The following is a 144179-nucleotide window of genomic DNA, read 5'->3' as shown; positions in this document are numbered from 1 at the left end:
CTGTAGTTCTGTTTTAGTTTTAAAAGATCAATAAAATTGGATATGGTGCCAAAAGCCAGGACAATGTAAGTTTTCTTTAAGAAGTGTATGCATGGTGGTGATGATGGCTCTAGGAAACTGCCTGTTGTTCTAGCCTTAGTAGTGTTCAGAAATTTAGAGAAGTTAAAAGAAGATACTAAGAATAATCAAACAAAAAAAATGGATTGATTGAAGATTGATTTAAAATGGGATAACACAGACTCTCTCTTTGATAAATTACATTTTCATGTAAAGGACTTTTTGTTTAATCCTGACTTCAATAAACCATTCTGCATGGGTCATTTGGGAAAAACCATGAAGGATAGGATAGAGGGGAAATAAGAGAAAAAAAATCATAAAGTGGCTGAAGAATTCTATGAAAAATCTGTTCTAAAAGTCAAAAATCTAATTGGAAGTAGATTGAATGGAGTTTTTTTATAAAGGCCACCTTTGAATCACTGTTACATAAGAACACCAGAATAAAAAGCAAGTACAGCATAATTGAATTATTGCAAAGCCCTAAATTATGAAGTCATTGCTATTAAGAAATAAACTTCATAAAGGAAGAATTTGGTGACTGAGGATAATGGAAATGGGAAGGCATTTAATAGTACAAAAGATGATGCTGTGCTTTTAAAAACTAGTCATAAGGATTTCTTTTGTAAGATCTGAGCTAATCAATTGGAAATCACAACAAAAAGAAGAACTTGAATATATTAGCAGATTACAGGATGAGGATGAGCTGCCACTGTGATATGGGTTGCTGAAAAAGGCAATAGTTTGACACCCCTGGAGAAGTATTCCCAAAAGGGACAGCAAACTGCTAAGGTAATCTGTGTGACAGTGCTACATGTCATTTAAATTATTGCATGCTGTTCTTGCCCCTGGTTTGGTAATGTAGTTCCAATTGAAAGAGGTGTAGGAAAAGGTCACAAGGATTATCCATGGGATGGAGAACTGCTCTGCTGAGAGGACAGGTAGGTTTGTTTAGCCTAGCAAAGCGATCTGTAACAGCGCTTGCTTGGTCTTTGCAAGTATGTTAAAGAAGTGAACACCAAACAAAGCCCCTGCTTAAGAGGAGAGAAAGTACTGGCACAAGAACAATTTTGTATCTCCTGGTCCTAGAAGCATACATTTGGGCTGGAAATGAGGACATCTCTAAGGACTGGAGAAGGGAGATGCCAGAAATGCTATCTGATGGTGGAAAAGGGAGAGAGATGCCAAGGTACTGTTAAATCAAAGTATGATTAATTTATAAACCAGATCATATGATGATGTGGCTTGTGATAGCAGGCAATACATTTCAATTTAAGAGGTTTCTTCCTGCCCTGTGTTTGGATTTCATTAAATGGTCTTCCCACCTGCCTCAGTGTGCATGTTGAATGTGATGGCACAGCACGGAGGGAACACCAACCACGTCATTTGCAACTGTGTCATAAAGTCAGGGGATATACCAGTTGAAACTGTTGAAGATCCTATGTCTGTTTGCTTGAGTTCTTTCTTACTGCTTATGACCTTGCTAGTTTGCCAGTCATATACCTGCCTTCTGTCTCTGGCAGTTTTGCTGTGCCACTATGGATCAGAATCCATGGCAAATTCCAACCTTCCTTATAGAGCACTGAAAGGCAAAGAAGCAACCAGACTTCCTCAGCTGAGGAGTAGTTCTGAATTTCCTGAGTCTCTGGGGTTGCATCGTACAACCCTCCTAACACCTCTGGCACTGCAGCAGTGGATGTGGGAGTCAGAGGGCAATGACTAAAGTGGTCCTGAGCTTCACCAGTGAATGCAAGGTGGGGCATCCCTTTTGGGACCCACAGCCAGGCAGTTCTGTGGCTCCTTCTGAGACGTGCTCAGCCTCAAGTCTGGCACAAAAACTGGTCCCAGAATCAAAAAGCTGTTGTATTGCTGATTCCTTTTTGCAGTTTTCTCCTGGGAAGCCTTCAGTTTTTCTGCAATCACTGGGTGACCTGGCTAAGCATCAATTCACTTTGCTGTTGTGCATTAGTAAGCAGTGGTTGCATCCCTGTTCTGAGATGTATATGCTTTAATGAATGAAATTGCGTTTATACATAAATTGAAAAAAGTATGAGTGAATATATCTTACACAAATGACAACTGGTGTTTTTTGCATTGCATTTAGGAAATTAAAAATGTGTATGCTGATGGTGTGGTATTAACACAGATGCTTCAGTCTCAAGAAAGAAAAAACAACTCCATGCAGAAATGAGTTATGAAGAATAACCTGGGAAGGGCTTTTGAGTTTTTTTAAGGAGGTCAAGTATTAATCAAAAGAATTGGATCTACACTGGAATTTGTGAGGTAAGGTAAGAGCTAGATATTGCCTGCAAAAGCCCATGCAACTCAATTGTTCACCAATGAATCTTTGTAAGAAATCTTTAAAATAAGGAACCTATCTACCAGAAAGTCTTTTCATGTTTCTTTCTACGAAATTGTCATGAAGCTTTGACTCTAGATAAGGGAATTATAATGAAATAAAGGAAACATTGTTTAGTTGTCAAAACGAATTCGAAGTGTGACATTTGTGGGAAGAAAGAAACCACAGAAAATTGGATATTGGGTTCTTGAAATTTACGTATGTAATGTGATGACCCTGGATTGTCTAAAAGAATCTAGCCCTTCATGACTGGTAGAATCAGCTGTTTTATTGAGCTTTCTGGTTTTATGTTTTAAAGAGTTTTAATATTAATGACACATAAACAATTACTGCAAACAATTCTAGAAGTGTTTGCTTGTAATCATCTTGATATTCACTATTTCTGCTTTTTTCATCTTTTATTACCATGCTTGCTCTAATTTCTTAGCAAGAGAAATAGTAGATTAGAACTGAATGTTTTAGAGCATCCATGACACAAAACACTTTTTGTATCATAAACAAAATATTTAGCTTACTTAGATGATTAAGATTCACTTTTATACAAAGAAGTAGTCACATGCCTTGCCCGTGAATCAAAAATCAAATATTTTGGTGTGAGAATGACTTCTGTTGTTCCTCCTAATTACTGCTTAGTAACCTTCACAAGGCTAAAGTGTGATGTTCAAGTACAAAGGAACATACAGAAATATGTTCTTTCTCACACAGGCTTGTGTATGTGTATTATGAATGAGTGTGTTTTAAAATCCAGATACAAATTTAAGGCATTGTGCTTATCTTCTAATAGCCAACCATTTGCATAATCAGCTTCACAAGAAATGTAAAGAATCCCGAAGTCAGCTTTGACAGCTATAGCACAGAGAGCTACCTCAGTCTTTTGTTTTTGATGTGCCTTTATAGAGACACTAGACTAGAGTGTGCGATAATGATAGTGCAAATCAGCTTCTGTAAGACAACTTATTCTCTCAGTAATATTATCCAATTCTGTATAAACCATGCAATTTGTTTCTTGCAAATTCTCTAAGGCCTTTATAAAACAGTCCAGAAATATACACATATGTTTATGCTTAGAAGGCTAGGAATCTGAAATGAGGTGAATGAGAATCTGTGTTATCACAGCACAGGGACAGAGGTGGCACTGTAAGGCTGAAGACAATCATATTTCATGCTTGCTTTTTTTGCCATTTTTTGCTCAAAAATTACTCTTGAAAACCAGCAATAGTAATACTTTCCCTCACAGACACTAGTCAGTAGTAAAAATTTCCTTTTCCAAAAAGCTTCACAGGAAAAATTTACTAATATCAACTGATCAGTATTCGGGAGGGCGAGAGGGGAGAAAGGCCTGCCTAGTTGGTGATAGACAATGTGTCACTGGTTAGAAAGTGCTGGAAGCTGGTAGCGACTGATGTAGTCGTTCTCTGACAGCTCTTTGATACTTGTATAAACCAAGTTCATGCTTCGTTCAACTCTTAGTTGACAAAAGACTTCGATTTCAGAAACCACTGTGGTGGTTGTCACCAACTGCGATGCCTTTTTCAATGATTTTGCGCTGAAATTCAAGAATGAATGAACTACAGAGACTTGAATGTTCCTTTGCTACTAAGTTGATAGTGGCCTTTCTCTCTACAATGGAAATTGTCCATATGAATTTACAAATCTCATGGAATTTGAGCCTTAGCTCTATTAGGCTTATGGCAGAGTCTCTCCCTTTATGCTTCTCTGTGCAATTTTCTCTCTTGTGTTTTCTGAATGTGGGCTTCCTGGCCAAAAGGAGACACTTTATGAGACTCTATGTGGTTGAGGGCGCAGGACCCCAGTGAGTGGTGGGTCAGCCTGACAGAAGGCTCTGCCTCCAGCCATGGTCTGAGGGAGAAGGGTCTTTCCCTCTGCTGTGCTTGCTCATGAGGGGAAATAATCTGCTGCCTCCTTAGTAATTATAGAACCCACCACACACACACATCCTTTCCTCCTATACTCTAAGGTGACTGAAATGCTGAAGAAAAGCTTAAATTAATTTCTTTCAACCAGCCTGATGCCTTATCTGCATGAGGAAATGTGAACCTGCAGCTATAATCCCCTCTCTCCAGGTGTGCATTCATATGAAATGAAATGATGCTGTGCAAGTGCATGGCCCCCGTGGGGCTGTGGCAGAGATGCAGGGAACCAACCACACAAAAACCCCAGAAATAACAGAGAACTTGCACTGGTGCTGCCTGAAATGGTTCAGCAGCAGCAGTATTTATATTTAAACGGCAGTTTACAAAGTCAGTTCAGTAACTCAAAGCTCAGGGAAAGGAAAGGTTTAGTAAAAAATGATTTTTTAGTGAATAAATGATATTTTGAGACAAAACTAATTTGAAACAGAATGTGTTACCAATGAATGAAACCTGTTCAGGAAGACCTACAGTTGAAGTTAGTGTGTGAATGTGTTTTCTCTCATGGCCTTTCACATAGCCCAGCTTCTTTTCCCCTTCTGCTCCCTATGCCTGGATGCAAGAAGTGATTGCAGCCTGGGCTGAAGCTGACAGAGGCCCCACTTCTGTTCTCTGCAAAACCTAAAGTAGTTCCACCTGTTTTAATGATGTCAGTCCTGATTTACTGGGGCACAACTGAGCTTGTAATCTGGCTCTAAAATAATAAATTGATGCACACTTGAGGGGAAAAAAGGTCTCATGTAAAATCAGGAAAATGCTTTTCTTAAAGAAGGACTGTGAGGTGGATTTTATAAATGTTTTGTTGGGGTTTTTAAAATCTCTGTTAAAAACATCAGATTTTTTTCTCATATCGGTTTGTCACATCAGAATAAAATAAAAAGACTATGTAGTAAATAATATTTTGGGCTTTGTGGAACTAAATGTAAAGAGTGTTGTTTGTATCAGTGAAATGCATGCCTTTTTCAACTTGTCAGGGCACTTCTGATACACTTGTGTTGACATCATTATACTGTGGTAGCAGGAAGCCATTTATTTATTCCCTTTTGGCATCCATAGGATTTTGAGACGAGACATTGCCCTTCTGGATACATAATCCAATTCTGATGCTTTTGTTTTTTTCCAGTAAAACATCCATAATTTGATATGTTTCTGTTGTCCAAAGCGGTTTTGTCTTGATGAAAGACATTTTAAGTGGGCAGTGTTTCAGAACAAAATTTCTCTCATGCAGCTTGTCGTTATGCGTATCATACGTAAGTAAATCTTATCTATTAAATTAATGAGAATGTAGGGAGAAGGAAATATTTTTGATCAGCAGTAACCAAACTCTGAGAACGGGGAGGGGAAAAAAAAAAAAGATGTGCAAAAAGCTTCAAAATACAGCGGTGCATTGTTTGCAAAGAGCCTGCTGTTTCCTTTATGTCTAACTGATCCGTGCCAGAAGCCCTCTTGAATTTCTACAAGAATAGAGCTTCAGATCATCTGCATTCAGTGCCAGAGTCATGGCCCTGGAACCGATAATTGCCTCTGACAGGATTTAATTACCTTCTCCAGGACCTTTTCTCTGTTTGATTGGAGACCACCCCCTGCCTCCGATCAAATCAGACAGTAATAACACGCTGCGGCGCCGGAGCCAATCCCGAGCCCGGCCGGCGTGGTGACCTTGCCGAGCCGGAGCGGATTGGCGGCGTTGGCCTTGTCGGCGGTGGCAGGCAGCCGTCACCGGCCGGCCAGCGGGAGATAAGAGAGCAGCATTCCTGCTAATGGAGTCTGTCAGCATGCTGGGCCCTGGGCTGGAGCAGGAGGGCTGTGGAACAAACTGTCTGGGAAGGCTGGTGGCCGTTCCGCAGCAGCTGCGTGCCCCGTTTTTTGGGAGAGAGTCTTGCTGGGCTCCCCTTCCGAAACAAGTGGGGTGAATTTCCCAGGGTGAAACCCACTGGTGTTTTGTTATGTAGATGGAGAATGTCACTACTTGGTATGCATCACACAGCCCCTATTTTTAATATTAACTTGACGTGTGCAGTCACTATATTATTTATGGTCATTTTAGCGTAGAGTCTAAATGTACCCTTGGCTTTAAGAGAGAAAAACTGCATTCCTTCAGCAGTCAGCTTTCAGGGACTTAAAGCTTTCGAGGTGAAATAGCAGGAGAATTTAGAGTGTGGCAGTTTTTAGCAAATATCATTCTCAGAAATTAAGCAGTCTTTTGCCCGTACCTCATTTAGCAGCTGGATGCCTTGACAGCATTAACTGCTTTGAGAGTTTAATTGGCTGGACTTCAACTGTAAGGTGTGTGTGGTAGCCAAGAGTCAATAGATATTCTTTGTTTTTGTTCAAAGTTACATTGATTTTGGTCTGGGTAAAGGGCTTCTCCCTGCTCCAGCAGAGCCAGTGGCCAAGCTCCACGTGGAGCAGGGGTAAGTTCAGGCTTATTTCATGCTGTATTTGTTGCTTCATCTGTTTTCTCCTCAAAGGGAGATGTAAATGCCATGTAGTGAAATGGAGGGGAGGGGGTGATGTGGTGTCATGGTAACTTCTCCAACTATCTGTACAGCTGTACATAAAATCCAGTGCTGCTGGAGGCAATGCATCTCATAGCACCTCAGCAGCAGGGGGATGCTGATGTGATTCTTTCCCTTGCAGCTTCACTGAGAGGAGCAGCAGTTACCCTGGTGAATGCCCTCATCCTGGTGTTGCCCCTTCTGATTTGAAAGGCCTACCAGTGCCAGCAGGAGAAAGGATCACAAACAGGGATGCAGAAGCAGCGTAACTCACAGAAGCAAAAGCACAGAAGGATGGGGGAAGCATGTTCAGTTCTGCATTGGGTAATCTAGCCCTTTGTACAAATGGCTGTCTTCGTTTTGCCATTTATTCTGGTTTTCCCTTTTCCTAATTTTCTGTGTTACTGAGGATCCAAGATGTTTTCATATGCTCTAAACGGGAACTACAGGGACATAGGACTCTCTTATCTCAAGGCTAATAAACTTCCCCAGGGAAGTACTGTTTGGTGAAAACAAGTTGTGTTTCTGCTAGGCAGCCCATAACCATCTATGTGTGACTCTGGTTTGACTAAAGGCCAATTTACTTGCGAGTTATTTCATCCTTCTGTGGATGGTCTGGCAACACAACCGTCTTCTGAGATGTTAGAGAGAAATGTTAGATGTTAGAGGAGATGTTAGAAAGAAAAAGGTGGGGGGGGGATTTTTTTTTTTTTCTTTCAAACCTCTGTTAGCATGTAGCAAAGTATGCAGACTGCTTGTAGAGACTGAGACACCCCACAGATGCTCTTGCTGCAGTGCACAATCTCTTCCCTTTTCTCAAAGCAAAGTACTGAAAGATCAAATAGGGAATGAACCATTCCAAGTGCAGGACCCTTTGGAAACATAGAGAGAAAATCCACTAACCCTGACTCTGTAAAAGTTTTATTTTCTAGAATGGACAATACCACCAATTTTTTTTTCTTATTTCAAATAGTAACAGACTAAAACAAAAAGTGTGTGTGTGTTGGGGGAGGGCGGGTGGAATCTGAGGCAAGTAACGTTTTATTTTTGTTTTCATTTGCCCAGACAGATTCCACTGTGAACATGTAATGGCTTTCACTGAGGCACTGTGTTATTTTAAGGTAAATCTGCAGGCTTCAGAATGCATAATCAGTTTCATGATCGTAATAAATTATATCACAGCCATCTCTGGTGGGAAAATGGAAGGAAACTCATAAAGCAAGAGCACTAGGATAACTTGCTAGTTAGGATGCTAGCCTAGAACCCTTTTTTTTTTTTTGCTTTTTTAAGCAAATAATTTCAAAAGCATCTAGGTCAATTAAATGCTCAGTTTGAAAGCACTGTAGGTACTCAGAATTTAAGTGTCTCTGAAAGATATTTTTTTAAATGTTGCAGTTCAATTCCATAGCTGTAAATTGGGAATTACAGCACTTCTTGCAAAGGTGATGTGTGAATAAATGTATCTGAAAGAAACTGGAACAAAATAGAAGCTCTCTAGGGACCTAGGATAGACAGACAGGCTACACAGGCTGTGATATGAGAGCATTTATACACTAGCAGTCATAGCTCGGGCATCTGTCTCCCCTCCTGGCAGGTTGTTCCAAGCTCTTGGGTTTGTTTCCACAACTGTTTGTACAGCGGCACGGTGAATTTTTCAAGGAATAGATCCAGCTGGTAAAAGATAAAATATATGCTGACTACATGGCAACACAAACGCCTGTGCCAGCCAAAACAGTGGTTGGCATGTGGGGTGGAACGAAGGCTGAGGGGAAGCAGGATGGGAGCTACTTAAGCAACCTGTTGCTGAGTGCAAAATCACGGGCTCTTCTTATTTTCCAAGTACCTTACATGTTCATCTAGAACGGTGAAGGTCTTGGCCTAATGTGCAAAAAAGTTTGACCATGGTCTGGTGATGAAAATCAGAGATTTTGGTCACTGTTTTTTAGATAAGTAAAACTGGCTCTCTCATTTATATATTAAAAAATAAAAGATAAACCAAATTTTGTTAAACTTTCCTAGCAGTAGCCCCTGAAATAGATGATTTAGGAGTCACACTTTCAAGTGGTATATTTTGATTTTTCTGAGAAATTTAATAGAAAAAATACAAATGGAACGTTGCCTTTAAAAAAGACAGCTATAATTCCTTATAACTTTCCTTAGAAGCTTGTGTTGTATGTGTGCTACAGTGTTAGGTTTTTGATAAGCACTGCCTAATTATCAGAGAAGTCATTGTTGCTTTACCCTTTTATATTTAAGATACATATATTCATACTTCAGGTTAGTCTTCCCAGGCTTCAGTGGCCATACACTAAAGATGAATTTCATCTATTCCATGTGACACAGGTTGTTTAACAGGAAAATGTTTTTATTAGAAGAGCTGGTTTAAGGGTCCATCTGGAACCAATTGAATTCTCTAGTGGCCTAACCTATTCCTAGAGGAAGAGGGGAGAAAAAGCAGGGAGGAAATTCAGGTTAACAGTGTAGTTCTGCAATGTGAATTTAAGAACTTTCCCCTCTGCTCCCTCCAGCTTCTTGTTCCTCGTCTCCTGCTGCAATTTGCCATGTCTTCAGCTTTGAACATGCATCTAGTTCCATGTCTTGCTGTAAATTACACTGTTCAAATAACTGCAGTTAAAAGTCATCATCAAAAGAGGATGGGGGGAGCACTTAAGTAGGACAAATGAAGGAAGAGTAAATTGTACTTTGGGAAAGGAAATGAACATTGCTCCAGGAGCTCCTCAAGCCATTATCACTAGAGCCAGTCATCACTAAACCCCCTATGCCATTTAACTACAGACTCGGTCATAGACTTCTGATGATCAGCAGCCCTCTTTTGATTACCAAAGTGTCACTGTTTGCCTCCCAGGACTGTATGAAGTACTGTAAAAATGGAAGGGTACCTATTGTAGCCTGATTCAAAGTCCAGTGACTATCCCAGATGTCTTTCCGTTATTCCAGGTGGCTTTGTAGGGAACCTGTGTGTCGCATTTCCACATCAGATGAGAGGAATTCTGTCCACCATGTGCTACAAATCAGGCTGAGCTAAAAATCAAACAAAAAAACCCCAAAAACAAAACAAAGAAAAAAAAAAAGGGAGGGGGGGGGGGGATATTTGCAGTAACATAATTTTAAAGGACTTTTTTCGTATCAAAGTCATTGTCCTGAAACTGTTTTGTTTATAAACCCAGAACATCCTGAGCTCCCCATCTTGTAAACCTCTGCTCATATTCTGGCACAATGTTAAGCAACTTCTTTGTCAAATGCAGACAGCCTGTGGGACAACAAATGATTGCTGTCCTCTGGGACAAAAAGGACTATTCTACCTACAGTAATATATGTTATGGGATTCTGAACCTTTTAGACTGTATTGCTTGTTTAGGGGCAAAGTGAAATGTAAGAGTCATTATTGATATATCACTGGACTTGTCTCTGCTGTTTCAGCAGCATAAAAGAAGGTCTCTGCCCCAACCACCTTAACACTTTGTTAGGAAGCATTAACCACCTTAACATTTTGTTAGGAAGCATTACCAAAAAAATATTATCCAAAAAGAAACTACTTTCCCTTTTTGAAGTTGTCCATTGGAAACATTTTCTTTCTAAGTCCTGTTGTATTATTAACTCATATCAGGGTGGACAGATAGCAAAATGTGGGAAAAAATATGATGTTGTTAATAGAAACAAACAGCTGTGATGTCTGAAGCTGTGGATGTTGTGTTGCTTGTGTTCCTTAGCACCACATCCCTGGCAGAAACATTATAGGGTAGAGTGTAGCTAGAGGAAATCAACATTAAAAATGTTGATTATAAAACATTGGTGAATGTCTTTATGTATGTGTTTGGGGAGGAGATAACTGCACAGTTCACTCCTAACCCCATCTGCTTAAGTGCACTGCACAGTTATTTGAAAAACCTTATAAAAAAAAAGATAAAATCCTGAATGCAAAGAGCCTAAAAATGCATCTATATTGAGAAACTGTAGCCAATTGATTATTCAGCTGGCAAAATGGAAATTTCAAGTTGCATAGACAGCTAATTGTGGCCTGCCCAAGGAATGACAGGTCTATAATTTTTAGTTTTGTGCACATTCAAAGCCAGTCACCTTGACACTTAACAGTCCATTATCTGCCGGCCACCGACCATATGATGATATTCAAAGAGTGACAGATCTTTTCCATTACTGAATGATAAAATGCACTGTGCTTTATTTGGATAAAGCTGTCTTCACAGACAGAACAAACCAGGTGCTTATCTGATCCTTGCATGCAACAATGACATTGGGACACCTTTTACTCCACAGGGCTAGCCTTTTGTTGTTGTTGTTCTTTTGGGATAAAGATGAGTGAAATGAGTGCAATTGGTAACCCCAGTAATATTTTCTAGAGTAACAGGTAAACTGGCATTCCTAGCTATGATTTCTTTCAGTATTAAAGAAGATAGATTGCAGGAAGCATTGGGAGCCAGGTCATGCAACAATATGATTCATAATCTAGGGAGAAATGTTTGTTTTTTGTAAAAAAGATCATTGTGTTTTCAGGATGGGTATGGAGCAAGGTCAGGAAACACATCCCAGGATGTGTTTTGCTATCAAATAATTAAAAAAAAACCAAAAAGTCATAAATCAGTATGAGACCTAGCATTTAATTCAAACTTAAACATGGGGCTGGATCCAGCCATGGATTCTTCTGCGTATTCCCTGGATGTAGTAAATGTGTCCATGGCTCTGTCCCTGGCCTGCAGCAAAGAACATGAGACTGGTGACCATCTCTCTTTATAGGAAAAGCATATCTTGAAGAGCATATGGTGCTTGGAACTAGTTCTTTAGGTTAGGGTGTTCCCTGCATGGGCATCTCTTCAAGAGGGTTTTATAATGCAGGGAGGGCAGGAAAGAACTGCTTCTGGAACAAAACCTTAAGCCACAGTGGACAGAGGAAGTCTCTTGTAGCTTTCCGTGCAGGGAAGGCTGTACTTTCAAGTGCTACAAACAGTTTGAGTGCAGGAGCTTGCAGTTTTCAGGAACCTAATGGGAGATGGGCCCATGTGAAAGTCAATCATACTGCTTTGGCCTCAGCACTAGTTTATGTGCCAAATTGCAGTCACTTCATTTTATTTATTTATTTCTAAATGTCAGGGTTTAGTTGGGAATTCTGAATGTGCCTTTAGAATAAGTATTTTGAAACTATTTCTGGAGTTTGAATAAAAGTCAGTCTTGTTTTTCTTTGCCAGGGTCTTTTTTCAGCCTCCAGTGACATTAGTGCAAAGACACTCACCAATTCAGTGTGTGCTGGAGCAAATGCTGTATGAGTAACTGTGCAGAACTTTGCAGAACTAAGTTTTATCAACAGTTAATTTTGAAATGATCTTAAAATGACAAAAATCCTGTGAATTACAAATTTACAAAGCAATTTTCTTGAGCGTTTAGAGTTAGCAGTAGTAACCTTTGCCACTGGAAACTATGAGTTCTGGATTTTCCAAATGTTACACAGCTGCCATTTCAGTGTTAAATAATATTCTTTTATCTCCTTGCTTATTCAGTAATGAGTGATAATTAATCCACAATACTTTTGTGATCGTTCAGTCTCCTATGTTCCCATATGTACAGTATAGTACATGTGTTTATAGTTCTGGAGAAAAGGCTAATGAAGAGAGCATACTCTGAAGAGAACAGTCATGAGACTTCATTTCTTCCCTACATGCTGCAATAACACTAACACACCTTTTACTCTACAGAATGGCTTGTACTTGGGGAATTGTGCTTCATCCAATTTTCTTGCAAATAATGAACAAGTTCCTCCAGGTTTATTGGCACTATCTTGTGCACACTTTTTTGGTGTAAATTATTTATCCTACTAATTTAATAGCAAACAGTCCTGGATAGTGAGCTTAGTGAGGCAATTTCATATATATTGGTTGTAGGTTAATTATTTAGGGACTGAGATATCTCTGGTAATGCCAAATAAGTACAGACCTAATCAGAGAAAGCAATTGAATGCATCTAGGTTTTCCAAATCTCAGATCATGCAACCATTATTTGATGGTCATTAAGTTTGGTGTTTTATTGCAAAAGAACACAAATGTGTTTTGAGGTAGCCCACAAGTTAACCCTTACAGTTCCTGCAATTTCCCAGGCAATTGAGTCTTTGGTCACTGAGCCAGCTAACCAGAATGTTCAGATCCACATATTCTGTTATTCTGGAAACAGAGACAGTTAATGATGGTTTTGGGTATGCATCTCATGGGATAGCTTAATGGCTTAGAGGTTGTTGAAATATGAATGCTGCAGAATCAACACATAAATCATATTTAGGACTAAAACAAACATCCTCTTATGATTTTTTTTAAAGGTGGTGTGCAGCCACACAGAGGACATAGCTTAACTGTTACAATTGTCACTATTTTTATAGAGGGATTTGAAAAGCTTGAAACATCTCAAATCTTAAGTAGCATCACTATCCAGTGTCAGTTTAGTGGGAACAAGTGCTGTGTATTTTTTTATTTCAATGAGGAAAAAGTTATTCTTAACCCGTATGAGGTTTTTTTGGCTGACATAAAATAAATTGGGTAATTCATTGGTGAGAAGTGTAAGCTCTGAGTAAAGCTTGGGAAGAGAATGGATGACAAGCAGCTTGAAGAGAAATCTGTGAGCAATGCATGGTGTGGATAAAATTAAGTTAAAGCATTGTTGTTTCCATTCTGTCATCCTTTTTTCTACATCAAAATTACTGCTCTGGACTGTACTATGCTTGACTCCTTAAATGACACTCCAACCAGGCTTTGTAAGGGCTAGAAATGGCTTTATCTTCTGTCCATATTTTAGCACGTTTTCAGTAGCAGTTGGGAGACTTGTTTTATTTTTTTAAATCTCCAGTGGAATAATCTGCTCTGCAGGCTCTCTGTTTTGGTGAGGGTTTCTTTTTATTTTCTCTTTCTCTTAGTTTTTTTGGGGGGTGTTTTTTGTTTGTTTGTTTAAATATGCATGCTGTTTCCTTTTGATGTTAAATTTAAAGCAAGTTCCTAAAACGTACCTTGAAGTTTTGGCAGATAGAGGGGAAGACTTGAGATGATCTGTTTTCTAAGGCAGTTCATTCCACAGTTTTAGGTCAGCCTTCATGGAAGTGCTTGTGCCCTTCCAGATGAACCCCACCTTCTTGCTTAAGAATCTGCTTTGCTGGAGGAGTGAGTAGTTCCTTCAAAGCTTTAGGATTCACAGGCTTTCCAGTGTAAAGAGTAGAGGATATGATGCTGAAGGCATGATAGTTTGGAATGTCAAAGGGATGTACTGAAGTATTCTGCACTAACTGGATTTTCTTTAGCACGAAAGCCTTTGTGCCAGATGTGTTGCACTGCTAAGAGAAATGAGCAACTAAAGCCAAATCATGAACAAGCAAGATAGGATGGACTCACTTTGCAGCAGATGGAAGGAGGCCCCATTTATTGCCACTTAAGGGCATTCTGCTAGCAAGGACATCAAGAGTACAACTGAACACATTTCCTGTTTCACATTCAGTTGATCTGAGATGCATCCTAAAGATACATTATTGTTCTCTATTTCACTATGTTAAAGTAAATACAATCCTTCAAGGAAGCTGAAGAGCTCAGGTGCATCAGCTGCTTTCTGGTAGGAAGACATGCTAATCTGCTTAAATTTTCCAGTTGCTTGGGTTTTTTTGCATTTCTAAAGAGAGAGCTAATAAAACTCATGATTAGTGGAAGAAGGTAAGAGAACATTGGGTAGTACTTTAATGATGTAGTGCTTCAGGGAAGCAAGGAGACCTGGGGCTACAGTCTAATGGACAACTTCTGAAAAGAAGCCCAGAAAGATGGGTGTTAAAGTCTGTTCAAGGTCCTATATAGCTGTGGGAAGGAATAAAGAGATACTTTCAGCCATGAGCTTAGAGATCATTCAACAACTTGTATTTTATGGAACCATGGAAACTAAAAATTAAAAACATGAAATGAAGACTGTAATAGTTGGAAGAGTATATGAGGAATCTTGGCAGAAATATGAAATAAAGCACATACAGCTGTGTGAAGAAAAATATTTAACTCCATTTTAAATGCCATGAGTCATTAGCATGTGTTAAAAGGAAAAAGCAGCATAGTATGGTTTTCCAGCAAAATTTAAGAAGAAAAGTTGTATCTCACTTGATTGTAAAATGTTTTAAATACAAGAGAGTGCTGCACTTCTGCTTAGGTGTAGTCCCTGTACTTTTTAGTCCATCAGCTTAGAATTGAGCAATTACATGTGGAAATGGAAACACAGATAATCAAAGGCTTCACAGCTACACAGGGTGTAAAAGGAAGGGCTGAATGGGTTAGGTGGTGGATTTGGAGCTCTTGGACTTGTGCTAGTTCTTGTTTCGTTAAGACTAGGTGCCAACGACAAGTAAGAAAAATGACATAATTTAAGAATTCTGTGAGCCTGGTAAGCTGGAAGAAAACAAAGAATCTCTTGATATTTGGCTTTTGGGGACTATTCATGCAGTACAGCTGTTTTTTCTGCAAAGCTGAGAATGAGTAGGAAATGGAGCTGTGTGGTGTAATTAAGACTGAGGAACAGTAAATCTAATTTTGTGATACTAGTCTGGCCACTGAGTGAGAGCGACAAATGAAACACATAACTTTGTGAGATGAATGATCTTCTGACTGTGATAAACCACTTGTTCATTCAGTATGAGGAAGAAAAAAGGATATGGACTTAGAGAGCAGTGATGGATTGGTCCTTAAAAATATCCTAGTTTTTTTTTGAAATATATATATATATATTTGTTTTACTAAGCTAGATGGGACAGTTTAGCTAGTCCAGTATTTAAAGTTACGCCTGCATCTTGTGGGTTTGTAAATAGCTAGCTGAAAATGAGGTAAATGAGCAAGCCAGTACTGGAAACAATCTGGTTTCTAATAGTAAGGAACTCAACAAGCCCTAATTTGTCCCCTTTAAGAAAACACTGGGTTTTAATTCCTTGGTTTCTCTCTCCTGCTTATACATTTTATATCATCAGTGCAGGCTGCAGCGAAATTAATGGATTATGAAGGTGCAATTTTGTTGGTTGTGATGCTGCTTCTGGGTGAGTTTTCTGTAAGAAATCCCTGGATCCCAGTCTGCCGGGTTCCTTGCTTCTGCTCTGCTGATCTGAGCTAAGACACACTTGCTGTCATATGACCTGAGATCCAGCACTTTGTGTCTAGTGACAGAGTTCAACTTCTCCCTTCCTTTCGTGGCATTGACTTGAGTTTTTGCAGAGAGGATGTTGTAGATGGGCCCAGCAGTAAGGAGTGTTTTAAACCTCTTCATAACAAAACTCAGTGAAAATCTACAGAAACTCAACAGATTTTGTCCACTGAGCTTTGTGCAGTAGCTGTTTTTTTATTTCTGCTGAGAAGCAATTTTAAGCAGAGTGCAAACCAGTAGGAATGACTGTACAAAAGGTGGGGTGTTTTCCATTCTATTACTGAGCTGTTTCCTAGTTTACTTCTTGGCATCTCTACTGGCACAGAGACAAAGTTCACAGCCTATCTACATGAAAAGGAGGGCATAGGGCTTATTTGGAGACAGCCAAACTGATCAAGGAAACCTTAAATAAGAACACCTGACAGACTCAGGGTTTCTGGGTGGAATATAGCCTTTACAAGTCTCAAGAGAATAGCACATTGTCTTTCAGTGACATGTCTTTCAATGAGTCCTCTTATTTTCACATCGTTCTTTACTGTAAAATGTTAAACTGAGATTCCACCTGGCTGTTCCACAAGTAGGTCAGAATTTGATGACTGCATTAAAATTGGCCTCCTAAATCCTCTCTCTCACTGTAATCCTTCCTGTCCCTCTCAATTTTCCTATGTTTTAACGCTCCATTGTGGAGAAAATATTGACTCTTTTTCGGATTATTTCCAAACTTTCACTCACAATAGAGCTGTTTTCTTTTTGGGTTGGATCTTGTTTCTTCCCCATAAGCTTCCGAAGATAGACATCACAGATATGATGCCAAATGGGAAGGGGTTTTTTTAATGCTTGTGTAAAAAACCATGTCATTTTCTATTGTTAAAAAAAAATATAAAATAAAATAAACAAAAAAAAACCCAAACCCAAAAAACCCCACAACAGACCAAACCATTCTAGGCTTGTGAAAATGGCTTAAAGGGTATATTCAGAATATTTAAATATATTTGGTTATTTAATTCTCAAGCCTAACATCCAGTTCATTTTCAATGTGGCCTATCACTTCTTGTGTGACATTACTGAAAACCTTCTGATTAAAGCCAGCTCTCTTATGCATACTTTACCTCTGTGACCTATGAGTAGCTTGAAACCATTTGAACTCCGTCTAAATTGGATCCCCCTGGTTGTAAGTGTTACTGCATGGCAGTTCTGTGTCAGTTGGATGGAAATCTTGCTGCAGAGGATGAAAGTTCACAGCTCAGTATTAATCTACTGGGCAAACTACATCTAATGCCTTCAGTTTTCTTGAAATACAGCTGCTGATGACCTCTGACAGGTAACGTACAGTATAGGATTTTCTAATATTCTTTTTTAGTGTAGATATTTAAAATGTATCATGGATCATCCTTCTGTACCAAATGAATGCTATAAGAGACAAAATTAAGAATAACACCAAGTGGATTATTGGACATGGAGACATCTGTTAATAAAAATATGTCTAGGTCCACTACTTCACAGCTGTCTTGTTCTCCAAAGAGAAAATGCAAATCCTGGCTTCAGTAAAGGAGGCTGTGTACGGATAAACTGCTGGCTGGGATTCCCTTGGTATCTGTTGGATGAGACTTTCAAATGGTGTGTGAGGAGGAGTTTAAAAAGAAACCAAACCTCCTGAAGCTGCATGGCTTCTGGAGCGAGCAGCATCAATCCTGGAGTGTTGCTGGAGTCTGTCTCTAACTCACAAAGAAGAACTTTGAATTTCGCACCAGCTACAGTTTAAAAGAAAATCTGTATCGATTCCTGCAGCCTAGATGACACCATTATCTACATCCTTTGTTTAAAAGGGACAGCTTTGCTCCGTCAGAGCAGAGTTAAGTTGCAAGTACATTACATTTGGGTTTGCTTTTGAAGTGACCATCTTACACATAAAATTCCAAGGTAACAACAACAAAAAAAGTCTAATAGGTGCAGGTTTGTAAGTTTGCAATTCAGTCTCATTTTTATTTAAACTAATGGTAAAACATACCTCTTTCAGTAAGAGCAAGAGTGACTTTTCTCTGCAAGGGAACAGATCCTGCATTCCTTGTAAATCTCAAATTGTTTCTGAAAATAGTGGGATTTGGTAGGAGCAAAGAAATCTAAGATTAAATTCTGATTTGAGATGGAATAGTGCTGATGCTGGAAGGGATGATTTTTAGGCATGAGATATGAATCAAATTCATCCTTCTCAAAACCTTGCTCCAGTCCAGTAGGGAGGGAGAACTGGAAAAGTGTGCTTGTGCTAGGCCTGAATGGAGCCTTTGGCACTTCCAGAAGCCTGTGCTTCAGCCAGCCCTGTGCTTCACAGAGATATTTGAGGCTACAAGGTGTTACCCAGTTTACAGTAACTTTTGAACACTTCCAGCTCCTCTTATTCTGTAACTACAGTTTGTCATTACAAAATGTTGCCATTTGAAAAGTCAGCCAGAATATCTCATCTGATGACTCTCATCCTGTCACTTAGGGAAGTATGAAACAATAGTAATAAATCAGGATCAGTATCAGTAGAGCCAGGGGTATTTTGAGAAAGTGGCTATTGGATCATTTCTTGGACAGTTTAGGAGCCTATTTTTCTGTTGTTTCCCTCTGTAAACCCTGACTTCCAAAATCCTGAGAGCTTGACTCTTTTTCCTGTGAGTCACACAAAGGAAAACATTGTTTATTACAACACGTGCAGAACCCAGACTCCAAAACCTTGGAGTTCTGTTCTGTTAAGAGTCCTAGCACCTGCTATCAAAAGATATCAATCAAGCTGGTGGAGCTCCCTGTGGGTGTGTTTGGGTCACAGTAAGCTCTGGGAGATCAGAGCTCATTCAGCAGAAATGCCACAAAGTTTTCTGTGAGTACAGGTGCTGTAGGTACCCCCATTCTGATATAAATGCAGAATAACAGCAGAGGGACTCTTCCAACAAGGTAACAAGAATGAAATATATTTGGGGGGGGGGAAAAAAAAGGAAGAAATTAAGCAGTTAGCAGACTATGGCAATCTTGTGGCTTGTGGGCTTTAATCATTGATTTTTGCTTTGCTAATTTGGCAGTATTGAATGTAGGTAACTGCAACATTCTGACCCAAGAAATATGTGGAAAAGAGCACACTGGTGAAAATCCATCAGAGGAGAAGTGCATGTTTCAAAGTCACGTGAGTGTGCGTAGTTAGAACCTGAACTGAAAAGTACTGAAGCGTGGACTGACAGTGGTGATCTCTTCCTTTCCTGCTCACGGGCTCAACACTATAAATTTTAATTGAAACTCCCAGATATGAAGAAGTAATTTACCCACTGTAGAACTCCATATGTGCTAATTTAGCTTTTTAAGCTTACAGAGTGCTTTATGATAGAATAGAAAGAAACAAACAATAGTGGATGAAATGGCATGGTTTAATAGTTTTTGCATATGCAATAGCTGGTTAAAAATCATGTATACCTAAAAAAAAAAACCAAACCAAACAACAAAAAAACCCTGTTATATCAATAGCTGATTTCTCATCTCAAATGTAAGGATTTGATCTCAAGGCAAGGCAGAACATCTGTTCCTTTCAATTTTATCAATTTAGATAGAAGTGAAGCCAAGGATTTCTGTGGAATGAAGGTGATTCTGTAGCTTCTGCTCTCTGACCCAACAATATAAAGCATATAGCCTTTAGTCTGAAGCTTGTCAGAAGCTTAAATATACATTTATCCAGGTTTGTTCTAGATTTTGACCTTCTTAACTACTTGCTCTAAATGGGAAGGAGTCATTGTCAGACTAGTAGCATTTGGGTAGAGTCATCAGCTAATCTGAGGAAGCTTTTTGTCTGGATTTGTTTCAGAAGCCATAGAGTTTTGTAGGATTAGCCCCATATGCATTTGCTGCTGGGCTCATAGAAAGCTGGGATCTGAAACCGTACTTTTTCCTTTGTCTTTTGCATTGCCATTTTTGTATTTTTAATTTGTTCTCTTTACACTTTTCCTCTCCAGAGGTGAGACAACTCAATAGATGGGTCACTGTGACAATGAGGGTGCTACAAACAAACAGGGTGACCCTGCTGCTCTCAGCTGCTGTCAGAGGCTCAGCTGTGTGCGAATCTGAATGCACGACAGAAATCCACAGTAACCCTGGGTGGACAGAAAGATACCCTGGTTCAATTCTGAGATTTAGAAATTATTTTATAAACTGCTTTTCTTGTAAAAGGCATTTTTACCAATAAGATCACAGTTTTGAATTTGCAGTTATAACATCACAAAAGAAGGAATTGTGGTCAATAGGTCGGGGGAGGGAGGCTGGGGAGCACTGACAGAAGGCTCCTCAAGTGCATAGTTTGAGTTAACAGTAACTGACAGAGAAAATGACTTTTTAACACATAGGTTTTGAGATCACCTCATGGGAAAATATGATATCAAAACCCATGGAAATCGTGCCTAGATTAGTTTAGAAACTTGAATGTATTACCAGAAAATCCTCTCAAGATTCCCCTTACCCTTTTTCTACTAAGCCTCCTATCTATATATTCCCTAATAGAAAGAAATCTTCCAGATATTTGTTAGCACAACTTTCTAATTAGGTTTATTGATAATTAATCTGGATAAATCCATGTGCAGAAACTTCTCATTATCGTCCTTTAAAAGCATGATATAGGACCTTCAAGAGATATTTGCTTATAGATATTTTCCCTTTCATGGTTTCTGCTGTGTGCATGCCAGGATGAGATTGTGGATATAGTTAGTTTAATTTACAAATCAGACTGTGCTTTAGAATAATTAGTGCTTAGTATCCACTGCTTGGTCTTGATGATTGCCTTTTGTACATGAAAACGTTGATGTGACTGTAATATGTCATATCATGTAAAATGTCCTGACATAAATATTTTCATTTACAATTGCACACTTTCTGTAATTTCTGGTTCATTTTGCTGTTTGGGGATTTTATTTTATTTTGTTACTTTCCTGTTCTTTTTCAGCTCTACAAGCACGCTGCTGAGTGGCAGGAGGAATAACATATAGCTTGCAGTCCATCATCTGCATTCCCTTTGCATTAGGTGTAACACTGGCATGAAAATCGGAGCCCCTGCTCCAATTTTTCCAGCTGTCTCTGTCTCCCTGTGATCTTTTTGTACAAATTTTCTGGCAAGTCTTTGAGCCTGCAAGCTTATATCCCTTTCTTGAGGATACATACACATGTTGCTATCTCAAAACATGGGTACAACTGAATAGAATAATACATGTTTTTTCAGTAATTTGAGTGTTTACTGATGTAGGCAAACCCTCAAAACATACAATATCTTACTCCTTTGTCCTCTTGCACTCAGATTTCTCTGTAAGTTTGGTTGGTTTTCATTCAAGATGTATGAACAAAACCGTATCAGGATCTTTTCACTGCCATCTTCAGGTCTTATTTATAGAGTACTTTTACAGCTTCAGAAATTGTTAACTTTTAGGCAATAAATGTCATCTTACTTCTGAGGTTACATTTGTTTTATTTTCCTTAGCAATATTATTGCTTCAAAACTGTAATACGTTTTCTATTTTGGTCTTTTTCTATTGTCCCAAGGGGCTTGAGCTATAACTAAGATTTGCATTGGCCACGGTGCTGTTCTTGTTCTGCACATGATTATGGGTAGACAGGAGAGAGTGCCAGGGCCAAACATGGTATTCTATTGGAAGAGCTTGTGCCAAGATTTGGGCTTGAACAATTTGGAGGAGACATGATGTCACTGTCTCTGTAAAGTGAATTTGGACAGGAATGTTGTGTTGTATCTTGGGCATGTGTTTAAAAAAATAACAATTAAAATAATATCTTGTATATTTCCTTGTTTTTTTTCTATTTACTCTCTGGTTTCACAGTCCTTGCTCTGCATTTCTCATGTCCTGGTGTTATTTCTGTTTCATTATTTTTCAAGCAGAGTTTGATGACACTGATTTAGCAGTTTCTCACAGTTCACTGCTTCAGTTTTCATCAAATTATACTTCTAGTTATACTAGACACTTTCATAATCAATTTCCATATGCTTCAAAGACATGCAAGGACCAGTTTGCCAACACTGAACTCAAATGCTAGACAATAACTGGAATACAGGATACTTTTTTTCCTAGGGTGTCTGAGACAAAGAGTAAAGTATCACTCAGTTCTTAGCAAGCGTTTTCAGCCTGGATGCATTAAAAGTCTAGACAGTAACTGCTATGCAATATTGATTTTAAAACATCAAATCAAGGGATAAAAATGCACATTAACTGGAGATTATACTGCAAGACTTTATCCATTTCTTTCCAGAAGCCTGTCTAACATTAGAGAGCACTGCATGCCCATTCAAGCTTTGCTGCTTCACCACAGAATGGGAGAGTTTATGAGCATTCTGAACTGTATTTTCTGTACAGCAGCATTTGATCGTTGTGATCATTAACACAAAATAAATATTTTGGCTTCAGGCTCTAGGTTTACTTGTACCTTCAGCTGCCTCACTGGGGACATTCAAAGTGACAAGACTCCTCAGAATGACTGTGAAAATCTTTTCCTTCCCTTAGGGAGTTTTGTCCTTAACTTCCTGCTCAAATTGGAGGATCTCCATGTTGGAACATCTGACCCTTTAAAGTCTTTCCATTATGTTCATCCTACAGTTCCCTCCAATTTTCTATAAAGGGACCACACTCCTGACCCAAAGGTAATTTCAAGTCCATAAACTGGAGCTAGATGTAGATGTGCTGGAGACCATGGTTCTTAATGACTGTCAAAAGCATAAAGTTAATTACGCAAGGCATGAAGTGAAGCTCTATTTGTTTAGATATAAAGAGGTGAACTCTGAGTAACTGTTGACAACAGTTGTCATCAGATGAATTTGCTATTAAATCCGTAGTCTTAAAAAAAAATCTCCAAGATAATATAGAAGTAATATTCTCTCTTCTGCACCACCATGTAAATTGCTTTACTTGCGAAAATCTATTTCAGTTTTGGAATTTGCTTTCCATGTGGGATTTTGACTGATGCTGAGAATTTCATACATAACTTTCCGTGCAAAAGGGACGTTTTCTCAGGAATAGAAAGAAGAGATTTTCTCTGCAGGAATTTCAGTTTGTGGAGTCTGTCATTTGCAGAATGCACTCAATGTGATATATATATGTGATATATATGTGATATAAGCCCACTTCACTGAATCTTCTCTCTGAAGTCAGGAAGAAACGAGGGAAGGTGTAGACAGGAAGCTGTCTGATATCACTGCGACTTCTCAGAACTCATGGGGATGTAGTTCATCTTACATCCAGAAACAGAAACACAGTGTGGACAGAGGATGCCACAGGATGAGATAATCTATGTGATGAAGAGGGAGAGTTGTTGAATAAGTTATAGGTCAAGGAGAAGAGAGGTTTGTAATACTCTTTACTGAGATACTAAATGCCTGTTACCTGACAGACCTTCAAGTTTAGGAATGATTTGGTACAATGAGCTTAGAGTGCCTGATGTGCATCTGAATTAAACTGAAGGTTTTTCTCATGCATTGTCTTTGACTCAATGCACTGTAAACCACTTAAGTGATAAAAAGGCATCCACCTTCTTCTAAACAGGTACAATGATACACAAGAAATAGGATGTCTGAACACCTCACATTACTGTCACAGTTGCATATTCCCTGCCACAGCACATTGACCAGATGGTGACCACCAAAACCATGTCCTTGCAGTGCGTCCTGAGCTTTCAGTATCAAGGAGTTCCTGCAGTAACTGCAGTGCATCAAACAATACTTGTACCTTTATTTACATACAAACCTGAAGTCACTGCCTGCTCTCTTATGAAGGAATAAATCTCCCATACATCCTTCTCAATTTTGAAAAAAAAGAATAGTGGAATGTTCAAAACAACAACAACAATTTATAGGAATATTTTCTTCTCTAGATACCCTGACTAGCAGTTACACTGGGAGTTTTTATTATTCACCTACAGCTTTTTTGCATCACATTTTATTTCTACAGAGGGCAAGTAAAAAAATTCCAATCAAAAATTTAATGTAATAGGAGCAAGGCAGCAGACAACCATTATTCTGTGACAATGTTCTGGTCCATTGAATATAAAAGGAATGCCCAGAGGACAACTAGTGATATTTCCTTCAGTAGTCTTACCTGATGCTCTAGCAGCATTATAATGATGTGCCCCTCTCTGTCTGCAGATTCTGACTGAAGGCTCGAGTTTCACTTCCTTTTGAGAATCGTCCTTCTCCTTCAAAAGCTGGTGCACTTAGAATCATAGAATCATTAAGGTTGGAAAAGACCTTCAATACCATCAAGTCCAACCATCAGCCCTACACCCCCATGACCATTAAACCATCTCCCAGAGCACCAAATCTATTGCGTTTTTTAACACCTCCAGGGATGGTGCCTCCACCACCGCCCTAGGCAGCGTGTTCCAATGCTTCACCACTCTTTATGTGAAGAAATTTTTCCTAATATCCAATCTGAACCTCCCATGCTACAACCTGACTCCACTTCCTCTTGTCCTGTCTCTGGGCACCAGGGAGAAGAGACCAACACCCACCTCACCACAACCTCCTCTCAGGTAGTTGTAGAGCACCATGAGTTCTCCCCTCAGCCTCCTCTTCTCCAGGCTGAACTGCCCCAGCTCCCTCAGCCTCTCCTCGTAAGACCTGTTCTCCAGACCCCTAATCAGCCTCGCTGCCCTTCTCTGCACCCTCTCCAGCACCTCAATGCCCTTCCTATCCTGCAGTGCCCAAAGCTGCACAGAGTGCTCAAGATGCAGCCTCACTGAGGCCGAAGATTCTTCCTGAAAAAGTAGTGTTTGCTGGAGTGTTGAACAGGTTGGTTTATGGGCTCACATTTGTGACACAAAAATTCATAACTGTAGAGATTACAAAAATCAAAAGCAGAGAGGCATTTTTTTTTTAATTCCCTTTTTAGAATTTAATTAGCTGCTAGTTCCAGTCTGTAATTTTCTTAAGGGAAAGAAGCTCTAGGAGCTAAAAAGCAGTTGGTATCTTCAAAATTGGAATCCTATTTTTTCCTGTTTCTTCTTTGTATCGACTACTATATTTTTCCCTGTTGTTTCTTTCTTGTTGGCCAGCAAGCACACCAAATGCTCTGTGACTTACAGGCTACAAATGGAGGAAGAGAGCAATGGAGAACTTTTAATTTATCCAAGTATATTCTGCAAATTTGGAATGTACTATCTGCTCAGTGGGGCGTGAAGCCTGAATTAATGTGGTTTTCTCCTGTTGTCTTCTGTTCCACAGTCACTGAAGAATTTCTGCTTTAATGAGGGGAACAAACCTGTTAAGACACAGTTTTCATGAGAATCACTGTGCTCTGTATTGAAATATGGTGAGTACAATGCCTTTCAGTGCAGATTGCTAGCAGTGGTGTACTTTCTTAAAAAGTTAACAAATCAAAATATGCATTGTCTAGTACTGTACCAGCATGTCCCATGAAACTGATTTCTGTCTGCAGTGCAAATGAGAACCCTTGATGCTGTGGTCTTAAAATGGCTAAAACCCTAGGAAATACATGTGTTAAAACAAAAGCTCTCTGATACTGTGTCCAAACTAAAAGGTAGTGTGAAACGCTGGCCTAGCTTTTTCTGTAACTGTAGCATAACTTTTTGCTGGTCTTGGTGCCCTGCTGCAGAGCGTGGCCTCTCTGTGTTATGCCAGCATAAGCATTCCAGAGACTGTGCTGTGGACTAGACTGGATCTGCCTTAAAACCCTTTTTGCCTTCTCAGAAGGAGGCTGCTTTAAAAACTGACTTTGTTGTTCTTGTGTGGTTTGTAGCCCTCAAGCATAAGAGCAGAAGCAAGTGGCAGAAGAATGGGGCAGATGTGGAAACACTCTTGAAGTAGCATAGTTGATCCTTTTATCCAGCAAGATGTGGCCTTGTGATCAGGTCTTCCCTCCTTCAGTCGGACCTTGGAGTACTCTTGAGCTTGCTCTGAGAGTACTGTCAACAAGCAACATGCAGCAAATTGCCAAGCACAGTCATGTGCAGCATGACATAGAACATGCTGACCAGGTAGGCTCTGTATCAGCACAGCACAGCACTAGAACCACAGACCAATGTCACGATAGTTTGAAAGGTTTTTAGGTTTGGTTGTTTGTTTGGTTTCTTTAAACACCTTTCTGTATAAAAGACCATTAAAAAATATTTTTATTTAAGGAATGAGTTCTGAGAGGTGGACTTTAAATGACACTTTCTTGTATTGCTTCACAGGCACACAGGGAAGATTTTTCCCAGAGTGAGGAGCAAAGTGAAATGGGAGCCCGTGGCTCATTCTGGACTTCCCTACATGTGCCTCAAAAAGTTGTTAGTTCTGCCTTGTGCTTGGCAGAAACTGAATACAGCAGTACCTGTGAAGTGTATTGGAGATGCCATAATAGATTTTGAAGAATCTGTGGCATTTTTGTGATACCGTAGTGTTTTATAATTTTTAACATGCATCTGCTGCATCTGTACATTTGATGATACTCACTTGGGATTTGTAAAACAGAAAAAACAGAATCCAGCTCACACTCTGAACGTGACTAAAGTTTTATGCATAACATACACTTTTACCATTACAAATAGGAAGTATTAAAGTTAACAAAAGCTGATTGTCCCCTGTTTTGAATTTTGCCCAACTAGAAAAATCAGTCCTGTGACACAATAAACAGTTTGTTTACTTTTTAAGTTTAGGAATTTATGTCTGAGATCCTCCTATCAAGCCTGTATTAATAAATACACATTCCAGCCAAAATGAAACCAGTTCATTTTTCTGTACTTACAAGCTTGCTTTTTGATGCTGCTCTTGTGAATTAGCAAAGAAAGGCAACAAAATACATTTTTTTTTCCTCAGAAAACCCTTTAATCAATGTAAGAAAAATGTTTTTTTTTTTTTTTCCTTCTTTTAGCAACTTCAGGGCATCATGTTTCTAAAGTGGGTACATGTTGGGAAAGCATACTGTTCTCTGGGAGTCAGAAAACAAGTAGTTTGTAAAAAGGCAGGGTTGCATTATGTGCTCTTGACAGGAAATGTTTCAGAGTTTGTCAAGTCACACATAAAAAACAGTACTCCTGATGGTTGAATCAGAGCTTGGTGTTGCTGCTGAACAGTTAGTATTGTGAAAGAGATGTGACCTTAGATTCAGATCCCATTCTGGATTCATATGAGCAAAACCCAAGTGCCACTAACTTTCGGGCCACACACTCTGCTTTATACGAATTAGGTAAATGCTGAATTCAGTACTAGGACACTGAGACACTGGGGTCATGTCTGGTCTGTCCCTCACCGTGCAAGGTATCAGAGAACAGGTCTTTAACCTTTCTAATTCCCAGTCCAGTCTTCTAGCCTGTTTTTCCCTTTGTGCTAAAAGCCTGTTTTTGTCGTGCTGGGGGCTCTAGATGTGGTATAAGGACACAAATACAGGAAAAGTCCTGCTGCAACCATGGACACGAAGCAGGTTCAGGATCAAAGCTGCTCTGTCCCACTCTCTGTTTTTATATTTAAGCTGGCAGTGCTACCAATGAAGCTATCCTGCTCTCTGTGTCCTCAGCTGCTCATCTCACTCCCTGCCTTGTTCCAGCAGCATCTGTGCAGTTGTGGATTGGATAAGGAGACTAACCCACACCAAAGCAGACTGCTTCTCCCTGGCCCTTTTCCCCTGTTTCCCGAGGGGCTTCCCTGTGCTCACAGGAGGGCTAGTGCAGGGACAGCAGTGGGGTAGGTGGGCTGAATGCTGGATTGCTTGTTGCAGAGCTGTGTCAGAGTAAGCCAGCTAAAAATATTTGTGAAACTCTAACCTCAGACTCCATTCCAGGCAAAGATTCCCTGGAAATGCTGTTTTGATTTGGTGAGGAGGACAACTCATCTGTGGGCCATTTTGTCTGGAACAGGAATTTTCCTGTGGTGGTTCACAGTGCTTACTTCTATAAAGAAGGAAAATGACTAGTACAAAAATCAGACTGAAAGGTGTAATATCAAATTTGGAAAAAAACCCTGACATCTCTTAGTCTTTTTTTCAGGTTGATTTTTCTTAATTTGCCATGTTTCTAAACAGGACAGGCCATCCTAATCGATTTCTGTCTGGCAATACCGGGGACCCTTCTCATTGTTTTCAATAACAAAGAAAAACCTGTCTAGTTGCCATGCATATCCAAAGCTTGGCCAGAGTCAAAATGACTTGTTTAAAATACGTAGGACACTACTTATTCTTAGAGGCCTGCTAGGAGCTTTTATTTTCTGTCAGCTCGATTATTCTGAATTATTTGGAATTTTTTCCTTTTCTTTTTTTTTCCTCCTTTTTTTTTTTCTTCTCCCCGTTTTAAGTGTATGACTGTGAAGTCCTTCCTTTCGCTTGCTGTCTTGAAAGTAAAAGAACAAACACCTTTCATCTTTATTTTGTTACTGTTGTGGCTGTTGACACAATTGCTGAGGATTTCGGAAAAAAAAAACCAAACAACAAACAAAACCAACAAGGACGACAATAACAACAACAACAAAAAAGACAACAGCAACCTCCCTGATTCTGCCTCTCCACGGAAAAGCCCCAATTACCCCAAGACAATGTTCAGCCTCGAGGGCGAACCCTACAGCAGTGTTTCTTTATGCTTTTTCTGGTTGCCGAGGTTAGCTCCTCTACAGAAAGAGCAGAGCTCTGCATTAATACATAATGAGGAAAGGTGGGAAAGACGTGAAAACCTCTGTCGAGGATTATTATATGTATTGTTTTTTTAATGTTGTGGGGGTTTTTTTGGTTACATTTTCTTATTTCTTTAGGCGGAGGAAGAGCCGAGCAGCGATGCGCGCTGCCGGGCCGGCGGGCTGTGAGGGGGGTTCGCCTGCTGCCTCCTCCCGGGCGCTGTCCCGCCGCGGGGCCGGGGGGCTCCGGGGGGTCCCGCTACTGCCCTCCCCGCTCCCCCGGGGCTCTGGCCGCCGGCACCCTCCCGCCTTGACCCCGGCTGGGCGGCAGAGCCCGCTGCTCCTGCCGGCCTCTCCTGCCGGCTCGGCGGGGGCAGGCTGTGCCGCACTTGGGAAACGCAGCAGCGATTCCTGCCTCCCTCCCTCCCTGCCCGGGGGGGGGTGAAGTGCGAGGCAGCGGGAGGAGCTGTGCGTGTGTGTGTGTGTGTGTGTGTGTGAGCGAGCAGCGCTCCGTGGCCGCCGTGTTTCCTGGTGCCTGCTCCCTGACCCCAGTGGCAGTCCCGCTCACTGCACCGCGCCCGCCCTCGCCGCCGCCCCGCACCCAGACGCGCACCCGCAGCCGGACCCAGGCCGCTGCCGCCGCCGGGCAGCGCCGCGGGGTCGGGCGCAGGCTCTGCCCCGGCCGCGCCCCCGCAGCCCCATGGAGCGGCCCCGCTGAAGGCATCTCCGATCCGCCCGCAGCGGCAGCCGGCGGAGGGAAGGTGAGCGGCCCCGGGTCGGTGCTGTGTGCCGAGGGGGGAGGCCGGGCGGGGGGCAGCGCCGCACAAAGCGGCGGGTTAGAGGTGCCGTGTCATGGACGAGAGCGGGGTGGGGGGTGGGGGGGGGGGGGGTGCGGGCAGGAGCGGCGGCGGCGGGGCCAGCCTTCTGCAAACAATAATAAGGATAAAACTGGCCGCCTGCTTTCTCCGCCTCCCCCGGCGTGACCGCCCGAGCCCGCTGGGTCGGGTCGGGTCGGTGCTTCTCCGCTGCCGAGGCGGCTTTTTCGGCTGCGTTGAGCGAGCCCGCCCTGCCCTCCCCTCCTCCCCCAGGCCGTGCCCCCGCTGCCCTCCTTGCTCCTTGGCCAGGGTGGATGGGGTTTGGGGGGGGGAAGGGGGGAGGCGGGGAAGGGCTGCAGCGGCTGGAAGTGGCCTGGGGGCGAGAGGCGGGGTGGCGGCTGCTGGCTCGGGGGTCGGGGCTGGGGGCTGCGCGCTGGGGCCGGGAGGGTAGGCCGGGGAGCATTGTGCTGGCTGGGGCCAGCGGCAGCCCCGGCGGGCGCAGCGCCGCGCAGCCGGGAGGGGGAATGGGGACCCCCGGGGCTCCCGGCGCGGAGGGACCCGTGGGTGGGTGATGGGCTGGTGGGGAGGGGGGGGGCAGGCAGCAAAAGTAAGGAGGGTAAGAGAGGGAGGGTTGGTTTGCCGTTCCCCGGCGGAGTTTCCCCTCTCCGTTTCGCCGGCGGGAGAAGCGGCTTTGAAGCCTTGATCCCGGAGGCCTCAAGCACTTGGAAACCTTGCGGGGGTGGGGGCGAGGTGCGGGGGACGGCGCGGTTGGCACTGCCGGAATAAAAAGCAGCGGGCATCCTCCCTCCCACCCTTCCCCTTCTCTCCGGGTCCCCGCCGCTCTCGCTCGGGGTTCGCTGTGGAGTTTCCTGCATCCCTTCCCCGAGCATCTTCCCCCTTCTAAAACATTTCGGTTCTGTGGCAGTCTTGGGGGGGGCGGGGTGGGGAGGGAGGAGGAGGAGGGTTGCGTGATGTGAACTTTGTGCGCCATGGCACATATCGCAGCGAAAATTGCAGAAATGCCCCCCTCGGTGGCAAAGCGGGGGGCAGGGCAGGGGTTGCGGGGCGGGGGCTGCGGCACACGCCGGGACGGGGCCGCGCCGGAGCCATTGGCCACCCAGAGCCATCAATCACCGGGGGGGCGAGCCCGGCGCCCCGCGGGGCCGCGGCCGGGGCCGCCCGGGAGCCGGCGGCGGGCGGAGTTGGGGAGCGGCCGGGAGACCAGGTACCGGGGGGGTCGGCGGTGGGGTGAGGGGGTAGTCGGGGTCCCGCCTCCCCCCTTCCCCCCCCCCCCCGCAGCCTCCGCCTTGGACTCGGTGGGTAGGCTGGAGCCCGGAGTTGCCCGCAAACTGCAGCGGAGCATCGCGGGGGCTGTTGGGGCAGTTGGCGAACAACCCCCCGAGGCGCGGGGTAATAATACACTGTGGGAAAGCGGGGGTGCGGGGGTGCCCGCCTGCTTGCGGGGCGGGGGGGGAGGGATTGTTGCGGCGGCAAGTGCCCGCGCTCCGGGTGGGTGTAACGCGTGTTGTTGCTGTAACAGTGTCGGGATAGTGGATGTATCAACACAAGGTGTTGACACGGAATTAACCCTTTCCGTCTCCTGCCTTTCAAATTTTTCTTTTGCAACCCGAAACCAGGCAGAAGGCAAATTTTTTTTGAAATTCAGATGAGGACGGCGTAAATATTTTATTTGGGGGGGGGGGGGGGGGGGGGGGGGCAAGGCGTCTTTCGCCTGCCTGTATGTGTGCCTGTAACGTCAGCTGGTGTGTGGAGCTCTCCGTGAGATGCAACGTTACCTTTGAAAATTACTGATCCGCGCACATTTTGTGATGATTTATTTTTTTTAAATTAATTTTTTTTTTTTTTTGGACACGGCAGTAGTATGCTGATATAAAATGAGCTGCGCCTAAGTTTGTGTCACCCCTTTTCTGAAAAAGTGCCGGTTTATACGTGTAAAACGGAGCAGATGTGTACAATGGCACATCTCCTGCCTCGCTGACGGTCCAGAGCCACGCTGGAAAAGGTCTGTTGCTCCCAGGATGGGAGCTGTAATTTGGGAAAACGCAACGTTCTGTAACCCAAAAATCTTCATTTAGGTTTTTAATGAAGCCGTTCTTACTTAAAACTGCCACATACGGCGGGAAGGATATTGAAGATTATTTTACTTGACCGATGTGAAATATAACGCAACTTTTATTCTTTTGTACTCACCTCCTGCACGTAATCTTCAACCAGTGATTGCAGTTGGAGAAGGAAGAACGCTAGTGATGGAAAATAGCCTTTTAAATTATTATTTTTATTTATTTATTTTTAAATGTTGGGCCTAAAATAAATTTGTTTCTAAAGTTTTGAAGTGTTCAGCTCCTTTTTGGTATTTTCTTCAGAGAAGTTCACAGTAAGGAAGACAATAAGTAGATACTTCTGGTAGGTGAGCTGTACTACTCTGGAGCACTGAAAGGAAATTAGAGAATTGACACAGAAGCCAGCTTCAGATTTTCCTTTTTTTTTTTTTTCCAGTCCAGCATTTGTTGTTGAATTTAATTGCAAAAGGATGCTTTGTTCAGCTTTGTCTTAATTTAAGTATAGAGATTTATTCTTAAGATTAAAGATGAGAACAATGGGAAGAAATTGGACTTTACATACTTAAAATCTTACTGAAAGTCAACTTTAAAGTATTTAATACAGCTATTCAAGTATCCTTTTATTATTTGTTTTATGCCAGTTAGTTAAAATTTCCTTCTGTAGCATGCCTTGTTATAAACAGTGTAAAGAAAGCTTATTATCTTTCTGTATGGTGCATTCTCATGAAGAAATTGGATTTTTTTCTTGTGAGCAAACTATAATATGAAATTTAATGTTGACCTTTCTTATGCTAGATTACTGAAAACAGTGTGATTTAGCTTTTCTGAAAGCCCAAGCATAGTTGGTTCAACGTGTTGTTTTATATTGTTGCTTTTAATGGCAAGAAAAGTAACACTAGACATGTAATTTTCACACTACTACTTAATTTATGCAGACGCTGAAGTTCTTGCTGTGTTAAAGAAAAACTTAGGGTTTGTTGGTTTTGTTTTGTTTTGTTTTTCCCTGGGAGCTTTGATGGCTAGCATTCTTGTTAATGACAGTCATTTCTCTAACAGGAAGATGTTTTCATTTGTATTTACTTTTCAGTTCGGGGCAATTATGCTGCTCTGTGTTGCACACTCTTTCGCAGTTTCTATCTCAAAAGAATTACAGTACTTGGAACAGGACTGCAATTTGAAGCAGGTGTTGTGTTTTACTGTTATGCAAAATAACACTAAAATATAATTGTAAGGGAAATTAAGGAAACAGCTGCAAACTTGGTATGGTAACCACTACATTATGATTCGGGAGCAGTTGTCACATTGTCTAAAACAGAAGAGATTTAGTTTACTAATGCTCACCTTGGTGTTTTTAACTCCTGAAACTATGGCCTGTTCTTAAGAGAGGGGGTTAGTGCAAAGACCAGACTGTGACCTTAGTTACAGAGATGTACTGTCTCACTAGTGACTCAGTTTTTAATTGGGAACTTCATGGTTTAGGGTTTTGTTTGGTTGGTTGTTTTTTTCCCCTTTTTTTCCCCCCTCTCCAATGCTAAAGAAGATGAAGAATAGAACCCAATTACTGGAATGAAGGTTGCAGAATGTCTTAACCCAACTAACATATGGAAGCCTACATAGGCCTGAGGTTGTAAAATAGTAAAATAAATGGCCTATAGCAGGCCATCTGCCATTTGCAGGGCAATTGTATCGTGCTTCATGCCAAAGTGGAAATTAGTCTTTGTATTAAAAATATATTTTGAATACAAATCAAAGATTCCAAATGTTTAATGTTACACATGGCAAACACATTTCTATCTGGGAGCTAAGAGAAGCCCAGGAATGTCATAGTGGAAAAACAGTGCTTAGTTTGATGCCCAGGGCTCAAGTCACTCTCTTCTGCTTCCCATCTCTTTGTCTTCCCAGTGAACACTGATTCACTCTTGTAAATTACACACCAGATACGACAAATCCACTATTGTGTGTAGCAGCTAAAGGGATCAACTGCTGTAAAGTGTCATTATTTCATATATGTCCTTACAGCTAGGATAGTGTGCCCCAGCTGAGCATCTGACTCTTAAACAGGGCTTTAAAAGAGTTTCTCATCTTGAAAGTATTCTTCAAATATCAGCTGATCAATTTTCACAAATTCCCTCTGAAAGGGAGACAGCTGAGGTATCCTCGGTTTATTGATGGAAGAAATTGAAGCTCAGATTCTGTGCAGGGAGCTCAACAGAGATCAGGTTAGGGAAGTGTCTGGCTGTTGGGCTTACACTCATAGAGTGCTTCTGGTCTTAATGCAAAAATCCATGTAAGAGTACTTGGAAGAAGTGAAACACAGGGGTGCGTAGAGAGGGAAGAACATTTTTCTTACATCTAGTGCAGAAATACTTATGCATAAAATCACACTTAAATCTGCCAGATATATCATTAATGTCTGGTGAAGAATCCAAACCCGCTTCATTGCTCTATGAAATGGTTATTTTGTTAATGTTTTCTGGATTCTAGCCTTTGGACAGATAAATACTTTGATTCAAAGGTATTTGCCTGTACCTTTTGCTCTGCAACTGTAAAATTGTCTGCCTTGCATCAGCTTCTCATAAGTGTCTCAGATATAACTGATTTTGTAAAGCTAAAACAGGGCCTTGAAAAATAACTGTGTGTACTTGTGGAAGGCCATTTGTCCTTCAGGAGACTGGGTCCTTTTGTTAATTTTCATCATTGCAATTAGCACAAGATGTTATTTAAAATAAATAATAGCAAATGTGGAGTGTTTAATTGGAGCTTTCTGCAGAGATTTTTTTTTTTTTTTTTCCTGAGGATAAAGCCTTATTTTAAGCATTCATCCTTTGGATGTATTTAATGATGATGGAGTTAACTGATGAGGTAATTAAAAAAATTGTGAATAGTAACAGAGAGTTGGGTAACGAGTACATCAAAAATGCAGAAAAAAAGATATTTGAATGGAAATCAGGAGAGGATAGAGTAATATGTCTGCAGATGTTTAAATCTACTTTGAGTTTTATAGCAGTGTCTGTTGTCTTTCTCTCCTTGCAGAGGTCCGTGGAGTTGATGAGGAGCTGCTTGGAGTGTGGAGCTGCCTGGAACACAATGCCCTACCCTGCTCCTGGCCTTGGGAAACTGTGAGCTGCTCATGTTCATAAGGAGGAAGGATGGCTCATGGAATACCTTCACAAGGCAAAGTTACCGTAACGGTGGATGAATACAGCTCCAACCCAACGCAGGCGTTTACACACTACAACATTAACCAGAGCAGGTTCCAGCCTCCACATGTGCATATGTGAGTATTCCTGGCCTGGCCCGCGAGCGTGTCTGCGAGTGTGTCTGCGTGTGCCCGCAGCAGAGCTGCGGCGGGGTGGACGCTGGAAAATTTGGTTAGTCACATGAGCTAATAGGCAAAAAGGTTATCAAGTTTCCGACACGGTGTGTTTGAGAAACGCTGCTCCACCAGCTCCCGGAGGTGGCTCTCTCTGCCTGAGACTCCGGGAAACTTGCCCCAACGGTGTCGAACCGGGGTCCAGTTTCTCAAACTGGTCACTTTACCGAGCACACTTTAACTCGCCTGAGGGACCCTTTGCTTTAAAATTTAGGCTCCCTGCCCCCAGCCCTTACACTCAGCTGCGAAATAGGCCTAATTGGGACTAATTGTGTCCGCCCCCCCCCCCGGATCACTGAATCCTTTGTCCTGCCGGTTGCGAGTGGAACGTGTGCCGCATGCTGCATTCCACTCGCAACCCGCAGCACAAAGGAGCAGGGGGCTGCCCAGCAGTTCCTTCCAAGCCATACAAATAACTGCGTTAAAACCACGGCCCTGGCCCGAACTTAAAAGAACATAAGCATGGGAAGTGGGGAGCTGAAGGCTTCCTACCTCACCTTGTTATTCCTGGGTATTGTGTGACCCGAAGGATCGTTCTGCTGCACAGGACCTAGGCACAATGGTTTGCGTTAAGAGCTAAGTACCAGCTTTAACTCTGAATTTCCTTCCCATTGTTTAGTTAGGTTTGATCTTTATCGGTTATTTCTGTGAGGGCTCTTTTTAACATTAATAGACTGAAAAGCACGTGAAACTAAAACAAAGACGGCATCTCTTGACCTCCTAGTGCCATTGTTAGTCAGGATTTTAAACGATGTCACACTATTGAATTTGATAAGGGTTTTGTATAATAAGGGGGGGGAAAGTTGTATGGAACTCCGTTGCATTTTTGTGATGTAGAAGCCTGCCGGAAGAGTCACAATGTAGGAGTTCAGCACCTTCTAATAGGATTTCGTGTGGTTACAATCTTCCTAAAGGCAACTTCAGGAGGGATGCTGAAGAGTGTCTGTCGTGCGTGTGACTTTCAAGGTGGAAAAAAGTTTTCATTAATTGCACTTGATTTATTACCCCAACGATTATGTAATTCTTCTCTTAGAAATAATTCTATTTCTTCATTCACTGTCCAGACCTTTTGCCAGTAAATTTCTGTTGTGTGGTTTGCACTCCAGGCTGCACTTCCGATTGACATTAAGTACAAATTCTATGTAAAGAAACAATTCAAAACAAACAAAAGAAATGTAGAAGGCAGTTTTAAAGGACCCCCTTCTTATTGACATTGATTTCAGTGGGTGTTGATTTTAGGAGCAACTAAGTGTGGTATTCAACAGTGTAGAATTTACTTATGATTTGTTTCAAAAACTGACAAACATTTATACAGCTACTTCCCTAATAACTCGTGTATCTTGTAAATGATACTGACTTGACAGATGTCTTTGAAGATCTTTTAGTTGTTTGTGGAGACATTGTATAGTTGAAATAAATACTGAAACTATGAAGTACAATATAGTGATAGTATTTTACAGGATTTTTAACTGAAATACTGCAGCTTTGTTAAAGTCAGTAATCCGGGTTCAAGGAAGGGTGTGGTGTATTGAAAAGGAGATGACAATGGAGAAAAAATGGGAGTCTCAGATTTACAGTGTAAGCAAAGCAAACAAGGTTGCAATGTAGGAGGTGAGTTCAGGTGTAGGTCTGGAGAGCAAACGGTGGGTTGTAGAAAACCTTCTGGGGATAAAATGGCAGGATCCTCCCAGATTTCTGGAGCTGTGGGTAGAGGAAAGCAAGGAAGTAAAGATAATACTGTGGGTGTGGGTTTGTGTGATGGTAAGAGCAGTAGGGTTATTTCTGGGGAGGAGAGACTAGATAGTATATGGTAGCTTCAGAGAGGATCCTTACTTGTCTTCTCAGTGTTTTCTAATGAAAGCATTGTGTACATTTCTGCAAGAAGATGTCATCAAATGAGAAACCTAAACCAGAATACTTGTAAGAGCAGTATCAACAATGAAACCCTGATCTTTTTACCCTATTGTGTCTTTGCTAATTCTGCATTGCGCTAAGGATTGTTTGATTTGATTTGGTTTTACAGTTTGCTTTTCTTTTTTTCCTATCTTAAAATAATGCATGCATTCTTGTAAGAGGGAGTTTGAGGAGGTTTTATTCTTCTCTAGTGAAAAAAATTATTTAAAAAATCATGGGATGATGAAAAATGAGTAAAACAACACAGGAACTGAGTGTTACAACAAGTATGTGAATAGCAGGGCAATATATTACTACACGGCCCTGCTGCATATGGTAAATCAGTGGCTGGATGAATATGAAGGGTAATGTTCTTCCCTAAAGGAAATAATTTTTTTAAAAGTAATTTTTTTTTATGGTTATGGATCTTCCCATAAAGCTGAGAACTATATTCTTGGCATATACTGAGCCATTTCTGGTTCTAGTATCCTTTGGGCCTGACTCATCTCACAGAGAGTCATGGAGAGGCTGTGGAATATTGCCAACATAAACCTGGTGGTTAAGGCACTGGGGCATTATGCTGCCTCTTCCTTGGGACACGTGTCCTCTGCTTTTTCTCCCACTTTCATTTTATGCTTTTCATATGGCAGTGTTATGTACTTGGATCAGCAGGGGTACAGTTCTCTTATCTTTATCTGTATTTTTACACCAGCACTTCTTAGTGAATCCTTTGAAGTGTACTATCAAGTCAATAGTAGTGTATTAAAACTCCCTTTCCTTGGGCTGGTTGTGACAGCAGTTACTTAGGCTCTGGTATAGTATGAATTTCAAATCAATTTGTCCAGTCTTTGTATTTTATTTCTCTACTAATTAGTTTTTGAACAGGTGTTCTAAAGACAATTTTTACTGTACTCTAATTTTGAATAAAGGGATATCATGTTAAATTTTTGTCATCTCGAAGCAATGCTCCCACCCACAGATTTCTCTTTCTGAAGATAACATGTTTGTATTTGAATGCTAAGCGATGTTTACTTTCCATTAGTTTTAATTAACTGCATCACCTTGGTTCCCTGCTTTAAAGGGCAGCTGCAAAATAATAACAATTTTAATGTGCTTGCTTTCGCATCTTCGTGATTATTATCCCTCTAAAAGTCTTTGTACTTCCCTGTTTTTGTCAGTAATTGTGACTTTAAGAGGCAAATGCTTCTTGCTCATTTGGTGTGGTGCTGCCAAGTATTATAAGGGTTTTCTGTTTTTGTGGCGTTTTTTTGTTTGGGTTTTTTTTTTTGGTGGTGTGTTTTTTTGTGGTTTTTTTTTTGTTTGTGTTGTTTTGTTTTTAAAGTGAGCCTGTTTAGCCCCTTGAGATGTTCTATATGAGGCTGCGGTCAGTGGTGCCAGCGATACCAGCGAGCAGCAGTAGGATGCAGGCTGGGCACAGGCAGGAGGAGCTGGGCAGCTGCAGAAGGAAGGCTTCATCTTGAAACTGCAGCCTCAAAGTAGAGAGGATAGAGAAAATTTCTACTATCATAAGCCAACAGTAGGAAAAAAGTAAAAATGACCAGGCTTATAATATTATTGAATTGATCAGATAGATTTGTTATTTGCATAGGGTGTTCTCTTTTTGTTTTGTTTTGTTTTCCTTCTTTTAACTCTTCATCTTTACTGCAGCAACCACAGTGGGTCTTTCAACCATTTTAATTTAACAGGAATTGGTAATGCCCAGTTTTGTGGAACCTTCCATCTCACTCCGTTTTTTGCTTAGTCCAGTGGAAAGAAACTGAGAAGAAATGAGAGAAATTCAAATGGAATATTACTTAGGTTTTAACCAGAGGGGAAAATCTTACTCTTTGAGTACAACACAAGTGTTTACTTTTGGGGGGTGGGGCGGGAAGGGGAGATTGAAATAAACTTTGTGTATATGTAGTGGAAAATGCACATTTTGACAGACCAAGCTGGTGAGGAGGGAGTTTTGTTGAGATAAGCTGAAGTCAGAGCTGCTGCAGGCTCAGCCTTTTTGAGGAGTTCATTAGTCTTCCTCTGGTCTCACCACAATGACTTGGTGGTTTGTTTTTAGGGCGCTTGGTGTACATGTTAAAAATGTGGTATAGTTTAAATTCAGCAGTAGGGGAGTGAGAAAGACGGAGGTTTCTGTGCCAGAACAAAAGTCTTCTAAATGAGTTTATGCATACCTGGAGATACATTGAACAATCTGCGACTATATGATTTTACTGCCTTTACTGGAGTAATTCCCTATGTGAATATTCTTATTTTAAAACAAAGAGTATAAACAGTGTTTTTATATTAGTAGAACTATGTACTCTTGAATAATGTATTTAAATGTATGATTGTGTGTAAATATGTATATATAATAGTAATATAAAAATATAGCTGTATAATCATAGAAGAAAAAACTTTCAACTGTGACAAAGCCTTAAATTGTTAAAACTTGGAGGTCTACTAGGCTACTAACCTTGAGAAATAGGGTATTGCATTTTTTTTTTTTCTTGGGGAAACCATCTGCATTTAATGGGTTTTGTAAATTCCCACTGAGATTGGTGGGAAATCATGCATTTGATTTGTAACATTCTCAACTTTTCGCTTCACGTAAGGTGTGTGATATTGAGGGGGAGGGGAAAGAGTTGGCCTTAGCAGTGTATGGACTTATTTACAAATAGTGGAGTTTGGAAATGTAATAAGGTTGATTGAGAGAATAAAGTGATTCACTCTTCAGCTAGTTAGCTATCCCTAGTATGACTGGGCAGGCTGTTTTGATTGATAGAGGATCATAGTTTAGGTGGAAATTTTTACACGGTCCATTAGAAACTCTTCTTACAAAAGCATACATTGCTCGTGACCAGCTAAGTTCCTTTTCACTAGTTACATTTCTAAATAAACTGACAAAACCAGTACTCCCTGAAACAGTCAAGCTGCATCTAAGCTCTAATTGTGAAAGTGTAAGTACATTGAATGAGCGTAGCTAAAACTTGAGCCCTACTTTTGGACACAGTGATTTTTTTTACTGGGGTCATGGCTCCCAGTCAGTCAGCTTACCTGTGTGCAGTTTCAGTCTCCTTTCCCTCGCTGGTTCCTCAGTGGCACAAGGTGGCTACTGAAACGCTGAAGTTGACAGCCCAGTGTGTTAAGTAAAACAAACCTGTTTTCCTTAAGCCAGCAGCAGTAACCCCTTCAGCAGGTGTCTTGAAGCAGCTGGGCTCTTCCTGCAGCAGCGCAGGGATTCCAGCAGAAAGGCAGGGAGAATGGCAGCTGTAGGTGAGAATCCTGGCAGCTGTAGGTGAGAATCCTTACAGCTGTCCCAAAACAAGTAGTCCTTACTCAAGAGAAGGACCATTAACTGATTAAGTCTTCCAGTTCTCCTGCCATAGAACAATGGAAGCTGAGTTGCAAATATGCTAATTCTAATCTTCATTAAGAAAACCTTTACTGAAGCATGTGAATGCCTGTATGTGTGACTTAAAATCTTTTAAGATGAGCAGAGATCTTACATGAAGTTATTTATTTTGCAGAATTTAAGACTAAAATGAGTTCTAAACTGAAATTTTACTTGTGAAATGAGAATACATATTTTTCATGAGGATACAGTTGTATTTAAAGCCTTTTTAGATGCTGGAGGGGAGCATGCTGAAAGCGAAGTGTTCATACAATAGTGATACAAGGCTCAGGGATTGCAGAATTGTGATTAAAACTCAGATTTAGGCCCCTTGTATCATGTTTATGCGGTGTTGTCATAATATGCTGAAGTCTTTTGAAAAATTCATTATGTTTCTGACCTCTCTTTTTGTCATTGGAAAAAGAAGTAATAGCAACCTGCCTTTAAAAAAAATGTTCTGACATGCCTGGAAGGCTAGTGCTGTTAAAGTGTCAATATTATTAAAAATGTAGGGCAGGTTTAAAATAACTTTTTGTCACCTTCACCCTATTAGTTACTGTATTTCCAGATTGCCATGTCCTCTAAGATGGAAGCCAGGTCTGGTTTAAATGGGTGATAAAACCCTTTACCTCTAGTGCTAGTGAGAACAGGCTGCCAGAGCAGTCTCCATACCTATCAAAATCAATCAGTCAGTCCCTCAGTATGAGGTTCTGGCCTTGTGCAATTACCACGGGCTGTCTGGATGTGAAAGCAGTGCCTGTAGGTTACTGGCAGGGCTGGGAGGGGGGAAGGTCTTGATGCACTTCAGCGCTGAACCTGCCGCTCCCCAGCTGCTGGTTCCTGCCCCTGGGCCACAGGCTTTGCCACCTCCCCAGGAGTTTTGGCAAAGTCTTTTGTGAGGCTGCTGTAGAGATCATACCACTGAAGTGGCCTAGGTTAAAAATGTCCATTCATTTGTTCAGTAGTGGTTTTGTGATTTTTTTTTTTTTAAATTTTATTTTATTTTTGGGGGGGTGTTGTTTTTTTGTGGTGGTGATTCCTTCCCCCTCCCCCTGCAATGAGCTACTTTCAGTAGTCTCTTACTCGGTGTGGCCCCACCAGCAGTGGGTTATGGGGTTGCCATCACAGGGGAGAGGGCAGTGAGCTTAGGGACCAGTCAACAGGCAAGGGTAGGAGGAGATGGACACTTCATTGACAAAATTGTGCTCTTAAAACCTTGTAGAGTCAGTCTGACCCCTGTGGTAAACCTGGAGAAGAGAAAGAATATTGTTTGGTTTTTAGGCGCATGTATGTTACTGTTCTTTTTTGCTGTGTTAACCATGTAAAGAAGCCTTCAGGTAACATGTACTTCAATTGTAAGGCCTGTTTCAGTAACTGAGCACTAAAAATGGCAATTTTCATTACATGAGCTGATTCTGTGTTTTGGTATTATCTATGTAGTTAATTTAGTGATCAGTTGTACTGGCAGTTGCCTGGTGGTTTCATGTCTATGTAGAGTATGCAGTGTGTTCTTCTCTTATGGAGGTGTGTGATGGGATCTGACCAGGAATGCTTCCTGCAGCAGTGGTCCCCATCACAGTACCTTGTGCCAGGCAGAGACTGCTCATCTGGGGAGCTGTTTGGCAAAAAAAGGTGGTTATACATTACAATTGGGGTGTTATACTGTCACTGGAAGCTTGTTTCACAAGCTTTGTTATTTTTATTTTACAAACCCTTCCTTGAATATCTCACTGAACAACTAAGCAAAAGGGAAGCCCTGTAAACAGTGTAGATTTAGAGGTCTGTGTTGAATTACTATGTGCAGTTTACGTGTATTTGATGCAGAACTACTTCAGAAGTGCTGGTGATGAACATCAACTTTGTACTGAGTGTTGATGGTAAATTTCTGAGTTTACTTTTGAAGCTGCTGGAGGTGGCTTGATTTCTGAGTCGGTTGCCTAGCATGGTTATCTAAGAAAAATGTATAACTGGAGGGCCACCATGTTTCCTTCCCAAAAGAGCACCTGATGAGTTTTGGTTTCAAATTCTGTAAAATGTTGTGGCACAACTTGAGAAAATAAATGTGCTTACATAGAAGAAGCACCGTGAGGTGGGGAGATTTCTTTAAAACAGGCAAACTGTAAAGTTACTTCCTTGGAGATGTGTTAAAGTTTGCCATAGGGGGTGGTTTACCTGCACAGCACCAAGTGATGAGTGCTAGCAGAGAAGGTTGGAGCACCAGTGTTGGGTAGGAAGTCCCCTCATTCTTACATGGTAAAATCATTCATGTCTTAATTCATGCCAGGTTTTTCCAAGGACCTAGAAAGGATTCCAGTGAATTTGAGCTTTGGTCCTTGAAGCTATGACTTCTTTTTTCCAGTGGTTTGAATCATACTTGGCATATGCAGTTATAGTTTCATGTACTTTATTGTGGTTATTTCTGCTTGCAGAAGGCCTGATACTGGTTTTCTGATCTTTCTGTAGTGCGTACTTGCAGAGTAATGCAAAAGAGAGAGGAAGGAGCTAAGTGTGTCTGCATATATACCAGCACATATTTCCTGGAGCATATTTCAGAAGATACAAAGAGCTTCTTGTTTGATGGGATTTGGAAATTCAGGTCTTGCCAGTTTACTTTCATTTTTTTATGTGGGCCAGGGGAAGTTTTGTGATATTGTGTGTGGTGGTTATTTATAAAATCAGGAAGCTGTGGCCAAAACATATGTGCATTTAGAACTCTGAAGTCAAACCAATTCTCTCCTGTAATAAATATGGCTAGACTTCATTTAACATTTTTTATTTTGATGCCTTTTTCAAGCAGAAAGCATATGATAATCTTGTACCCAGTAATGTGTACAGAAGCTGGTAACATGCCCAGAGCAGTGCCAAGCGATTAGAGCAGAAAACCACGAGTCTGAATTCCAAATAATAAACTTCAGGTAACTGAAGTTGTAGTAGTTTTATTTCTCTCCTGAAGAGTTGACCATAAAGCTTAGTCTTAACCTCCATAAACCTGGAAATTTCTTCCTGGCTCATCAGCTATCCATATCCTGCAGGATCTGCTGCACGAAGGTTGGCTGAGACAAAACACTGGTGGAGGGGTGTTAGTGTTGCATTCAGCTGCTGAAGCTTTTGGGGTGGGGACATAGAGGATGGCCAGAGAGCAAGACGACCCATAAGCCCCAGGTGTGGTCATCCTCTTTGTAACTGATGGATCAAGCCCATGTTTCTTTCTCCTGGGGTGAAGATCAGAACGCTGTCAATGGAGTTCACCTGTGTGCCCTCCACGGACAGGGCAAGTCTTGCTCCTGTTTCTATATGTCCTATTTTATGAGGGGCGTATCTTCTACATTTAAGTAGTTATGTTGAGGGGAGAGACAAATAAGAAAATCCCAACTCTCTCCTGTTTTTGCCAAAAGGTTGTTGAAGTGATTGTGCTGTGTGGTGTCATGCAAGACTTTTTTTTTTTTAAATTTTGTCACAGGTTGTGGATTTCATGTTCCCAAGCCCTCTCTTCCTTGCATACTGCTTGACACTGGGGCTCTGGAGATTCCACTGGTTGTTGACAAGGAAAAAAACAGTACTGAAGGCTTCCTCACAGCAGAGTGTGCACTTACTGTACTGGGCATTAACTTATATCCAGCACATTAGACTTAAAAGCACAGAGCTGTTAAGTGTAGCACTGCTTTCCCAGGAGGGCAGCAGATGGAGAGAGAATGGGGGAGGAAAGGAAAAAGGAGTATGATAGAGGGACTTTATCTGATGTATTTGTAAGGCAGGGAACTTGCTATTTACCACGTTTACAATTTCTCTGGTATAAGGAATTGAGTGTAGTGACTGGGAGCATCAGGGTCAGCACATTACTCCTTAATGTTTAGCTATTGTATCAGTTTATGGGGAGGAAAAGGTGCTAGTCCAGTATATCTTCCCTCATGCTCCTTTTAGATAGGGAGCACAAAGAAAAAAGTCATTACTGTTTAATTACTCTAGGCTTCTTTGTTTCTTAAACCACATTCAGTTTTGGCCAGCAGTGAGAATTGCCAAACGGTTATTTTTGTTCCCATGAATGGTGAAGTACTGGTTCTGGACCAAATCATTGTTCAGAATTAAAATTTTATGTGGTCCAGCATATTTAATAAATAGGAGCCTTGCCCTGTACTTGTTAAGTGCAGTGATTAGTGACACTCTTGTTGCTTCCAGTGGGACAGGACCAGTCACTTAGAGATGCCAGATCAAGTGGGGTCCTCAATTTTAAGCTACGATTCTTTCAAGGACTTCTTTTCTCTGGTTGTTAGCAATGTAAATATAAGATTATGATAATGAACAGATATTAAGGAAGAAGGAAATTTCATCTTTATGGTTTGTTTATTTTGTAAATTTAAAGTCAACCAGGCATTCACATTTCCTCCTGGTAGAAAGGAATGAATAAGTGAAAACTAAATAAATACATAATTATGCATTAAGAAATTACATAGGACTCAGATGCAATCTTTGAAATTACTTGAAGAATTTTAAAATAAATTGTTTTTGTTTTGGTTGTATTTTTCTTGACATTACTTTGATTTTCTGTCATCTTTTGTTTGTTAACAATGATGTTTGCAGCTTTGAAAGGAAGACATGTTTACAGGAAGAACAAATTTTGTTCTCTTATCATTATTCTATACCTTGAAAGTTTCCACTTAGTACATGTTCTTTGAGTTACTAAGGAAGAGTTATGACTCATATTGCCACTTCTTAGATCTTTTGGAGAGTATTTTAATTGTTTGCAAAAATTCTTACCTTTTTCTGCTAGAAAGGTCAGTATAATGAGGCTGCACAGATCAAATACTGTAATACAAGTTTTGGACACCCTCTGAGAATTAAAATGATAATGATAATCCTCTAGGGGTGGTGTATGATTTTTTTTTTTTGTTTCCCCTTCTTTTTTGCACTGTGATCTTTGGTGGTGTTCTGCTTGGCTGCTTTGCATTGCTGCTTTGTGAGAGTGCTGCTGCATTAATGGGAAGATTGCTCTTACTGTTCCTCTCAGAACTTGATACATCATCTTGGCAACAAAATGAAGACCTTTAAGTCTTGGAGTTTTCATCACTTATTGTTAGTTATCCATTACCATAAATTCTATGCCTTCAAGAAAACAGGTTGATTTTAAAATGTATGCAAGTAGAGCCCTAAGTTTTTCTGAGATAGAAGAGAAAGGAAATCCTAGTATTTGTTTAATGGAATTTAAATTGTCTGTGGTTGGGGGGGGGGGGCTTATTTATTTTTTTTCAGGTTCATTCATTTTAGAGACCATGAATACAGATCATATTTTCCTGTAAAGAAACCTTGCTTTCAGCCTAGATTGGCAAGAGTAATATTAATTTAAGTTGAAAATTAACTTTGGATCACATGGCTTCCTTAATAGTCTGTTCATTCCATCATTTAATACTGTGATACACAAGGGTCATTATTTTCAGTCAGTATTTCTGTTAGAAGGTTTTAAAGGTATCATTCTACAGAATAGGAGGGACCTTTTATGAATTATTTTATTCAGTGCAGAGTTAAGAAGCGTATGGAGACAGGAAGTTGGTAGAGGCTTTTTTTATTAATTAGTTCAAATTATGGTGGTCTGTACAAGATTTGGTACAAGAAGTGGCAGTTTTCTGGATATCCAGTTATAAAGAGGCAATGCAGTTTCTTTAGGGTTCAAACACTTGTCCAATTAAATGTACTGAAGGTGACTAATACAGAGTAAATGGAAGATGAGAAATGGATAAATGATCTCAAATACCCAGAAATTACCAGAGATAAAGTGTCGGCCTAAAGTGTAGTTCCTAGCACACCTTGCACCTGCAGCTGTAGTTCATTTGTTACGATGTGACTGTCTGCATTTGTGTTTAAGGGCAGCCTTGCTCTGGCGTGAAGCGTAGCAGCCACGCGCGGCACATTTCTGCTCCAGCAATAGTATCGGGGTCTGTCTTTCAGGTTTATATGTGCTTTATTATTTCCCTAACAAAAGCTTTTTTTAGATTTTAAGCTTCCAGACTTGTAGTTGTTCACAAGGGAATCTGGCAACACTGACCAAGAGGCTGTGTGTTCACATACTGAGGCAGGGTCATTGGAGCCTTTCAGTGCTGTGCCCAGAACCTGGCAGCTTTAAAGGCAGACTTCTTTTTCTGTTTTATTCTTTATGATTTTTCTTCTTTTGGGCTTAGTGTGCTTGTGAGCAGAGTCAGACAGTGCACTGGGAACGAATTCTCTTTCACCAGGTATGCACACAGAACTATTGTAGTTACTGTTGGAGCTTCCCTCATAAGTTCACCACAAATGACTCTTGTCTCTTAACTGTAGGGATTTCACGTGGAACTCGAAGGGTAGATTAGTCTCTGCCTCTGTTCAAACTAGAGTTTCTTCAGAGAGCACCAGTTGCCTTGGTGGTCTTTGTTACATGAATGTCTTTATAGGAACTAAAGCAGAGTCCGTGGTGGGATTTTTTTTAAGGCACTAAACAGCTGTCAGGGGTAGAATTTCTTTTTGTTTAGGGTCAGATTAGATAATGAGCTTTAAATGAAAAACTGGGTATCCTGCTACCTATCTCCTGAGTCATCTAATCTTAAACAATATGCTGTGCATTCCTAGGGCATGAACAGTGCTGACAGGTATGTTCAAGGAATTTATAGATTATTTTTTTCCCCTCTATATTTTTCAAGCAGAAGAAGGCAGAGAACTAAAGAGTTAAAACGTTGACTCGCTGGTGGTATAACTTAAGGATATTACGTATCAGCTACAATGGATGGCTGCTGGAGTTGCCATCTCCAGCATTCTGATATTAGCACCCTCCTGAAGGCCATTATCCTGCAGAAGGATCAATTGAATGGTGCACAAAAAAATGTTTCCTGAGCTGCCTTAGATGGCACTTCAGTATGTTACATTAAATGAAAATTAGCTCTAGTTAAGCTATAAATAACAGTTCTTCACTATCAGTGTTTCATGTCAAAGTATTCAGGTAAACTACAGTTGGTCCTTATTTAATTTGTTGCCAAACACTGGTCAATACCCTGGCTCCACATGGGCAACGACACTGGTTAGCAGCAATCCTCCCAGTACTTGGATACCAAAGTTACACTAAGTGGCATTTAGCAAATGTTTTTAAATGCTTTTCTAACTTTTGCAGTACTTTTTGGTCTGGTACTGTAGAAGGGTTGTGTTACTTAGGTGTATGACTACACATGTGACTCCCTGCGGTCTCTGGGCATGGTGGAGTTGAGGTGTGTTCTGTCTGGCCATGATGTGTTTCACCTGTTGCCAACTGGCTGTAGCTGTGCCACTGTATCTCTTCATTGTAGGAGGCGTTGAGGCTACTGCGTTAGTTGCAACTTGAGATTTTAGTGATGTTGGTTCAATAGTTCTTGCAGAGCTCATAAATGAAAGAGCTTTTAAAAACAGGTAGGTACAGTATTAAAGCAATGACTGCATAGGGCCTGGCAAAAAACTGAGTTTTATCTGTCTTACTGATGCTGCTGCCTGTGTTTTAGAAATAAAGCCTTCTGATACATTATACAGCTACACTTGTGTTCTCTCCCAGGAGCTTTATGTCTGTATTTTGGACATGTCTCCTGCAATGTGTGATACAGCTGCCAGTGACCTGGCAGTTTAATCAAGTTGGGAGCTCAACTCTACAAAGTAAAAAGAAACCTTATTAATTAACCCCCGTGTATCTTTTAGTAATTAGTAAAGGTGGTATGGGTTATTACAAAACAGATTTGAAGGCAAATTGAGACATTTTCATAGGTATTTCCCCCACTGTGAGGATCTGACTTTGCAATGGCATGGGGGGACACCAGTCCACATGTGCAATATAAGTAGGTCTGGATTTGGCATTATAAATATGCACCGGATGCAGGGAAGAAAACCAGCACATTCTCTCAGGATGCTGTTAGGGCCAAGCAGAATCTCATTAGGGACAACTTCAAAGATCAGTTCCTCATGTCCATAAAAACAAGTGTAAATTATCTTCTGTGAGCCTGCTGTTAGCAGTTGCACTGTTACATTATGCATGATTCTAGACTGCACATGGTATGAGCAAACTGTGTTTCATTAGTGTGTTTCATTTTATGCTAACCCTGGCAATTTTCTCGTTTATTGGTGTTGTTTTGGCTAATACACTATTTGACTTAAAATTTCCTGTTATATTAGCTGTTAGTAGTGACACAATAAAGGACTTGTAAGGTTTTACAGTACTTATGTTTCTACAGAGGAATAGCATATATGCAACTCCCTGTATTGACTTGTTTACTTTCCCATTCTTCTGCTCCCCGAATTTAGTAAGAAAGGGGCTGGTCCTGACCCTCTTGCAGTGAATATTGAAGGAGCTTTCTGTGATGCTGCTCAGCAGCACTTGACCTAAATGTTTTTATGAAAATAATAAGAGGGCAGAACTTGAATAACACGCTTTCACTGAGCTACTTACCCCACCATATATACATTTGAAAGGCCAGTTTATAATTGTTGCTGGAGAAATGTTTTAAAATATGAAGTGCAACCTCTTAATATGGAAGTTTTGTCACAAGTCTCAGTGGAATCGAGATTTTTGAGTTTGTCTTAGTTATCCTTCTAGAACAGATGCTGTGGAATTTTCTTCAACTAATCTGTGTTGCTAAAAAAGGCAAACTACTTTCTAAATTTTCTTTTTTCTTTGTGTTATTTCTAAACTTTTTTATACAGCTTAGTCACTGATGAAGCCAAGCTAGAAAAGCATTCACTTGCATACCTAGGTAAGGTTCACCACTGCCTTCAGATGTGATGTTAAACTCCTGAAGGAGGGGTCAATCTGGTTTGCACTGTGGTTTCACAAAGACCTGCAACCTGGGGCTGCTTTAGGCTGCTCAAACTGTCACCCCTTGTAACATACACTGTGGCTGGAGAGCTGGTTTAAGCCACAGCTTGTTAAATTCACAGCGACAATGAATGTGTGAAGGCATGGTTTTCTGAGGGCTTTTTCTGCTCCTTTTTTTTTTTTTTTTAAGGTGGTGGTACTTCCACCTGGAATAGCCCTCAGTCCTGTGCACCACTGTTCTGTTCTCCCACACATTGTTCGTGTAACATGATTGGGATTCAGAATAGACCACGAAGTGTGAGAGAAAGAAACTATGTAGCTTAATGTATGGCTGACTTTGCAGTTTGATTGCAGAAAGTGCTTCACGAGAGGTAGCTACCAAGTTATGGGTTTGTGTCTTGTGTCAGATGGTTTAGGTGTGTAGGTGAGTTGGAAAGCTAGAATTAACTAACTAATTAATTAATTAATGTGTAATTTCCAAACAAGGCATAAAGAATTCCCCACCATTGTTCAAAGCTAGAAGAATAATCTTGAGATAATTCCTACCCTCCTGAAGGGGGCCTGAACGCACCTGTGAGGAGCAGTGGGAATTTCAGCTCTGACTTTCTGCAGGGTCAGAGTAGTGCTTTAAAGCATAGAGAGTGCTGAGCTGCCAACTGTCCTGCTGGTGTTGCTGCAACAAGTGATGATGATACAAGGTAGTGCTCAGTGCAAGGATGGACAAGAAGTACCCTGCTTTGAACTGTAGGAGAGCATCTCTGGACCTTCCTGGTACTGAGGCCTCTGGGGAGCTGCAGGTAGTCACCATGGTCTCAGTTAAGACCGTGCTGATGGATTGGGATGAATGAAGAATGGTCTTTGTTATGTGAAGCCTTGAATAGGATGTTGTTCTCTCCTTGGAAACCCTTAGTCCTCATTTAGGGCTCCTACCTGTAGCTCCCCTGAAAGAAAGGCCAGTTAGTTGGAACAGAGGTCATACCTATTTTAGTGAAGTTTGCTAGCATAGTCCTAATTTTAATTATGGTAACAGATGATTAATGATAATCATGTTAACAGACCCACCTAATGAGGATGCACATTATGCTGGTAAAAAAATGTATACTCTTGACAGCAAGTAGCCAGAAGGAGAAAAACCATGGAAGCAAAAGGCTTGCTTCTTCCTGGGTTTATTTTTTTGTTTTGCTCATACCTATCCAGTGTTTTACTGCTATAAAAACATTGCAGAAATAATCTTCAACATCACTTACTTGTGCAGAGCTGTCTGAATTTTAATGAAATTAAAAAAAATGTTGATTTATTTTTTCAGGACAACTCCCAGCCACTTCAGCTGCCTTTTAAAATCTAATGAGCCAAAAAGCCACCTTTAAATTATTTGTCTAGTCACCAGGTGTAACAGAGGAGAATTTAATTATTTTTTTCCCTGTGATTAAGAATTGAAGGAATTAAAAAACCCACATGGTGCATATTTGTTTCCACATATGTGTGTATGTATGTACGTTTAGATATATTTGGTGCTTACCTGTTTCCCAGAGAGGATGTTTTCATGCAGTAATAGCTTTGCCACTCTCTGGAGGCTTGGTTCCTGTTGGCATGCTCTTAACTTGGATTTTAAAGCCTGTGGAACCCTGATGTCGTTTGTTATCTTGCTAAGGAGTGATCAGTTTCATTAGAAGTTCAAGACTTCTGTGTGTGGAGGAAGTCTTCATTTAATGTCATTGTTTAGGTCTGGCTCTTTGTCTGACCATAGCAGGCACTGTTTGAAAGGGCGATAAGATAAGAAGTGGCAGTGATAGCCATGCTGCAGGGTTACTGGAAGGGCATGGAACAGTGTCTGGCCATTGGACTTCAGAGATCTGATTCTTAGTTATAATGGGTGATTGAAATGCTCTTCTCATGGAGTTGGCAGTTAATGTGGCATTCGTGTCGGTGTGTCCCTCAGGAAAAGAATGAAGTGGTTGTAGGAAAACAATAACGAAAAAAAGCAAAGTCTGTAAAACTGAGCAGAGCATAACTCTGTTCTTAATATACAGCATGGTTGCTTTCTGCTTTTAAAGTATAAATAAATACACGAGAATATGTAAGGATACAATTTGTTCAATTAAATTACAAAAAAAAATGGAGTAGCAAAAACCACAGAGGGTTAGGACTGAGATGCTGGGAAAGAACAGTGTGAAGAAGGTTGTGAAATACAGCCCCTGAGCACCATAAAGAAAGTCCAGACAGGGCTCTTGTTATCTCAGTATATTAAATTGAGTTGTTTTTCTTTTTTTCTTCATTTGTTTTGTTTGCATTTAATTTGTCAGTTTAGGAAGTCCCATTTCCCATCCAAGCCTAGTACTGTCTCTAACAAAAGGAGCCATCTATAAGTCAAACATACAAGGCAAGATCAGACTGTGTCCAGAAATAGAGAAAATTTCTTTAGACGAAGATCTTATTTTTGTCTTGATAGGAAGAAAAAAAGCCCAATACATAATGTTTAGGAAAATTGCTTTGTTGATTCAACATGTGGCTTCTGCTGAAAGGAGCAGTCTGCTGCCTTCACTCCTGTTCCAGTGCTCCTGTTGCTTCGCTTATGCTTGCACTGGTGAGCTGAATTGGCTTGTGGAGGGGCCACACAGCTGTCAGGGCCAGTCCAAGGAGAACAGTAGATCTAGGTCTAGGTGGTAGTGGCTCAAGACACTTAAGTGCAGCTGCACTGGAAACAGGAATGGGAAGAGGTTTGACTGAACACATACATGGAAGTGAGAAGCGTTTGAGGGGATGTGACCAGCCACCTCTCTATAGGCTCCCAGTATAGGGTCTGTATTAGTGGGAGAGGAAGAGGGCCTTTTTTTCCTTTTTCCTGGGAAGTACCCATGAAATGGTTCATGACTTACCTTTTACACTCTGACTCTTAAGGAGGACTGAGTCTGCTTGTGCATTTTACATTGTTAGCCTGCAAAAATAGTGGTCTTTGCCAGATTTGTGAATGGTAAGGGTGGTAAAGGAAATCATCTTGCTAGGCTTCCTGATACAAGTAGTTATCTCCTATGAGTCAGAGCTTGGTGGGACCTACATGAGAGAGAGCTTCAAAGGCCAGGGAAAATAAAGAAGGCAACAGGTCTTCATGGTTAACAGTTTTCCACTGTTTTGCTTAGTGGTGTGAAAAATCACAGCAGAGTTTACAGTCAACAGCATTTCCCTGGACGCACTTCAAAATATAAAAGCAGCTGCACATTGTATTATCCTTGTTCAGCTCTCACATCTTGTCAAACTGGTGGCAGGCCATACTTAACGTCCCTGGGCTGAATTCCCTTTGTACCATACTGCAGTTGTCCCTCCACATACAAGCACGTACCCATCACGCTTGGATTGGAATTGCATTTTTGCCATCAGGCTGAGAACTAAAAAGTGAGTGGCACGTGCCATGAGTCAGACAGAGACCTTGTTAAATTCCAGTGATGTTAGATTCCTTTTGGATAGTTGGCTTGTCTGAGTTGAGCACAGCCAGGCATACCCCTGCTGACTGGGGTCTTGGGGCTGATAGTGCGTATGCCTGGCAGGTTGCCTCACACTGAGAAATAGTTCCATGGCAAGTCTGTAATTCAGGGTATTATCTGGGCATGGTTATTTAGCAAAGGTCAAGGGCAGAGCGACTTTACTGGATCATGTTTGATGTGTGTGTGTGCATAGAGGGAGAGCACGTAATAAATAAGAGAATCATGATGCAGAGAATATCACTGATCTACGTGCAGGTGGTTGTCAGCCCTTTTCATTAGCTGGTTTACCAAAAATACACACCTGTGCTTGTTAAACTAAGTTGTGTTTGCTGCTGTCTTAGTGACGCACTGCACAGGGTACACAGGTATCAAATCATAGGAACAGCAAGGAATTACTTTGGTGAGAAATGGTCTTTGGAGAGATTGTGATGTTTCAGACAAGAAAAAGTCATTTGTGTGGGCGAGATGAGCATGGCTCTTTGGAACTGCGTGATGTTCTCTTCAGTTAAAGATGATAATTATGTAAAAAAATCTAACGCTATTTGACAGGGAGATCAATAGATGTGATCCTTGTTACTAGAGGTAATGCCAGTGGAAAAAAAGTAAGTGCTAGAGATGGTTTCTTATGCAAAAGTAGTTGCTGCTGGAAAGCCTCTGAGCATGATTGCCATTTTTTAACCATTTCTACAGCAATTTGCAGACAAAGCCGTTCTTGTGGAAAGCTATAGAGCGGTTGGTTTTCCAGAAGGCAGACTGACCAGAGCCTCTTCATTCTAGAAGGAGCTTGTTTTTGCCCTTTAGGGGTAAAGTTAGTTGCCACTCTTCATAGTCCGCAGCGCTTGAAGGGGCTTAGGATTTTATAGGCCAAAGTAAACCAGTAGAGTAGAACTAGGTGGAATAATCGATGGCAAAAGGGATTTCTAGAACAGACTGCAGCATCTTGCCCATTTTGCCCTTAAGGGCAGTATTTGTTATGCAACAGTCTGTAAGTCTTCTTGATTGCCAAAAAGTTTGGAGGAAGGAAGAAGAAAGGTTGCAGGAAATTAGTCACTTTAATCAAATAACTGAGAATCTTAACTGCTAATTTTTTTGAATATAGATAGCTGTTTAAGTATTGATGTGAACAAAAGAGTTTCTCTTAGCTCACATTCCTGTAGCATTATGGTCACTGTGAACTTTGACTTTATTGATTGACTTCAGTAAGCATGAGCACAAGCCCTTCATCCTGTCCAACTGGAAATTTCAGTGGCAATGCCAAAATGCTGAAATGTAGAGAAAACTAAAAAACAAATGGATCCAGATGTAAAGGAAGAAATGGTTAAGATAGCTTTTCCCCTGTTTTTAGCGTTGTGGGGTTGGGGTTTTCTTGTCTCCTTGAGCAACTTGCACAGTTAACCTGTTTCCTTACTTAGAAAACACACTGGTAGATACAAGCCTGTCAAAGATGTGGGTAAGTTTTAGTCACTGACTTTTACAGAATGTTTAGAAATGATTTTTTGCTGAAAACACTGACAAACTTTTTTTTTAATTGTTAAATTTGCAATTCCTCATAGCTTTGCAGAGCTTTTGTGGAATTCTCTTGTAGTCTGTTCCTGGAAGGTATGTTTTCCTGCTCCATAATGACAGGGAAGAGAAATGGTACTTCATTTGCAGACTGGGAAAGATTACTGTGGATGAGTAGGTGGGTGCAATTTTACATGTATTCTTAGTAAAGGCAAAAATGGTTTTGATTGTTAAAAAAAACAAACAACCCACCCAAGTTAGGATAGCTGAGGATGAGTACACCATGATATTCCATGTATTTATGTATTCTGGTTTTGCCAGTTTGTCAGTGTTACTGTGAACTTTAAAGTAGCTGAAGCTTTCCTTAAGTTTTTATTATCAGAATACATATTAAAAACATTTAGCTTTCTTTTCCTGTTAAGTACTAAGAGGAGTATGAAGATGAAAACCAAGACTTAAGTTTATATCCAATATTTGGAAACTGATTCAAATAGGTCCTACAGAAAAGGCTGTTCTGCAGCTGGTATTCTGGAATTCCTCTTCGTGTGAACACTCATATTCTCTAGGAAAAGTGCTTAAGCTAAATCAGAAAATAGGCCTGTGCCTAATAAATAGACTCCCTGGGAGTCATATTGGAAAATCTGAAGTACTTCTAATTCACACAGCCTGTCTTATTTCAGAGTAACCTCTTCATATTCTCAAGCTTCAAGAAACTGAACATAAATAGGAGCAATGAAAAAGATTCTTTTGCATTAAAAAAAGGTGTGGGGTTACGGTTTGTTGTTGTTGTTTGGAGGCTTGAGGTTTTTGTGTTTTGTTTTTTTTCTTTTTGTTTTTAACTTGTGGTTTGGGAGATCTGAGCTATTATTTCCATCTTTATTAATTATAAGTTTGGTGGAATTCATCTCTGTGCATGAGACCTGTACCACTGACTGTGTGAGCTTAAATGTTGCATTATTCAGTTTATGCCTTACCAGCACCTACCACAATAAGATGAATTTCACCCACGTTGGTTATTCCCATCTAAATGTGAGATGTTAGTTTCTGTTTGTTCTTGTGCAGATAGGATGTTTCATAATTTTTACATATCTAATGCGTTGGTTGAAGTAATGAAATTCCCTCTTTTGTTTTGAAGTGTAATTAGTGAGATTGCATTTGCATTGCTTGTAACGGAGTCACATAAATGAAATTACGTTGCCCACATCTCATTTTGAATCGTAAAACATGATGTGGTGCAGCTTGTTTCCCTCCTTCCTGGAGATTTTCATGACAATATTATTTATCTAAATTTCAAAGCTTCCAAGTATTTGCTTTTTGTATGCACCATGGAAATTACTTTCTGCAGTGCACTTCTACATCTGCCAAGTGAGCCAGAATTTTGATAGTGTGCAATATGTGGGTTTGAAAAGCAGCTAGTTTTTCAGAGCTTTCAGGGTCTTGTGTTCTGTTGCATATTAAGTGATTACTAAGTAGGTTTGTGCAATTAACAACAACCTCCGAATCGTACATGGTAACACCTTACTACTATTCACATATGGAAGCTGCATATTGAGGGGTTTCACCTTGTCTTTGGAATTGACTTGTAGATAATACTGAAATAAAAACTATTTTGTTTTTCTTCCCTCTTTTTCCCTGCTTTTGTTACTGGCATAATAGCAAAAATAAACGCATGTTTAATTGAGTTTTTTAGAAGTATCCCTGAGGTAGATTTCTATCCTGACTATAGTTCATTTGATTGATTTAATTTTGGGGGATATATCTTTGGAAACAGAATTAGAATAATTGCTAACTGCAGAAGTTGGTTACAATTGTGATAAACGTCCATGTCCCAGATACTCCCACTGAGGACTTCTAAGTCATTAATTTTTATGACTGAAGTATGAGCAAAACAAAAATGTTCCTAGATAACCTATAGCTTTGTGGTTGCCCACAAAACCTCTGACTATTAACTACATTGTTGATAAAACCTCCTGATTGTGTATGGAGCACTGTTTCTCCTCATGTCCAAATGAGATATGTGTCAAATAAAAGCCATAGGCAAGCCATAGTGATGGTGCCACAGAAGTATTTGGTGCTGGTTTTTATCCATAATATATTTTATTTTTTATAAGAAGGCATTGGTGCTGAGTTCAGCAGCCTCTAGCATGTAACTACTGATTGTTTAGGAGAACGTCTATGAGAACACCAAATAATGGGCTAGATGTGAAAAAGGAAATAAAGGGGGGAATAAAGTAAGTCAGAATGAATTGTGCATTTCTAAGGAGAATCTGCAGCTACATGAACACTGCATGAAGCTGCGTTCATGCAGTGTTCTGCTAGTGTAGACATGAGATTTTATTTCTTCGTCCCCTATAGTTAGCTTTTTCTCCCTCAAACTAATGTTTGTATCTTGATGTATACTATTCGACCTCCAGTTTCCTTGTCATAAGTTGTTTAATACTGGAGAGAGGGAATAGAGCAAGAAGGCAATCTGATATAATCTTTTTAGCTGGGAATGTAGTTGGCACCATTTTTTTTCCAAATGAAAGAACCTGCTTTCAGTATCTACGGTGCAGCAGACTGCAGCCCTCTCCAAGCCAGTCACTGAGGAACTGCAGCATTTTGGTGATTGAATCCAGTTCCATCTGTGACTGGGTTTCATGTTAGACATGTATGTCAGGGAGACAGTTAGCTGTAATGAAGACAATTGCATTTGAAAGATAAAGCATAGAAAGATAAAAGTGCAAAATTCTACCCAGCAGAATTTGATGCCCAAAATCGTCTTTTATGTTTCTCGTGTCTCCAGCAAAGCAACTGTGCAGGGCTGAGAGCCTGTCTAAGAGCAGAACTCGGTTCTGACATTTTCTTTTTCCCCTACTTCAAAGGAAATTATACCAATAAATCATCTATTTTTTCTATACACGCTGAGACTAATTCAGATTTATCACCAGTCTAAATCTAGAATTCAAGTTGTGATTACAATGACTGGCATCAAAATTTGTGGCAATGGAATTTCTAGGAGTATAGAAATATTAGACCAGCTGTGTGACTCTGTTACATGAACACTTACGTAATTTCAGTCAACCATTTAAATGTAGTACTGAGCTTTTTGGTAACCTGGATGCTGAGTAGGGACCTGTATTTTGGTGTCCGTAGAAGCAAGTTAATCTCCCTTCTTTATTCCTATTAAGAATAAGGACTTAAATTTAGGAGAGTTAAATTGCAGTCTGTATTTTATCATCTTCCTTTCAGAAAACTTAAACCTTAAGAAGAGCTAGAGGCTGAAACCTTTGACAAGGGCTGAAATAATTTATATACATGAGACTGAATGGCAAAAAGCCTTTTAAGACAGTGTAGCTATTAGGAAGAGTTTTACTTAGCAGGAAAATAATGCTAGATACCTGGATTTTGATGGGAAGCATTTTATTACTAATGTCTTGCAAAAGATTGTTAGAGCTTAGATGCAGGAGAGAATACTCAACCTAATGGAGACAGATTTTTATGCTGGTTCAGACCCACAAATGGATTTTGTAGGTACCATACGGTGTTTGCCAATTTACTTCCTTAAACTAGTACCTCATGTTGCATGAATACTAGGAAGTTTATTTGTATTGTATGTTCGGCTCCGTTTGCTGACTCTTACTAAAATCAGTGACAATTTCATAGGCATGTTGGTGGCACTCTATGCCCTTAATAACTTAAAAATGGGAACTGGTGGCATTTACCCAACACAAATTGTCCTTCCTTTGAACAGGTTTTTTGGACTCGGTTCCACCCCTCCTGTGGAAGTCAAATTGTAAGGCAGAGCAGTAGAGAGTCTCATGATTAGCACTTTGTTTAGGAGAGGGCTAACACTTTGTTTACATGGAGGTTGAACTGCATCTCATCCCTGGAGAGGGAGGTATTCAGGATGCAGGTATCTTCAGGTCAGAAAGTAAAATGATTGAGAAGGCTAAGTGCAGAGTTTCTTACTTGCACTGTATACTTAACTTGTGGATTAAAGAAGAACATTTGTATTTCCTGGGCAGCAAGTCAGTTAAATTTCAAGTAGTTACTGTGCTTAAGACCAAATATATATTGTGGGGGAAAAAAAAGAATCAGAACCAACCTCAGATGTTTCTCAACGAACACTTTAAGCTCAGTCCTGTGGGGTGTCTGAGCATGTTTCTGGAACATGAAGACGGATTTTAGGTTTGGTAGCAAATTCTAAAAGATAATAATGTGCCTTCAAGTCAGCTTGTCTGGTTGCCCTATTAAATTAAGAGTTATTGTCTATTTGCTGAATTTATCATCTCCAAGAAAAAGTACTGAGCTATGCTTAGAAATTCTATACATTTTAGGACATTCCAGATTTGATTCTTAATACAAATAGGCATCCAAAATGGGAGTATATGCTGCAATATATGCATATGCAATGCTTGTTTTGATACAACCTTGTGATTATAAATCATCTCATTACTTCTCTACCTTTGTCCTTCTGACCAAAGTTATCCTAATTTTTGAGAAGGATGGCTTTTTTGATGTGTCAAGTCAGAGCGAAACAAATTAAATTTAATCTCTCTTGGAGATCTACTTGTATTTGTTTTGGAATGGGTATTTTTGCATTACAATTTAAAAAGCTGTTTTACTATTGAAGCAAGGGCTAAAGCCTTCTTTGTGGTTTCCACCCTAGAAGTAAGTCCACCCCATTTTATGACTCATGCAATTGAAATAATTGGAGGGATACCACCCATTAATTTAGCCTCAGTCTTGCAGTGATACAAAAATGTGACTTTTTCAAATCTCATTGTCCTTAAATTAGAGTTGGATCTAAATTAATTTCTCTTTGGGGCTTCGGATTCCAGATTATACTCTAAGTATATTTAATGAGTTTTTTATATACCTTATAGTAGGGAAATAAAAATCTGCCTTCGGTGTTGAGAACTTACTGACATACCTTCATACTAGGAGCAGTTTTGTCAGCAAATGAGTTCTTTTGGGGTGGAGGGAGGCATAATTTATAGCAGTCCCACAACAACAACAAAAGAATGTGGGAAAAGTGGTTCTTAACGACTTTTAATTGAAACCATACCAGTGTAAAATGACAATTTACTATTTTATTTAAAGGAGGCACTTTTGCCTGGGCTTCAGAGTGATGTTTGTTCCTGGTGTTCATACTGTTTTTCATTCTGTTTTGGTTCTCTAACCTTTGGAAGGCTACTTGCACCCAAATTTTAGAAGGTTTTGCATTGACTAAAAAGAAAATTTGTTTGCAGATGGATGATTAACAGGATTTTCTCACGTGCTCAAGCAGTTCAGTTTCTGAATTCCTGTTAATGCCAAAGAAGGTTAGATACTTCAGAAATAAGACCAGCTGACTACTGCCCCCAAAGAACACCATAGAAAGTCTGGATTTTACCTCTTTTTGGTTTTATTATTGACCAGAATCTGGGATTAACCAAGTTTGGACTCTTAATTAGTTCAGATTTATTTCGGGCTGTGAAGATGCGTTATTATAAATTCCTTAAAAAGGAAGGTTTTCTTAAGTTTGCCCAAATGATGACAGTGGATAATATAGGTCTTTTCTGTTTAATCTCATAAATCTCCCTGGAAATAAAACAGCTCCAAAACCTGTAATAAAAAGATCCATCATTTCCCTGCAGCAATAATTGTTGGAAAAGTTAGCAGTAAGTTGCTGAGTGGTGCATTGAATCCTCCTGTGGGTTTCTAAATGTAATTTTTTTTTCCACATTGCACTGAGACACAATTAATGCTATTTCTGAAATAAATATCAGAGTTCTGTGTTACAGAGAACTCTCTAAGGTTTTGATGGGTCGCACATATACACAGAGGTTTCCAGAAGTGTGGCTTTCGAGCTAATTTGAGGTAGTCTGTTCTTAGGTACATGTGCTTGTACAAACAAGATCTACCAGTGAGAGTGTTAAAAGGTATTTTTATCGTTTCTTTTTAGTTGGAGAAGAAGCCAGATATTTTCTTGGTGTGTGACCGTACTGGAAGATGGAGTCAGATTAACAAAAGCACTAATATGTATGATTTAATCAGTTAATGGCTGACAGCAGCCAACTAAACCAATGCTATATTTTGACTTTCATTGTGTTTATTTAGGGGAAATGAGTATGTGGCTTTGTTCAGTCTGTATCCTATCACCAAATCAGCTCTGTTGACATGCATGTATGTATTTTTATGGCAGATGTCTGGATATCTACACAATGTGCTGAATTTAAGCTGTAGGAATTCTCAGTCCACCTTTCATTGGAGGGTACAACAGGTTCAGATAACCTGCCTTGTCCCCTTCCTTGAAGTTTTTGTAGCTTCCCTTTCAAAATCAGAAGATCAGTTATAAATACTGAGAAGTTAATCTGCCAAACTGTTTTATACAGTAGTCACTAGAGCTTAAAAAATATTAATAAAAGGCCTGTTTTGTTTGAATTTTAAAATTCAGGTTACAAAGTGGTGACTACTTGACTACTAATTTTTTTTTTTTAATAAGAACACACATTTTATTTTTATTCAGTGTCTTGAATGTCTGCAGGGCACCCAGATGCATTTAATGCATTTTTCTTCAATTGAGAGACTTATTGATACATTTTGACAAAAATAATTAGGCCACAGGTCTCACATGATCACCCAGTTTCAGAACTTGGGACTGTCTCTAAGAGAAATTGAAAAATATCACAATATAGCAAAGCTTTAAGATTTGACTACAGTAACAAATACTTTTAAGTACTATAGCAGGGAGTTTTCACAGGAGTTCCCATTCTTCTCCTGAACTTCCCATGCCACGGGGAGCATTTTTAGATGCACAGATATGAACTCTAAGAAAGAAAAAGCTGAAAATGTAGAACAGTTATTGCTCTTGTTTTCCAGTTGCGTCAAAATTATCTTCTCTTGCCTTAGGTGAGGAGGGCAAACTAACAGCGCTTAGAAGCAAGCTTTTAAAAGTGTTTTTGCAGAAAATGTTTGTATTTTAAACATATAATAAATACACCGAGCTAACTGGCTTTTTGAAAAAAGTACTTGGTTTATAAATTTTGAAAATAGGTGTAGCAGGAAGCATATGAAGATTTTGCAAGAGAAAGCTAAACTGTAAATAAAACTGGCTATTCGCAGCAAGTATGAGTAGGTGGGTTTTTTAAAGCTATTAATATGGATGTGTTTTTAATATAGTTACTAGATAGAATGTCTCTAGATGACTCCCAAAACAGTAAAGTGCAACAACACACACAGATTTATGTGGTACACAAGACTTGGAGTCTGCTTAAATTGCTCTATAATGAATACTAATTTAAATGGAAAAAAACCCAAACAACCACAAATTCAGTCACAGAATGAAATAGAGAAATGATTAAGAGATGAAAAGAAAGCACATGATGTGGCACAGTCTAGGAAGGATGTGGGCCCGTGTGTCACAAGACTATTGGTGCATCTCGTGAGCCTGGGAAAGAGTAAAATGTGATCTTCTGTGCTGACTGCTGACTTGTTGGCCTGTAGCAAAGCCAACAGAACCAGCTTACAAAGTAGTGGACTGTAAGCAGTTATAGTGCTGGTTTGTCTAGTAGGGTTTTGGGCAGGGGGAGGGATTTTCAACATCTGTAAATGTTTTGTCCAGCATAGGTGCTGCATTCATCTGAATGATTTATTCAACATTAGGAACTGGAAATTCTTCCTGGCTTAATGTTTAAGATTTTTAGACTGTCTTCATGGATGAATTGATTTCTTGGGAATTGGTCTGTAAGAGGGGATTTGGGGCCTACATATCTCAAAATCCAAGAGAGGAGGGAAGTGAAAAGGCATGTGGGTTCAGCTCCCTAAGCACAGGCCTTCCTAGGGACCAGCTAACTCCACCTCAGCCTTGTGTTTTCAGCATTCGAACTCACCCATGCAGAATTATCCTTTCCTATCAAAACTTACTTCTTTCAGAAAAAAAAAAAAGGTGCTTGTGTCTAAATTTTTCAAAATGGGATCCCAGTGTAATTTTGCCTGCATCTCCATCTCCAGGAGGGCTGCACTGTTCATTCTGTCTCTAAGGTACTTTTTAATGCTGCTGATTTATAAGACATCATTATGATTAACTAGGATAAGGTTGGGCTGAAATATGCAGCCAATGTGTCTGTTCCATGGCATGACATCCTAAATCAAGTCCTCTGCATGTGAAGGGCCCAGTGTTTTCCTCCTCTGTGAGCTGCTGAATTCAGCCCTCGTACCTCGTTGTCAAAATCCCCTTGACAACTTCATTGTTGTGTATTTACTTAATCTCTGCTTTTAAATTGTAAAGCCATGAGAAAATCTGCTGTCTGATGGATGAGGACAGTGTACAGCTCCCAAGTCCCTGCAGCCCCCAGGAGCAGCATGCGTGTACCAGCAGCTCAGCCAGCACCACATGTGAGCCACCATGGGCATGCATGGCAGGGCAAGGGCCAGTGCTCAGCTTGCTTACCAACACGGCCCCAATGCCTTGGAAGTGCTGTGGTGATTGTGGCTTTGCAGGAAGACACTGTTCACTGAGAGCTGAGCATACCATATTGCAGCCTGGTTTGTGGTGGTGTTTGATTCAGTTGCAGCAATGTGTGAGGAGCTCTCAGTCTGAGGTGTGTATCTAGGGACTCTTACTCTAAATGAAAACAACTGGTGGTAAGGACAGTTTGGTAAAGCCAAAGTAATTACCAATAAACAAAGTCCTTATAGAAGAGCATGAAGATTATATTGTCCCTTCTGATTTCTAAAACCTTGTCATAAGTGCATTAAATGTGACAGATCTTACATTACTGTCATGATCTTAGCAAGCAGTCATTGCTCAACTGCCTTATGGGATTACATTCTGGGTCTTACATAAACTTTTGGAAAAAACACCTAAGTGCCTGATTTTCTAAGGTGCAAAAGATCTTAGGATAGGTACGTCCCTATTAACAGCTGTCTGTGAAGGAAGTTAGATTCCCAAAATTGTTTACTAACCGAAGGCAAAAAAAACCCACCCTAATTCATTTTGATACCTTACTATTTTGTTGTTTTCCGTTTATGATTGCTGTATTAATCCTAGTGGATGAACATTTAGGTTATTCTGGAATAACACTGACTGCATCTTTCCTGATTGCCATATTAATCCTAATGGATGCACATTTCAATTATTCTGGAGTAACATTTACTGCCTCTTTCCATGAGCATGCTTTTCCAAATTCAGTGATCAAATAATCTGTAAAGTTTTTCTGCCAGCTCAAGAATGCTAGAAAAATAAAGTATGGGGGATGATGGATAGTGTCAAAGTTAGCTGGATGCATGGTGTTTGACGCAAATGGTAGAGAATATGTTAAGTTTCTTAGGTATGTACTCTGATTCTCAGAGACCTGGTGATGGGCAGGGCTGAATTAATTATTTTATCTCCTGTTGAATTGCAGCAAGGGTCAGATGCATAACTGATGCAGAGCTTTTAGAAATGCCAGTCTGTAATCTCCAGATGTTGGGTCATGAGGTGAGCAGACCACCAGAAGGGAGGATGTTCTCAGCCCAGGTGGAAGCCTGCTTGTGAGCAGTGTGACAGGGTACTGCCTTGTTCACTGTGATCACTGATCTCTCAGGTCCAAAGGCCAATCCTCTCATGACGCAGAGAAAAAGAAGAATCTTGCATGACGTTGTGCCATGCTGTAGCTGTGGATGAAAAGAAAACTCAAGCCTTTAGGACTAGCAATAACACCACTTTTATTAAGTTTCTGTTGAAGGACTATTTAGAGTAAGATAAGTTGATGGGCTGAACACAATAACCTTCAGTATCTCACTTTCGAATGCTTACTAGGCAAGCAATAGTGAATAAGAGAAGAAATTAAGCTAAGATGTAGAGAAAAAGGTTACTTGGCAACATCATAGTGTTTGTAAAGAGGAGAAAGAAAGGTCAGGAACTTAATGAATTTAATTTATACAATTTTCTGTAAGTAAGCCATGAATAGAAAAATCCTAAACCAGATTTTGGTGTCATATTCTAATAGGGATTGCCTAAAGCAAAGCAGGTTTTGTTTGGAAACAAACTGCAGAGAATAGCAAAATCATAGCTGCTTTGTATGAACTAAATTGGACTTCCCAGAGGCAGGCAGTGCTGCTCGTAGCACAAGCAGAGACGATCTGAATGAGGTATGTGGTACTGAGGAAAGTTAGTGTTCATTTTTCATACTGTCTGGAGGAAACATACTTGGAAGTGTGGGCATGTTGATTCAGAGACCTCCGTGTTTACCATGTGACATTATTAGAAAAGCCTCAGCTTACCTTCAGTGATTGGGAGGAAGATGCCAGATACAAAAGCACTGCGGCCTGTAGTTACACTTCTGCCCAGTTTGCCAGTGTCACCTCAATCGGTGAATTAATTTTCCTCTGTAATAATAACCTTACTAATTTCTGACCCTAGCAGAGAAGAAGGAATACGTTGTCAGAGTTCAGGATTTTTTGAATGGGTCTCTGTAGTGGTAACCAGTTGTACCTGGTGCTTTGGGTAGCATGGGAGATGCAACACCAAAACAAAAAATGTTATCTGTCCAACTGCCCCTTCCCATCCCGTCCATCCTGCAGTGGAATTTGTTGTTAAAAGTAAAGACCAAATTAAACATCATCTTGTAGAGCCTGAATTTTGCAAGTTATTCAGTGAAACATGGCAACCAAATGTGGTACATTTGTGGTAAACACAATTTAATTATAAATAATTCTGCTGTGTAGGAAATGCCGTCTAACAAAGAATATCTCTACCTCCCAATTTTAGCTGTTAGTAAACATTTTGTCAAATCTAAAAGACTGAGTAAAATCTTGCTAGTAAGTATGTTCACATGGATGATTTTTCATTGCAGACCAGGACATATCTATATGGAGTCTGATTTCTTGAACTGCTATAAACTCAGTGTAGGGAGCTAAGTTGCTCCCTGGTTGAAGATGCTTTTGGTCTTTCTCGCCTGTGTAGGGAGCTGACTTCAAAGACACTGGTGGAAGTTTTCACACATTTCAGTGCATTGTAAATACTAAATACTGATTTTAGTTTACTAAAAAGAGTAAATACAGCTCAGTAAATGAAGGGGTACTTCAAAAGTCTGTATTTTCTTAGGATTTGTGTTTTATTTTCTATTACTGATCATACATCTCATTACAACTATGGGGATTTAAGAAAAACAGATTCACAGGTCTGTGTACTAGTTGTTTTGCATTCAGTGTGGAGAACGAACCCAATAAAATCTGTTTAATTTTCTTTTTACTTTTAGGCACTGATTTTTGAATGTCAACTCTGCCATATTGTCCCACTAAGTATTAGAACAGGATTATTTTGGGTGCTTTAAAATATATAGAGCTTGATTTCACTGCTCTGATGATTTGAGATGTAAGTGGACTATTATTCTGACATACATACCTCAAAATTTTTAGCTGAAGCTAAGCTTCTAACCATGATCAAAGTGGCACATCATCAGAATGGGTTGAAGTTTTATGTAGTTGGGATGGGGTTTTCTGTGATGTTAATCCAGATGCTGTGTTATTCAAAAGTTGAGTAAAGTTGAGCAAATCAAATTATGGTAACTCTGGAAGAAAAAAAAAAATGCTATTCCAAAGTAGGCAATGGGTTTCCTTTTGTATTTGAAGTTATTCTGTTACAAATTAGAATTTCTAGCCAGTAAGTATGCATCAAGCATTTCTCTTTTCTGTTACTTTTCTCTGTTCTGCTTAAATTTAATAAACACAAAATAAAGCAAGTCAGAACCAAACTTCTATGCTGGCTTGATATCAAGTAGTTGATAAGATCAAATTAACAAATGTATCTTGCACATAACCAATTGAACTAAATTTTTAACATCACTGTCTTTAAAAAAAAAAAAAAAAAAAAGGTTTTATCTGTGGTTTATTAATGGTCTACCACAACAGTTCCTGACTTCATAGATTTTGCAAAGATGAACTGAGTTTTTTGTATGAGGATAAGTTGTCAATAGACTCAATTCTGGGATTTCCAGGCTTCATCAAAGCACTCCTGATTGTGTATAAACAAATATTCCAGATGGAATCTCTAGGAGTGCCTATGTCCTTGAACAAAATCAGATGCTAATCTGCTCAGCTCAAGTGAGAGCCTGTTGCTGACTCACCTGTGAGACTTGTTCTTTAATGGCCCATGCACCTGCTCACGAGTAAGGCAGGTAATAGAAAAGTAAGTAAATCTGAATTCAAAGTCTATCAAATCTACTTTTCAAATGTTTAAATTAATGTTAGTATCAGAAACTGGTCTCATCCTATGCATCTTCTGATCTTCCTTACCAGGTAGGTATTTGAGGAGCACTGGGGAGCCTTCTGGTTTTTTGGCCGTGTTGCATTACAGAGTCATTTCTTTGGGCCTGGTGTGTTTAAATGGATGTGTGTGTGTGTGCGGGCACACTTATGTTGAGATAGATCTATGCTGATATCTGAAATAATAGATGTGAGGGTTTTAACCTTGTAACTATTATGAGATCTTTATGTGTCTGCTTTAGGGTCGACCCTATCCCATATGACACGCCAAAACCAGCGGGCCACACGCGATTTGTCTGCGTCTCAGACACACACTCCAGAACAGATGGCATCCAGATGCCTTATGGGGACATCCTTCTCCACACGGGCGATTTCACCGAACTGGGACTGCCCTCAGAGGTTAAGAAGTTTAATGACTGGTTAGGTAAGGAATTACTGCGTTTTGGTGACCCCAATTAACCTCTCCTGTCCAAGTGTCAGTCACTGCCTCCTAATTGAATTAGAGCACTTGAAAATCCCCCCCCCTACCCTTGCTTCACTTGTCCTCATGTGATGTACTGTTTCCAGCCTCAGTCTGATTCTGTTAATTAAGAGCAATTTAGAGATTTTTGCTGTATTTCTGCATTATTTTTGGGGAAAAGATCCTGTCATTCCACAGCGAGGGCTGTGCAGCGGTGTGTGCTGAGGGGGTGGTGGCACCTCATATGAACGCACGTAGCTTAGTTGACCCTGTGGGGTTTTATGTCCACAGCCAGAACTATTGCTGGCTGTATTTTGGGTTTGCCATTATTAAAAGCAGTGCTGAAAGTTAACAACATCTTTGGAAATGCTGAAAGTCCTTCTTCCCACAATATAGGGTGGCAAAATCAATAATACCAATTGGAAGAGGGGAGTTTTTGGGGCATGGTATTCACATGATTGCCCCTTTGAGTTAGAGTCCTGGCATTTAACATGTGAATGCAGACACCAAATGCCTCTTTGGTAGAATGCCTTTCATACTCTGCTGTAGTTGATACCAGTGCCTTGGTAGTGTATTGCTACAGATGAGGGCAATTAAATTTCAATGGCAGAAGACCAAAATGAAGGATGAGAACTAGTGCAGAATGTTTCTGGTGTAAGTGCCACTTGTAGGCTGGCTGTATGCTACCATGTCACCACTTGCATTAAAAGCAGTCAGAGGCGAAGGTGACTTGAGCAGCTGATTTTCAAGAAATGTTAGAATGAATTTACAGTATTATGTAAAAACCTTTAAAAGCATAGCTCGGACATCACGATTTACCCTATTACTGCACTCTCTCTTGCCTGCTGTATGATGGCCACATCTCTACATGCCTTTTACTAGCACCATTTTATTCCTTTGGAGTTCCTTGGGAGACCCTTCAAGAGAGAAGTAAAGAGCATTTGGGTTTACAAAAGGAATTTTTAAATAGAAGAGCTTCCACATTCTCTGTCTTTTCCACCGTCCTTTGTGTTTTTTCCATATTGTTCTTTTTATTTTCCTTCTGATCTCCTGATTTCCACAGCCCAATTTTAAAGAACATTTTTCCCTTTTTTTTTTTTTTTTTGCTGTGCATGTGGGATTTGAGCTTCCAGATATTGCCATGTTACTGTAATTTAGTTTTATCAGCCTTATTTCTAGAAAGTGGCACTACATTGTATGAACTCAAAACTACTTTGTTTCTAAGAATGTAATTGCAGGACCAGAAAATAAGAAGTGATGGGAGAAGTAGGTGAATGTTTACATGGGTTGAGGAAAAGACAAAGTAGGAATCATCTTCCTCAACTTTCGAATATGCTTTGTGATAACCTGTAGAGGTTAGTGTTGTGAAGGAGGAGGAGCAAGCAAGGGCAGGACAGTGACTGGGAAGCTGCACAGCTTCACCAAGCTTCAGGCCTTGCAGAGAGGCTGGGCAGCACTGCTGTTCAACGAGGTTCAGTTGTTAAGAGATGCCAGGCAGCTCCAGAAAAGGATTTGCTTTCTGGAGAGCACAGACCTCCCAAGTCTACCCTAAGAGCAGTGTCTGGCCATCAGAGTTCCTCTTTGGACTAGACCATGCTCTTGTCAAGAAAGGTTGGAGCAGATGATCCTTGAGGTCCCTTCTAACCCTCTATTCTATGATTCTGTGAGTCATTTCACAAGTATTGTTTTGATACAGCCAGAGCCCATGCCCAGTGCTTGGCATTTGGAAATGCTTACCTCAGTCATGCTGAAATCCAGAAAAAGTGAGTTGCTAGTGTGTTCTCACCCTTTCATGGATAATCTTAAAATATTGTCAGCCACTTGGCATGCCTTGTATTAAAAAGGTGTTTCATGATGTGTTTTATCACGTAGATCCTTGGTTTAACATTTGCAACAGAAGAATTCAAGCCCTTTGAACAGGTTAATAGGTTTTGTCCAGCTTCAGTAATTTACCATGGTGCTTTCGTAGCATATATGCAGTTCTTGTAGAAGTCAGTATGGTATTTATCTGAGAAAGCAGGTTTTGCATTCTTTGACAGTGTCATTGAAACTGGAAGCTTTGATTGCGTGAGGACGTACTGGCTTTGGCCTCAGGCTTTCATATTTTCAGTACAGATGAAATGTTTTGGAGTTTTTTGGGGGTTTTGTTATGGATTGGTTTTGGGGGTTTTGGATTGGTTTGTTTCTGTGCATTTTTTTGACACAGAGCCCACTCGGATTATCATACATACGGCAATACCAGTTATGAGGTTTGTGGTGTAAGGTGAGGCAGCAAATGGATTCCTCTTTGGAAGCTTGTCATGTTGGTGAATACTTGCTCCAGTGCTGTCCTCTCTTCATCTGGAATCAAAACACTGTGAGGTCAAGCATGCCCTTTTGCCACTTATTTTCAGGATTCCATCTGAAAAAAGGGAGTAATCACATGTAACTATTATGTATATTGTGAAAATTAATACCTTTAAGGTTCTGAGGTGATGACATATAACAGCTTAAAAATACATACCAGTGGTTGGCAGAAAGAAGCAGGTTTCCTTTTTCTTCTGCCATATAGTGAGAGTCATCTTTTTGCATCATAGTTGGTAAGGACCTTATTCCAAAGCATGGAAAACTCCCATCAAATACAACATTTACCTTATAGAAAGGAATTTTCAGGTCTTTAATGTGCATGGTTTTCTCCACTGACGATCGCGTTGTAAAGCAGTAATGAAGACATTGTTTATACCTCAAGGGAGAGAAGTGAAATCACAGCTAGGCTTCATTCTACAGCATATTTTACCTACTCTGTGGTAAAACAACAGGGCCTCATTTCCACCAGGATTATCTAATGGGATAACTAAACCACAATAACTATCCATAGTTTTCTTGGCAGTAAAGCCAAGGGAAAAGCTAAAAGATGATTATCCTGAACCCCTGCCTTGCTCGTACTTCACTGTTACATACACCAGAGTTATACAGGACTGAAAGCACTTCTGTCATCTCTGCAGTGTTTTCTTTTGTGGGTTTGCATCCCTTTGCAACTGTTCTGTTATCTCACCTGGGCAAAATCTTCAGCATTTTGGCCATCCATTTCATTAACAGTATCCTTCTTCCTCATCTCTGCAGCCAAATCATTGAACAAGATTTCCATACCCTTTTTCCTGCTCTTCCTAGCTCTTAGCCCTTCCTGGAACTTTTAGTAATTCTTAAGCTTCTTTTTTTTTTTTGCTTTGGCTGATAAATTTTAATTATTGGTTTTGCATGAAAGTCTTCTGGGCTCATACATTGAATAACCTCTGTGGTCACTTGGTGATTACATACACTGGCTGAGGTAATTTATTCACTTTTGTTTTGGTGTGAACATGTCCCATGGGTCTTGTAACTGCTGTAATCACTTGACCTTTGTGACTGTTAAATGCTTTAAACACAGTTATTTTAAATTTATAATTGTTTTCATTAAAAATCTCTTATAGTAACTTAACTGACCTTGCAGTAAACACAGCATTATGTGCTAAGGAAGAATTAAGATGTTATTCAATGCCCAGCATATTTCTTACTGAATGTTTCAACATACTATTATTATCACTGTTCATATTTTTCCCATCCATTCTCATTCAGTCATATATGGGAAATGAAATACAGGAATATTTAATTATAGCTCTGTCTTCACAGTGCAATATTTCCTTTCCTCTGTGATGGGAAATGACTGAATAACTCATAAGAACTGAAGAGAGAGCAAAGATAAGTTCAGGCAGATAGATATTTAATGAGTGTCGATATGTTTATTGTGCTCAATTAGTATGGGCCTGATTGTGCATATCCTTACTTGTGTGAATAATTTGCATCTTATTTAGTAACTTTTCTCAAATAGCCAGTTTTGTTTGTATAGTGGTTATCTCTTACTGAGTTTCATTTTGATTTTTTTCCTTTTTTTCCAAGATTTCTGATGTAAAGCACCCTCCACTGCTGGATGAAATTAGGCAAAATTGTGGAGAGGTATATACCAATAAATCCAGTAGGTGAAATGACTGCTGGTAAAATATCTGTCAAACTTAGAAGATAATATAATTTTTTGTGAGTTGTTTTGAGACTTAGCAACTTGACTGTTTCATATCTTTTTCTTTCATGTCTTTGGTTTTGAACGCACGTTTCTTTTAATTTCTGTGGAATAATTACTTGAGGAAATTTCTGAATCACGTAGTGCCAAGTACTGCAACAAGCATTTATTTACCTGCAGTGTTATCTTTGCTTTTAGAGTGAACATTGTTGATAGCCTGAAAAGAAAAATTCAGCTTTCTTCTGTGGTGTAGTTCCTCCATCACATTACTTCAAGTGAGAAGAAGAGAATGATTATACTATTTTAATGGGGATGTTTTCTTGCTATGCTCTGCATATGTGGATGTTGTCCTCAGAAAAGTATGTAAATTCTTTTAAAGTTAGTTTTCCTGTGAACGTTCAGTTATTGTAAATAGCAGCTTCATCTTGGAATGGCTGGTTGCTACATGGAATTGATGACAAAATGGGAAGAGCACTGGGAATGTGATGTTACTGTTGCAGGTATTGACAAGGCACGTGGCTCCAGTCTGCATTTCGATTTCTGCATTAATACTGTAGAAACTTGAAATTACATCAAAAAATGTAAGCCAGACACCTGATCTTGGAGACAGTATAATGTAACCTGAAAAAAATAAGCTGTAACAAAATAGTATAATAGTAAGGTCAAGCTCTTTTCTTATCACTGTTTAGGAATTCACAGTCACATTCCTCTTGTATCCTTCCTCAGTCTCTCTGGTCTGGCTTAGTCCATTTAGTCTAGTCTCCACCTCCTCTCCACGCATATTGTATTTAGGCTTTTGTGTGATTGTGTTCCTTTTGCTAATATACACTGAAAACAATTTCATTGTAACAAAGTATTTGTTACTGAAAACTTTTGCTCAATCAAATCACATTTCTGATGTGAATTTTTTAGCATCTGACATGACACTTCTTTATAAAACCAAACAATAAGCTCTAAATTTCTCCACATTCAGGGAGATATTAACTCAAAGTATTCTGAACTAACTCAGAACCAGAAGGAAGCTTATGAATATTTTAAAGTAAAATTACGACAATAAAAACAAGTCTCTTCCTATTTTTATAAACTGATTTATTTCTGATTTGTGTTTCTACCATCTGGAGCATATTTTGAACCCTATATTGCTCTACTTGTTATAGCTAGAATGAATAATTGACTAAACATAAAATACCATTTTGATGAACACAAAACTCTTGGCACTTGAAAAAAAATTGCTTTCATTGCAAATGAAAGAACATGCTGAGGTAGCTTAAATCCTGTAAGTATGTATGAGTTTTGCACAGCTGTTCTGGGAGAGAGGGAAGCAGCTCCCTGGAAAAGCTATTAGTCTAATTTTGAAAGCAGCTATGTCTTCTGTGAGTGGCTTCTTGAGGCTTCAGACACTGGAAGGGATACACTTATTTTAGTAAGAGATTGAGCTGGCTGCTGAAGGGAGTTGAGTCTTCTGTTGATGTTGGCATTCTGCTGTCCTTCTGATACTGTTTGGAGTTCCGTGGGATTTGCAGGATCCAAACCACGTTGGCTGCTTATTTCAGAGATGCTCTGAGCTGGAGAATAGTGGAGACCTGAAGGTGCACTGGCAAGGCTGTACAGACAGTTTTATTGTGTCTACTTGCTTATTAACTCTAGTTGCTAATAGATGTTGAATATTATGAATTTGGAATATGTTAATGCAATTTCTTTAAAAAAACCCCATATTTATAAGATGAAATCTGGAGTCTTCAAGGTTTTTTTGTTTGGTGGGGTTTTTTTACTTATTTAGTTCTCTCTGTTATGTGTTGCACTCTGTCTTTACCATGAAGTTTTTAAAAGCTTCTTCGAGATTTATTTTTATTTTATTGCAGTGTCACCACTCAAAAATATTTCCTTTGTTTTTGATCTAACTTCAATTGTGTTTAATGTCACGGTTAAATTCTCATGTGTACTTAGGTTTAAGTTCCTGTATGGCTTGACTAATTATCAGTGCTCAGCTTTTATTTGTGTACACCTTTTTTTTAGATATATTAATACTAATCTTATTTTTTTTTTCCTCTCAGTGGAATATTAAAATAATTTGAATGTTACATTTTATTATGTTTATAAAAGCCTGGGAAAATAAAGCCAGGTGGATTTTTACTAATAAGCTGAATGGTATTTCCCTGATTTGGCAATCTTCAGTAAAATGTGAAAACAAAAGTGAAAAAAAGAATGTGAAATTCTGCTTTCATGATGTGGTTATTCTAGATGCTACTTCAGATCTGTCCTCAGCTATAAGTTAGATGTGAGATTCTTTGTGGAAAATAGAAACCCACAAGTATAACTTACAAGGTAAAATAGACAAAACGGTATAACAATTAAAGTCAAGGTAGTAAATTTCCACTAAAGTGAAGTTTGTGCATGGGGAGCAATGTAAGTTTATTCATATCAGATCGGTTGTTTCTTGTTTTGCTTTTGTTATTTCTGGCTTTTCAGAAAGAAATTCTGCAAGAACTTTACTTTCTGTTCATGGCAAAGGGAGGAACATGGAGGGTTTTTTTTCTAAACTGTAGTCACTAAATTGCTAGAGATACAGGGTAAAATTAAAATTCTCTATACAAGTTGTGTACTACCTGCCTGATGGGGCAAACCAAACATTAAGCCTTTATTTGACAGCCTTTGGAAAGCTTGGCTCAGGTGAAATACACATTCAAAGAGAATAATGTTCTGGATTGAGTGGCTTTATCTGTTTAAACCTAACATATTTATTTGGCAATTTTCAATGAAAGAAAGGAACCAGTGATCACTGGAAAGTATTGCACAATTCTTGGACAGGACTTTCAGTCACAATAATTGCTCAGTCATTTCTTGGATCTGCTTCCCTGGAGTGCTGTTGGCTTAGAAGAGGGGGGATGATCAGGTTTCAAACAACAAACCATAACCAAAAGAAATTTATAAAATAACCAAATATTTCTTCCTTTCAATTCCCTCTTTCCCGCAAATCCACTTTAAAACAGAACAAAGATTTATGGTTGTTGTATTGACCAGGCACCAAACAAGTAATGCCACCCAAATAGAAAGTTTTATAGACATTGTCATCAGCTCCTTCCTTCAGTATTGCTGCCGCAGTGACATATCATGAGAACGGTTTCAGTTGGAAGTATGCATTCTTCATACACCATCAATTTATTTTGTCACTTACAAATTAAATCTTGCATCAAAAATCCAAGTGCAGAAATGCCTCTCCTAAATTTTCACATCACGCACGCCATATTAACAATATCTAATTAAAATCAGAAGTCTTTCTGTTAGTAGAGCATCACATTGCTGCCTAGGAGGAACAATGGGTGGAGGAGTTACTTTGAGCAGAGAGAGGTTGGGGCTGGGGGGAGAAAGCACTGCAGATTTTAGTATAATGTGTAGTGTTCAAAGAAATTTTATTTCATCGTAAAGATTAGCAGGCTGTGTAATTCAATTTAAAGCTGGTTGGCAGGGTCCTGTCTATTACAAAGCTTTTTTTCTTTTAATCACCACTTTTTTCTTTTTTTTTTTCTTTTTTTTTTTTTTTGGATGTTGTATGTGACTACAGAACATAGCAGACAGCAGGAATGATCTTTGGGTTTTGTGCTTTCCACCCCCCTCCCTTTTTTCATTTCTTCATGTTAGGAAATGTGTGAGGTTACCTTATACTAAGCTGCAAAAGGGTATCTCAGTGAAATGCCATCCTGCATTTTTTTGACTTGTATAAAATGGTACTTTTTTCTCTGGGGCCAGCCACTGAGAGTGGAGATCTGCTAAAAATGTTAGTTGGGGGTGGGGCGGGGTTGATTCAAGCTTAAAATTCAGTGTTAGCACTTATTCACACTGTTGTGGACATTACTATGCTGCAGAAAAGTAACATGCAGCACTTTATGTTAATGCAAGACTGGCAGACCTTTATTTTACAGCAATTGCCTATACTGCAGGGTTATTAAATGTTCCAAGAATTACTGATTTTTTTTGATTTTTTTTTTTTAAAGAAAAATAAGTTGTTGCTTCTTGTGGGCTGCAACTATCCTGCATAGCTTATTAACCTTCTTGTTGCAGTGAGCTGAAGCCGAGTATTGGAGCTCAGACAAATTCTGCATGTATTTTATGTATCACGGACGATGTGTCTTGGCACAAAAGGCACTGCAAGAGAAAGACCTGAGCAACTCCACCTCTGCCATCCAGCCCCATCACACCTGTTAGAAGAGCTGGAGATCTTTACTGACTGTATTTAGGGAATATATTGATTTCAGAGGAAGGGTTTCATGTCTGTGGGCACTCTGATACCTCTGGTGGGGAGAAAAAGACATCCTTCTCCCAGAGCTTGAGGAATTTGTTTGTCATCCTGAATATGACAGTGTGAATAACTGTGTAGGGTGGTTACAAGTCCTACAGGCAGTGTCTTCTCTTGGTGACCCTGCTGCAAGGCTTGGAAGTCCCACTCTGCTGCTACATCCTGTGGTGCTCTGCTGGTCTTGGTGTTTGGCTCCTGCATGGGCTGGTTCACAGTTCCACAGCTTTGGGAACTCAGTTTCTCAGGACTTAAGATCATGCTGAGGCTCAGGTCACTTTAGTGCCTGGCTTCATGGGGCTGTTCTGGTCCCTCTTTTCTGGTCCTGCACCTAAGCTGGGAGGTGATGGTTACCAAACCCTCCCTTACACTATTGATGGTACATTTAGTAGAGAAGGAACAAAGCAGCACAACAGGGAACATCAATGTAAGGAGAGAGGCAAGAAGATGCAAAGTCAACACAGGAGAGAGCAAAATAACATCAAACTGGGGGAGGGATGAAAGCTAGAAAGAAGAGGGAGACAAATGAGAGCACATGGAGGGGAAGTAGTGGAGATTGACTTGCTTTTTCCAAAGCTTAATTTCTTCCAAAGTTTATAAAATAAAGAAATGAGAGCTCAGAAACAGTCTGTACTTGAAATTTCCTGTAAGTGTTTATAAGTGAACCTTCAGGACCTCAGAATTGCATATGTATTTTCTGATGGACCAGAATCTTTATTAATACAAAATCATAGAATGCCAGATTGGAAGGAACCTGAAAGATCATCTGTTCCAACATTTTTAGGTAATACTATAGTTGATATGAGATGGCTCAGCACCCTGTCAAGCTGAGACTTAAAAGTGTCTAGTGTGGGGAATCTACCGCTTCCTTTGGGGGACTATTCCAATGTTTGATTGTCCTCATGGTGAAAAGTTTGCCTTGTGTCCAATCGGAATCTCCCCAGGAGCAGCTTATGCCCATTACCCCTTGTCTTTTCCATGTGACTCCTTGTAAATACAAGCCAGGCAGGGTATCATAGTGCAACAGCTCCTTTTTTCCTGAATGTTGCCATTTATTTATTATTTTATTTTGGTGTAACCAGCCAACATGAAGCGTTTTAGTTGAAAACACAGCTGCAAATGATGACAAATTAGCCATGTTTCCTTATTTGTACCTGGGCTGCTCTGTCCCTTACATGACTCTTACGGCTCCCCACTCCCTGGGCAGCTTTTGACATTTGCCTTCACTGCAGAGAGACAAGCAGAAAAGCTGCACAGCAACCATGAAGTTTCCTGCACTTTTGTGCAGGAGATGTCTCCGGAGTATTGTGGGGAAAGGAGTTCATTCTTTCTGCTCTCCTCTCTGTCCCTGCTGCAAGCTTCAGTGGTCCCTGGGAAGAAAATAACGTAGCTGTGGCTGTACTTGTGGTCCTGCGAGTAAAGGTCCTGGTCTGACATCCCCTCATAAAACCCCATGCAAAGTAATTCCCAGACTAGCACGGTAGGGAAAGCCATTTGCAGTCTCCTGGTTGTAAATTATAATCTTGTGCCTTTAGCTGGAGTGTGAAAGGCAGGGAGGGAGGGATTGCCTGAGCAAGGATGGCTGAGGGGGTGCCCTGCCTGTCCCCAGCTGCCCTGGGGACACAGGGAAGGAAGAGCCACTGCTCTGGGGAGTGACAACGCTGGCTATCTGTGCTAAACTGGGTCCTGGCATTTGAGCCAGTCACTAGGGAGGATGTGTGTAGGGTTATAGTGGAAGCAATATAGCCATTCATAAACAACTGCTTCCGTGAAGCCAGCTGTAAAAACAATGATGCTTGCCTTTGAGGTGAAAGGGCAAAACCTTAGCAGAAAAGAGTATAAATAAGAAATAAATTGTTACCTTTGTGTAAGTGACTGAAATAGCTATTCTTTTAGTGCTTTGTCTTAATGGCCAGCTCAGATTAACTATAGCTGTCACTTTTTTCAAGAAAAATGAAGGTCTGCATATCATGCCTTTTTATGGCAGGTTTTTAATTCCTTTCTGTTTTTTAAACTCTAGAAATTATGGCTAAAATGGTTGAGTCAAGAGAGCCTCTACTCTGCAGAAAGCACACAGGATGAAAAATTGCAAATGCTGCATGCCCCAACAGTTAATGATAGTGTTTAATTACAGAGAAGCATTTATTCATGTACCAGAATCCTCGGTGTACTTCGGTACACAGAAAGAAAATGACAGATGCTGCATCATACAGATTTTGCAGCACCTTGTGAAAATGTTACTGGAAATTCAAATGTGTAGGTACAAGCACCATAAATCTCACAAATGCATTTAACTTGGTTTAAAACCATTTTACTACCTCAGTAGAGTAGGTGCTTAATATTGAGGGAGCAGAGGTGGCTGCAGCAAAGGGCCTGTGTACTTGCAGTAATAAGGATGGGAAATTTAAGAATTTCACCTGAATTCCATCACAAATAAAGCACTCAAACTCTTTATATTGCGGAATGGAGTTTACATTATATGGACAATTTTTTTTCATTCATCTGTTTTGTCCTTCCTTCCTTGGAAGGACAAGTAGGTATTTCAGCACATACATTTGCCCACTTAAATTCAAAGAGTGGCACCTCGGATTTTTAAAAAACTTCAGTCTGAACTGTCTGCTGTGAGGTCCAGGGATGATGTAACATAATTAATTTGGTAATTGAAAATTCTGCAAAGCCAGGAAAAGGGAGGAGGTGGCAAGACATAGTAGCAGGAGTGAGATTTGGAGCTCAGAAATCAGTGGCACCAGTTTCCATTGTTAGTGTTCTAGACATTTATCAGGCTTGAAGTTTCCTTCTCTCCTGTTTTGTTTGTTTCGTTGTTTCTTTTTGGGTTTTTTTGTGTGGTTTTGTTTTGTTTTGTTTTTTTGGTTTTTTTTGGGGGGGCGGGGGGTTGGGAAATAGTGTTTGGGGTTACTATATTACTTAAAATGTAGGTATCTGAAGCTCTGTGCCATTCTGCTCAGGCAATTCTACATGGCTGGGGAGGGGGGAAACTGCATAAGGAATTTAGTTCCTTGTAATAACATGATACAGCTGAAGTGCTTTGGTTGTCTCCTTTAGTAGCTAAGAAACCTCTCTGTGGGCTGGGTTATTAAAAGGAATTTTCTTACAGGACTCAGGAGATTCTTGGTATCCAAGTTCATCTTGAAAGACTGTAATGAAATGTTTAGGTTTATTTAGAATAATAACTTTTAATGTGGGATTCAGAAAATGATACTGGAGGTTCATGGAGACCTGCCTGAATATTTTTAGTTGATGGTGATTTCTGTTTGCATCCTCTGTGTACTTTCTCTTTAAAGATTTCAGAAAAGAGTTTGTGAAGGTATTTCTGAAATACAGTACATAGTGCTGTGAAATGGCTTGTTGGGCTGCTTCTAGAAGTGGAATTTTGTTCAGTTTTTAGATTTCTTCTGCCTTGAAAAAGGAAGAAACAATTCCCAATATAAACATCAGCATTGTCATCTGAAAGTATGTTTTAAAACACCTTTGAATATCAAACTTGCTTCTTATTCTTAATAGCTTACAAGTGAAAGCCCAAAACCTGACCACAGGGTAAAAATTCAAAAGCAACTAATTGCTTTAGTGCACTGGAGATTGTTGCATTCTCAAGGTTATTAAAAAGCTTATGTCCTGCTTTTAGACAGCAGTCCATGCTTTTAAAACCTTTGGGATATTTAAAAAATACTTCTTATTTCTCCTTTTTCCTTTTTATTTTCCTTGTGCTTGTTCTTGCTGTCCCTACTTATTATTTTTCCCTTGTTGTTGTGGTATCATCCACATTACATTAGTATTGGTAGTCAGTTAATCTGAGCCCCAGTATGTTTTGTAGCTTACCAATAATGTACTAAAAAATTATCATTTTTAAAGGAAGGATTTCAGTTCCATGTATAAGAATCAAGAAGTTAATGTAAAATATACTGTATTATAAAAAGAAAATTAAAACAGTTATCAGAAGTTTCTTTTTCATATCGTTGAGATTTTTCTTTTCATAAGAAACACACTGATCATCTCCCTGGGATGTAGCAAAAAGGAAACATTGGAAGGGATTTTTTCCAGAAATACTGACCAGGCTTTAACAGGCTGTGAAATAGAGGGAGGGAGGGGTCTGCCTACTGCTTTGTGCATTGTAAGCCTCAAAGACTTTTATTTTAAAAATGAGAAAAATAATGGGAAAAAGTTCAGAGAGGAGAGAAACAGGAGAATGGTTTTGGTGATTGTTTCCTGATGGATTGATGTATTTGTTTATGTTAAGATAGGTAGGTGGATACTGGAAGTATGCAGATAGAGATGCATTTTTCAGTCCTCTGGACAGATAAGGTTCTAGTCACATAAAGGTGCCTGTCAATAAGGCAGAAACATTTGGGGCAGAATCTAGATCTGCGTCCTGTCTTCATAATTCTCATTTCTGTCTGTAAGTAGTGAAGAATTGATATCCAAACATACTTCTCTTCTAAATAAAGATTTTACTTTGGAAAATCTAGTCCTTACATTTGCTGGCCTTTTGCAGTGTGAAAATGCGTGTACATGAAAATACCAAGACATTGTCTGTGATAATTATGATTAGCTTAATTACTTTCTGTATAATTGTTTCTCAAGATGACCTCCTTTTTGATGGCTTTTATTCATCTACTTTAGAAAAAAATCCAGACTCAATCAGAATTGTAAATTACAGAGACAAAGGGTATGATGTTATGGGAAGTAGGTCCAGATCTGCTTTTATCAGACAGTGATGGTTGTTTTTTTTATATTCTTAAGATTCATGGAGAAAAATAATTTAAATTGATACAGCGTGTGCATGCACCAGGTAATATCAACAACCAATATATTATTTCAAAATCTGGTGAGTTTCTTTATAGAGGATTAGGTTATATAGTGTGGGGGACTCCGAAAATAAAATAGAATTGTGTATTGGTGCCTTTAGAAATATTATTTGAGGGCAATAAAATGTTCCCTGAAATTCCCTCCTGAGTGGAGAAAATGGAGTTTGTTTGCAGTAATTGCATTTTCTAGCATTTGCTTTCGCACTTTCCAATATGAGTTAAGCCAATTGGAACCTCTGATTTCGTTTTGCTTATTGGCAAAAGCACCATGTAAATTGATCCCTGATGCATTTATAGAGAATGCATTGAAACTTTTAAAATAGAGATGGCTTTTTATTATTAGATTTAGATAGTATTAGGGTTCATTTCTATATTTTAGCCTAATGTAATAGTAGCCAAAAATGTTCCTTTTCAATTTAGTCTTAATCAAGTTCAAGGAGAACATTTCTGCTTAGCCCCTCTGGCACTGTAAAGGCAGAGTTTGTTTCCATTCTCAGCCTTGGTATTCAGAATTCAAGATCTGGGCCATCTGAAACCACATAGAGTTGAAATTAGTCAAAAACTTGTCTGGCCTGGTACTTGAAGGTGTTGATCAAAAGAGAAAATGTAAAATTCTGTTGGATAAAATGTGATACATTTCTATGTATTTGCAGTACACATGCACAATAGACCTTAAACTGCAGGGGGTGAGATCCAGATAAATGTAAATATGGGGTAATTCTGTTCAGAGGAATACCCTTCAGCTCTGCCAAACAAAAGAATGTTCTTGCCTGAAAACCTTCTATATTTTCCCAAGTGAACACTGTTTCACTTGAAGGATCTCTTTGAAAGTGCACACGTAGCACCGCAGCAGTTGTGGTACTCCTTTATTTATTGCTTTGCCATGGGAAAGAGCAGAGAAGCAGGAACTGCCATTTCTGCAAGAAACGTTTTTTAAAACAAAAGGGGGGGGGGAAGCTATTTCGATTTCCAGGAAGGATGTTGTTTTCAGAATTTGGTAAATTTACAGGGAAGCTTCATATCTGTCAGCTTTTTTTGATTTTAAGTTAGATGATACCTTTTTTTTCTCCTTGAAAGCCCTGTCTTTTAGGTTACATAATTGCAAGCCTAAAAGGAAAGCCTTTCTGGGGACTAGCAAGCAGAGCTTGCTCCTTCTGTTTCAAATTTCATAATTTTAAAGTCAATTTGGGGGACTTTTTTACAACTAGAGTTGGCAGTGCTATGAGCTGCAAAAATGCTGCTTTTTTTTTTTCCTCTCTTCTTGAGGTTAGACTAAACAAAAGCTTCAGATTCAGTCGGTTTCAAAACAAATAAATGTCATGTAGTAATTGATAAAACTTTAGTGAAGCTTTCCATGTTTGAAGAAAAAATATTTCAATAACAGTAGCCCAGAGAAATTTCAAACAACTTTGAGATCAAAACCCAACCATGTGAAAGGTCCAAGTAATGCTGAGGAAGCTGCAGAACCCTGAAGTGAAACAAAAAGTAGTCGCTTATGTTTCGCTATGTTTTTTCTTTTAAGAGAGAGGAGAAGGATATTAATCACAAACAGTTACATTAGAATAATGTTATGGTTGAGACATAAATGCATAAAAGCAAGGAATTGTTACCAATGCATCATTAAATCAGACCCATGGGTAACTAGGTTCTGTAGCATACAAGGGCTCATACTACACTTGGCGATCTTATGGCCCAACATTGTGCAAAATTCACTGCATTTACCTAAGGGAAAGAAAACAAGTGGAAGAACTTGTTATTAGGTACTGCTGATGCTGCAGTATCAGACTTCTGAGTGCCCAGACAGGTGAAGTAGCACTTGTGTGGTCCCTAGGAGAGGACCCAATTTGCTGCAGTGCCTTGGCGCCACGTAGCTGAGCTAGAAGTTCTGAGGCAAGATCCACTCAGTGCTTCCTTGCTTTCATGGGTTTATGGCTCAACCTTGGCATTATTGTAACGTAGTTTTTTGTGTTTAATGTTTCTTAGACTTGGTTTTCCATTGCCAGCATGGAAGAAATCCTAATGCATGAGTTTCAGAGGAGAAGGTAGCAGTCTGAACCTGCTGTGTGGCTCGATCCGCAAGTGTGAGTATTAACGCTAGAGCTGTCAGGCCTTGTGAAAGTTAATGAAGCCTGACGGTTACAGAGTGAAAGGTCAGAGGCAGAGCTTGAGCTTACCTAACATTTCTGTTTTGTTGTGTCTAACAGCGTTTTCAACAAAGGGGAGCTTTAATGTACAAGCTTGAGATTTATCACAGAAATTCAAGGGTCTCAGCCTTTGCTTCTCCCTGTGCTGTGGTCTGATGTTTTCTTTGCATAAAGGCAAAACAGTTAAACTTTCATTCACCTACCTCTCTTGCTGTGTGTGTTTTGCCTTCATTTTTCCTTCCACAAAATTTTCTTTCGGGAGGGGGAGAGGGAAAAAAAAGCCATCTGAACCAATGGCGGTTAAAAAGGTGTGGGAATACTTTTCATCAAGAAGATTTTGAGAGATTTTGTACTTCTTTAAAAGCATGTTTTAGTTTTGTGCATGGTCTGTCTTTTTTTATCAGAGTTTTTGTTTTTAATTGTTTCATTCTGTAGAATGAAACAGGCATAGAGGGAAAATGCCTAGAAATTCATGGGTTATGTTTTCAGCCAGTATGTTGGTTGACATCAGTTATCCCACTGGGGACTTATTGTGAAGACTGTTTGATTAAAACAGCCGGAATATTTTCACAGTCAATTGGTTCATGTCATCTAGAAAAGATGTTTGTTTTTCCTACCTGGTTTTGCATCTCAGTAACTGCAGTTGATTGTTGGTGAGAGAAGTCCAGCTTATCATTTGAAGGTTCAAGTCTATATAACTGTCCTTACACAGCCAAACTCATTTGTTGCTGCCAAAGGAGAAATCACGCCCTTTGAGTTATTATTTTGTTCTTTTAAAAGGCAGAGAGGGAACTGTGTGTGTTGTGATTGTGCTGTAAATGCTGGGAAAACAGAGTAACCATGGCCGTGAGACGCAGTGGGCTTTCCATGAGAAATTTCAGTGAAGAGTTACAGAGCTGCTGACCAGTAGCAAGTTCTGCTGGTGGCCCTCACCTGCTGCCCGTCGGTGGGCAGCTTGGGCAGCTGCAGCCAGACAGCTGGTAGCAACCTGAGCTGCTGCGGGGACTGGAAGTCGATAGCAACAACACAAAACCTGCTCCTTCAGTGTTTACCTCCAGATGTGTATGTGGTTGGTTACAGATGAATGCTCCGTGACCAGTTTTGCCTTTTTGAAGCATACGTAATATACCATAAATTTGAGATGATTCGCTTGCACAAGCATCTCACTTGCACAGATTTCCCTCTTTTTGAAGTGACTAAGATTTATCCTTCAAGGTTTCTCAGCCCATTTCTCAACATATGGCCAAAGGATCTGCGAGGCTATGAAATAAGCATGAAGATGCTTCATGTTTCATGAAAGTGTTGTGTGGCTTGAATAGTTTTTGCATGTGTATGCATATTCAGAGCTTCACATCAAAAGCACTTGCATAGTGTTTGTGTGTAAATCTAGTTTTCTACCGCTATATAGATAGCTAGTATCACATTATTTCTGATTCCCCTGCTCCTCTGTGGTTTTTGTAGGTAACAGTAGTAAAAAAATAATGTGATTTTCTATTTTTATAGGGACTCAGCAGTTAACATTCATTGCCAGTCAGACTCCTTTTCATGTCTGGCAGCTCTACAGAACTTGGGTTGTGTGACTAAATTGTACTCATATGAAGCATGCCATTAAAATGGGAATGGTTTTTCAGCAGATTAAGGACTCCTGGGGTCAAGTCCTCAAGGTGAACTTAAAACCACTGGAATACCTACTTACATAGGTTAAAAAAAAATCCCAAACAACCCCCCATCTCCCTGCAGCTTCCTCTTTTGTCCAGTGTAATAGGTGTATTTAAAGTCACTGTGTTGTTCAGCCAACACTTTAAAGCGATACAAGTGGTTGCAGCCAGCAAAAGAAGTCCAGCTGTACCAGTGCTCAGAGCCTCATTCCTTTTTTGCTACATCAGTTTTCAGCTGGATCAGTTTCCTGATCCACTGAACACCAAATCCTCATGTTGGCAAAGAGGCATGGTGGCACAGGAGTGAGGATGAATGCTTGGGGAGCAAAGATACATGGGACTGTAGCTTCAGAGCTGACTTGTTAAACAAGAAGTCACAGAAATCTTCTGACTTCCAGATGAGTGTATTTACTATAAAAAATTCCATTTTTACAAGTTATTCACAGTAAACTGCCTTTGCTTCTTACTTGTGCAAGAGTGATGCTGAAATTTTGTCTTCCAGAAGATAACTTTTCTAATTGCAGTATTTTCTTGATCCATGATTACACTGGGGCTTTGCTTATGCTATTGAGGACAGATGCTGAAAAACATCTTAGCCAAAATAATAAATATATCTATATATTTTCAAGATACACATACAGAAATCCACACCCTGTGTGTGTATATATATACATAGATAGTATTTCAAATACTCCAGCGTAAGTGACCTTACTTCACAGGCTTGGTGCCCTAATTATTTTCAGTAGCTGTAATTTTAGCCTTTTGATCTCACCTGTTAAACATTGAAGTTTTTAAAATTTAAACTCAATTACCATGGGACTTGATAATTGAGGTTTCTGAAGTTCTTATCCCAGCAAACAGATAAAACTCTTTTTGTAGATTCTTCTATCTGTTTTCCAGATTCACAGTATAAAGAATGAATAATATTACTGATGCATGATGGAAAATTTAATAGTTAGGAAATTAGTCTAATAAAGACCAAATGTAGCTAATGAAAATTTAGGGAAGGAAAATGAGGAAATGCCTTTTAACCTGTGTATTGTGCTACAGCATATCTCTCTGTACAGACAGCATGGATGTAGATATGCAGAGATTAATCTGGTCAAGATGAAAGTAAAATACCATGGAGTAGGAGATTTTGTGTGTGACTGTTTATGCTTTTATATTAAACACAGGAGGTCAGAGGATTATAGACAAAGGGCAGGACTGCCAAAACAAAACAGGCCAAAATATTTCATAAATTTGATCAGAGGGAATGAATGTTGTGCACTGCCACTGGGCCTTTGAGGAAGGGAAAGCCTGAATGTGATGAATAAATAGCTAATCTGATTGCAGGTAATTTATTACTGTGTTTAGTGCTGTTTAGTCTTTCCTCAGGGAAGAGTAAAGAAATGGATGAGATATCTTGCTAATCCCCTTTCCTTGGGCTTGGCTTTTGATGTGTTTGCATTTTGAATACTAGCTCCTGAACAGCTCCAGAAAAGGAAAGCAAAATGTGACTGCTTATAAAGTTGAGGAACTAGGTGGGGAGCCAGCTCTGACCTTTTTGCCCGTATTGAGGTATGAACAGATAGGGAGTGAAGCACACCTTGTCTCCTTGCTGGATGGGGTACAGGGGTCTGCACACATCCCGTCCACAGCCAGCACTGGTTTCTGCAGCTCATGGGCTTTGGACATGCAGTTACACTGACCTGGAGCTTACAGTTGGATGTTGATGATCTTTGGTTCCCTGGAGATTCTCCTCTGGGGCCTCTTTTGCTTTACTGCTCAGTCCTGGTGTTAGTCCTTGGGTTTCATTGGTGTGGCTGTGTCCTGAGCTCCCTGGTGGCACTGGGGAGATGCTGTTCTCTCCCATCGACCCCTGGCTCCTGCCTGGCTCTGAAGAGCTGACCAAGCGTAGCTTCTCTAAGGTCTCATTAAAATCAACAGCTGTCTTGACACCAGTTGCAGTAAGTGTTGTTTGGTTTTCCCTACTGTTTTCAGGTGCTTATATAACATGTATAATGTTACACTTGCATGTTTTAATAATCACTGGTGCCACCATTGGTTTGTCTTTTCATGTCCTGTGTGTCTTGAAAGTAAACCTTCTTTTTCAAGGTGTCAAGATAAAAGAGCTTGACTGAGAGGAAAAATGTTCCAGTCTTAATTGGACATAATATCAGCAAAATGTGCTGATTTACAAGTCTTTTAGAATAAATGGGAGAAAGTGTCAAACTTGGACATTTATCTGGTTAGATGAGAAGTTTTTCCTGCTAGAGCTGGCAAACGTTGATAACTTGGCAGAAACCTGAATTTAGCTTTTCCATCTTACTTCTCTGAGAATTTAATCACATCTAGCTTGTTTTGGGGGCTCGGTAGTTACAACAAGTGCATCAAATTTCATGCCAGTGGTATCTTTTATGTTTCCTGAGAGAGGAGAAAATAACAATTTTACCTTGTGCCCAAGAGTCAGAGAGAGCAGGAATTGTAGGTACCTGCCACATCGAGTTTTTAAATAAAAATGAATTGCAGAGCAGCATGTAGCAGAGATGGGGAAGGAGAAGGAAGAGGGAAAGGAGTGAGGCATAAACTGTAGAGGAACATTGCACTCTCCCAGTATTTAATCTAATGCAGCATTGCAAAGAGTTATGAATATGTATGATTTGCATTTTATTCAGATGTGAGGTGTCTATAAAGATGTCTGTTTGCTTGTTTGTTTGTTTTCCCAGGGGGTTTATAGCTTTTTTGTTTTTCTATCCAGAATTAACTACTTTTGCAAAGATTTATGTTTATATACATATCTTGTGTCATTCCTGTTTCTGTGCTATAAATATTGAAAAGCCAAGGGTTTTGACAGGTTCCCCTTAAGTCTTATTAAGGGGAGAGTTAATCTTGTAAATACTTAAAGCTTTACTTTGGAAACGTTTGTTTGTTTAAGAGAACACAAACCCAATTAGTTTTGAAAGTTGAAAGACAAGTTTTAAACTAGCAAAGCCACATCTATTTAGAACTGTATTCACAAGAAATATGCAGCATCCAATTCTGTGTTCCTTGGGTAAAATGTTGGGAGTACTAGAACTGGAAGACAGGCACATAGTTTTCCACACACTTTTTGCTGCCTTGATTAAAAACAACAACAACAAAACAACAACAAACAAAAACACACAAAAAATGAACCCAAAACCCAAACAAAATCAAACTTTTTCCAGATGATTACTAGGGATGTACACCAAAATGAATGATTTGCTATCAGACTGAGAAATCAGGCTTATGGTGAAGGCAGTAGAAGGAGATATGTCTGGTTTTAGCTTTAATGCAAACTTGCCTGTGATTTTTGGCAAGTCACAGTGGGACAGATTTTGTGAAGGAACCTAACTTTTGTGAAGACACCAGAGTATAGGGCTATATTTTTAAAGGGAGCTCAGCACACAGTATGTTCATTTGGAAGATTTGGCGCTGATTGTTGGTACCAAGTGCTTAAAAATCTGTCTCTAAACTCCAAAAATCTGGCTGTGTGGGCCTGATTCATGCCTTGTTCCAAACAATGAAAAAAATAGTTATGCTGGCTTGAGGTGATCAAGCCTGTCCTCTTTATCTGTGACCCTTATGGTAAATGAATGAACCACGTTTCCCTCTTCCTATCCAATATCTTTCTTACCTGCTTGAGTTTCATGGTTTCTTCTACATGTGTATTTCTTACTTAAATAAGGTACTTCCATAAATTGAGTTCTGATAATAAAGTGAAAGTCTGTTGCAAGTGAATTGAAGCTTTGAGGAACAGGCTGGGTCTGGAATAAATACCTCTTCTGGAAGGCTTTGGGTTTCATATTAATTAATCCACATAATTAAAATACAACAGCACCAGCATCCTAATTCAATACTCCGTGCCTGGTACCCTCATGGCATACTTGTGAGGGATACTGCAGTCTCTTCTCTGCCCACTCTGACACCCAGGGTCTCTCACCACAGGTCACTGGAGGACTGAGACTGCTGACTCTGCCCCAGTCCCATGAATTAAGTGGTAGGACTCAATGTCACATCTTAAGCAGATCTAAATCAGTGTGTCGTCAGTTGAAAGCAAGGGAGCAGTGGTGGTTTATGCCACCCTTGGTGGTGGTTAGGTGCCTGCCAGCTTGTTTTGTTTGAGTCTGCAGTACAAACTTTTTTGTTCTGACATTGGTTTGTGTGACATTACGTTTTAACAGTTTCATTCAGTGGAAGAGAAGCAGCATTAATAACTTCTGCTCAACGTGGAGATGCACACTTATCTTGGGTGTCTTGTTCTGTCACTGTTAGCTGTCTATTTATTGTGCCAGCAATTCTGGTGTGGGAGGAAAATGTGCTAATTAAGTCCTCTTTTTTGTTATTTCAGGAAACCTGCCATATGAATATAAAATAGTGATTGCTGGGAATCATGAACTGACATTTGATAAGGAATTCATGGCAGACCTTGTTAAACAAGATTACTACCGCTTTCCCTCTGTGTCCAAATTGAAACCAGAGGACTTTGACAATGTTCAGTCACTCCTGACAAATAGTATTTACTTACAAGATTCAGAAGTAACAGTTAAAGGATTCCGAATATACGGTGCCCCATGGTAAGTCTCAATTTAAACTTTCTTTCCTGTTTATTACTTGAACCACAGCAGGAATCATTCCTGCTGAAACTGCATGAAGCTGCTTTGTTGCATTGCCCTGCAGAACAGTATCAAAATTAGCTATAAACCACCCTAGACAATTGCCATATTTATTTTTTTGTGGATAAATAGGCTATATTTAGCCACGTGTGTGAAATAAGACAAAAGGAATTGTCATTATTTCTATTCTGTTTGCTGAATGCACTTAAAATGTGAACTCAATATCTACTCTGTGCTTGAGGATTAACTGCAGTGGCATCTTAGTATGTATTAGGGAAGTTCTGTTATAGTATATGCTGTTTAGGTATTTATATCTGCTGTGCTAATAGGTTAGTATGGTAGCATGTAACACCCCTAGCACAAGGTACAAGGCAGCAGGCACTTTAAGCCTTACTTCTTATCAGGTTTAGGAATTGTTTTCTTTTGCTTGTAAAGTTGTGATGACCAAATTTCAAACCGGTTTTGATTTCATTCCACCCCTGTGCCAAGCAGGAAAAATTGCTGCGTAGTTTTGTACTAAGGAGACTCTTCCTTGTTTTTTCCACATGTTGTTTAATTGTGATGCCTGATACCTCTGTGTGTGATCTTGGGTAGCACTTCTTATAAATTCTCATGCTAACAACAGGCACAGTCTTTGGAGGCTCTATCAGAAACCTGATATCACCTGTTGGTGATAATCATTATGCTGCTTGGCATTCTCAATTGTTAGCTGAGGTACTTAAATGCTAATTTATGCACACCTATAGGAGAGGTTTGTTATAAGCTTATAGCTTTTTTTATTTTTGATGTCAGGCTGGCTTTAGAGGTGAAAGTGGGAGAGGAAGGTGGAGTGGCAGGAGTTGGGTGAACCAAAGAATGGGGCACACCTATATAGATACCAGAAATTTTCCCTTTCATCTCATTTCTGTTAACTGTTCACTTGGCCCACAGGCACGGTCATTTGTACATCACCACACACACTGATGCACTGATGCTACTGACACTGCTTTTTCTGTCATATTGTATACATTAGTACTGGCTAGAAAACTGTGATCTAGCTCTGTATCTCACATTCTTGACTTAAGCTGCTGGTTGCTTAAAATTGAGTCTGCCTTCAGCTAGTAGTTTAAATCAGCTTGATATTACTTAGCTAAAAGAAAACCAACAAACATACAGCAAAGAAACTCTAAATCCCGCAGCATCAGCTAATTGGAAAAGATTATCTTAATTCAGGTTATGTCTTAAAGACATTTCAAAGTAATTTTTTTAGTGATAGCAGCATATAACACACAGAAGACAGGGCATACCAGGCCTTGGATAGTGTGGGGTGGATTTGAGACTTGCTGCAAGGTGAGCAGCATTGTGAGCTGGAAGGTTAGCTGCTTAATTTAAGATTGTGTTGAACTGCTTTTGCATGTATGTCTCAGAGGGCTTGTAATCTCCAGGCATCCAATGATTACCTAGTGTAGGCATCTCTTAAAATTTATTTGGGGCTTATTTCCTGGACTGTGCTTACCACAGAGCTGCTGGAGAGATGTGGAGAATATTGAATCCAAGTCTGAGGAAGAGAAAGAGCCATGCGAGGTGTGATCTTTTTTCTCCTCTTTTGCATCCCAGCTCTGTAATGGCAGTCTCTTATCCTTTTGGCTCCAGCTTAATTTAGAAGTTATTTAATTTTGCAGATGTACAGATGGATTTAAATGGTTTGTTCTGAATTATTAACGGATGTCATGTCAAGGAACTGAGCTGTTGTAACTGTAACAAGTCAATGGCATCTGCATTCTGACCTAGTCATGGAAGACAAATCTTAATTATTCCTTCCCTAAAATCCATTGATAACTGGATTTTCCAATTAGTGATCAATGGAAATGAAGCTAGATTGCTAGAAAGCCATGCTGAGCTCCAACCTAAAGAAGACTTCTCTCACTTGAAGGATGTTTGAATTATGTTCAGCTGTGAAAAAATGTCAAAGCATGTTTTGAGTAACTGTTGATGTGGAATTGAGGTTATAATTTTGAATGCAACTTTTTAGATCAGATAGTTTGTGTTTGGAGATAAAGTGGTGTATTTTCTTTCTCTCTCTCTATATATGTACTTATTTTTTAAAATATTGACCATTCCTGGGAAATGTGAAAATTCAGCTTGTTTCCTGCATTTTAGTTGGCCTTTTAGAAGAAGGAGACGTCACATCGGGTTTTAGAAAAATCTGTTCCAAATCTGTTCTGTGTCTGGAAACTGAGACAGAACCATCAGACAAGCCTGTTAGCACTTCTTAAATTTTTTCTTCTTCCCCTCCAATCACGTCTCTCTCTGCTACTATAAATCTTCAGATTACCCCAAAGGAAGAAAATTGGTGGGGGTTTCATATGTATTTATGGCCTTCTTACCCCAATTAGTTCTGTCACAGAAGTGGAGCAGTGGTCATTAACCCAGAAGATGCTCCAACCCTAAAATGAGATATGTTGGCATGTTCAATTTATGTACATTTTTGTAAGTGTTTCCAGAGGGGAAAAAATTCTCATTTGCTGATAAAGCTACTGGTTTTAATTTAAAAAGAGGGATCAAACCAAGAATAACAGCTGTGATTCTGGAGGTTTGAGCCTGTCAGGGTTTTCTAAGAAATAATTGCCAGAATACTGGGAAAACTGGCTATCAGTCATCTATCTATTTAGAAAATGTAAATTGCCAACTCAGTGTAACTACAGAAAAGAAATATCAGTCCATATTCATTACATGTTATTACTCATGGTATATCTGAAAGCTTTCTAAAGACCTAAGAGAATTCAAGTAGTGCCTCCTAACTTACAATTTAGTAGAATTTGTATGTAGAAAATAGCTTACAATACACGGGAGCATTCATGTGTGTTTGCAATTGGAATGTGCGGTGGTGCATATCAACAGCCTCTAAGGAGCAGAAAATTTGAATTTAGCCTGATGGTTCTGAGAGTATTAAATGGCATTAGCTGGAGGGGAGTTGAAAACAAGAGTATCAGCCCCTGAAAGAGAAAAGAGCAAGGGTGGGAAGTGAATCGCATTGAGAGCTCTGCTCATTTTCAGAGGTGCAGAATGTGACTGACATTGTCACACCTTAAATAGGAGATTCTTTGATGTACCTTGAAGGAGCAAAATGGCTGAAGATTTTCCATTTGGTCTAAGATAACTATCCACAAAATCCTTTCCCTCCTTCCGCTTCCTTCTGACTTTGCCCTATAAACCTTTCTAGTTTCGTGGGAAAAAAATAGTTGGTTTACACAGTCAAACTCTTAGAAGATTCCAAACATGGAAACATTTCCTCCTTTGGAAATTAGTGATTGAAGCTTCTTACTGAACAGGACAAAAAGTACAAGCAGGAATGGATACATGAAATTTTAAATCTTAAAACTCCCTTTGTGAAGTATGTGTAAGCATAACTCATACTGATGTGTTTGTAAAAGGGTGAGGAGAGACAGAATGTTTTTACTGCAGCTTCAGGTACTGAATATGTATAAGTGAGTACATGTAAGTTTTATTGAAATTCAAATGTTGTTATTTTAAAATACGTGGGATTTTTAAAATTATACTTGAAATTGTTCTTCTGTGCTAAGGACTGAATTTACTGTAGCATGCTATAGTTGTTTGAATACAAATTTTCTAGCAATGTCTGTTTCCTAATGAAGCTTTAAAAGCATTCAAACCACCAGAGAACTGCAGTTAACGGGAGCCAGAATGTGTTTAAAGCACGTTTTGACAGAAACAAATATTCAGGGAGTGTATTTTTATCTTGTTTTATTTTGGTCTGCTGTTCAGCTCTACAGGTAGCTTTTTTTTCTTTATTGGAAAGACAAAAATAGTTGAAATGTAAAAGTACTTTCATAAAGTTTATTTTGTGTGCACAGAAATTTATTATAGTAAATTCATGGATAACGAGGCAGTAGGCTTATTTATGGATTTTAAAAAATGTTCTCCATAAAAATGTCACAAAAAATGTCAGAAGCTGTAAGTATAAAATAATCTAATAAAGCAATCTTTTCTGTTATTTTTAGCTGTCATAATAATGGGCAAATTCCACTCATATCTAGCAGTCTGAAAAGTAAAACTGAAGACCTAAGACTTTCAGCATATACATTTGTTTAGATAAGTATAGATAGATGAATCTTTTTGATGAAAGAAAATGTTTAATATAAAAGCTAATTTTATATAAATCAATGCATTTTAATGGTTAACAGAATCAACTTTATGGAATTAACCAAAAAGCACAAATGTGAAAGATTAAAATTGATTATTTAAATAATGACCGAACTCTGCGATTTGCATCATTGTGATGAAAATCAATTCATCCTGAATGAAGCTGGGAATAAAGCTCTTCCCTTCTGACAGGAACAGCAGCATTGTTCAGCAATATCCTGCACATTTGTCAAGTTGTAGCCTGTTCAGGTCTCAAGAACAGAAGCACAAAGCTGGCCTCCCAGTTGCTTTTAATGCATACTAGTGGGTTTTTCCTATGGTGAAGAATTTGATCTGTAGGGTGATCCAGAGGTCAAGAACAAACAGCTCACTATCGCTCACCTCGGCGAAGCCAGGGCTTTCATTTGCTTTTTTTAGTAACTCTAGAGGAAGTGCCTTAACTCTTTTTCAGAAGCAAAATTTTAATTGGGATAGATAATGCGGCCTTAAGAAAATATAGATGGGTTCGGTCCTTCCATTCAAAAATAATATTTGGTGCAGTGTTTTCTTTTCAGCCCAGTGTAAATCTGGGAAGTTCCATCACGTGGTTCTGCATCAGTTTGAAATAATTCCTAGAACTCTGTGTCTTTCCCTGCTTCGTCTGCAATCCTATACGTGTAGCTCTAAGCTAGTACCCCTCCCTTGTGCTGATCAGTGTTTTCAGACTTCATGTTTATCCTGTCAGAAAAGCATCAGATGTTGTTTTTTTCTTTTCAATTATAAGTTTTGTAATGCATCACGGATTTTGCTGACAGTCTTCAAGTTCTTGAAATAGCAAGCAAATTAACAGCAGATATTGAGCGTGAGGACTGGAAAACCAATTGGCAACTCACATGATAGGATTCAGATATACTGATGGGTTGGAATGGATCTCATTTCTTTTATTTTCATAGCCTTAGTTGGCAATTAGCTTGCACCTAAAAAAGAGAGGAATAGAAACTGGGCTATTCAGCAATAAAGTTCTTCATTGCTGTTTGGCAGTGAGGAAGCCAGGGGGAGATGGGGCAGATCTGTTGGTGTTGTCCCAGTTTTTCAGCGATTGTGGCGTTTATGCGGTAGAAGTCAGCAACTGAGGAAAGTATTGGCAAAGACTGAAGTCTTCCATCTGTGTGTTAAATAAACACACCACCACTGTAGCGTGCCTGTGTTTAAAGGTGCAGACTTCTGTTTCATTTTTCTTGGCATTGGTCCTTCAAGTCTCTCATTTTAGGATCGAGGACTGTATTTCCCCCGGTCTAGAATTGCAGGGGTTTGTTTACATTTTTTGTCTTGTTGGGAATGTGGCTGATTTTTCTTCAGTCTGCTGGATATCAGATTCACTTCTGTGTAAAAAAAATTGTCCTCTTCACTTTTAGAAGCTTATGGTATTGTTGTTTAAATAAGTAATAGAATATTTATAATTTTAAAATATTACCTGGTAAGTCATTTTTAGTGCTGTGATGCTAACCTGTCCTAGCTAATTCTATGGAAAGCCCTGCATCCTGGCACTTGCGCAAATCATGAAGTCTTAACCTTTCTCTCTGGCTTGTCTTCAGAAGGAATAAGAACTTCAGGTTATTCATTACCAGTAAACTCTGTCAATTTGTGGGTAGACGTCTAGCCAGTTAAAACAGACAAAATGGTGGCTCTTATAACTCTTTCTGAGTCTTCCCTACTGTGGAACCAGGGATTCAAACTTCTTCAGAGCAGTAACAAACAAATGATTGTGAGAATCTGCTCCTGGTCTCCTGGAGTTCAGTAGTAGGTGCTGTGCAAAAAAGCAAAGAGCAAGAATGATAATGAGCTGTGCTGTTGAGGAGCTAATTATGTATGGTGTTCTCCTGTTCATAAGTTGGAGTGTGGTTTGCTCAACAAGGAGGTCATTTTGATATACAGGCTGTGCAAACATAAACCTACAGTTCCTACTGGTGTTTGTAGTTTTGGCTCTGTTTTGTTTTGTGCGGGTTTTTTTCACTCCCTATCTGTCCAGGAACAAGAAGTTTGCTTTCCTTTTGCTGAATGCTGGAATAACACAGTGGTCAGTGTGGTATTTGTGTGCACTGAGCAGGCTGAAAGCTTTTGCACCCAGCCAGTTGGGAAGAGCAGGGATTAATGAGAATACTGCACAACTGAAATTTTCAACTTGGCTGCTACAGACGTCATTATAGGACAAGGACTGAAAACTCTTCAGGAATGGAAGTTGGAGAAAGAGAAGGGAAGGGGAGAGTTAACCCAAGTGTAGAGATACGTTGTTCCTTACAGGGTTGGACTCAGTGCTGGGTGTGGATCCTTGCTTGAATAACTTCTTCCATGCAGCTTCTTCACTTCATGACTCCGATTTTTCAATTTTCTTCTATCTGTATGTGCATCATACCTTATAGTGGTGGTCTACTGCACAAGAGACAGAACTGAAAATACCATGCTGTTAAGGTTAATTTAATTATTTCATTCCAGGTCACCCATGTTCACGTTAGGAGTTTGGAGAAGTAAGAGAGGGGCTTGAGCTTTGACCAGCTGACATCAGAACAGATTTTGCATTGGATGGTGCTCTTCATGCCCCATTACTTTCTTTCCTTCTTTGCCCCTATGTGTTTGTGCAGAGTTTGTCTGGGATAGTATTAATATTCTTCATAATAGCTAGTAGGGGGCTATGTTTTGGATCTGTGCTGAAAATAGCATTGATAATGCAGAGGTGTTTTTGGTTTTGCTGCTTGAAATATATAGTTATCAGTTAAAATACAGATATACATATTAAGAGCTTTGCTGAATTAAGCTGTGATTGGAAAAACAGGGATGCTTTCCAGTGTCTTTAGAAGATGCAGTGAAATAAATGAGATTGGGGCAACAGGGGAGAAGGCAGGTCTTGCGCTGTGTACTGTCAGGAATGTGAAACAGATGTAGTGTCTACAGGTGTCTTGCTTCATAGTTCATATATTCAGGACAAGTAGGAAAATCTTGGAAGGATTTGCATTGCTTCAGGTGGAGCTGGTAATGATGTGATGGTGATAAAGTGCAATAGAAATTAAATAGAAATAATGTGTGAAAAATTTGATTTTAATACAAAAGGCAAGTAGCAAGTGACTAGATTTTGTTAGCTCCCAGTGAAGGATAAGATTTGTCATTGCTGTCTTCAAGATGATGTGGGTCATATTTATCCTAATACTTATTGATCAGAATGTTAACTTTACCCTGACTTGTGTATAAAATACTTAAAGTAATTCACAGAGGCTGTGAAATAAAGCAAAAATTGCACAAGCACTTCAAATAAGAGAACACTGAACGTGAATCTGAGCATAAACATAAAGGTCAAGAGTGACAGCTACATTCATCAGGTTTTCATGAGAATCTGTTCAGTTGAATATATCTGGCACCTTAATTCAGAGCTGGTCAACACTCAAGGGTTCAGTTGAAAATCAATGAGACTGCTGGGTGTTCATAACAACCTCTAAAATGTTTAGGTGCTAGTCTATATTATGGTTTGTGTGCATCTGAAGTGTGAGCATTGCTGGCATTTCTGACTCATTAAATATCGGAATCTTAATATGGCTGAGAGCTGTGCTTGTGTATGTGCACAGAGAGAAGGCTTAAGCAGTGGTTTACAAGCAGGAAGATGTCAGCAGCTTATTATGGCAGAATTGCAAACACCCTTGACTAGATACAGGAGGCCTCACAAGTTGGGATTCCCTGCTACGTTCTCAGTTCCTTCATTTGGGCTATCCAAAAATGCCTGCTCCAGTACAGCCCAGTTCATATGAAACAGCCCAACAGGTGAGCTTCCTGCTTATCAGCCGTGTGTATGCATGAAGACCTGTAATTTGACTAATCTTGCTATAATTATAGTCATCTTTGAATGTACAGGCAATGCCATTAATATATATAAAAAAATCCTAAATAAAGTCTGCCCTGCATTTGTTGTCTGCCTGTCCTCTGGCTGGTATGGAATGAAAATAGTCACAAAGATAAGCTACCATACATTCAATAATTTCGCATAAATAAGGATGTTGTTTTATGATCTGCAAATATAGTGTACCTGGGAAAAAGTGATGGCAGCTGCCACCTAGTAACTCCATCCTGTATAACTCTTCTTTAGCGTTTTATATTAAGCCTTTTCTCTAAACAGCCCAATATCCTTTAATATATGTACTTAGAGGTTTGCCTTACGTACTTACATGCATGTCGTGCTTGGAAACCCTGTATCTATGGCTACTTTGACAAAGGAAATAATGCTTCCTAGCAAATGAGCTCGTGATGATTTAAAAACATCTGACAAGTTTGTCATTGTATTTCTTTTGCAAGTTATGTTTTGGGTACTTGAGTGTTGTATCTGCAGATCTGCCAACTTGTCTGTCCTCTGCTTCTGGAGAGCTCTCACTTTCCATTTTGATATTTGTGGGATGGGTAGGACTGACAAGAAAGTTGTATGGTCTGGTTCCTCAGAAAGACAGTTTTACTTCTGCATGCATGTGAATCAGTGTATCTTAGCAACAAAAGCTGATGTTTGCAGCTGCTAACTGTATTGCCCTCTTGAGTAAGCTTTATGTGTTTGTACCCTGAGAATATACTTACCAGGTTGTGCATCACCTCAGACTTTGTGTAAGAAAGCTTTATGTAAGAAGGAAGGATGAACCTTTCAGTCTCCTTTTCCTACCACAGATTTTAAAGCATCTTGTTTCCAAAACAGGGAATTGTAATACTGCAAGAAAGGTGTTCTCTTTAACACCTCTCTCGGTGTTCCATCTGGGCTGCTTGGGACACTTCCATGTCCTGCATGGCAGGAAAATGGAGGAGGAGGGCAAACTGAGAGCTGATTAAAAAGCTGTAGTCATAAAATTTTCTCATTTTTAGTACAGGGTGCCCCAACACACTCTAATCCCCAGGGGTTTGGGTACCTGATTCTTTCTTTTTTTTAATCTTAGTAAGTTTGTCTCCCTCTTCTGTTTGTGAATGTAACCCAGGTTTTCTATTTGTTTGGAAACCTGGAAAATACCGTTTAAAGTAAGGATGTCTTCAGTTGCCTAACAGGAAGAACCTTTTTAATAAGCCAGATTTACAAGGTTCAAGGATGACATTGCTTGTGTCCTTGCGCATACGGCACTGGAAGAGATTGAACTTCTGAGAATGCCTAGAAAATGTGAAAAAAAGTGAAGTATAAGTAACTCCGATAGAGTTCAATATATTGTTTAATCTTTCTCTAGATAAGGAGGTATTCTGAAGCCTAAAGAATGAAAACTTCCTTTCTGGAGTCAGAAGGACTTTTTTAGTTACTTCAAGGTTTTGGACAGCAGACTCCACATGGTTAATGAAGCCCTGACTGTGAGTGGTACCTGCACTACTTCTGAAGCTCTGAAGCACAGACACAGCACTTTGTGTTGGCATAGTCTTCACTACATTTTGTTATAATAAATTAAATTAAATACTTTCAGAAGCAGAGAGATAGTTTTCCTCAGAGACATGAAAAAAGTTCTGTAATTTCCTGTACAGTATTTGTGTAGACATTCCATGTAGTTCATGCATAACTTCCAATTGTTACTGAACATTAGAAAGACTCCAGGTAATGAAAAAAATGTATGTTAGTCTGCATTTCATTTCAAAGGGATTTGTTTGTAGGACTTTTATCTGGCTCAGGACCTTTTCCTCATGCAGTGGAATCCTGCTCAGGGCCAGCAAAATCCGCTGGCCAGGATGTCACAGCAGGAGCAGCACACTTCCTCACAGGGTCAGGTGGGATACATGGGATCTCTGCTGGATCTTAACATCTGCTACCATATTGCAGTGGCAGCAGTGTTCCAAGTATCAGTCATTCATTATATGCCAATATTGTATTTGCTGATCCATGTATGTAGAACGGAAAAGTGTAGGTCTTGCAAATTTTATGATCGCCTAATCTCAACAGAAATCTAAGTGATACCCTTAGTGTGAGGTGAAAGTATGCTTTGTTTCAGGAAAAGATTTATTGTTGTTGTTTCATAAATTTTGGAGTTTAAATAGAGGCAAAATATTCAGAAATGCAGAGGCTGATCGTCCATCTGGAACTGAGCTGCTTTACACAGAACAGTGAGACCTTGCCGTAAGGATGTGCCTTTAGCTGATAATTACTAGCAGTCAAGCTACCTAGAGTGTACACCTTTTCTTATTTATATTCCAGTCCTGTAACCTTCCCTATTCTCTTGTGCCTTTGTTCTATTAATCTACAAAACAGGGCTCGACTTGTGATTAGTCCTTAGAGGTTGTTTCTATTAATCAGGCTGCAAAACAGGTCTACTTGGACGTTCTGATGCAAGCGTTAATGTGCTTTCCTCATCAGTCCATGGTGCAGAGCTGCTAGGATTGGCTTAAATGGCAGTGAAATCAGTGATGTGTCTGCTGCACTTTCTTTTTGTTTACATCTTCATTGTGTTGCTGTAGGATGGGGAAAATAGAGGAAAATAATTGCAGCCCTATAGAAAATTGCTTAAGTTAGTGGCATTTGTGGCTACATGTTGATAGAGAGCAACCAGCAGCTGCAGGACAGCTCCTCTTTTAGCAGAACCACTTGTTTAGGTGAATAAGAACCAGCCTCATCTTTAAAGTCAAGGATTAAAATTCAAGCTTTGATCACAGAGAGGGGGGCTAAGTTTTAAACTCTTTTATAGAGTTTTAAGCCCCATAACATGTAGAGGATCGTTTAAGATAGTGCATATTTTTCTGCACTAGGTAAAAAGCCGGACAGATTTCTGCTGGTGCAAAAAATAATCTGTGAGATGGTGGAATATAAACAAAAAACCCAAACTGAAGTGTTCTGTAACACTTGTGTTATTAGAACTTACCGTAAAATTTGAACAATAAACAGCATATGTAGTGAGAAACTAATCTGGTTTCATTACAGAAGATATTACTAACTATAAAAGCGTAATGATTTATGCTTCTAATTAAATACAGTATTTCCTCCCTGTCGGAGAAAAGTATCTATTTTTAAAATGTATCAGTAGAAACAAACCAGACCTCTAGTTATTTTTTCTGTATGGTTTCTTTGGGTGTTTTCTGGTTTTGGGGTTGTTTTTTTTTTTTACATTTTTGTTATGTTGATGATGTTTTTCTTTGGCAGCTCAGTAAAATCTGTCACTGAACTCAAGAGCTTAGGCTGCTGTCTGGAAAAAACCCTGGCTGTGTGGCAGCAGGGTTTGTCTCAGTGGCTGTGCTTGCCTCTCACTGTCCTCATGCCCCTTTTTTCTATACATGCCTCAATGTCTCTAGTGCACAAGCTTAAATTACCAGCCTTCACAAAGCTGGCCCACTCTTGATTTCCAGGGAAGTCCACACCTGAATTCTTGCTGCCTGTGCTGAGAACTGGCCCCTTACTGCTTCGTGCCATCGTTCAGCTGCTAATTTGAAAGGCTTTGTGCTGCCTCACCCCCAGCTACAAACCCCTTCATTAGGCCAGGGTTTGTCCAGTTTGACCTTCCGTGGCCTAAAGAGCAGAGATAAATGCCAGCGTGTCACCTCCCTCCGTCGGCTGACGCAGTGCAGATGCGATGCCTTCGCTTGCGCCTTATCGCCGACAGGATCCTGAGGGCATTCCCAAGTGGATTGTCCTTTGCACGTTCATCGTGCCCCCTCTTGGTTGTCTTGCTTGAGGAGGATCTGGGGTTCTGGGCTGCCACCACCTTCTCCCTGTGGCAAACCTGAGACATTAGAGAGGGCTGGCTGTTTGAAGGTCCCATTAGAGTTAAGCTGTTTTTTCAGAGGTTTGCAGACTAGTAATAACAGTCATTTGAACGAATCAGTAATAGTTTCCACCGTCCGAGGTGATTTTCTTTCCAATTCTAGCTATCTTTGGATAATGCTGTTTCAAAGCCACCATGCCGAAATTTTACATATCCTGTTCTTATTAGGAATTCAGAAGAAACAGGCCCCCTACCATGGTTTCCTTTAGTCCCCTTTTGGTAATTTCATTTCTACCAGGTATTTCTACTGCTTTTTTTCCCCTTTTTTCTACCTTTCCCCCCCCACCCCCTTTATATTTTCCCCAGTTATAAGAGAAATCACTCTTCCTGCATTGATCCATTTCGACCAGAGTCTGGAAGGAGCAGAGAATCAAATTAACTAATATTTTACTTTTGCATGTGATTAATGCTAATGTTTACAAAGAAGAAAATACTGTGATTTAATTTTCAGCCTCTGGTTGATTCCTAGTGATTTAATTTTGCAGAGAGTTGTCTCTCTGCTTATTGTCTCTTACAGAATCATGAAAGTTAAAGAGATGGAAAAGACCCATTAAGTCATTCTGCCATCACAGGACCATCTCCTGTGCTGTATTTTGAAAGTTTTGCCCAGTTTTAATGAATGAAGAATGGGAACTGATGTTCTGCTTATATTCTTCCTATGTTAATTTCATTTTTAAAAGGTTTCTTGTACCTTTTATATTCCTGTATATATTCTTGTACCTGTTTATATTCTTGTATCTTTCAGACCCTGTGTCAATTACATTACATATTCATCTATGTAATCCTTTCAGGTTGTTCTTTTTTGCTCTTGTTTCTGGTGATTTTATTTCATTTTTTTTATGTTCCTGGATGTTATTTAAAAAAAAGTAAATTTTCAGAAGAGGCTCAGAATAAAACTCTGGTATTCTGGGTGAATGTTACTAATGTACTGTGTGGTTGAGTAGGGTTACTTGGCTAGTTGATGTACTTCAGTGACTGGGTGTTTCATTGCTTCTGCAGAAATTCCAGACTTGGATCAGTGTCTTTTTGATGTCTTGTATGCATCCATGTATGCAGCCCACATCATTTTATGCTTTTCCCTGTTCATGTTGCAAGCTCATGCATAATTTGCTGTCAGCTGCTGCCCTTAGGTCTTTTGTTTTAGCTTAATGCCCTTTGGGTTTCTTCCTTTCGTTGATTATTTATGTTTTTAAATTCTTCCCAGATGTATTACCCTGCATTTTTTTCAGAAGAAATCCTGTTTTCTTCTCTCAGTGTTTCTAACCTCCTTTTGCACAATTTTTCTTCCTGCTGTCATGTTTATAACACCTCATGATATTGAAATCTGTGAATTTAATTAATGTACTGTTTACCCGTTCTTCCAGATCATTAATAAAGATGTTAAATAAAGCTGATCCTAATGCCAATCCCCGTGGCAATCCACTAGCACCTCCCCTTGTGCTGCTGCAATCTATTTGTTTATAGCCCTTTAGCCACTATTCATCCCTGTGTCAGACCTCACAGGCAAGCCAGTGTTATGTTTTTCAAAAGAGATTGTATCCCATTTTGCCAGAGTCTGGGATGATACAATCTAGGATATTATTTTCATCTAGTGACTTGACTGAATTTTATGTTTACAAAAAATTAAATGTGATTAAATAGAGGTAGGATTTTGGAGCACTTTGGTTGAGTAACTAGAATTTTCCTTTCTCAGAACAATTATACCTCCCCCACCCCCTCCTACCTCCCCAATTACACTGTAATTTTATTCTTTGCTGAATTTAGACTTACTAGGTGATAATTGTCAGTATCACTCCTTAATTCATGGTATACAGATCAGCACCATGTTGCTCACTGCTTCTCCAGGACCTGCTTTTAAAAACAAAAGTATAACAGATAGAACTCTTCTGTTAACATTTCAAGCTGTGAATTGTCTATTGCTTGTTTGCTGGCAGTCATCACGGGCAGAGCTTATTATTTTGTAATTTATGGATGTATAAATTTGAAATTTCATTTGCTTGTTTGCAAAAGAAGCAGTAAACTCTTCCCTTAATTTTAAGTGCACACTTTCATCCTTGTGAAATTTTTAAGGTTTATGTGTGTACTTCAGTTCAACATGGGTTTAAGTGCTTTCTTGCTGTGCAGCTTGTGGGTAAAATTTGGTTAGCAACCCACTGAACTGGTATTCCATTAAAATTCAAATATATTTTAAATTGCAATAGGAAAAATCTTTTTCTACATGACTTTTTCAATTTATATTGTGTGTATGTATATGAGCTTGAATAACAAGTTGTGTCATCAGCAGTTGAATAGGAACAATCTTGGGAAATTTCTGTTTCTTTCATGTATGTTTGGCTTGGTTTTACAAGCTCAGTGCAAAAATCGATTTTTACATTATAAAGTGTGGTGTGGAGAGTTTATTTATCATGGCCTGGTTGGAATGGTATGAGTTTCCTCCGACTCAGCTGGGTTTCTGATTGATTCCCCAGAGCATGAAAATAGGGAGAGTAACACAATTACTCCTGCAGTTGTGCTTCCAAATTTTGAACTGGCCAATTTATACTGGGTAAATGATTTGCATCTTGTTACTGCAGTGCTTTGCGTTGGGGTTTTGATCAAGTTTTGATCTAGTGCTGGGTAGCTTAAGGTGGTTGTTGACAATGACTTCAGAAGAGAATTAGTACTTGAGTAAGATCTGCTAATAATTAATAGTGAGAGATGACAGGTTTGGTGTGCATCTTTGTACTTCTGTATATATGATGTCCCATTTGAATTAAAGTGCTTTCTTGCATAAAGAAGGTAATGCAAGGGGGGCATTATACATTTTTGAACAGTGTTATTTAGCTGGCATATGTTCTTAGTGTGTTGAGGAGAAATCCATTAGGAAGTTACTGTACCCTCCCATCAGAAAATCATGCTATTTGCCATTTTGCATGTACATGGAAAGCAGTTTCACATAGGTGACTGCAGTGAAATAATTTTAATTCAGACATATTTCAGAAAGATAAGTGGTTAAGAGGGAGATACAATAAATGCAGTGGTTTCTTCAGGAGGCGAACTGTTGGGTCATGGTTTCTTGGTATAGAGGCAAGAGAGTGCACTTGAAAGGTGTCCATAGTTGTGAGAGCTGGTCACATACATGTCAGAAATGCCTTCAAAATGAATTGTTATCATGCTTACTCTGCTAACAGAAGAACAAATCTTAAAGGGAAGCTGGTCCTTCTGTTTCTTGAATGACACTGTGGTGGTGTGTGTCACAGTTCAAAGATATTTTAATGACTATTTTTATGATTGTAGTTAATTATAGTATTTGGTCTATATTAATTGCTGCAGGCTGTAGTAATCGGTGAAAGTGAATTTTTGAAGATTGTTTTCAGACTGGTAGGCAGCTGCTGCCTGTGCTGACTTTGCTTCCAGTCAGAGAGCCATGCAGATTCCAGAAGGATGGAGCAGAGCATATGGATGAGGGAACTGGGAAGGGGAGTCCCAGCTCTGACACTTGTCTCACTGTATGAGGAGCTGGAAATAATTAGTGTTTCTTTGCCTTTATTTCCTCATCTGCAAAATGAGGCTCACAATATTTGTATGCTTTCCTCCCTGCTTGCCACTCGGGCAGGAGTTTCAGCACGTGAAGCCCTGTGAAATTGCCAGCTATTGCTGTTAACTTATTTTTAGCAAGACAATGCAGGAAGGTACTGAGCAGATGCAGACTTACTTTAATGAATGATTTCAAAGGAGCCAGTGGGACTGTTTGCCTGCTTGAAGTTTGTGTGCTTGTTTAAGTACTTGGCTGGATCACTGCACTGGAAAGTTAAGTAGGTGTCTATTTTTTGCAGGATAAGAAGGGGCGTGTTTGAGATACTGTTGAAGTGGAGCAGATAGCTGTGTTACTTGAAGTGGGAGCTGATAATGTGTGATTTCAGGACACTTGAAGCCCTCTTCTCCAGAAAAAGGAAGGTTAATAGAAACTGAGTGCTGAGTTTACTTTCCTGAAATTTACGTTTGGGATGGTAAATGCATCACTCGTTAATAATTAGTTTATTAAGAAAGACTAAAAGAATGCAGACGGGCTTCAGTCTGTACTGCAGTGCAGTGGGAGCCAGGGAAAACTGTCTGAAATTGTTTGCTAGAAATATTGTTCTCTCTCGTTGCTATCCAAATGCAGTAATGGGTTGGCTAAGGTGCCTTTTTGATGGAAGGCATTCCCCAGACTTAAGTCTGCTTCCAAATGCCTATTGAGAGCTTCTCCCAAGTAAGTGATGATTTGTCAAAGACCTAGGCGATCTCAGCCCTCCTCTCCCCACCCCAAACTCCAGCCTATTTGTTTTCCATGATGCTATAAGGATATTGCTTATTTTTTCTATAGACTCCCTTTGGCACTGAGTGTCTGTGAGGAAGATTTTTAGACTTAAAGGAATTTAGACCTTGATTTGAACTTGGGGGTGGGCCACACATAAGCACCTGTGGGAAAAAAATGCACCTTTGTACCTCACAAAATAACACTAATATTCTTTCCTACCTACTAATAACCACCTCCTACTCTTTATTGAAAATCAGACTAAAAGTAGAAGATGCAATCTTCCATCAAAGGCCCTTTCCAGGTATTTGAGAAAAGAGGTCTGCAGTCCAGGTGGTGAAAACGGACACTTCTTGCCTTCTATCAAAAGACGTGTTGAAATGTAGGGCCTGTTATTGTATATTTATTCAGGCATCAATCACAATCAAACCTCCTGGTAGTTCATCTGTAAGGGCATTGTAATCCTATTTTTATCAGTTCCTTCCTGTACAACAGACAGTTAAAATAGCATGAGTAGGGTCAGAAATATCTTAATGGGTTCAGTTCCCAGAGATATCGGTGACCAGAGGAAGAGTTTTGCCGAAATTTCTTCCTGAGCTGATAAGGTAGATAAACAGGGGCAAGGTGCAGAGCAAGGGCATATTGTGGGAAGTAGAGCGTTGGATGGCACCATAAAGGAGCTGCAGAAAGATTAGCTAGACAGTGTTACTTAAGGAAAAACCTCAGGAAAGGATGGGAAAAAAAATGCTATCATGTGTCAAGTTACTAGATTGTAAAAGAAAGTACTTAATTATTTTCAGGGTGGGCTGGTTGGAGTCTTAAATGGTTTTTATCAATAGCTTTATTCTTGTTTTTTCTATTGTACTTCTTAAAAATCTAGAAGAGATTATATATTTTAAGAAAATTGGTTCCCACTGCTTGGCAGCATTTCATTCGTGGTAACTTTAAAGGGTATGCTACTGACTCATTTAAATAACAGCATAGCTTGCTGTACATTAATTACATTTCTGTTTTTAATTTTTACACTATATTTTTTGTATATACATTTAAGCTTAGGGGGTTTTAAAGTGATGAATTACAGTTTTTAAACTCATTTTTTGTCATTAATTCAAGCTGCTTTTGGATGCAAATTACTAGAATTAATTCATGAATGGACATAAGAACAATTAAAATATGTTCTCTGATCATAATAAAACTACCTTAGAACTTCTAAATAGATTAAGTAAAAGTTAAGTTAATTACAGCAAATTTTGTCTTATAAAACCAAGTATTACCTCTGTCTCCATTTTTAGACTGATCTATTGTTCCTGGTCAAGCTAGTCTTTCAAGATTGCAGAGATAATGGACCCAGTCTTTCATACTTAGTTTTTATTCAAAAATTTCAGGTGATACCTTTACTTTTCTGATTCCCAGTTTGGTTTTTTTTTTTGTGTGTGTGTGTGTGGTTTTTGTGGGTTTTTTATGTGTTTTGTGGGGTTTTTTGTGTTGTTCTGGGTTTCTTTTTGTTTTTCAATTTTAATCAGACATTAATATGAACTTCTTGTATGGGCTAAAAAAATAATAAAATATATTATTTAAAAGCAGAAAACTAACCCTGTAGAAGTCTTTCTTAGCAAAGGGTGATTCTAAGAGCTTATCTGGGGACTTCTGCCAGTTTGGTGGTTTGACTTTTAACTTTAGGAGCAATTAAACATTACTTCTTTTTTAGGATATTAGTTTTTTTAATATGTTATTGTAATTGTAGACTTCATGTGGATAGTTACAGATTGAGAGTAAAAGTTAAAAATAATTAGCTGTCTAAAACAGTAATAATGTACTTAATATAAACTAGAATTCATTATGTAAAAGCTCTAAATAAAAATCCATGTTAATTAAATCAGAAATCTAAATTTGTCTCCCCACCACCATTTGCTGTTTGAATCTTAATAATTTCTTCTGCAAGTCTGATAAAGCCACATGTCAAGATACTTTTCTACTTGGTAGAGTCTTCCCCTCTCCCCCTATTGTGCTCAGGGTTGCAGCTTCTTATGGTACTTGGTTTTATGTTTATTTACACAATATGAGAAGGTTATGCTAACAATGTGCTAAAGACTTTGAATGGCATTCCACCATGTTTTTATTTTAATTTTGGTCGTTAATTATTCTAATTGTGTATATCCTTTCCCATAAAATAAGTTGCAAAAGAAAGCAACCACTCAATAAAGTAAGTATTTTTGGAGACTGAATGCCTGTTGCAAGTGATAAAATTTTGAAGGCATCAGCATTCTTCCATCATGAATAGTGAAAACTAGCAACAAATAAAAAGAAGCCATCCAACTCATTGCGAACTAGGACTGGATACGTAGTGAGCTGGGCTTCAGTATTGCTCTGCTTCTGGAATTCTGTGATGCTTTTAGAAACACACCTAATTCAAGCTGAGATGAACTTGGTGAGCTTGTATGCAGCCGCGGCTTCTGGAAAGCTGTGGTGCTCTTCAGAAAGCCTGGAGAAGCTCATGGGGATGGGTGGTGATTTTGCTGATTGATGCAGTCCATCAGGGCTGATAGGAAGCAAGCATAGCAGGTCAGTCTTCCCCAGGGATCTCTTGCAGACATTCTTGTTTGCCTTTTTTGTTTCTGTAACGTAAGTTCCTTGGTTTTTTTGTTCCTTGCTGTTTTCAGCCTATCTTTCAAAAGCACTGGTCTTTCATACAGGAGTGTCGTGCTGAATTGTGCATTAAAAATCTTAGGTAATCCTAATTTTGTAGCAGCTGACCTTACAACACGAGCAATTAAATCTTAACTGTTTAATGAGTAAGCTTTAGTTCAAAAAGAAGTTCTACACAGTTACAATAACACAGTTTTTTCTTTTGCTGCTCTTCTTAACTGCCCTTTCAAGAAGTATTAGTAATTTCTGGAGGGATGGCAGCTAAATCAATTCAAATGTTGGTCTTTTTTTTTTCTCTTGAAATGACAAGGAGGTAAATATCGGTGAGAACAAAAGATGTTATTCTAATTAGAGTAAATAGTGGGAGTGGAGGAGGTTATGACTTTCATATCACAGCTTTCATGTAGTACTTCTGACTCTAATCATATTGCACTTTACTCTCACTCCACTCTGATAGTTATATTTCAGGTGAATTCGTTTTACTCCAGCAAAAGCTGACAAGAAAGGGCAAACTTGGCAAAGGTATAGAAACCACTGGTTCTTGATGGTCTGTTCCAGAAACTAGTTTTTTTCATTAGCACAGTGGTTCTTTAAATCAATGCCCTCAAGGCAGCCAAGCAGCACAGGGAGCGCCCCCAGTCTCTGAACAGCAGATCCATCTCCTCCTGCTGCTCTGTGGTTTCTGGTCAGATACCCTGCATATGGAACTGCTCAGGATTCAGAAGGTGCTGTTAAAAATTAAAGTTTACAGGCTGTGGTTTCTAAGCTTGATTTCTCAAATATGCAGTGAAGTTGCTGAAAGTAAACAGAGGGCCCCATCCTACAAGTTCCACTTTGTAAAATTTCATTTTTTATAAGCTGCTGCCCTGAATTTGTGTCAGTAATTCTGCATGTTTGTGGAAACATGATCTTACATCTCTTCCTGCTTCCTCGCTGTGTTTTCTCCATTCATATCTACTCTCTTAAGTTTTGTTCTGTGGATTTTATATAGATAGTCAGTAACGTGCCTCTGATCCTTGGTGTAAAATTTTGCTAGCTCTTAAAGAAGATGGTGCTTTGTAAGCAAGGTATCACTTCATCTTTTTGAAGTCACTTCAGTGAGCATTTGGTCCAATCCTTCTGATTCCACCTTCATGGATTTCCAGCATTTTAGTATCATAATATTTAATTAAATATGTCTTGTAATAACTGTGTTAAAGGTCTTGGCCGAAGTCACCTGGAATTAAATCTTGATGCAGTTTAAATCAGTGGGCAAACTTCTATTCATTTCTGTGGGAGATGAAGGTTCAGTCCCTGTAAATGACTGTCAGACCTGGGGTGAGAAGACAAAGGACTGTTTATACCCCCAAGACAAATGCTCACTCTGTTTTGATATATTTTGTAGTCAAGCAGAAGTTATTGTATAAACCTTGCCTTGTATGCCTGATATTCTCCAGCTAAAATGTGACATAGTGCTTATAGAGGTAAACATACGTTCAGAGGTTAAGTGGTAGGTTAGAAGAAAATGGCAAATCATATTTACCCATGTGCACACATAGCTCTGGTAAGACAGCAGATTGACCTGGGTGGCTTTGGACAAAGTGGGTTGTAGTGGCTGTGCAATATTGATTTGGCAAAGGGAAGTGTATCTGGATTTTAACAGGACTGGACTAACACGTTGCAGTGGTTTTCAACCCCCTAGTGCCAAAGGAGGCTTTTTTGGCTATGAAGTAGTATCTGACTTTGGTACTGTGTTAAAAAATGTGCCACTTATTATAAATCTACTGTAGTCATCATCATCAACTATCAAATAATTATCTCCGATAGTTACCCTATGTGAACTGGTTTTCATAATTTAATATCTTTAAATATGCTGAAAAAGTGTATCTGCTTCCATGAATAGTGTGAGGAAAAGGGCCTGATAATTAAGTCATTTTCTCTTTGGGAAGAGTAAAATTACCATCTAAAATATTTATAGGAAATATCTCAGTGACCATATAATGTATCAAGTCCAGTCTGAAATCACCATTTCCTATAGAGTTCAACAGAAGTTAAAATATCTTTGCATAACACAAGTAGAAGTTAAAAGTGTTATTAGTTTCTATTTTATCATGAAGTTTTATAGTCAAGGATAAAATTCTCAAATGTACTAAACTGAGAAGGGGGGGGGGGAAATGGGGAGTGAAAAAGAGGCACCAGATTTCTGAAGGAACAAAGAAAAAAGAAAATGTCTGATTAGTGTTGTTAAGAATAGGAATGTGGAAAAGTTGAGAGGAAAACTAAGATAACAAGAAGTTTTGATGCTGAGGTAGCAAAGTTGGCAGAGTTCAATGGGGAGTCTGTTTGTTTTCAAAATGCATGTGGAAAGCAGTCATAAAAGTGTCTTCAGCATCTGCAGAAAGGCTGCACTGGTTTGGAAAATTTACTAGAAGCATTTTTAGGCCCTAGAGAACCTTCTGACTGTGATCCTCTGAGTCTAATCCAAAGTTTACTGAAGCCAATAAGATTTTTCAACTGATGTCAGTAGGCTTTAAATTATGTGCTTGATCCTGAAGTTCTTAAACAACAGATGAGAAAAATTTAAATACTGTACTTGGAATTCTGCCTGATGAAGGACTGCAGATCTGCGTTATGAAGTACAGCATACAGGCTCAACCATATCTCCATCTTGATGTCAGCTTTGGCATCTAGATAGCTTAGGAAGATACATTAAAGTCTCCAGGCCTTTAAGAATTTGAAAATGGCTTTTGCTTTATGCAGAGAGTCCTTCATTGCACCTACAGTCTTAAAAGTTATGTGGGTGTTGTGTTTTCCACAGTGTAGATGTTTTCCAGTATTTCAGTGTTGCTTTTTAAAAAGAACTTACTTACAGTGAGCAGGTGTCATTTCATTATGCAGACAAAAATGAAAGTTTAGGGGTATAAGCCAGCTGCCTCTGATATCAGTAGCATTGGCTCCTTAGTTCTGTAAAGCCAGGATTTAATTAGAAAAGTTATTTCGGAAGACAAAAACCTTGCCAATAAAGGGCATGGCCAATACAGTTTCAAACTAGAGAACTAAACAGAGAGGATCCTTAGAATTGCACTTGCTTTTCAGCTGTACTGGAACTTTTTGGAGACCTAAATATAACTATTTGAAACAGTATGTGAAATTTTTCCAAATTTGTTAAAAAACTATTACAATTTTCACCAAATAATTCTAAAAATAAACAGCTTTCAATTCTTTCTTGTGTTTGAGATGCAACACAATACTATTATGCCTTGGAAAGGCAGATGGGAAGGATAAGGGAAAGCATCTAATCCACACACCACCTTTATAATAACCCTATTTATAATGTGGGCTGAAGACAGAGAGCCTTTTAAGTTAAATTGTGTGGACTTGAAAGCATCAATGCTGAATATTTTATGTGAAGCTTGTCAAGGGCCTTTACTAAAATAGCTTAAAAGCAGTATCACAGTTGCCTTCTTACAAGCATTGCACACTTTCAAAGAAGAAACATGCTGAAGGGTTTTCAATATTGCCAGAAGTTGGTGTATATCTTTTTTTTAGGTGTCAGATTTTATATGCTGTATATATATACATGCATGCTCACGTGAACAATCACCTTTCTCACCAGGTCTTTGCGGAAGCTTTACTTGATACAATGTATTCTGTTCCTTAAGGAATAGAAATTTTTGCTGTTGTTTTTTGGGTATGAATGCTTGATGTGTTGTTTTCCTTTTTATGAGAGCTGAAGCTAAGAAAGAGTTCCTCAGATCCCTTTTTGGTTAAAGGGGATAGAAAGCAGCACCACGTACCAGCTGCTTTAGACATTAGCCTGTGAACAAGTTGTACCATTTGCAAGGGCTTGTTGCTCGTGGTTGCCCATAAAAGAGCCCAGCAAACTAGCTTGTACCAAACATTTGACTTTTGAATGGCTAAATTTAGCAGGTAGGGACTATAGTATTAATAGACCTGCATTCACTGTACCTAATAATAACAGTTCATATTTGTTCCTGATGCAGTATAAGAAATAAAGCTACTGCAGAGATAAACTTACCTCAGTAAAGATATGGCAGCAGTGATTTAGGCACTGAAAAGTGTTAAACACTGTGGAAAACTAGTTCCTTATGACAGCCAGCAGTAACTTGTATTTTAAACACTTGGGTAATTAATCTATCCGAATACAAGTTGCAGTTCAGCAGTTAGAAATGAAAACAAAATGTTAAATACTGATCTCCCTTTTAAAAATTCATATTTACAGACTGAAGTTCAACAGCTCTTAACATTTGATAAACATATATCGATACACAAAGATATGAAGCTACGTCTAGATGCCAAATCAAGCTCATTTTCATGCACTCTTTTGCTTGATTGTAATTGCATAGCTCATAATTAGTATGTCTCGTTCATATGTATATGTTTGAAAATATATATGGATTGTACTCTTGTGTGTGTGCATGCGTGCATAGAGTTACTGGCCTTGCCTCTAGAGGATAATGAGGCTGTTCCTCTAGCTTTTTGTTTGGTTTTGAAGGAGTATTTAATTCATGTCTCCTGAACGATGAGGACTTTCTAAGGAAGTATTTTAATGACCAGAATATTGAATAAACTGAAGTCACCATTCACAGTCTTCTGCTTCCCTTCTCGCTTCTATCTCCCAACTGTAGCAAAGGAATGCCAAGTTAAGGAAGTGTCTCCAGCTGAGGGCCTCCTGGGAGCAGGTAATTTCCTGCATCCCTGGAAGAGGAAGATTTCAGATGCATCCTGCTTGAGCTCTGAAAACATATCCCCAAAATATGTTTTATCTCACTTGTATCATGGAAGATTCTGTTATCTGAGGCCTCAGTTGTGTACTGCTAAAGAAAGAAGTTACACAGATTTTCATTTTGAGGGGAATCTAGCCAAAATGTGGTGCAGAACCCTATTTTTACCCTACCTCTACCACTCAAAAGTTAATTTCATAATGCTTTTAAGAGAGACTGATCACCTCTGTGTTGTTTGGTTTGTTTTTTTTTACAGAAAAGATACTGTAATAGTCAGATTTGTGTTTTTGTTTTTGGTTTGTTTTTTTCTCCTGAGAATAAAGGCTGAATAAGCTTGTATCAGAGACTGGATGGCAGCAGGGCTGTATAAAGAGGGTAGAATGTCAAGTTTTAAAGTGGATGTTGCTAATAAGAAGGCACCTTTTGGTATTTTCTGCCCTCTCAGAAGCAAAGCAATATCAAAGAGCAGAACAGCAAGAGATTACTTACTGAAAAATAAATCATGGGTGAAATTTTGAACATTGACTTCAATGAGACCAGCATTTCACACGCATTGATGAGTTGCTGGATGTTTCTAGATGGAGGTTGCTGCATACAGATGCTCACTGCTCCTTTTTCAGCATTGCTCAGAGTCATTGTGAGTGGCAAGTCTTCCTATCACATTGATGTGAGGTAAGCACGAGTGTTACTCAGAGTGAGCAGTTACTCAAAAAGAGTAAGCAATAATTAGGTGTTAGTTGGTGATACAGACCCATGTATTTTTCTTCTGTAGGTACCAGCTCTATGACATGAGCAAGCCTATATGAAAAAGTTGCCTTTTAAAGGCTGAAGATGATTATTTTATTACAGCAAGGAAAAGAGAAACCCAAGTTCAGAGTTTGGTCTTGAAGTTGTCCTTAGAACAGTTCATTGCAGTTAATAGAAATACATAAGTTAGGATAATGATCAGTGTAATGGTGGTCTTCTCCCTGCTGTTGCTCAGAGGAAGTCTTTGCAGGTTCTGAAATCCCAGTGAGCAGGAGGCATCATCTCTTACCCAGAATCTTTCTGAGGGATGTTTTCCTTTATTTTTATTTTTTTTATCAATACTGGCCAAGCTGGCAGAGCTTACCCCTGTTACTGTTAATACCTGGGAGTGGAGCAGGAGCTTGGAGTAAAAAGAAATTTCCACATTTGCCAGGAGTCATGGTTTAGTGGAGAAACTAGCTCTGCTGCTTTCTTGTGCCTTTGCTCATCTGTCATTGTGGCAATACATAGTGACATTTCAAACTGCTAGCATGGAAATAAGATAAAAAGTGTTTGGGACAACTGAGAAATTTCATTTAGACAGAATGTCAGACCCTAGTCTCCAGTGAAAATACTGTAGGTTTACCATGTCCAGCTTTGCGATATCATTTGATGTGAAATTAAATCAGAGGCCAGCCATGAACAGGAAAGCAGTTGAGCCTGTTCGGTTTTAGTTTGTTGTACAAGTCTGGTACTTGTGATCTCTGTTCCCTGCAAAAGTAAGTTACAATGGCTAACCATTTATAAAGGTGTTTTGAAAGCATGCTTCCCACAGAAATGTCTTAATTCCTTGTGTTACCTGGAAAAGTTTTGTTAATTCTCTAAAAACTTAGTTGTGGCCCTGATTGTTCTTGTGGCTTGAGTTCATGCTGGCTAACAGTTGTTTTGCTTTGCATAGTAACCTAACACTCATATTTCAGGACAAATAGGCACCAGCATGGCTCCTGAATGGGTGAGTTACATGTATTCATAAGCCATTCCATTCATTTCTCTGACATGGAAAAAAGGGTAGGGCTGCTTTCATCCTGCTGCCAACCCTTTTATCTCCAAAGAATCAAATTTCAGGAAACCTTTCTGCCTAGGTCAGAATTTCAAAGCGATCCTGTAATATTTAGAAAGTTTAGCATCTTAATTCTCATAATTTTGAGTGGAATGTTTCTTTTTTTTCCCCTGAGAAGACAAAACAAAGCAGGCCTCCCCCCCACCCCCACCCCAAAACAGAAACCAATGAAAAAAAACTAAAGCAAAACACAGCTTTGGAGATGTGGGGGTTAGTAAAAATGTGTTTAGTGTTACTTCACTTCCTAGTATTCAGGACAGTGCATTGTTAAAACTGATGCAGTGTTTATACACATTGTGGTTATGGCTATAGTCAGGGCTATTGTTGAAGGATGTTATACAGACATTTATCATAGTATGTCAGTAAACCCATTGTAAAAATGTCCTAGTAGTTAAATGAGGCTTAGATTTAATGAGGCTGTAAGAAAGGACTGGTTTTTTTTTATCGTACTGTAAATAAGGTTCCTATAGCAATGTCATTGGGATTAACATGCAGATTCTTTTGCTTCAAAATAAGAGCAATATCTTGGTGAAGTTAGGCAAGCAGTTTAATGAATACACTTTTACAAAGCCTTTGAAGTAATAGTTGCTTGGCCATACTCTTGACTACACAGTGATAGTCAATGAAGGGGGGATATAAAAAATTCAAATATCACTACCCTCCCAATAAACTACTAGTACAATCCAGGTGATTAAATCCTAACACTAATAAAATACTATATTAATGGCTAAGTAATACATTGCCAATGGCAGAAAGCCCCTCTTCAATACTTTTAAAAAAATACTTGACATAGTTCCAAATTTTTTTGCTGTTTCATATGATGAATTTATTCTAATAGGTTTTTAACACTTCTGCTACTGAGAAATGTAAAAATGAGGCTTGTATATTATTAAGATTTTACTTACCAACATGTATTTTTCTTGTAGCTGTAAAAACAACCATTTAAAGCTCTAAAAGTTAGTCATTTGGGCCATATTTTAGCTTTGTGCATTTTGCAATCTGACATATCTTCTGTGAAGTATAGGAGGTGTGCCTTATGTTGTTTAAATTAGAAAATGAAACTATAAGGGAGAAAAATACAATTTTAACTACTCGAAAGGACATTTTCAACAGAAGACGACTGAGAAAGGAAGAGTCTCTTAATTATTCTTTTTACATTTCTTTTATAGTAGGGGTGAATTACTATCTTTACAGCTGTAGTTTGATGGTAAAGCTTTACGTGAGTTTTGCTGTTAAAGGAGCAGTTCCTGCCCTGAATAATCAGTCTTGTTTTCTAGTCCCATATTTGTGCTGTTGAAGTTTTGAATGCTGTGAAACCAAATAAATTAAAAGCTCTTCCAATTCTTTAAAAAAAGAATTGGTGGTATCTGTGACCCCGTCTCAATCTCAGCAGTACTACCAGAAGAGCAGTGCCTGTGGCATGAAGGAGCAGGGAAGGCTCAGGAGAGAGGCAGGAGGTTTTTCAAGTGGTTCTGCCACCAAGGAAAAAAATATCTTATAGTGAGCATCTCTTGTCTAGTCTTTATACAGTGATTTGTGCCAGTCCACTCAGAGGGACAGTGGAAGACAGGACTGTCTTCAGCTCCTGCCTTTCCAACACCCTTCTATGAGCCCTGGGATGGAGCATGGCTGCTGGGAACCTGACTCACCCAAGTAAGAAGGACAGAACCCAGTTCTGCATCAGTTGACTCCAATTTTAGTATTCCTGGCTTTAAGAGGAAGATCCAGACAATGGAGTATTCTCAGGGAAGGAAAAAAAAAAGATCATTCAGGATGAGGATATTTGGATCCATGGCAGCAGCTATAAACACAACAGCTTTCCTCTTCCACCAAGAAAGATTTTGACTTAGCCAGGGGCTTCCATGCCCAGTCAGTGTCTGATGTTCCCCTTTGACAGCACGCTTTGTTTTGGCTGCTCCATTTTCTGCTTAAGCCTTTCCAGGGGCATTTCTAGGGGTGTGATTCTGAGTGCCTTACCCTGCAAGAGTAAGATTCCTGCCGCTCTCTATTTAGAAGGCTATTTAATGTTAGCTCTCTATTCATTTGGAAATAATGGTGTTGGGGGGGAACTAAATAATTAAAATGGCTCAGAAAGTAGTTAATTATAAAGCCTACCATGGCCTGAAGTATAAAATGCATTGCAGACTGAGAAATCATGTAGGGGTGCATTACTAAAATAATTAATTTTAAATTTTACATATATCACCCACACAGCAAATGCCGTGGCTGCTGCTAAAATGAGTCCAGTGCCCTTCACAAACTGTGAGCATCTCTCATATCTCCCACTCACTCCCTTGTAGATATGCTTGTTTTCTTCTTTACTATGGGCACGCACTTTGTGTTAAGAACATGAATTTTGTGGGAAGGCTTTGGGTAAGAAATGAAACCATCACCACATTTATTTTAGCATTATCATTGTGCTTTGTGGAGCCAGGGTTTAACTCATTGAGTGCCTGATCTTAACAGACAAGAGGTGCACAGACCTAATTGCTACATGTGCCAAGCTTCCTGCATCTGTCACAGCCTCTGCATTGGTCTGGATCAGTTAGTGTCAGATGTTCAACTAGTCGTAGACCATTTACAATCCTGCCAGTTGTCTCAAAGGATAACAGAGATGTAGGGCTGCACTGGAGTGCTGGCCTTGCACCACCATGGCAACCCATCAAGGCAGTCTTTTAAGTTCAGCACTGTTGTATCAAATTTAGGGCTTTTTTTGCTGGTGCTGCTTTGTTTACTTATCTATGCCAAATAAGAGTTAAATATTGCAAAGCCTTACCTTTAAGTAAAACAACTGGTGTATTTTGGTGTGGGTTTTTTTGGGGGATGGTGGGGTTTGTTTGTCGCTTTGCAGAAACAAGAGCGTGTCCTGTGCAGGTGCTGGTTTTATGGTCACATCCCAACTGTACCTGCTCTTCAATAGCTATCAATATGCTGAGATTCTTGCCTCTTGTCAGTCTGATTTCTAGTTGGTGCAGGTTCTTGACATTCAGTGCTTTATCAAACATAGGCTGCTTGGCACCTATTACCACTGATCTCAGCATTGCTAATAAACAGCAACATCAAGGCCATATTTTCTGGTTCCTGTCAGACCACTGCTTTCCTGGGTGAAATAAAAGTCCTATTAACATGCTCCTCCTCATTGGCTCTGACAGTTTGATTAATTAGGCCCCCTCTTTAGATGACCTCTGCACTGACACGACAAGGAGGTGAATATAAAATGAATAGTTTGCCCACATAATGGCATACTGCAAGTTTCAGATTTTTATCTGATCAGACTGAAGTCCAGGGCCTGTATTAAAACCCACAGTGTACAGCAATATACAGCTGTGGGTTATGAACCACAGGCTTTACAGCATGGTTAAATAATTAAAACCAAACCAATCCTAGCCATCCTGATATATTGACTTCTCTAAGAATTAATCTTTCCTTTACTCTCTTGACCATACGATACAAATATAATTCATTTACATTATCAAATAAAGTGACCTTTTGTTTTCAACAGATTTTTTATTGTCAGAAAATACAGCATGCTAACTCTTGTGGTTATTCAGCCTCCCATAAAATACTAATGTAAAGCCATTATTCTAGTGCCAGTCTATTTAAATGTCAGTCTGCCTTTCTATTATAAACCACCAATTCATAGGTTTGTAACATCAGTAAAAAAATTACTTCTGGTGGGAATTTGGAATACAAGCCCACAACTTTTCTTTGGAAGTGTAATTTTTTTAAAGTATTAGGGGATATGATTACATATTAATGTAATTGGGAACCTACAGCACAGCATTCATAGCACCAGAAACATCTGGTCATGCCAGGTCATTGTGCTTTGGTCTTTTGCCCCTGACTGGGGCTGGTGCTTGGTGGTTCCAGGAGAAGCAGTTTGGTCAGCTGGCTACACAGAGGTTTTGGAGCTACATTGCAATCCAACTAGGAGGCAACTCAGGCTTTTCATAAAACCTGGAGCTTTGACTGGTGGTTGATGAGAAAGACATTTCCCTACCTCTTTTTTTGCTGCTTGCTTGCACTTCTATTACGTCCCATTAACAGTCTCTCCAGAGGAATTAGGTGTTGCACATTGCCTTGGAGAAACGTGGGAGTCAAAATCCTCTCTCCATCGAGGTGAGAACTGGAAAGAGTATTTAAAGCATTTTGTTGACCAGGTAGAGTCACTGATACTGAGGTAAAAATTCTACTATCTTGGTTTCTAATGTAAGTTTTCATGTTAGTTTGTTATAGATTTGTTGTTTGGTTTTTTTTTACCAGAGGAGTCAAATTAACTCTCATTCAGTCTGGGATAATCTGGATCTCCCACAAACCTCTTTGAAGGGACAACATGAAGGTGGATGAACCTAAAATTAAATGTTATGTAAACTGACCTGCATGTAATCTGAGCTTCTTGTTTAATAATCTTGAAGCCAGCTAAAGCAAGTGACCCATGCTTCAGCAGATCCTTTTCCATTAAAATGATGCTCCTTTTACCTCTGTGATGCTGAATGGTCTCTGCAGCCTTTTAAGCAGCTTCTGCCTCTTTTATGACCCTTATATGTTTGTATTTTTCCTTAGTCTCTTCTGTCATTTTTTCCTATGCATTCATCTGTTGATCAAGTAACTGCATTACCTTAATTGATTTGCTAAATTGGCTCATACATAAAGAGAGCTCCTCCAGGTAATAACCTGAAAATGTTAACTTGTATTGCTGGAGTCATGCTTGGCTGCTGCAGCACTCAAGGGTTTCCAAGGGCTTGTGAGCTTCATGTGCCATTTCTTGAAGCTATTTGTTGGACTCCTTCTCACAGGAAGAGCAATGGGAGATAACTGTATATTTATACTTACATATATATATATATACACACACACACGCACAGGTTGTATGCATGTAATATTGGATATAGGTTTTTTTTTTACATGTGAACTTGGTTTGCATATGTCTTCTGAGGTTTTCTAAGCTGAGAAGGAGGTGTGATATGCATTTGGAGATCCATAATCACCCCTTTCCCCAGATGACTTTTTTCTTGTTAGTTTCTTGGTTGACAGAATTTGACAAATTCAGTAGCAGTATTTTTGGATGAAGATGGGACAAGAGTTGCTAACTTTTCCTTCCTGCAGACTCCAAAGTAGGATCACAGTTTACAGTAAAGGTGAAATTTTGGGCAGGCCAGACGTTAAATTTCCATGCAAAGGCTGTAGGAGATGGAAGAAAATAAATCAAATCTGCATATCTTTTGAATAAATTACATTTTCTAAAACTTATAATTAAACAGTAAATTAAACAGTAAATGAGTGTCATTGCTTAATGATATTTTATACTGTACCTAAATGGCAAATAACATGTATTGTGACACTGGAAATTCTTTGTTTTGACTGTTTCCATCTGGTTAGTGAGAGTAAGTGACTTAACATCCAGCTTCAAGAATAAGCTGAAACGGAAGGTAGCACAGACTTCAAACAAACAAGAAATGCTGGAAGCATCCTGTGGCCCAGTTATAAGTAACTCTTTCCATTCTTTGCTGTAAATTTTCAGAAGATTATGTTACAAGTTCCTGCAATTAAATACTGTGGGATATGTGTGCATAGAAGGCTAATATATGTGAGCCTTGTTTGGTTTTCCTACCAGGCATTCTGGAAAGTTTCAATTTCTTCTTGAAGAATGCTAAGCAGCATTTTGAGCAAAACATAAATAAAAATACTGACGGTATTTATAAATAAACAGCACCATCTGTCAATAAGCAGTGTCAGTGTCTGATTTTAAGTCATTGGAGTCAATAAGGATAATTGACTTATTGTTAAAGATTAATAGTAAAAATCATGGAGGGCAGCATTCTGTGTCTACCATCTGATTTGCTTTCAGCCAGTCACTTAGGCATATATTCTGGCAAATTTATTCTTGGTGTATGTAGTCAGTCTGCGTCAACACAGTAGCTCTGTAAACAGTGCTCTATCTAAGCTGTTCTGAGGCAAAAATAATTATTACTTGTTAGGTACTTCAAAAGAGTTTTTTAAGAGTTCCTGTGATTGTGACGTAGGTTTGTTCTTGTTCAGGTTGTTTTGGTTGTTTTTCACTTTTCAGAAACAACAAACCTGTTTGTTAACTCTGGAAATTAAATCAGGAAAAGCGAGGGCCACCTAAACAGGCAGAATGTAAGGGCACAAAGACCAAAATCTTTTCTTGATTCTGTGTGCTACAGCATGGAAACGTGTTACATGGAAGGCTCTAAAGCAATGCAAACACAAGAGCTCAGTTTGACTCTGATGAAAGCCTACTGCTTGAGACTTAACTCAGTCCTTTTTAGGTGTATGCTACCCAGAATTTTATTGTGAGAGAGTCCTTGTGATGCGTTTCATTCCTAAGGTGGCTCAAAACATAGATATCTAGTAGGTATTCCAGTAGGCATAAAATGGCAAGTCTCATCAGAGAATTATCTGGAGTGAACAAGAGACCTAGAAAAGGTACTTTCTTTCAGGTAGCCCTGATACTGCTTTTTCCTCTCTCATCAGTGGCTGGGTTTTGTGCCATGACTTAGTGACATCATCTAGTATTCTCCCTCCTGTGTTAGTCAGGATTCAGGGCGTCCAAGAAATGGAGCTGGTACAAGGACTGAAAATGGGTGTGTGGGGGGCCATGGCTGATACGTGGCTTGGTGGCTCTCAGGGTGTCCCCAGACAAAACTAATCCTCTAGGGGAAGATTCACCTTTCATGTTGATGTCATTAAGTGACATATATGAAGAGGAGTATAGTGTGCAGATGTACAGCTACATAAGGTGCTGAAACACTAGGTATCTGGAATTGCTCTGGTTTGTGGCTTCATTATTTATTAATTAATACGCAATTGTGGTGTTCTCTGACCAGCACAGCCTCTCAGAGGAGCTACAGAGACTCTGTATACAGCAAGACTAAAGAATTCTGGTTTAAGTAGCATTCAAAAACGTTATGTTTCTGGAGGCTTTTTCCTAGGAACATAAACCAAATTTACCAGTAGGGCAGACGGGCGTAACTACTTTTGAGTGTTTTACTACATTGTTATATATGGAGTGTTATACTACCTTGTATCTGGCAACATTTGTTTCACAATTCACTGAAATGTAGCTTGCTTCTTATGAAGGAAGCCATCTTCTGTCAGTTTCCAAATGCTACTTTCATTAATAATGCTTCTGGATAAAATTACATCTGTACCAATTTTGCTTTTTTTGCGTGTCACAAACACACACGCTCCCCAGGTGAATCAAAAATATGCATAAATATGCATGTGCTGAAGAGGTCGTTACTTCCCTTTTGCTTTTGCTCTACTTAATTTGTGTTGTCATTGCAGAAACAGGGCTACTAATAAAACCCTCTTCCAGATCTACCTTGGGTGGAAGCTTTGTCAATCTTCATTTCCTGGGCAGATAATAAGAGGCATGTAGAAAATTAATTTAAGATGTAACACAACCAGCATTTTATGATCACAGTAACAATTGAAAATATTCAAGCCCTTTTTCATACTGCATCATCCTTTGACACTGGAAGGGTGCATGTGCCGTGGAGAGGGATGCACTACAGGAATGAAGGGAAGAATGTGCCCACTCTGGAGTGAGAAGTGATTCTGCAAATCAATCCAGCATGATACTTTGCCGGCCTGAGCTGCTGCCACAGTGCATCACCACGTGAGGAAATGTACTTGTATGGACCTAGCTGAGGCTGTTGCTAGCTTAGACCAGGTCTATCCTTCAAGTCATCCTCAACTATATGCAGCACAGAAACACGCACAGTCTAATACTTGCTTCTATTAGTAGGCCTTTGTAATTCTGTTATTTTTAAAAGTAGAATGAAATTAGCCCTTGAGTCAAATTAGAATTATTTTCATATTTTGGGGATATTAAAGTATCTCCCAGATCTCATTAAGTAAAGCCCTAAATAAAATAACTGCAGTACAGTTAGGGATTGGAAAACCTCAGAAGATTCGGAGGAAATTTCCTCTTTGATGAGCAATTCAGATACTTAAAGAAAGGTTGTCTGAGTCATAAACTTTAAAAATTCATCTACTCGCATCCTCTCCTTTCCAGTATCCAGGGGCTTCCTGGTGTTATTCCCTCCTCCACTTTGTTGTATATTCTCCCTCTCCTCAGAGATCCCTGTTCTCTGTGTCCTGCTGTCCTCTGTGTCTTGTGATTCTCCATGACATTACTGGCATTTTAACCTCCTGCCTGTTGTCTCCTTTGGCCTCAAGTGTCTTAAAGCCTGGCATGTTTTTGTGTGCTTCTTTACATAACTTCTTTCTGTTTATTCTTTTTTAAAAACAATACATCTTCCCCAAGACCAATTGTGGTATTAAGTACTGTTTGTGGTGCTTTGGTAACATTAACACAAAACATGTGAACTGAGCACGTTTTGTGTTCCTGCTGCAAAATGCATCACTAACCATTCAAGACACAGAAGATGCCAGTGGTTAGTGTGAGCCATCAGAGAACCAAACTCTGAAAGGTATCAACAGAGGTAGTAGGCTTTAGATTTGGGGACCAGAGCTCAGTTACCTGTCGGTAGAGGTTGGTGCAGCTGGGAGACAATAAAAGCAGAGACATCCAGAGAGTGGGAGAGGGAAGAACTGTAAGATGCTTTTTTTTTTCACATATCATTTTCCAGCTGTACAGATGGCACTTACTCCTGTACCTGTCTGTGTTTTTATGATAACCTGGTCCAGATCAGCATATCCACAGAATGTGCTGAATACGAGCAGTCAAGGTCCTAGTTTTTTCTTTCACATCTGTCTCAGATCCAACACAGATCTCTATCTGACAGGAGTCTAAGCTGAAACCTCTGTTGACCAGTTTGTACAATTTAGGTAGAAATTGAGAACAACTTGGTGCAAGGAGCATACCAGGTCACATCAGCTTGTGGTGATGAGGTGATTGCTACAACATTTCATTCTATAGGACTGCATTGTAGAGAAAAGCCACTCTTTCCCTTCAGACATGGTGGATGGATGTGGGGGGATGTTTCTCAAATGTTTTGTCATTTAGACAACCAGCAATTGTTTAGAGGTTGTAGTATGTAAGTTGAAAGAGAGAGAGAGAACCCAGTGGTGGGGCTGGGGGAGGGTGCTACCAGCAGCTTCTGAGGCTTCATGTTTTTTTAACATGGTAAAATTAGTAGAACTATGTTTTAGAGTCTTCCCAACTTCTGTGCAGATGAGTAATAAGGGCATACAGTAACATGGCTAACATAATCACAGTACTGGCAACCCACTTTCATGAGAGCTTCAGCTGTTTAAATATGCAGGGTAAGCAAAATCCCAAGGAACCAGACCCCATGATGTCTCTTTTGGTTGTCTGTTGTCCTCACTTTCTAAACGGACACTGAGACACAGCAGGTAAATGCTAGTGGAATTGAAAATACAGCTCAAGCCACCAGGCTGTGCCTTTTAGTGATAGCACATTATCTATAATGATCACATTGAGGAAATAATTTAGCCTTTAAGATTTCCTGGTTGTTGTTGCATTTTGAAAAACCATTTGAATATTCACTGTAAGAAAGAGCTTAACCAAAAATAGGGTTTTGAAGCACTGTGAAGGCAAGTTTCAGACCCTTTATAGAAGAAGCTCTTACCTTGTTAAAATGTGCTTCCTTAATACACTGTGCACTTGCCCTGCTCAGCCTTTTGTTCGCATGATGACACACACCACCCTCCTTCCCCTTCTCCCTCCCCCCATGCCAGGTCCCTTTCTGGGTTCCCACTAGGCACGCTCTGTCCACTGACTGAATGGAGACGGGCGTGTGTGCTGCTCTGCCCTGGCAAACGTTTGTGCTCTGCGGTTGGGCAGAGGGAGGTGGATTGAAAAGCTGTTTTTTGTGCACAAAGGCCACTTTTTTTTTTTTTTTTCTTTACCCCTTTTGCAGTTTGTTCTCTGCTGGTCCACTGCACTGCTGCAGCTTTGGACTGTGATAGATACTTTGGGGATGTGTTTGTAGGCCAGTCCTGTAACTGAACAAGTCTACTAGTTTATATTGGTGTCCTGTCCTGCTGTTTTTGTTCTTCTGGTGGAACTGTCTCTCTCCCTCATGAGCCAGGTCTGTGTCTTCAATTTGAATGCTGACAAAAAGAGCATTTCATTATTGTTCCTAGTTATGTAGAAGTGCTTCCTGCTACGATGCCTTTTGGATACCTCCTCAGCTTTTGTCCTGTGGAAGGAAACAGGGTGAGATTTTTGTCTCATGTGCGCTTTACTTATTGGATTAAGGATAAAATTTAAGCTTTCCTAAAAGACTGGGTAGCCTTAGCAATGAATCAGTAAGTGGGGTTAAAATCCCATGAGGTAATTTATTTTTTCTAATCCTGTTTAGAAGTAACTATTGAAATAAGTGGATTTACTGGTGGATGTAAAAGGAAAACCCAAATCTAGAAAGTCTTGTACATTTACCTTTTGAGTTGCTGAACTCTGAGGATAAGGTAATGAAATTTATGAGCCAGAGAAAAGATGAAAGTAGGTAGTTGGAGATGCTACCCTTTGAAAATGTTAAATTTCCAGAAGGAGTTGAAATTCCTGTATCGCTTGGATTAATTTGTCTCTGGCCTTGTGTCTCCTGTTTCCCTGTGTGACAGTGTTGCTTCTGAGGTGTATACACCAAGGAGTAGTTCTGATGTTTGTTTCATGAAATAATACTCCATCACTGTGTTTTGTTTTTTGTTGTTTTTTTAAGTAATCATGAAATAGTAAAGCCGTACCAAATTACTTGGGAACAGAGCAATATGGTCATCTGCTGAAGAGGCAGATGGATTTGTGTGTCTTGTCAGGGAGTTCTCCCAATGCAGCTATGAAGGGCGGGTGAGCCTTGTTGTGGAGCTTAAGATTCCCTCCTTGGTATTATGTCAAGTGATGGCTGCATCTCTTGCAGCACAAGATGTGAAGATAATATTCAGCCTACTGCATAAGCACTATGTTAATTGCAGAAAATGTAGCTTCCAAAATGCCAGGTGGAGCTGGATCTGTGGGGATTCCTGTGTAGATACGAAGAACTGAAGAGAGTAATGCTGGGCCAGGTGTCTGCCTTTCATGAGGATATTCCCTGTGTCACATCTAGTGCCAGCATAACTGCTATCCCTAAATGATAAGGAAGCTTTGCAGTCAGGGGAGGGCTGAGCTGTCAGATGAGCCGGGGTTCAGGAATTATCATGACAGCTTGATGGCACGTGAAGGATGCTGTGAAGTGCAGCCTGGTTCTGACGAGCAGAGGCTCAATTAGGTTCTCCCGGACGCAGCCTGTCACGCTGGGCGAGCAGGGCCCGCGTCACGCCATGCATCAGGTATGAGGAAGTGTTCTGGTCCATCAAACGTAAAATGACAAAATCATTTGTAATCTCTCATTACTAATCCCTGTGGCTTTTACGTCTACGCCTCCCTTGTGGCATTATTCAACAGCTGATTGCTTTCTTTTCTTGTCAGCTGCTTGCAAACCTGTATACTGTTAATGTTTTTAGGAGTTAACTGGAATCTTTCACTTAGAACTTCACAGGAAAGAAAAATATGTCAGATCTTAAATCTGGTGACTAATGACTAAGTAGCCTTTACTAAGTATTGGCACCTGATTGCAGCTTACCGCAGGTGGGTGCAGCCAAAGTTCATTATAAAATTTCTTCTTAGGTATGAGGTGGTTTCTCCCAGTAAGTAATCAGCTTGAGAAGATGGTGCAGAAGGCGTGTAACTGGGCACACTGTGTTTTCCTCCAAATTGTTTAGAAGTTGAGAGTGACTCTATTTAACTCTTATGTATGCAAAAAAAGGGCAGCAGTAGGAGTGATATATCCCCATCCAGTATCTCTTGATAGGATGTTACTTACCTACGGTGCAGGCTTTGTCTTTTCTGCACACATTTGAAGTTTGCTGGGGGTAAACAGCTATTCGTCTGTTCCCTCACAGGATTCACAGCACATGAACTCCATTCTGTCTGCAGGGCAGTGCAAACACCGGGTGACCTTCCTTGTGATCTCACCTAAACCTGTGTCTGTACCACATAGCTGTTTTTTTTCTTCTTGGTGTTGTTCTGAACACGTCCTTTTGGCTTTCTGAGCCGCCTCAGGGACACGGGGCCCAGGGTCTCCGTTTGCCTGGTCAGGGCACAGTACTCTTGTGAATATGCAGTACAGGTTTGTGTTTCAAATGTCTGAAACCTAGATCCAGGTGGTCTTCCAGTCATACTCGCTCTTCTCCCACATGCATTCATTTTGTATGAAAATATTTAGTATATTAAAGAACTACTTGACTGTCTTTTCTGTGCATATGCTGCATAGTGGGGAAGGTTTCTTGAAAGTTTTCTTACAAGTGGATTCCCATGTGGTGCCTGTTAGTCACAGCTAATTACAGAGGCTGGTGAATGAAGAATATATTGAAGCTGTGGTTCCTCTCCTCCTCCTCCCCCAGTGCTTCAGAAGAAAATAAAATAAAAAACCTGCAGACAAATCCAGGTTTTTCTGTGGCTGCAGTCTCCAAAGAGCTCTAGAGAGATCACAGATGTGGTTTCACATTTCAGGTTTAACTATGTTGTAATAACTACAGTATTATCTGCAGGAGAAATGCAAGTGGGGAAAGAATCATTAATTGACAGTGAAAAGTTCAACCTATGCACTGTGTGTTTGTTTTTTTAAGCAGCTGAATGTTTAGTCAAACCATATTTTAACTTTTAACTGCAGCCCTGAAGGTTATGATAATCCTGATACGTTAAAACCTAGGAGCTTTATAGGAAAGGAAATTTAGGTGTTTCAGAAAGGTCAGGCATGGAAAAGCAGAAGCACTTGTGATTTAGTTAAAGCTAAGACACATGCTTCAGTTTTAATTCAGTTGCATGCAAACCTCCTGTGAGGTATGTTGACCTTACTTTCCAACATATGAACTTTTTAAACTGTTTCAGTGGGGTGCAGAGCAAGCCAGCAGTGAGAGGTGACATTTCATTGCTGTGCACATGAGGAACCCACAGCTCACATAACATGTTTAACTAATATCTAATTTTCCCATCTTTTGTTACCATTCATCCAACATTCAGGAAGTCTGTTGGGTTGAACAAGTTCCTGTGTGTGTGTAATGTGTTAGTTCAGTAGGACTACCTGAAATATGCCTATTATTTGTTTCTAAGGCACCAGTGACCTTCCTGCTCCTATATTAGCAGTCCCTGCTGTTTTCCCATACTGCTGATTGTCAGGAATTCAAGCCGTATGTATAACTGAATATAATCTTCATTGGTCAAATTATTGTCTCTGGAAAACAAAATACTTTAATTACAAAAAACAAAGATTAGAGGTGTAATCTCAGCAGGGAAGTTCCATTTAAATGCATATTTGAGGCTGAATACTGCCTAACTTAGAGAGTGCAAGAAGGCAGATTACATAATGAAATTATGTAGGACTCGAGCTCTCTCTTTTTAACAGATATGCTTTTCTTTAAGGTTGTTTTGAGGTTGGTTTCCCCCCCCTTCTTTTTTTTTTGTTTTTTTTTAGGACTGCAGTACACAGAAGACTACAGAAGTAGCTTGAACTCTCAGAAAGATGCCTCCACATGACTAGAGCTAGGACAGGAGTATCCTACCTAGAAAGTAAAGCAATCCCATCTAAATCTGATGCCTGAGCTCTAGGAAACACACACATGAATGAAAACCCTTAAAATTAGTACTAACAGCTGTATAGAAGCTGTCAGTAACAGCTGTAAATATTATAGTATCTTTTCAGAGCAATAACTCTGTGTGCCTACCTGATAAAGGATTTATTATGGTATACATGCATCAAAATTATTTTCTTTGGTTGTTACATGTTCAAAAAGGACTCCCAGAAGGTCTGCTGCTTTTCGTTCCTACTTGCCTGGGTTGGTGGATAAACCAGTGTCTCAGAAGAATGCTGTGCTGTGGTGGTGGAGACTGAGGATCTTCTTTTTCCTTAAGAAATGCTAAATGAATTTTACATTATTTACTTGAAAAAGTCACTGTGAGGCTAAACATTGTGTGATCAGACCTTTAGGAGGCGCAGAAGCTCAAAGCCAAGTTAATGTGCCAATGTTCTGATACTAAATTCAAACGTATAGATTAATATAAGTATGTATTTGAACCAGTTTGGTTTAGAGGCATCCCCTTCAAAAAGGCAGCCTGCAAGTAATCTCTGAAGCACAGGAACTGCATGAATTCAGAAAAATTGGAGAAGGGAAGAGATTTTTATTTTATACTGATGCCGTTCATCTTATTTTCCCCCAAAGGACACCATGGTTTAATGGATGGGGCTTTAACCTACCCAGAGGTCAGTCTTTGCTAGACAAGTGGAACCTTATTCCTGAAGGAATTGATATACTAATGACACATGGACCTCCCCTTGGTAAGTGAAACAGAAGCTGTGTGTGATTTTTTGCATGAGAATTTTCCTTTCAAAATAAGCTAAATTAACAGTGCTGTAAGCTATACTGTAATTGCAGCCTAACTCAAAACTGTGAATTAAAAAGCTTTTTTGGAAGAAGTGTAAAGTGATGATTAGGCTTAGCAAATCTGTTTAGCTTCCAGGTGTTTTCTTAATAAAAAATAGATTTTTTGTTGAAGTCAAGCTAGTCAAGCCAGACAAAATTCCTGAGTCCATAGCCATCGTAGCCATTATAGTTTGACATTTTATTTAAGAACAGTATTCAGCTGACAAACCATTTCCAATCCCATATAATTTTTCAGAGACGGCCTAAAATTTTTTAAACATTTTTCCACTTCAATGACATGTTTCTTCAAGGTTTTAGCATATGCAGTCAAGAGTTCAGGAGTATGTAGTCACATATTCTCCTTGATAACGTCCTTGTAATCTTGGAATATGTAACAGTGGTTTTAAAGTTATTAATTGGCTTATAGCAAATTTGTGAAGGAATAAAAATTTATGTTCTCACATAATTGTTCCTTACTTGAACTAATCATAGGTGAGCACAAGTCTAAGAATGCATAATTTGTATTTTCATTAAGTAGCTGAAGTTTTTAATTTAGTTCAAATTTTGCTTGCCTTATATATATCAGTAATTCACTGATCCCCATTTTAATTCTAAGTACTAAACTAATTTCTTATGTTTTCAAAAAGACACACTTAGATGATCATTCAGCAGAGGCAGGAGTACTCAGTTTGGCATATCTGAAGTCATTAAAACCCACATTAAAACCATTTGAAAATTCCCAGGATTTTTTCCCTGTCCTGTACCCCACATGATAGTATTGCATATTATTTACTGCTTTTCTTTAAGACAGATGTGGCAAGCAGTCTGGGACCATAGTTTCAATATTTCAGTGGGTTTGGCAGCGACTGGGTATCTGCCTTTTATAAATATGGCAGGATAAGAAATTGCATCAGCTTCTTCATTACCATGATTGTTAGGAGATGGTGATTTTGTCTTGAAATCCAGGGAGTCAGATCATCACAGGATGTCAGTGACTTTTGAGATAGTAGTGAATATTTTAAAAAAACCCTTCATATAACTGCATGAGAAAACAACATTTAATTGCTACCAGGCTGGCTCAGTGACCATGAAGTCAGGAATTAATGCATGTTGATGTTTTGTGTCACAACTAAAAGAGTCAACAATTTAAGCAGAGCTAAAGGCAAACAAAAAAAAAAGAACTGAAAGGTTTTGACTAGTAATTTACTTACTGTTCTTTTTATAGCCTAGTTACTCTTTTAATACTACTTAGAGAATGTTGTAAGATGATCTGCAAATTCTCTTTCATCTTACCAGAGCTACCAGCATGCTGTGTTGCTGAAGTAGTGATGCACCATCCACTGTGAGTGGAGAGCACCGGATATTGAAAATCACCGCTTTGAATAGCACTCTTTTAATCTGTTTATTTTCCCAAAGATGCAAAAAACCCCACAAGCATGGTTATCATGTTTCCTGGGTGCTATTTTAAATGGGTTGATAATCCATCTGCTCTGAATTGGGTTCATATAGAAATAGTGTCGTGCTGCAGACACTAATGAGTGCTTTAATTGAGTAAGCGTGCTTAAATTTCGATTTTGATGGAGGTAATGAAGTTCAATTTTAAAAGGTTGGCACTGTATTTTAACTAGAGACAGAGATGAGGTGCTAGAAGTGCACCTCCAAATGGGGGGTCTAGGTTTTAGCCTGTACGAGAATATTGACAAAATGCTGCTTTTTACATTATATAAATATTAAGGGAGGTAGAGTTGTAACTAGACTCTTTGTTCTCTCCAAAATTCAGTGAGTTTCATGTCATGACATGTTTTTACTACTTGGGATAAGCTTGGCATGGGGTGTAATTACTTCAAACTCAGTAGAACGGTGCTGCAGTTGCATGTGGCTTCTCATGTCCCTTTTACTTCTCCTCATTCATCTTGTCCTGCTGCTCCTTGTCAGTTCTAGTCCATGCTGCAGACTTCTGTAACAACCGGGGTCTAGTTTTGTGTGTTTTTCCATATTACCCAGAGGACTGAGTGGCAATGTGGTCAATTAGCACCAGCTTGTTGGAAGCGATTCTGCTGCATTGCTTGGTGGTGGTAGCTCAAAAGTTACCTGACATTTGCAAACCATAGTCCTCTGAAAGTTGTGGGAGACTATGTTTTAAATCTTTGGGGTGTCAGAGGTCTTATAGATCAGCTGATCCTCCCCAGGGTATTTTATTGCTGGAGTAACCACCCAGCTGCCTTGGGAAGCTGGCTGCTGTAAGAGAAATCTGCAGCAATGCCGGGAATAAATGTCTCAGGGTTTCAAGGTGGAAGATGAGTTTAAACCTATGGTTTCAAAAAACAAATCACATCCAGAAAAATATTAATGCAAATGGAGGAAGGAAATCTTAAGGAAGACAAAGTGACAGTGAAACATTTCTTAAAAGCCATTGTGTGCTTTAATGGAGAGGTTATGACTACAAATAATGTAATAAACCTTCTGTGAATTATGACTTCCTGAAAGACTACGTGAAACCTTATCTGAATAGAGAAAATTAATACTATTGATTACCTTTTGCCTTCAGGTTTTCGAGACTGGGTTCCAAAGGAGCTGCAGAGGGTGGGTTGTGTAGAACTGTTGAACACGGTGCAGAGGCGAGTAAGACCCAAACTCCATGTCTTTGGTGGGATTCATGAAGGTAAGGAGCAGCACTACTCCCCTCTTCCATCTCAGGCTGATTTTGAAGAAGCATGTTTCGATGATGTATTGCAAAGGATGGATAATGGCATATTGGATTGAAGTAGTAGAGAATTGAGGGGTGATTGTATGCACAGCACTTTGTAAATTTATTCCAGAATTAAACCAGACTGTTTCAGGAATGTGTGCTACATTTAGCCACCTACATGTGTCACTGTGCAAGGGTTGTTCTATACAGGTTACTTGAAATCAATTCAAATTTTGACATATTTGGCTTAGAGGTACAGATGAAATTCCCCACCCTTCCAAGCCAAAATGAAAATGATCCCCATTATTCCAAGCACAGGAGCCAGGAAGGGTGCTAGAAAAAAAATCGAAGACAACTTACTGTCTTAGCTCTCCTCCCTCAGTGTTTAAGAAAAGCAGAAAGGAGGGCATCTTGTGTCAGACATCAGAAGAGATTGGCAGATCTCACTTTGCATAGATTTCTAAAACCATCTTGTAATACGTTTTGTACTATGTATGTTACCTTCCAGCATATCTTAGAAGAGAGACTTCCCTACTGACAGTACCAGATCAGGCAGTGTGAAGCTTCAGAAACAAGAAGTTCAGTTTGTGGCTGTGGAAGAAACTTGAGAGATTAAATCCATTTTGGAGATACTTAAATATTTAATACAATTTTGTAGCTTTCTTGTGGCTGAGAGACAAACATTAGGAGTTCAGCCTGAGAGAGAGTGTAAGACTTTGTGACCCTAGAAATCAAAATTACACATTAAATGCTTTATATTGTCCCCCCTGGAGGTTTCTCCATTGACTCTAATTAGGTTCTCCATAGGCTTAAGGATTTGGAGGACTTCATAAAAGAAAAATAAAAAGAGGAGAGCTTTTTTTAAGTAATGTTGTTTTTTCTGAAGCCCTTGTGACTTCATACAATGAGTTTTATGTCTGGTGTCTGTAAATAAAGAGTTTATAATGGAAATGCTGACATGACCTTAAATATAGTGGCACAGATAACAGTCCTTTAAAGAAAAGACGGGGTATTTTGTATAAATATTAATCCTTGGATATTAAGAGTAAGGGAATACAGCAGGATTTCCAGCTAAATAATGTAAATTTTCAGCAGTGTTTTAGGCACCACTGGATGATGAAACTTCTAATTGTAATAGGGTTAAGTAATAGGTAAGGAAGGTATTTTAATTTACAAGATCATTATGATAAAGAAAGTACTGAGGAACCCCGTGCAGCACCTTACCTGTAAATCTCATAGGAAATGTGGTTATTAAAAGTGAATGTAAAAATACATTTTCACATAGACACTTAAAAAAAAGTTTACATCCTCTTTAGTACTTAGGCAGAAGATACAAGAACAGTTTGTTTCAGTGCTGTAAGAAGTAGCCAAGTGTTAAGAGCCTTATTTTACAGTACAATTAATTCTCATCCAACTCCAGCTGAGATGAATATGCACCACACTCCATTAAATCAACAGAGTCTATGCACACATTTTGGTGATGCAGGGTTGTTTTTCCTGGTTGATAAGCAAGAACAACCACAAACAAGGTTTTTCCCACCATGAGATGACTTAAATCAAAATTGCCAGTCTAAATAAATAAAGTAATACAGGCGGACAGGGCAGCAATTCTGAAGTGATTATTCTTTCTGATAGACACTGTGGGTAGCTGTATTTATCTTAGCTTTCAGACTGTGATGATCTGTGCAATATCATAATGGTTTAAAAGAAAAACATTTTCCCCCTGTGGGTTAGCAATGGGAAGTTCTCTTCCTCCATGAAACTCTGATGTTGATTTTTTTTTTTATTTTTTTTTTAAGTGCATTTGGTGCCAAACTCTTCCTAGATTTTTTTCTAGCTTCTTTGTTAGCTTTCTGTGGATGTCAGCTGAAAACAATGGCAAAGCTTTCTCTCACCTTTTGCACTGGTGGAACTGGAGCCCTGATCTCCTTATCCTTGAGAGAATGTCTGTAAGAGGAGCCTCTGCCTTCTCAGTATCGCTGTGCTTTTGTTATCATTCATTTTCTCAGGTCATGTTTGCTGAATGAAGGCTCAGGTGTGACTCAGTGGATGGGTTGCTATAGTTTGTTTCCCTTGCCCAAAAGTATTGGAGTGCACAACCCTCTCTTATGTCCTGTTCTCATGTGGCAAGTGGGAGAGAAGAGAGGCCAGCAGAGAAACAGGATTGCTGCTGGTTCCTCAGACATACTCTGAACACAGGCATTGCTGGCCATATGGTTAGAAGGTTGAGAGCAGTCTTCAGCATCCTGAAACTGATGCCATAGTGTCACTGAGGAGTCAAGTCCTTGGCATGCTGAAAAACCTGTGATTAATATTTGCTTCTTCCTGCTTTTTTATTTGGGAATGAGTTACCAAGATCCCTTTGGAATAAAAAGCAGTCACCTATTTAACCTTCACCTCAATTTTCTCTTTAGGCTGGAGGTCACCCATTGACCTCCAGTGCTTTATTGTGTTGATAGCAGGAGATTCCTCAGTCATGATTTTCATTGGTAGAGACATATAAAATAAATATGTGTGTATATTTTTAACTTTAATAAGTTTCTGAGGTTCCATAAGCTGGCATGCATGGCAGTCCTATGATGAGGACCTGGATGAAAGGGACTAGCATGGGGAAAGCTTGCTGGATTCAGTTCATTGCTCAGAGAGGGGGTTTTGTTGGTGAAACCAGAGCTACTTCTAAACTTTTTGCTCTTGATTGATCTCTTTCTTACAAGAAACATAACAGGCACGCAAACTACAACACACTAATTAAGTAATTAGAAGTACATGTGTGGTTTTGTCTCTGTTTCTGCCGTATCCAATTGCGACAGAGGATCTTCCTTGAGGGGGGAAAAAAGTTGGTATATAAAACAAAAGCACCAGTTCTTACTTCAAATACAGTACATTGTCTTATTTTTATTTTTTTTTCCAATCAAGCCTTTGTGGCAGCTTTCAAGAGCTTGTAGTGTTTTGAAGGGATTAATTTAATTTTATTCCAAAGCATTGATCCCACAACAGGCTTTCAGTGCAGCTGCCCACGGGCAGTATCGTTTGTTTATATTACAGTAAGTGTGACACATTCTCCCTACAGGTTATGGCATTATGACAGACGGTTACACAACCTACATCAATGCTTCAACGTGTACAGTCAGCTTTCAACCAACCAACCCTCCAATTATATTTGACCTTCCAACCCCTCAAGGATCATGAAGCACTACTTGGAACTGGGGAAGGTCTATAAACTGCCATTTTCTAATTGTAAAACATTCTGTTACATGTTTATTTCAAAACTTTGGGGAGGGGTGAGAATTTGGGGGAGCAATGGGGTTTTTGGTTTGGGGTGGGGTTTGGGGTTTGGGTTTGGTTTTTGGTTGGGTTTGGTTTTTTTTGTAAATTGCTGGTACAAAAGAAACAAGAAAAGTTAGAGGTTGTGCTTTTTGGAAATGCAGCATTCATTTTAAATTGATAAAGCATTGTGAATTTGTAAAATGAATTTTGTTTTTCAATGAATTTGCCATTGTAAATTGTTATAGTGTTCTCAAAAGGACAGCCAAGCTTTCTTTTAATAAGTGAGAGACCTTATTTTAATATTATATTATAAGCTAAAAAATAGGCAGCATTTAAAACCACCCAAATTTGCACAACTTATTTTATTGTTGAGGTTTTTTTAAGTGTCTTCTTTTTCTCTAGTCCTACATGTTAGCTTTTCATCTCCATTTGTATCCATTATTTTAGGAGCACAAACAATATTTTGGGGTCCATTCACCTCTTGGTATGTGTGCATGTACTGAAACTTGTTTCTAGTAATGCAGCAAGGGGAGAATAGACTTCTCAGTTGTTGGCCTCTGCCTGCTTTTATACTTTAAAGACTGATCTAGATAGCCACAGCCTGTATGTGTTATCTGCCTTTTATTGTTTGTTTTTAAATTATTTTAGCTTTAAAAGACTGGGGGTGAAAGCTGCAAAGAGCAGGTATTTCATGCAGTAAAAAAAAATAAAAAAAATGTAAATGCGGACTCCTTTTAAATATGAATTTATATATATATGTATTTTTTGTGCATTATAACTAAGCTAGGATTTAATATTGCCAGTATAGCATCTGCAAAATTATGCTGTACAGCACATCTAAATTATGAAGGATGTGACACATTTTCCAAGTGCTCAAGGCCTTCAAGAGCCCGAGTTAAATCTTTGTCGTAGTTCAGGCATGTATAGAGTCAAATGAATACAATCAAGCCTAACTAAAATAAGGCTTAGTTGTCCTTTATATTTAAATATTCTTCTTGTCTCTTGATTTCCTTTCTCTTATTTTGCACTGTGTGTAAATGCAATCTCGCTAGCACAAAATATTGTTGCAGATAGTTATTTCTGTTCTACCACTGTAAATGCTATTGAGCTTTGTTCTGTTTTATGTTACCTTGTTAATGGAATTTAGAAAAGCAGTTGTTTCTTTAAATTTATTGTGATATTATATCTAGCGGCCTTTATATGCAAATAAAATCGCAAGATTTTTAAATATGGGGCCTAAGGGTGTTTTACATTTTTCTGTGGCATTAACAATTTGGAGGGGGGAGAGGCAGTGATAAGGGTAAGAACTTCTCTGTTTCTCAACACATTTTTATTGCTTACCATTCACAGGATGTCAGTTGGGTCGATAAGACACTCAGACTTTCCCTTCCGTTTCTCTGCCATCCGTCTTTCCATTCCTTTCAGACAGAAGAGGTTTTTGTCTTCAGGTGTTATAATTCAGTGCAACCAAGTTTAGGCAGTTAAGCCTTGTAGGATTCCAGACGACACGAGGAAAAATTGATGAGGTGGCAACCTTTGTTCTTCCTCCCTTGGTCGTTAGTACCAAGCTGCAGGTGCCTTATGCTCATCCATTATGGGCTAATAAATTAATAGTCACAGATGAAATATATCAGCTCTTACCTGGATCTCTTCTCAGTTCTGTGGCTACAACAGGATCCACCACTGGCAAGAGAACTGCAGGGGAGTGGCTTGATGTGAGCCCACAGAATGGCAAACACAACAGGACCTGCTGCTATTGCTGCAATAAGATTAAGTATATCATAACAGAATCATGTTTAAAAATAGAAGTTACAGCTGTGAAAATCCAGTGGCAAACATGAGAAGATAAAGCACAGTTTCCATGAATCTGCACCTGCAGTAACGTGAAACAAGACCTGGAAAGCCACAGAGTATTCCTGTTTATCTTAGCAGGTTAACTTTTGACATGATTTTGATACAAAGGTTGTAGACAACAAATTCAGGCTCTAGCAGCAGAGTGCTTCTTAGAGGACTGCTGCTTGTGCATTTTGATGCAGTGCCCATTACATGTAACGTTGGAGTTAGGCTGACATTTTCAGATTTATAAGGCTGCTATACCAAAGTCTTTTCTGAGAAAGAAGCTGCAGTACCTCTTAAATCTAGTTCTTGTTTTGCATGTGGTATTTCTTGTCAGGTTTCCTTAGGGAATAGACAGGCACTTTTCACTCTTTAGTATCTGCCCTGCTTTGCTTGCAGAGCTGGTTATTTTATCACTTGAGCCAAAGGGAAAAAAAGTCACCATATATCAGTCCTTTCTTTTGGATGTAGATGCAGAATCTGTCTTGTGAGGGTGTTTTCAGCCAGCAATGGGAAAACTAGGGAATTGATTTTGGCAACCACAGCTGTTTACTGGCAAAGAACATGGCTACACTGAAGATGGCTGTCCTTCCTCAGATGAAGCATTTTCTTGGAGCACATAGAAATCATACATAGAGAGTGCACCTTAGATAATTTTCTTTCACTGATGTGTTCCTCGTTGTCACTGCATAAGGAGGAAAGATCCATCTCCTGGGATGCTGTGCAGTCTCCTGGGATGCTGTGCAGTGCCATGAACATCCAGAGAAGCAGAAAATAGCTACTGCATATGCATTACTGTCCAGCCTTCTGTAGGACGTCTTCACTAGCTAGGACAGGTGTACAGTCCATGGCACCAGTCTGTCATTCTCCACTTCAGGTATCTGCATCTAGTGAAAACTAGGTTATTCCTAAAGCAAAACTTTTAAGCCAGCAGCTTTGTTCCAGAATTTGAGCAGCCTGAAGCCTTCTGCAGCAGATGGAGCCAGGTGAGTAAAGGCTGGCATACCTGCAGCAAGGAGTCTGTCCTGGGTGAGGGTGGTAGTGAGAAAATGCCAGAAGCAATGCCTTGAAGAAGCAGAAGTCTGTATCAGACTCTGCATTAAACTATAAACTACTTGTAGCTGTAGGTGTCCTAAAGGTGTGTATCTTCTGGTTTCAGCTGTTGTCCATATGGCTTTTTGGCTGTCTGGTGCTGCAGATGTGCTGTCAAGGGCTTCTGCACTGGGGGAACAGGGCCTGGGTTTGTAACAACAGGCTGAGACACTTGAACTTGCAATTAGACAGGCATCACTGCTTTGCCATCAGTTGGTGCTGGTGCTGAATACAGCTGTTCATTTAGAGAAATAGCTCATCTTCAGGGGTACTTTCTAGGCCTGTGTTTTGTCTTGAATTTTTTTTTCTCTGACTCTGTCAGCTTCACTCTGCATACTCCTGGTTGTTCAGCACTGAGCTTATTCTTCCTGGCAGGATCTTTTTAGTTTTATTCCCTCCATTTTCCTTTGTCCTTTCAGAAGTTCATCTAACTTTCCCTTATCTGAGAAAGCTACCATTTTGGCTACAGCAATTACGAAAAGACTAGGAAAACATTTAGCAGCTTGGCTTTTTGGTTTTTCCCTGTACTCTTCAGAGATTTTGAAATGTCTGTCTTTGCTGTCACAGGCAGGTAGTTTTCCTTTGCTGGATGTCGGCCATATCTGACAATCAGGGACACAGTATGATTTGAAGAAGTTTGATATCACAGGGAGGCAAAAGTGTGATGAATCTGCTTCTTTTCAAGAATCCTTCACTACTAAAATAGCTCGATATCTGTATGCAGAATAAACCTTGGATAATAAGTCTTTCTCCGGGGTCTGATCCAAGCCCATTGAACTCACTGGGAGTCTTTCTATTGACTTCAGCTGGCTTTGGATCAGACACCTGGCATCTATCTGGATTGTGTTTCTATTGCTCATCCTTCAAACCAGAGGAGATGGTCCCTGGTTAACATGCAAGAATCTCTTGGCAGGAAGAGGGGCCTACCTATTCTAAGTGCTGAATCTTTCCAAGTGATTGATTAACAGCAGTGTAGTCGATTAACCTTTCTTTTTCTGAGAGCAGCTTTCATCTAGTCATCTCGATAAGGCTGAAAGCAGTCAAGGCCTTTATCAGGGGAGGGCTGCAGAACAGGCTGTTCCCCAGAGGTGATTGGTTCCCAATTCTCTCTGCATAGTGAATTTAGTGAATTCAGCAGACCTTGAGGTCAGGCATTTATTAGGCTAAGAGACTGTCAAATCAATCTGGTCTACTCCAGGCAAGTTCTACCAGGAGAATGGGTTTTGCCAAGACTCTGTCTAAGAAATAGATTGATTGCTAACTCCTGGTTGAAGCTGCCTTTCTCTTTTCCATTTTCCATGAATCAAGATTTTTTTTCCCCTCATTGACACCAATATTTTCTCCGTAGACAAATTTTATTAAGGAAACTCCTGGAAACCATCTATAATTTAAGTTGCAGAGGGAGACTTCCCAACTGCAGCCTTTCCATTCTGTGTTAAATTGACCCAAGGGCTTTCTTTGAGACCTTGCTTTTGACCACACCTGATTGAATAACATTTCTGAATCACCTCTTCTCACCCTACCCCAACTCCCCCCACCCCCCCCCCTTTTTTTTTTTTTGACTTGATATTTTCTAGCAGTTCTAGGGAGGGATCCTGATGTTTTCCATGCCCAACTTGATAATTTTGTATTGGAAAGAGAAATGTATTGTAAACAGCTGAGTGGAAGAAAGCCTACAAGGCAAAGCAGTGTATTTTATCTTGCCTCTTTTGTCTTAGAGATCCTAACTTCCTTTTAGATTCCTCATTTGCAGTAACCTGTCTTTTATGCACCATCATTGTTTCTAACTTACATTCACCTGCTACTCAGATAAAATCACATAATCAGGCTTAAACATCTGTTGTCAGCTCGTGTAGGTCATCCAGTGCAGGAACCTTGTAGGACACCTTTTCCTTGCAAGGCTAAAGTCAGGTTTTAACGTTTTCAACTTCAGTTCTTGTCAGCCTAATCAGAGAAAGTCTGATAGACTTTTAGTGCACTAAATCGTTTTCAGTCATTAATATTGATCTATTTTTTCCCCCATCTAGTTATTGCTTTCCAAACCTCCATCTCTGGCTCCAGCCAGCCAGTTTTGTAATTACTAATTTATGATGGGACTATAAGGACACAACTCATTTTGTTTTGCCTCTTCAGTCTTTCTGAGGAAGTTTTCCCCAGGCTTTATTTGCTTTTTGTTGACTATAGAACAGAATGAAGAGGAGTCCTTCATTTCCTCTAGGCAGCATTTCTCTTCGGTTCTTATTACACAATTTAGTAATTTATTTTGAATTTAAGTTTTACATTAAACTACAAAATATTCAGAAGTAGACTTGAAATTATAGACTTAAAAATATAAAGGAGCTAATTCTACCTCAAATCCCATAAAAGTGTATTTCTGTACTACTGTTGCTATGAATGTGGCTCAAAGGTGTGTCACTCTGTTGCCAAGGGCTTTCAGTGATGGACTGATAGAAACGGAGCAGCCCAACAAATTTTAAAGTTCTTGGCCTATTGTGTACAGGTGTTTCCAACATTCAGTGGCATGTCAGTATTTCAGGAAAAAAAAAAGTAGTTCTGGCTGCTGAAAGTCACTACAATTGGAGGGTAACTTTTTTTGTTAATGGCCAGTATAGGTGGTATTGCCCAAAGTCAGCATGGATCCGGTTTGTTTGGGAGCTTGTTAGGACCTAAAAAGGGATCTCCCATGAAAGGCTGAGTCTAAAGAGACAGGATGCTGAAAAGGCAGGAGAAAAGTAGTGTCAGATGAACAGGGTTAAGAAATTGAAAAGTGACCGACTTGCCCAGGATCACAGAGGAGATCTCATCCCTAAGAACTGAATCTGCACCTCCTGACCAGTTTTCTCTAGCTCTTTAATTACAGTTTCCCTCTTTGTACACTTTCCTTTGCAAATAGATCAATTCCTTTGTTACCTGAAGAACAACACTGCTGCTATGAAAATCATCCCAGGAACACAAGCTGGCTTGTGATGGGAGACTTCCAGCTAGACAGGAAACAAAAATCAAAGTCAATTCATGCATTTTTAATCAAGCTAGAATAGGGGGAGGATAAACAGGTAAAACCAAGCTCGTAGTAACAGAACAAGCAATTTCTATTAGACCCACAGCAAAACGTTTATCAATCATCTTTAAAGTGTTAAAGTGCATCTAATGGTTTTTCTTCAGCAGGCAAATAAGTGACGAATTAGTTTAGTTCAGACTCGTGAAGATGATCACAAGCATAGATCTTTAAAAGCTCTGAAGCAGATAGAAAATCTTTACATTATTGTAAGGTACAGACTGCAGCCCTGTCAGTAACACCACATTGTTATTGGCTTTGTGTTAGGAGGTTTCTAGAGAATTTTGGAGACAATGTATTCGAGCACCGTATTGACCCTACAAGGCATCTGGTTCAAGCTCAGCTCAGGCTGGGAGAGTGGCATTTCCTAAGAGGACCTAAATTGTATTGATTAAGGTCTCCTAATCAACAACAACTTCTAGTATGAAGTGCTATTGAATTTACTGTAGACTTAAAATTACAAAGCACGTATGCTTGTTATTCATAATCAATTATACTAGATGCAAAAGTTTGACATTCAATAGCTATATCAGCTTAAAATGAAACTCAAGTGGTTATTTTTATCTTTTCTATGGATTTGTATTATCAAACTAAGGCCAGATTTTCAGTATCTTATGTTGCCATAAGATTTGAAAAATCTTATTGCACACCCCATCACTTTGGTGGCATTTGAATCCATCATCTTACAGTATCTAGAGGTATGTAAAAAAAATAAAATATCCAGTTTTGTGACATGTCCTATGTAAAAAATCTTACCTGTTAGTCCAGGATTATTTTGGAGTAAGTTAGACTTAAGCACAGTGGATAGTTGTAGAAAAAATTACTGTTCTTAGAATAAATACCTTCAGCAATCAATGGACTATGCAAATACCTGCTTAGAAGAGCTGAAGCTCATTTGCCATGACAGTGGCAGTCCAGTCAGGGCCAAGACCTTGACTTGGTGTTACGTGTCCAACACAGAAAGAAAGTCCTTTCACTGTGAAGCTTAAATCAAGCAGGAATCAGGGAAACAATAACACTTCTATGTGCAACTTTCACTGTTGGAGGAGCCACGAGACAAAAATTAAGGTCATCAGCCAAAGTCACACCAGTGACCTATGGCCAAACTAGTGATTGAATCCAAATTTCCCATAGCAGCTTGCTGCTTCAGGCCCCACAGCTTTTATGTGGAAAGATCTCGTAATGAGAACGAGCCAGCTTCCTAACTTGGAGAAACAAAATAATAAAAAACCCAGAAACACTTCACATTAAAGCTCTGCAGGCATTCTAAAGACATATGTCACATACTGGATCTTCAGGCTTAAGTACATAAGTCTGTAACAACTGCAAATACTAAACAAACAGTATTTTGTGACTTTTTTACTGCTCTCTTTCTTCTGATAAAACTTTGAACAGCGTGTGCCAAAGTAGCCAGAACAGGAACAATTTTAAGACCATCCCACCTCAGATTTCTTTGGAGGGGTTTGGCTTTGTCTGTTTGGGTTGGTTGTTTTTTTGTCAGTGGTTCTCAAAGCACTGCATCTTGGGTAGGAAGTGCTCATTGTTGAAATCTTCATCCCATTTAAATTCTTTCCAGACTCAGCCAGTCAGACTTCTCTACACTGGGCAGTAATTTAGTAGTATTATTTTTTTTAAACTGTGTTTTGATAGATTTAGCTCCCTGCCATAAAGACACGCTCCAACAATGGGGGCAGGTGAGCAGCATGGTTGCACTGATGATTTAGAGTTTGCTGGCTTTTATATGGAACAAGAGGAAAGCTGGTCTGGTGTCAGCAGTCATTACCTGCTGCCTGTGATGTGCTTTCCTGACACAGCGGCACTTCAGAGGCTGCTTTGTAACGACGTTACTATGAAAACAGACTTCAGGGAAGGAATTGTCTATCTGGAGTGTAGTAACCAGATGCAGACAACCCCAGCTGTAGCCAAGGCTCTCACTAGTATCATTTACAGGCCTGAATATTTGTATAAATGCCAGTTAAGCTGTGGCAGCATTATTTGTCTCAGAAAGCTTGGAAGTATAACGAGAATACCTCGGTTCCTGTTGCCAGACAGTTTGAAAAGGACTTTTACTGCAATAAATCAGCCCTCCATGATTACAGAATTGCAGTAAGTAGTTTCAGCATTTCAGTTGTTTCAGAGCTGATTCTATGGGGTTGGTGATACCGCTCCCGTGGGTTAGGGATGGATGACTGGATGCTGTGAAGTCACTGATGAAATGGCAAGACCTGATGGGTTATAAGAAGAGCACTTCTATCTGATGGAACAATCTTAATATTCAAGAATATGGCAATGGAAGTGTGCTGAGAAGGAGATAAGACAAAATTTACTCCACCCTCCAAAAATACATTCAAACAATGACATCTCGTCTGAAGAAAGTTGGCCAGCAGCAATTACAGCACTGACTTTAGAAATGAACATGAAACACATTGCATGCCCCTTTCAATCATCCTGCATATTAGTTTGTATATTTCGTTACTGAAATAGCTGCCTATACTTTTCCAGCCTCTAAAAATCAGTGTGCTATTCTGTATTTGTTACTACACACATAGGCCAACACTGTGATGATAATTTGATATATCCACAGTAAAAAGATGACCTGCCCTCTAGGTCAACTTGTTCTTTTTCCTTTGAGATGAGATAGTAGCTCTTCATAGCAAATGAAGCCTCTCTAATCTTCAACCATTGTCCGTTTACACTTGAGTAAATATGTTAAACTGTTCATAAAACGACAGAATCGTACCAAAGAATAATCCAAAGTGGCAGCAACAAAACTGAAAAGCAGTCCATTATATTCTGCTCTGGATGGTACCTGCCAATAAACTAAAGACTGAGTACAGTACTGGATAATGATCTAGGTAATGGGTATGGGGAAATACAGTTGTTCAGGAGAGAGTCATGCCCACATTCTTCCTGCCAGGGGACACAAGTGCTCTCATGACAGCCCTCCAGAGCTCAGCACAACAATGGACTGGTTTCTTGCCAGGGAAGACCCTGCCCCAATGACTGAAATGGCTGTAAGGAAGTAAAATGTGTCCCATTACACGACAACTGCATCTCTGCAGTGAGCTTCATTACATAATTAGTTCTTTTCCTGTCCACTTCTTAGTGGTCTGGGCAGAACAGCATCCTTTCAGTCATACAGCACGTTTCCTCCTCTGCAACGTGACCTGCAGGATCTGGTGCTGCTGGTTGTTGGGCTGAGGGCTGGGGAATGCCTCAGATTCCTCTTACCAGCACCTGCTGCCCCACGGGACTTCCCTCCAGCAGTGGCACCAGGTTCCTCAGGCAGGAGAGAGACCAGGCTGTGTAGTAGCAATGTGTTTTACAGTGTGTGTTTGCACATGCAGCACAACAGGATTCTTAGGATATAAATAAGCATAGAAGAATACCAGTATTGCTCTATCAAGCAGGAATGATTAACTGAGCTAGGCAATTTCCCAAGCTCATCATCATCCCCCCTTGCACTCTAGTAAGCTGATATGATCCTATAATAATCACTGGACGTTAGCTTTCCATTTGGATAGTTTGTCCAATATATTTCAGCCAGGACTTATGGCTCATCCCTACTGTAATAGGTCACCATATGCTTCACATCTGGTCCTACAAAAAAAGCCATATTACACAAATGATGGCAACTATTTTAGGGTACAGTCTCCAGAGACCCATAAGTGTGACTAGCAGTCTTGACAGCTTAGCAATTTCATTAATCAGCATTAAAACCTCATTTTACTATTATGGCCATAATTACTGCTAGTTCAAATGATGACCAAAATAAGCAATTTCGTGAGTTTTGTTATTTAGTGAGCTGATACAGCCACTTTTTCAGTGAGGTGGGCACTTAAAAGGAAGTCAACACTGTCTCATCAAAAGTCATTGGACCAAATTGACCTCATCGGTGATGATAGAGCAGAAGTGTGTTTCATCAAAATATGAGCAGAATGTAGACTTCTTCATACCTAGGTTTCTCAGAACTCAGATCTCTGGTTTGTCACAGGAGAAACTGCTGCATTAGGATTGCCTGGAATATCTGAGTATCTGCTGTCAGGCAAACATTCAGTTTACAATTGGGATGTAATAACTATTATCTGACAAGGGAGGAAAAAGGAAAAAAGAGCCCAGCTTGCAGTCAATAGTATGCAGAGAGAGTATATCTCCTCCTGCTTCATACACCACATCCTGCAACCTGCTGGTATTTAAGGCTTGGAAGATTTTATTTTCTATAAGATTACTATAGAGGATTGAAACTTGATACAAATTCCTTACTTGAAGTTTTCTACAAAAATAAAACACAGGAGCCTGGATT

At 39.5% G+C, this 144179-nt stretch overlaps 1 protein-coding gene across 3 annotated transcripts; it reads left to right on the top strand.

The window, feature by feature from the left end:
* Positions 1-29291: 29291 nt before the first annotated feature.
* On the top strand, positions 29292-135127 carry MPPED2 (metallophosphoesterase domain containing 2). 3 transcript variants are annotated; one of them, XM_051622188.1, is made up of 7 exons: positions 29292-29375; positions 34544-34787; positions 66393-66574; positions 87911-88136; positions 127737-127852; positions 130486-130599; positions 133697-135127. In XM_051622188.1, exons 2-7 carry the CDS (start codon positions 34660-34662, stop codon positions 133813-133815), a joined length of 885 nt encoding a protein of 294 aa, XP_051478148.1. In that variant the 5' UTR covers positions 29292-29375; positions 34544-34659; the 3' UTR covers positions 133816-135127. The 3 variants fall into 3 exon arrangements, with proteins under 3 accessions (XP_051478148.1, XP_051478150.1, XP_051478151.1); XM_051622190.1 differs by lacking the exon at positions 29292-29375 and adding an exon at positions 30610-30654; XM_051622191.1 differs by lacking the exon at positions 29292-29375 and adding an exon at positions 31435-31452.
* The last annotated feature ends 9052 nt before the right edge of the window (positions 135128-144179 follow it).

This window comes from Apus apus, chromosome 5, assembly GCF_020740795.1.
Source record: "Apus apus isolate bApuApu2 chromosome 5, bApuApu2.pri.cur, whole genome shotgun sequence".
Classification (NCBI taxonomy): Eukaryota; Metazoa; Chordata; class Aves; order Apodiformes; family Apodidae; genus Apus; species Apus apus.
This window is presented reverse-complemented; position numbering and strand designations above follow the sequence as displayed.

Bases quoted from the DNA above. Each gene is read 5' to 3' on its own strand.
- MPPED2 (XM_051622188.1), top strand. From the start codon at position 34,660: ATGGCTCATGGAATACCTTCACAAGGCAAAGTTACCGTAACGGTGGAT. The intron at 127,853-130,485 runs GTAAGTGAAACA...TTTTGCCTTCAG, and splicing joins GACACATGGACCTCCCCTTG to GTTTTCGAGACTGGGTTCCA. The intron at 130,600-133,696 runs GTAAGGAGCAGC...TTCTCCCTACAG, and splicing joins CTTTGGTGGGATTCATGAAG to GTTATGGCATTATGACAGAC.